Source organism: Diplotaxodon limnothrissa, linkage group LG20 (genome assembly GCF_057381915.1).
Source record: "Diplotaxodon limnothrissa isolate DT_005_m linkage group LG20, D_limnothrissa_male_GT1.1, whole genome shotgun sequence".
NCBI lineage: Eukaryota > Metazoa > Chordata > Actinopteri > Cichliformes > Cichlidae > Diplotaxodon > Diplotaxodon limnothrissa.
Genome location: NC_140615.1, coordinates 32,878,817 through 32,998,801, shown reverse-complemented (window position 1 = coordinate 32,998,801; position 119,985 = coordinate 32,878,817). Strand labels below are relative to the sequence as shown.

The window sequence follows — 119,985 nt, the reverse complement described above, 5'->3', positions numbered from 1 at the left end:
AAAATTTTCAACAAATAAGACGATAATAAGGCAAAACTAAGTGACACAAAAGGCTAGGGCAGAGCTTCCCAAAGTGTGGGGCCCGCCTGGGGGGGGGGGGCGCAGAGCCATTTGTGTGTGCGTGCGTGTGTGTGTGTGTGTGTGTGCGCGAACATTTTTCTTGTAAAACAAAGGGGGGCCTAGCAAAAAAGGTTTGGGAACCACTGGGCTAGGGGAAGAGCAAGCATGAAGAGACATGCTGTGTGTGCACACACGTGTTCTCAGTGCCTCTCTCCATGTACCAGCATGACAAAGTCCACAATGCAGTCAGAATGTTCAGGCCATCAAGTTCCATCTGAGCTTTAAAGAAAACAAATTCAGCTTTTCCTTGAATTTAGAGTTGTTCAGTTCCTACAGGAACTTCAACAGTAGGGGTTAACGTGTTGCTGTTTTGTAAAGAACTTAGAGTCCCAGAATGATTTCTTCCTGTCTATACCTTGAAGCATGAACCATGAAGTTTTCACTTTTCCCAGTTATCTATATCGCTGACTTTAGCTCATTAGCTAGCTAACAGTCACAGCTGTGTAAAACCCAGAGAGAAGGAGACAATGTTACTATAATATTTATGAATACTGGTCTTTATCCAGCGCTGGATAAAAGTTGCATGTTTGTATACATTATTATTCAGACATTATAAATACACTGTTTAATTCAGACTAGTTCAGCACATGCAACCACAAAGGGAAGGGTGACAGTTATTCAGGTGATGATCGTGATCATCATCCTCCACAAGGCCTGTAACCCACACAAGGTCACTGATAAAAAGGCTGGCTGTTGGCAGAATGCTGAATCAAAGCATTTCAATAGAAAGGAAAAATCTGATAGGAAAAGGTGCAGAAAGAATAGGGCTGACAGCAGCATTCTTTTGAAAAATTGTTTGAAGAACTTGGGAGAGCATTATTAAAAACATTACCTTTTTTTAAGTCATATTCTACTGTTCTCATAATTAAAACAAAAAACAAAAAAGTCTCGCTCCTTTTTTTTCAATGCCTGGAGGTAATCTTTTTATACTAATGTCACCATGAACTTCTTTATGATAACCCACCTGACTCTGGACGTCCTGGAATTGTTGCAGGAGGTTAAATAATAAATGATCTATGAGGAATGAGTCAGTTAATAATTTTCTGCCACTATAAACGCTCAGTGTTAGATTACAGGAGAACACATGAGTTTATTTGAAAGACAAGCATAATAAAAAAAAAAGCCATATAGTAAGTTTTGTTGTAACTGCTTGTTACAACAAAGCTATGCAGAGGATGCCCAGCAGAAGACCATACGAGCCACTGCAGTCAGCTAAGAATGCAAACTGAGGCTACATTTCACACAAGCTCATCAAAATGTACGTTTGGGGAAAAGAACATAGGAAAATGTTGCCTTATGTGATGATTTTACATTTATGCTGCGACAATGATCGGGTGGTGGTTGATCAGAAGTGGTTCAGACTGGTGCTGGTGGTGTGATGATGTGGAGGATATTTTCCTTGCACTTTGGGCTCCTTTCTATAAACTAGTTATTGGTTAATGCTACAGCCTACTGGAGTTTTGTTGCTAACCGTGTCCATCCCTTCATGACCAAACCGCACCCATCTTCCGCTGTCTGCTTCCAGTAGGATGAAGCATCATGTCATAAACCTCAGATCATCTCACACTGGTTTCTTGAACTTGACTGTAGCTTAAAAAGACTCCACAGTCAAGAGAACTCAGTCCATGTATATTCTACTGAAGTACTTCAGAACAACTTCAAGGTAATTTCATTTTACTTGAGTATATTTGCATATTGTTTAAAGTATTTAATCTCTCATTTCTGCTTTAAAATCTAAGGAATATGATCAACTTCAGCACTTTTACTCCAATGTTTGATTCACCCCACTGTTCATTAAAAGAGTCTAGGTTGAAAACATTTGCAGGTGGGTAAATAAATTGCCAACATCTAGGGCTTGACCTTTTTTTACGAGCTTTTATATGTCAGAAGCCCTAACTTATATTCAGGTGTCAACACCACATTTACCACAGAGGAGCTAAATAAAAACCAATCTGCTTTTAAAACTAACAGTTGTCATTGGTTAAAGTACCAAATCTGCATGATTGGTTGCATTTGGGTCAGAAGTAAATAGTGACTCCCATCCTCCCCCCCTCACACCACTGACAAAGATGGGACACCAGTCGGTTCAGGTATTAAACACAGAACACATTGTCAGATTAATTGTGTGATTGTGCTGTAAATATTAAATGTACCGGACTTACATTTTAATCCCTCTGTCCTCTAGTATTGCTTTGCTTTGAACGGGTTTCCATTCAATTTAGAAATGAGTGATTTGTATTTCATGTTTTAGGCTGCTGCCCTAAGAAGACAATATTGTAATTACAATAAGCTTCTTATATGCTGATACAATTATTGAGGTGAGGAGTTTATTCTGTTGCGTGGAAGTGGGACCTTATGCTCTTTCAATTTAGAAAACAACACAAGTTTGATGAGGATAAAGAAATTTGATCCCAGAGCATATGCCACGTCTTTGGGGAATTATTTTATGCCAACAGAGAACAGCTGGCGATACATTTATCACCTTGCTACTGTCTGGGATTATGTGGTCAACATAGCAGTAGTGTAAGAAGTACACAAATCCTTCACGTGCGTAAAGTACTACAAATGCAAAATGCACAGTTTCAAGTAAAAGTCCTGCACTGGAGATAGTATGAGTATGGCCCTTTTGACTTATATCTTCATGCTTTTCATTATTAGATAGCAAATGAAGTATATTACTTCTTTTATTGTGAGATTATTAATGACGAAACAAAGAAAAAATAAATTCTGCAGCACAAACAATCTCTTTAAAACGTCTCTTATCCCAGCATTCTTGAACATATCATGGATTTCCAACTTTTTGGACCTTGTGAGCTAGTTAAATGAAACATCCCGGATAGTTTCTACTACTAAACACTCACAAACAACTGAAAAGCATTAAGGGTCCTGAAGCAGACACTTATTGTGAAAGGTCACAATCTATTTTTGAGGATGTGTTATAAGATTGTTACCTTACACTACACATATGAGACTTTAAATCAACATATTGTTGATTCAGTGTACAGATTTGACTGTTTTTTTTAAAGCATCGCGATAATTCTTTCTTTCTCTCCAATCTGCACGTCATGGAAATAATCGTTGCAGTCCTCACAGGCAGTCCTGCATGTCGTGCAGATGCAGCAGGGAGTCACTGCTTAAACATATCTGCATCAGTAACGGCACTCTAAAGTTACCATAACAGTGGAAAGGGACTATTTTTGCATTAAATACTTTAACTTTTAAAACGTCTATCCGCCTAATTACAGTCCCATACACTGGCTTTTCAGCACAGTAATTGTACTAGTCATGAAGTATCTTAGAGCCCAGTATTAGTTATTTCACTCCAACAGTGGGAGCTGAATGTTTCCTTTTCACCGCTGGCACAGAAAACGCGGAGGACGAAAATGAAGACGTGTGTCTTTAAAGGGTTAACGGGGGGAGGAGGCGCAGCAGCGGTCAGCTCGCCTGGGTGGAGTGAACTTTAGATATGTAGTACAACAAATTAGCCAGGAGGAGAGCGGTGTGGCAGAGTGAAAACCCCCTAAAAGACTAGATTACTCGCTTAAGAAAAAACCCATCCTGGCCGGTAAGAGACGCTCCAAACACTGAGCTGAGATGAGTGATGTGAGCGAAGAGTCGCTGCTGGATTATTTCTACTCGGCCGGGGGCGACTCAGGCAGAGTCAAAAATGCAGATATACTGAGGACATTTAAGCCTTTTATTGGGCACAGTGACTTGCAGTTACGTGGTAAGTAACCAGAGGTTGTATCGTGGATTTAACTCCGTGGAAATATTAGGCGGAAAAAAAACCGGGCAGATGAAATGAGATGAGGTCGTGCTGCATCATTAGAGCGGGATGGCAAAATACCAACTGACCTCGTGTTAGTATGACAGTCCTCATAGTAAGACTAACATTTATCTTTTGGTTTGTTTGTGTTTTAAACACGCAACATCCCCTTTGTCTGCTTTAACAAACGGCTTTGGGGTCGTTTTCATTGTTTTCAGTTGGAAAGGAGACATCTGGTTTACATTAAAAAGCCCCTCCAATGAGTTTCAGCAGGAATTGTGTCATTTCCTCCCTCGGGCACGTTTCTAACTCAAACAGAGGACCCGAGCCACCCCATCAACAAAACATGTCACTATGCAGTGTCACAAGAAGGCCCCGTGGCGGCTCCTCAGAAATGAAAACGACCAGTGGTTATAACTAATTATTACTTGGCTTTTATGCACCATTTGAGCCCAGGATCAGTGTATTTGCCATAGAGACTTTTTCTCCTGTTCTTCTCCACCCACCCAACTACTACAGATGCTTATGCAATCATGTCCTGAGTCACTGCTGACACCACGATTCTTCTGTTATTGGGTTTCTGCAGAAAAAAAAGTGTTTGGGAGTAAAGTTGTGTAACTCTATGTACTCATAGATATGCTTAGCTAAAACAACATTCTAACATTCTGACAAATAACCTCACTTTCATAGAAGATATCGGAACTATAGAGAGAAAGGGTAACATTTTAGCTACAAATTATTTGAAAAAGTTACACCTTTAAGCATTAAAATATACCGTATGCCTTTGGCAGACAGAAGGTTTGCTTTGACTGCCTTATTTGGTCTGGTGATAGCCTATATATAAAGATGGACATAACCAGCATGAAGTCATCCACTGTGTAGTGCAATCGTGTTATGAAGCCTCAAACCCTTTATTATACTTATTTTTTCCATGTCCTTAAGTGCACTTGCTGCCAGATGAGCCACCTCCTACTGACCATTAAAAATCTGTTTCTGCATTGGCTTCCCTTTGTAGACCCTGTATCCATATCCATGTTTTGTAGACTGTGGGTTATGACTATAATCGGTCCATAATTTAATTGGTATATTTATTGACTGGATGAACTAACTATTTTTATCAGCCATGGGTTACCTTCAACCAATGACATCAATGACCCATAGAGAATGAAGACGTAGTTGGAGCAGTTTTGAAAGGGTTGACTACACTCAGCATAGCTACATAGGTAATTATCAATTGATAATTACCTACGTAAAAACAATTTTACATAGAAGCACATTCATAAGCAGTCACTTTCAAAACCTTACAGGTTTTAAGCTTCGTGTTCGTTGACACGCCCAAAATACCCATAGCTTTGAACTTATTGGCCAGCAGTTCCTTACAATGGCTTGATTAACATGCTGCCATAGACTGTGTGGTAGCACTGGGCAGAGACAGATAATTAACAGTCAACTCTAGCAGAAGGAAAAGAAAATGGAAAGATGGATTTTCATTCTTTTCTTCAGGTTTCTTATTGTTAGAATCATATGGCTGCATTATAGAAGATTTCACTCCCTGTACAGTGGAGTCCTTGGGTCCTGCACAACTCTGTTGCTTGTGAAGCTCGCACACAAGAATTTCACTCACATGTGCTGTACCAATGTACCTGCACATGTGATGTGACAATAAAAGTGATTTGATTTGATTTGGTCATGAAGAGGAAAATTAGCTATAAATAACAATACCACTTTTGTTCAAGACTGTAAACATGTTTATTTCAGCAGTAAATTGTGGCATTTTAACATATGGGTCTCTGGAGAATGGCTTGCTAAAGCGGCCTCTGGAAGATCTCTTGGCAAATATGATTGGCTTAATTATTTTTAGACTGCACACAAAAGTCACAGACAAAAGAAACAGAACTCTATGTAGGTGTGACTAACTGAAATACATACCAGCAGGTATTTAAAGCAGAAGCAACATCTCATACTGTTTTTGTGTATTGTGCAAACAGATAAAGCAAAGATTTAACAGCTCAGGGAGTTATGAACTAAACAATAACAGGCGTCTGTGTCATAGAGTGGCAGCACCCGAACTAAACGTGCACATCAAACTGGTTTGGTGACATAAACACAGTTAAAGGTGTCACTTGAAACCACTTGAAGTTAGTGGTTATATCAGACCACATGAAGCTGCAGCACGGTGTATCAACTTAATAGCACGTTAAGGTTTATGAATACATTTTCTCTTTTCTCTAACAGGAGGATTATTTGTTTTTATTTTATCTTTTCAAAAGCTGTGCAGCACATCTCTTTTGTGTAGGTGTGCCTGCTAAACTAACAGCTGCGAGTAAGAGCACGTCTCACGAAGGCAAACAATGAGCTTGTAATGCTGTATCTAGTCCCTGTTCAGCAGTGATTTTACTTTTGTGACTGCCTGGAAATGCAAACATATTTTAACCTTCTCAAATGATTATCCAGAGTGACCTTGTATTGCAGTTGCCAGCATGCACTGTCCAGATGCTGCATCAGCACTGCAGTTGTTGACAGAGGTTTAGAGAGCTGCTTTGATGCTCTGCCATCTGACATCGCTGTCCAATTAGAAAAGTGCTTCCCACACATTTAAAGTCTGTCGTGGCATGCGGTTGCAGCTTTTCCTCGTGTAATTGTGGCGATAGTGTTTTAATCATAATTAAGTCCACATGCATGACTGGATGTAGACCTCTAATGGGGGCGTTTTTGTGCGTTTTTTTTTAAATCAGACAACAAATCTGGGGCAGCTGGTAAAAGTGTAGCAGTGTTTGAGGGGAGGGGGGTACATGAAAGTGAGTTTGTGCGTGGGTTGCTTGTTTTTTTGCAGACCTCTGGCTAACAAGTAACTAGCACATACACGATATTACCCACTGTGCCATGCAAGGAATTCTTTTGTTTAGGCAGATGTAAGTGGCCACTTCCTTTGGATTTCCTGTTGTTGCGAATGCGAACTTTGCAACTGTCTCCCTACAAATGTTCTTTCCGTCCACATGAGGAAAAGGAAACGCTCCAATTGTCCCGAGCCGCATACTCACATAAACACCTTGGCGTGAATGGAATACCTACGTCTGGAAAGGTTTATGTTTGCGAAGCCGTCCTGGCTGCCTGATGATTAGTGTTAGCTTTTAATCACACTTTCTGCACAAGCCTGATATCTGCTCACTGGTGTAAACAAAGGGCAGGAAGCTTTATCTGATCAGCTCGTCACTTTGTTTGGTTCTCACAGGAAAGATTCACTGTAGGTTTTCAAGTGACTCGAGTTTTTAGCCTAAGGGATAAGTTAAATTCTGTTTACATATTTGGCTGGAGGGGAACGTATTTTCTCTTTCTTTAAACTGAAGATTGTAAAACATCTGCTCTGCCAGTAGTGTTCTCATCCAAACCTCATTTGTCTTGTTACTTCAGATAAAGTAACAGAACCCAACAGCTTTACCGGCAGACTCACAAACAACACATCTAGTATAAACACTAGAAATATATTCAGCTCCGTTATTGTGCTGTTTAATAAATATTATCTATTGTGCATCTTTGGGTATCTTAAGGTCTATGTACGCAAAACACATTCTTCTTATTGTCTTACGTCCAGCATCCACATCACTATAACAGTGTTTTGTGTCCTTTTTTCCATCCTTATTTGACTTTTTGAGTATTGGAAGCACTCATGTTTTAAAAAAAACATTAGAAACTATATTTAGTTTCCTGTTTTTGAACTCAAATATTTTTTCTTTTGCAGCCAAATACCGAGAGGAATTCAAGCTAATCATTGACCGAATCGCTGTGGTGAAGTCTGAGAATGTAAGTAAACTACTCAAATATTTTTACCTTTTCTGGGAAAAGTTATTCTCTCATTGATTTTCCAGTCATACGTCTTACACAGAGGCCATGCTGTGAAAGGCTCAGCGGAACCATCGTGACTGAACAAGGGGTTGTCCAATCTGTTCAATCTTTGTGTTTTGTAGAACCGTTTGTACCCACTGGTTTCCCCCAGGGGACACAGCTGCAGTTTGTGTTTCTAGACACTATTTCCATGAAGCGTTCTCATATGTAGACTAAAAATTCCTGCAAGAATAAACAGAGTAAACTCATCTGAGTTATAGATTTGATGTTTCTTTCTTGAAGAAACAGTTTGAAATGAACAGCACGCTTATCTGTGTGATAAATGTGAGGATACAGAGGGAGGTCTGGAGACTTAGCTCGCTGATCACTCTTTAAAAAGAAACACCTATCAGCAGCTTTAAAGTTCAGTAAATGACAAAATATCAAACCTGTGTAAATGTGCAAAAGAAGACGTTTAAAAACAAATTTTGGTGCTCTAACAGTTTCTTTTGGCAAATGCAGATACAAAATGCTAATCCCTGTAAACCAGCAATGTGTCGTTTTTACATTTATGTTTATCAGATTTAAACAGACTAGATGTAAAAGGTTATTTAATGGCTTACTGTGGAGTTTCATGCCTTTTGATGGAGCACGGTTGTAATTTTTTGTAAAGAAACTAATTTAGTCCTGGGTTTAACTTTGTACTTAAAGCTGCACTAGATCTAATCTAGATGAGCCCTCCTCCTGCAGCTCCCCCAGTCTGTTCTAAACTACACAAATATTTATAGTACAGTACTGACCGGATCTGTTCTGAAAAAACAAAAAACAACAATCCAAAAAACGGTTTGACCAAAATCTTCACAACAGTTAAACTTTATAAATCCTGAAAATTGGAAGAAGTGCTGGCATGTTACATCCTCTCAGATCACTTGAATCACAGCATGCTAAGAGACAGGCATGTGTCTCATAACTCCTGGTCCTATACATAACAGCCTCTGTGGGCCCCCTTCTTTTCTTGATCCATATTTCTCACACGTCTTCTGATATATTTTTTTAAACAAAGAATAAGCCAACAACTGTGCACAACAATGTGTAGTGGTCCTAAAGATAGCCAGTAATCAAATGTTTGTTTATTTATTTAAAATTTTTTATAATATGTCTATAAATCTATATCATTCAGTCCTCATTTCTCACTGTAGTATAAAATCACTAATTGTTAAATGAGTTTTGCTTTGAGAGGTCAAAAGGTGACCACCTAGGCCACCGTGATTGTAAATAATGTGCATATATATATATTTTTTTTCATATTTTGGATGGACAGAAACATTATGTGCATATTTTGATAATATCTTTAGAATTTAAAGTAATGAAGGAATGAATGAACTGTAAAGCACAAATTGCAGTACCTTGATAAAGTATTAATAATAATAGTAGGTTGAAATGCAAAGTTAGGTTTATGATTTCCTGTTTGTGCTCCTTTTATGTTAATTAAGTACCCAGCAAATATTTTTTAATTAATTCAGAAGCATCGTCATCGTGACATTTTAAAATCCTGTTTCATCAGCCTGGCTGGTTTCCTCAGGCCTTCTTTACCTCACAGCACAGCTGTTAAAAACAATGGGTCCAACACACGATAAAGGCTAATGCTGCCTTATGTTAGCACTGCTAAGCTTTCTGTTGCTATTGCTAATTGCTATCGATATATGAGTAACTTTTAGTTGCCACTGAACAAGCATATTTTGTGTCAACATCATTTGTTGATGGACTTGTTGCTCTTTCTGAAATTAAGTGCCATGCATTTCATGATGGTAATTTGTGCTGGTGATTTTACCACTACAATGGCCTGCTAAGAAATTATTATGGACTTTTCGTCTAATGATGCCAGCTGTAGATAGATGTGAGAGTACTATTGATTTTCCCATCAGAATCTTGGCATCATATACTTTACTAACCTACATAATATATGATCCAATCTGCAGACTTTACAGTGCTTAGATTCATGTAACCTGGACAAAGTTTTTTTAGTTGATGCTACAAAAAATTCTTTAATATTCCAACAAGATTTATTTAAATAGTAAGGCTGTAGCTAAGGATTGTTGTAAATTAATCTGCTTCAGCAGTAAACGGTGTCTGGGGTTAGTATCTTTAAGTGTTTATCTTCTAGCTGCCTAACTGTCCAAAATCCAATGATTTTCAATACTGACAGAGAACAGCAGCAAATCCTCACACTGAGGAATTAGATTAGATCAGTTAATCAAGCAGCTGAATGATCACCTCAGCTGTAATTCAAAGAAGCTAACTCAGCTTTTGAGGTTTAATAATTGGGTTCAAAGGGCATTAAAGATGTGAGGTCCAGCAAAATGATTAAAGACGTACTGATGAGTGTGATTAACGCACAAATTACTTTAATGTATCTAATGGTTCTTAGTTAGAAGCTGCAGCAAGTGCTTCTAAAATTCACCTGACTGTGTGGTAGTACTGTTTCCTGCTTTATTTAACATGGATGTTGTACCGTTTCAATGTCTTTTACAGGGTGAGAAATATCTTATCCTCAAGAAGAAATACAGGAACTTGGTGCAAGAGCGAGAGGCCAAGCATCTTAGGCCAGATGGAGACCGACAGAGACATCTGAGTCCAGCGAGAACAACAACAACCTCAGTGCAGTGGGAAGTGACAGATGCCCCGACATCTACTCATCATGAGAAGGAGGAACAAGATGTGCCAATGTCATGTGGAGAGGCTGACGCCACAGCAGAGGTGAATTTGAAATCAGCTCACTATTCTTTACTCATTGTGAAAGCCAGAAAAACTGTGGGACAGACAGGGTGTGGTTAAGCTACAACACTGGGTGCTAAAGTGTAAATCGCCAAATTTATTTCTCGCCTCAGTACTCTGTGGCTACTCTTTATGTTAGTGACACACTTTTCTAAACAAGGGCGTTGCTGTTCGAATGCTTCGGGTTTTTTCGCCCCTCTAATCTTAGCAAGTGTCAGCATTTACTGACAGAGCCGCTGTGTGAGAGAATAAAAAGCTGTTTTGTTTTGGCAAATCTAAGAATAAGCAATGTCCAAGGCCTTCTGTCTTTGCATAAAGGGCATCGTTGTTTAATACATACAACCAACTGTCAACAAACATTATACTCCGTAACCTCATAGTCATCATCCAACCATATTGTTCATGCAATAAAATTACATTTATGCTATGCTGCTTTTAGTATTTTCACACATGATTAGTCTGAGCAGGTACTGAAGTAAACATTATCTGCCCACACCAGATGGTGAAGGACGCTAAAAAGCAAGCAAAATGCTAATTCTGGCTGTTAACCAACACTCGACACAGCTGAATGTTTGGCCTGTAAACACTCAGCTCACAAATTAGGATCACACAAAGTTTATCAGACACTGTATCTGTGCTCCTGTAGGACCAGCGAAAAGGTGCAGACCCTGTGCACCACTCTCCACGGCCACCTCCTGCCATCCAGATCCATGAAGCCCCAGAGCAAAGCAACGCAGAGGATGAGCTGGACAGAGATTCTGGGTCAAAGGTGACAGTTTGTTTAACTTAGAGGCAGTGTTTATTCTGGTATTTCCTGGCACAGAATAGTACCATCGGTGCCTTTCACACACCTGCAAAATGCAAACCCACTCACTAGCAGAGAAGTGTGTGCTGGATGGTCACGTTTCCAGGAAAACTGAGATGCAGTGTAAAAAGAAAGTAAAAATAAATGCCAGAAACTCATTTTAAAAAGCTGGACATGTTTACAAGTCTGCATTTCTTTTAAAAAAACACCTTGTATGATCGCTTCAGTTGTAATATCAAAAAGTTGCCCGTTTATGGTTAATATTGAACCTGTGCTATGTAAACAACACATGCAGGAATCCAGCCTGTAAGAGAATTGCTGGCAGTGAAGAATTCAAAATAGAAAATGAAAAGATTCTTTTGTGATCATTTGAATTTTATAACAAGAATTTTAATCCAGGTAGAAACCAGAGTCTTTAATTCTGTGAAAAAGAGTTTAGACTGGCACTAATACTGCTGGAGAGGCTTATGTCTGTGCATTAGTTGTTTTAGACAGTTTTAGGTATCTGGTTAATTGGAAACCCTTTGTATCTGAAGATCTTAAAATAAATGTAACGTCCTTTTGATAAAAGCTGCAGGCCTTTCAGAAGGACATTCACTGCAGGTTCATTCTCAACATTTAGCGTCTTTCACTGTACTTTGTCAGAGGAAGGGAAAGACTTCAGGGGAAATGGGAAACACTGACTCCTTTCACCCACCAGGTGGTGCCAAATAAATTAACTAGATTTGTAACCACATGTTAAATGTGAGAGGGAGGAGGACCAGTCGGGAGAGAATCTGCATTTAAACTAAGCCCTCTTATCATGGTAAGCAGCAACATGTTGAAGATCATTAGACATGGGGATTCATCCCAGGGACTTTCCTCGATGACCTGCACGACACGTAGATGAAATGTGTTGATGTGCGAGTGTGTTAATGTAGGACTTGAAGCAGATTAGGTGTGTTTATTTAAGGTGTCTTGATGCATGCTCAATCATCCAGGTAATCCAGGTAAGGAAATCCTAGAAAGTTGATGCTGGACGCTCCGTCTAGACAAACAGAATGAGCCTTATGGTGTTTATTTATGGTGGTAGCCACTACAACCTTTGATATAAGTACACCTATTAAAGTGTTGACAGTTGTTTCATGTTACAGAGACCATCTGCCAACTATGATATTTGGTTCTTGGATTAGAAAAGAAAAAGCTATTTAGATTATCACAGTTCCCAGAAGTATTTGGGAGGAAACCATCATCACTTTGTTGTCTTATCCACTAAAAGAATTAACAACATGGTGTTGCGCCACAAAGTTGCTGGGTGTAAAGTTGATGTCCAATCTGATTTTCTTCCCACAGACATTGCCCAAATGTCTGTGCTACCTTATAATCTTCTCAGACCTGTCGAAATTTGGCCCGCTTCTCGAGAAGCGCTAAGGCAGGAGTGGCTCCACATCAAGAGGTTTTAGTGTGTCATGTGGTTCTCCATAGGGCAGATCTGCTAAACTCATGTTGGTCACAACGGATTACAACTAGAGCACAACTGAAAAAGGTGATTTATCAGTGCTGGCATGTGCGTTGGAGAGTTAAATAAAAATAAATTGATAAAGTTATTTAGAAATGGTACTTTCCATTAGTTTATTCTTCAGAGAGTGGCGAAAATGTTAGTCACACTATGAATGGTATGGTCATTGTACGACAATGATCCAGACTGACATACCTGTAAACTCATATTCACAAATTGCACTGCAGCCCTGAGCTTTTCTAGATGCCACCTGACTGAGGTATGCAAATGTTGAAGCAGTCACATTTGATATTAGCTTCTCTTTAACCCATCAGATCTCCGGTACAAAATCTGTGAGATGCCAAGTTGCTGGTAATAATGTGTCAATGCACCTCCCTCATCTAAACTTAAAGGAGTATTTTTTTAGTAGTGCAAATGTGTGTGAAGACATTCCCTGCTGTGTGGTTCATGTGAGAAAGAACAGCTGTGGAAAATGTTGATTCTCCAGAAATAGTCAAAATTGAATGTGAAACAGCTTACATCTAGCAGAACAATTGGCACAAACGTTTGGATAGAAATTAATAAAATATAATTTCTAAAAAGAAATATACATTTTTAGATTTAGACATGAATGTAGTCTTGAAATCATTCTCGATTCTTATGTTCAGCACTGTAAACCTGAACAAATTAGAACTTGTATAGTTGTAAGTCTTTTTAAGTTTATGAACTTAAAAGTTGAAGCTTATCAGAACATTATGAGAACAACAATATTTTGACTACATTTGATATGCATATTCTGACAAAAGTTTTAAAAAAGTCATAATAATTAAATTCAGAAATATTTAGTAAGTAGAACTTAATCAGTGATCAATTTGCTTTGATCAATGGGCCTTGATCAGTAGTTGTTGATCAATGGTCATGAGAATTTGCATATTAATGATGAAGGAACTGACTCACAGCCCATTGTTTCTTTCAATGGTGCTAGGTGCTAGTTTCAGTCAAGTTTTAGTTTTTGTGTAATGTGAAGAAGTCATTTTGATGAGTGACGAAATGTTTCTCACACCAAAAACGCTACGTCCAGATAAACAGAATCAACCTTTTGGGAACTAGAACTTAAAGTTTTCATTTATGTCTCCCATGTGAATAAGTTGACAAAACTTAAAAGGAAGCACAACAGAGTCACTTTTTAGGTTTACCAAAACTCTGTTTGAACTCCTTTGAAGGTTGGACCTCGGAGTACACATGCATTGGGGGGGAGTGCAATACAGGAGAACTACTTAGTCAGTTTAAAATTAATTGAACTATGAAGAAGTGATAGTTGTGGCTCTTCTCCATACAGTGCTATTTGTTCAAGTTCCTCCATACTAGTGTAAGAGATACCTGTATGGAGGTATCTTGGAGTATCCAAGAGATGCCCCAAATTTTGCCTGCCAGCATGTATGCTACAGTGAGAACACATTTAGTGGTGTGGCTAGCATATTTAGTTTGTAGAAATATTAGACATTGTTGAAAAAGGAAAAAAAAACAATAATTCTCACTTTCAAAAGGCTGAGGTTCAGCAACATCTTCCTCTCAAAAAGCTCAGCCATTTCCACATGGTCATATCGCTAAAGGTTAATTTGTCTTTTTTTTTTTTTTTTTTTTAAACAGCTCACATCACTTACCTAACAAATACTCCTGCCCTTTTTTATCAGTTCTGAAATCTTTATGAGCTTCATCCCCTTAAATTTGAAAGACTTTGTCGTAATGTCTGTATACAATAGCAGTTTGTCTCAGCTGCCGTAGCAAACTCAGTCAGCTAAATTAGTGAAGTGGCTAGGTTAGCTTATTAGCTGTTAGCTAGCTGCCACTACAAAGAATAGATTTGCTGACATTTCACTAAAATGCTTTAGAAAAGAGAGAAATCTAAAGAAAATTCAAGTACGTACTGTGATACAAACAATGCTGTTAAAGGTCAACAGTGACTAATACAGAGCCACTTACAGCCAGTGTTCCTTGCTTTTCAATGAGTCTTCCAATCAAACAACTGCAGACAAGTGGATGGACCCCTATACTTGACAGGAAATGACCTCACTAGTGAAGTCTATTTTAGAAAATAAAAATCTAAGTAAAAAGGTCTGTTGACTGTTTTTAAAGCTTGCAGATAAATGCCTCAATAAATTCATTATTTTTAAGTCAAATTGTTTTTGTTTTTTTTTACATATTATAAAATTTCTATGAAATATTTAAAGAAAGAAATAAAAGCAAAAAAAAGATAAATATTGTTAAACTTTGTGTATAATGTTAGTGCAACAACCTGTGAGCAACCGATAAAAGGACATTCTAAATCAATCTCAATCAACCCAGCTGATATACCGACTAAACATGTATGTTTGGGATCAAATTAACCCCAGGAGTAAGATGTCTGCCATATAATTTAAATAATTTAGTAAAATTAAATTATATTTAGGTATCTAATATCCAAAATAGTTGAAGTTGATTCAAAATAATAAGTTGAATTAACTCAAATAAAAGAAAGTGTTAGATGAATTAAGCTTTTTTGAGGTACTCGAACTAATGTAAAAATATGTTTACATTACTTAGTTTATTTAAGTACTTTCAACGTTTGGGTTTACAGTGAGATTATAAAAGTTGATGAGTTTTAAAAGCCTTGCAAGCCTGTTCATCCATCCATCCATTCATCTGGCTGGTGTAGTAGCTTTGCCATGATTGGTTCCTCACCCTGTTTTTAAGCGAAAGCCCGGACACTCTTCGAAGGAAGCTCATTTTTTCTGCTTGCATATTATTTGGGTCACTACCCTCAGCTTGTGGCAATAGGTGAGGGTAAGAATGCAGACTGGCTGGTAAATTAGCAGCTTTGCTTTCACACTCCAGCTAATTTTGCTAATCAGTTGGCTTTTTCCTCTTACTCCCATGATGAGGTTAACATTTGTGGAGGCACATTTGTTTTAAGTGAAATATCAACTATGTGAAGATATTTATGTAACAATAACTTCAGGAATTCTTTGAAGAATACTGATATGCTAAGATGGAGAACTAACAATTACCTGCTAAACATCCCACTGTAACCATGTAATAATGGGAAGTTTTAGCTCAAAGCATTTCTGTCTTTAAGTACATCCTCAGTGTCTGTTGACTCAGTGGCCTGTTTAACTGTGGCACTTCAATAAATATTTAGATTTTGGACAAATGGTCACTTTTAGGACCGCTTGAGAATAATTTTAAAGGCGAGGTGAAAATTCAAACAAAAACCATCATTTTGACAGTGAAAATAATGCTTATACGCCTTAAAATAGTGCTGAAATGGTCTTTGCTAAAATTGAGATTCTTTCATCCTCTTCTGTCTTTCCCTTGAATACATACCCAACAATGGTATTTTGTTTTCTCTGTCTGTTATTACTGGTCGCCAGCAAAAATAGCTAAAAACGCATGTGTGCCAGAGTGGAGTAGGCTGGATAAATATCATCCCTCCACTTTTCGTGTTCGGCAGAGTGACATGTGCAGTTTGTGCCACAGACATGAAAGGGCCGAGTGTTCTAACATGATGTCTCTGTGTGAGCTGAGAACAATTTGCAATTCTCTCACACATAAATCAACCACTATGACACTTTTATACACCGCTTTCATTATTTAAGAAGTTCTCTTCTTGACCTCTTTACACTAATATGGTGACAAAAACATATGGCCTGACTGCAGGCGAGTTGTTTTTTGGGTTAATTGTTAATTGGATTGTTATTCATTACCCCTTATGTGTGAATGCGTCACCTCTGTCTCGCTGTCTCATTACCTATCTATCTGTCTCACACCCTTTGGTCACATCTCGCTGGCTGGAAAACATCACAGCAGTGTGACCAGTGTGTGAAAAAGTGTGTGTCCTGTGATCTCAAATCATGTTGTGGGAGTGTTATGACTGAAACAGTAGTTAACTTTTATCAGAGCTCAGCTTTTTGTCACCTCTGAGTAACACTCTTCTGACTTTGTGTTTCAGTCTGAGTCGGAGCAAGACGAGGAGGGTACAGGCAGTATGGGCTCTGCTTCTGTCGCTGTAAGTGCTTCTAGCTCTTTTTTCTATTGCTTTATTATTGATGAAGAGATATAAGTGAACCATTTCAGGAGTAGAGCCGCTGAAGTTTCCTTTTTGTCTCATTAACATGTGTCAATCATGGATTTGGCCTTGTAAATACACATTCACTCTCCCTGTGGTTTCACTAAACAAACAGCAGACGTTAAAATCCAAACCGTTGAAACCAGCTTCATCATGGGCGTCTCCCACAATGTGTCAGCTGGCTGTGACTAGTAGCATGTAGGAAATGGATTAGAGGTTTGTGGCCTCAGCACTATCAAAAGAGCCCATAACAGGATGTGTGTGTTTGTGTGTGTGTGTCCTAGCTGGATCCTTTAGAGAAGGAGTGGATCTATTCTGCTGCCGGTGCTCGAGTCCCTGACCTCTCTCAGCTGCTCAGACAGGACCGCGCACTGGCAAACAAGAAGGTAGTGCTGCCCTCTGCCTCAGTGCTTAAAGGATAAATCCAGTTTAGTACAAATTGGACATTTTGCTATTATCACTGGATTTGATGGGGCAAAAAACACAAACAGCCAAACAATCAGAAAGTTTCACTTTAAACACATAACTCCTTTTCCAGACTTATTTAGAAAAGGAAAAAATGGTAAAACTATTATTGAAAACTGTTTTGGAATTGGGTAACGCTGGCGAAGGACAGATATAATATAACAAAGTGGGCACAAGGTAAATTTTAATGAGGCCTCGCTAGACTGTCAACTTGTTAAGAAGGTATTCCATGAAGAAACCCATGAAAAAAAGGTCTCTGATAAGTTAAGAATACTTCTTACAATCAAAAGTATAAACAAAGATACGAATGTTAATTAACCTGCTAAATTACGACAGGTGAAGTAATAAAATGTATCTTCTCACAATGCAACATGGAAAGAAGATCAGTTTTACATGGAAATCTTGGAATATGGTGGTAATTGCCAAACAACTAACCATTGATACAAACCAAGTGCACCACGAAGGTATGATGCATCCCATCACACCCTAAAAACGTGACAGATTATGGTAGAAATTCTGTATTATGTAATCTTTTACATATATATTTAGTGTCGACATTTGTCAAAAAGGGTACAAGAGATGTAATAAACTTAAATGATTTGTTCTTACTGAAGCAGATAACACAGATTACTCATTATTAAACTATAATTAAAATAAATATTAGGCTTAGCGGTGGGTCAGTGAACACCCGTTGATCTGAAAAAATTTATATTTCATTACAGTTTTGCTGAGGTTGCTGGCTGTTGCTAGGTAAAATCAGTTGCAAAGAGGTATGCGGTGCTGCAAAGTTGTGCTTTTGAAAAAGTGCAGCAGGGCAGAATTTCTACTCTGAAGGGACAATTCAGTTGGTAGTTGTTGGGCTTATGCAAAGAAGACAGACTTTAGTGGTACTTAAAGAGTCTCCTGACATAGCAACACAATCCACACCCTGACGACCTGATTCATGTTCCAACTAACGGTTGGTCATCACAGTGCAAGAGCTTTAGAGGAAATTTGTCTCCCCTTTGGTACTTACACAGTAACTTGTAACTTACTTTACACAGTCTATTTATTTATTTATTATGTTTACTGAAACAATTAGTCACACAGCATTAATACAGACAACAGCATCAGGGGTTTTTAAAAAGCTATTCTTGGTCTCGTCTTTTTAATCTTCACAGTCCACACCTGCTGGAAAATTACAGCAGTGAGCAAAAGGGGCTTTAAAACGCTGCTGGTTCTGTAGTTCCAGGAAGTACTTGAGTAAGGATAAAATCTGATTGCTTCCTTGCTTGTGTTTCTGTCCATGTCAGAATTCAATGGTTATTCTAGTATTAAAGACATAAATAAATGATGACTGAAAAAAAGATGAGTAAACAAAAAGAAAACATATCTAACCGTTTCAAATGGCTGGAATAATAATTAATATTTGTTTTCACTAATACTTGTGTTCTTGTTCTATTTTTGGTGGGGTGGTGATACCAGGATTTCACTTCAGTGAGTATTTGATACCCTATACGTAGCATGTTGCAGTATTATATCTACTTTGTGTTCATTGTTGTTTATCGTTCAATGACTATTTCTGACCTGTTGCTTCTCGCGTTCTCTTTTTGACACACGATGGCCCCTGGCTGTGACCGTGCCCACCTTTTCCAGGGTGTAAGTTTCACACATCATACTTCCATCTGCATCCTGTAGAAATTCGAAGTTCATTTCCAATGCCCTTTGGGAAAATTCTCAATGCATCTGCAATGACTTGTACTCAGATTTGTCTTTCGCTTTCGTAACGTTTACAAGCTCATCCTGCTGCAATTTTTTCCCCTTAATAGTATTCTGAGAACTCTGTGTTAAAACATCCAGATCACGCATTTCAAAGGTCCACTATCAAAAGGATTATGAAAGATAGCTTTTTAGCTCCTGTGCCCCCCTGACAACCCAAATCCTTTTATTTGTCTCCCTGTGCGCTTAAGAGATTTTGAGCTCCTGTTTGTTGTCCCTCCCCTGTGTCACAGTTCTCACACCGTCCTGTGGCCATGGCAGACCACCTTCTAAGAGTAGCCTTAAGCCTTTGCCATCTCTACCCGGACAAGATAGCACGGCCGCCATTGAAGTTTAGGGAGATGGGGAGGGAGGGGGGGATTAAGGAGAGTCTTAATGCCCCACAAAGAGTTCACCCACTTAAAGATAATCTGAAAGTAATAGAGGAGGCTGGGATTAATTGTAGAACAATGCTGGTTGTGTCCCTGGGAAGGTGCTAATTCCCCCTCAGGCCTCTTTGATGTTCCTCTTTAGCCTTCAGCCTTTCCCTGCTCTGCAGTGGTAGAAGCATTTCCAGAGATAATGCACAGTGATACCGACAATCAAAAAGTCACACGACTGCTGGCGTCTTTAACACTGGGAATTATTATATTTGATCTTTTGCTGGCTTGATTTTACTTAACAGAGGTTTAGCCGAGTGTACCACATAGCAAGCTGCAAATCACACGTTTGAGCAGCACTGAAGGGATTACCCTTCAGTGTTGGGAGGACTTAAGTGTTTCCTGTTCTGACAAAATGTTTGTGAGGATAAGGTGGATTTATAGATATGCTCTTCAAACAGTGACCTAAAAGTGAAGGCTTAACACAGGTCATCTCACCTGAATGCAGCACTTCTCACCCCAGAGTCTAATGGCCTTTCTCTCTTCCTGTTCTCCTCATTACGTGGGCCTCCGTTTCTGCCGTGATGGACTTCCCCTGCCACACAGTTTGTAAGTACATCATTAGCCCATCACTCCTCTCTATCTTCCTCCACATCCAGGGAAGTGTCAGGCACACAAGGCCTTTGTGTCCCCTGTCGATGTCCTCTTTAGCCACCACTTCCCTCACTGGAGAGCACGTGGTGGGGACAGAGCCATCCCTGAGTGAGCAGACAGGTGGGGGGTTACCTCAGTGTGCAGGAACAGAAACGAGAGGTGCAGGAGGGAAAGACGCAGCATCCTGTTCAGCCTCGTCCATCACTCCTGCCCACTGAGAAACCCGCTGAGCCGCCTGTCAAAGAGCCCCTTGGCCAATCTGTCTTAAGCTGTGACAGGGGACAGACAAAAGAGATGGAGATACTCCAGCCAGACAGCATCTATCACAATCTGTCTCGCAGACGAGCGACGCAGAGAGATGGAGCTACATATGGCTTCCTCTTTGCCTTCAGTGGATAAGATAGATTTTTCTGTTGCCAGCTGTTGAACCAACTTGTTTTGCTATGAGCATTAGGAGTTCTGGACAAAATTTTAAGCACTGGTAGTGTCAGTTTCTCTTGATATTTAAGTCACAGGTTGACCATCCAATCCTCTGAGAAACTTTATCTGGTCCCAACATTTCTAAACATCTACTACATTAAAAAAAGGTGTTGACAGCATTAATAAGACCGTTTTTTACTAGTCTCGTGGGTACAGAAGATTCTGTTTCCCATACAGATTGGTGGAAATGACACAAGTTACACAATACGCATATTAATGCTGACAAATTTGACTGATATAAAATTTTTGAAATATTTAGTGTGAAAATGAACATAATATGAGGATTTATTACTAATGGGGTATGACAGAAAAAAGGACAAAATGCTAATATATCCACTTAATTTGTCCAAAAGATTGAATTTTTATACATATTACACATAAAGGTATATATATTATACACATTTTTAAACAGCTGCAAGTTTTTTAAAGATCTGAGGCATTCAAAGACTGTCAAGTATTTATTTTAAAGAAAACAGAGATATTTAGCTTTGTAACGGAAGTGTACTGGTAGTTGTAATGGTAATTTATATAATGCAGTGTGCTTCTAATTTGAGAGAAAGAAAAAAATCATTGCTGATTTTTCACAGCCACACGTTTTTATCAAATAACGTCAGTATTTTTTATGTTATGTTGTAGCAGTGAATAGTAGTAGTGAGATCGTTCGACCAGTTAAACTCATAAAATCATCACGATAAAAGAGTTTTTTTCATTTTATTTGATCCCCTGTGAAGCTGTTCAGTTAACCGAAGTAAAGAGGTTACAGGGTTTTCATCTGTCCGCAGTTAACATGTAATTCTGAAATGGTTACTGTTTGATTTGCTCTGTTAAGGGTCAAACTGCTGAAGGGATGGATGTGGTTACTTAGCTGACATCTGCACCTACGCTGCTTTCACCTGTTGATAGCCCATAATTATGCAGCTTAAAGTGTAGGAAAAACAGAGGAGATCACAGTTCTAGTCAGACAGGTGGATATGATTTGCATGTGCTGCGTGTACACATGCGTATTATTTTCACACCTATGAACATATTTTTGCTTGAGGACCTCTCCGTGTATCTCTCAGACTTCTATCATGGGAGCTCTTGTTTTCCTCCTTGACGTGTGCTGACAGTAGTGCGGTGATGTCTGGGTGGGTCTCCCCTCTGCGGGTCACACTAACATCATCAATCTTCCCCCTGGTGACAGGCGGCTGGGCCCCCCAACTGTGGGCACAGGGCTGTGTTGTTTTGTAATTAGGCTTCGTTAGATGGCAGGAAACCATCCCTCCATCTTACCATCTCTCCACAGCCCTCCCCCGTGCACAGCTGGCCCTCTGAACTCAGATAGCCAATAAGAAGCCCAGCTCACTGTGGACCACTTGTAATAATGCCAAATATTATCTGATCATATTTTTAGGACTAACAAATGTTTCCCTATTCCAAACAGACAGCTCTGCACTGGGCTGCCAAACATGGCAATGAGGAAATGGCCACACTCGTGGTTAATGCCGGTGGCGATGTCAACATTAAATCAGTGAGTGCATTTTTTTTTTCCCCTTAACTTTAGACAATAAGTTTAAAAGGGCACTCTTAACGATTTCATGCTTCACATTATGTATTTAAGTTCTAAAAAATGTATCCAAATAAAAAGAATCCCTACATATTCTAACATTCACTTCCCAGTATCCATGTCTTATACTATCCACTAATGTAGAAGTCCTATTTATATTTAACATTATCCAAGTCACAGTTGGAGCACTCGTATGCACAGAAAAGCATGAAACCCTGTCATTTGATTCATTGGTCCAAAACATTTAAGTACTATATTAGTATATACATACTTCTTTGATGATAATGTAAAAGGTAGAAGACGTATTATGGCAGACTAATGCAGATCTATCAGCAAACAAGTATAAATGCAAGCAACAATATTGCCCAGAGAACTATAAATTGCACTTTAATGAATGGCTGTTTGGCTAGTTTAGCCTGAATGCTTAAAAGTTCAGGCTCTAGGCTTACCACCAGAGACAAAGAATAAATTACAGCTGTTTTTATAAGCAGTGTCTCCATCGTGGGTGAACTGAAACCACAGCAGTGCCCTTGTAAATTTTATTTCAGTTATGCTTTAGTGTAAAATCGCAGTCATTGTTTTCTTCATGGCGTTCTTCTTTCTTGCAGCACGTGAGTAACCAGGCTTTTCCCGGGCACGGATGGGTAATGTACAGTAAATGATTTGTCTTGAAAGAACAACCGCCTCGCTGCTGGCCTCTTCTGCTGTGATGTAATGCTCCTAAAAGATCTCTGTGAAGATCCAGCTGTACAAATGTATTACAGGAGCACGTGTTGCGGGGCTGCTGCGGGTCTACTCCGCTAATAAATCATGTCATGTCATTTTAATTGTTTCCCAAAACAGTGCGTCAATGTGCCAGCATGCACAACTCTACAACTATGCAATTTTCAGAGAATTACATGCAATTATGTTTTTATCATTATCTGGTGTTTCCATAACCTTTGCTAATTTGTATATTCTTTTCCATGCTGTTTTCATTGGCTGTCCTTGGGCCTGGGAAACTCTAGGGGGTAGGTACTTTCAGCAACCTTCCAGCACTTTGCCAAAGTTATTCCCCTCAACTCCACACAAAGTCAAAATGTAAACTCGAAACTCTTTTTATGTGTCGGTTGAGTGACTGTTTTTGGCGTGTTTGCATACCAAGCGGCCTCACCAAGAAATTACCTTCAGAATACACATGTACTTGCATGTTTTCATTTTGTTTTACACTTATTTTTGCTCTGCAGGGATACACACCTTTACACATCGCAGCGTTACATGGACATCGGCACATTCTTGACCTGCTCGTAGGGACATACGGTAAAAAGTGGTTTTGTTTAACCTACTGGTGCCACAAAAAATGCTTTGCAAGTTTTCGCCACTGAAAAAGAATCTTGCAAGTAATTTAAAGAGTAACAGCTGGTTACCTCATGTAGGTAGATTTGTTTACCTTTAGATTATGTGTCATTCCTTAAAGCTTTTGGTGTAAGATGTCAGTGAAGTATCTGCTTAGGCTTATCTGCTGCTTAGTCTCTGCTTTCAGTCATTTATTTTTTGTCTTACCAGGGGCTAAAGAAAACTTGCGGGACTACAGTGGTCATCTTGCCTGCCATTATCTTAACATCAAAGAAGCAGAAGGTCCAGATGAAGACTGTGAGCTACGTGAGTGAATGATTCTTCTAGTTTTGCTGCTAAAACTATTTGATGACCTTCCCTGCTGTGGTTTTGTATTTTGTTTAAATTCTTTATTTGGAATTAGCTCCTTTGAAAATAGGATTAATACACTTCAGGCTCATCCACACAAATGTGCATGGGGTGAAAAAGATATAGGGGAATATGTGCGTTATTCTCAGTCTTATGTTTTTCTTTTCAGACACTGGTGATCAAGTAAAATGGAACAATACAAACAGTGTAACGCATGAGAATTAAATCCCCCGTCCACTCGGTGCTATTTTGCCAACTGTGTCATCTAACTTCAACATTTTAATATAAAATCAACAATATCAGCTGCACAAAATAGAATCAATAATAATAAATAGATATTCAGCTTCATTACATTCCTACATATCAGACTTGCCTGAGATATGTAGTCTGCTTAGATGTTTTCTGCTTTGTGCAGAGCAACAACTGCAGTGCGTCGGCCCTCTAATACCCACATCTGTAAACAGGGAATGCCAGTCAGGTTGGGGTTGATCGTTTCACACAGCAGTGTGTGTCTGTATCAGCCCATCACAGCAGCTTTACCATTACAAACAGTGATCATAATTTCTTCAGAGACACCCTGCATAGCAAGAGTTTGCCGCTGCAGGATGCTGCAGGATGCATGTTAAAAATCAAGGTGGGGGATGAATTCTTTAAAATATCCTTTTAAAGAAACTTTCCTGTTCACAATAGGAGTGTTTCAAAAAAATATCTACATCCAGAAGAAAACACAAAAAGCAATAGGTGGTGATATAACTCTAGAAGTATAGAAGTGTCGGCCAATCAGCAGCCTAGGAGGGATAGTTATTAGACAAACAAACACGGCACATGGCAGTACAAAGGAAAATCTGAAAATACAGCCGTATATGCTGACGTCCATGTTCTTTTCTTACAGCAATACACACTGAACGCATGAAGTAAAACAAATTAGTTCACACATTTGACACTTAACTCCTCGTCCACACATAAGCAGTTTTTTAAACATTTGGTTTTGAAAAGGAATCCTTGGTTTATCACAAGTCACTGGGACTGTGTTTGATTTAAGCAGCTCTAACCACACTTTAAGTTGAAATAAATAATAAATAAGTAAAAATATTTTTTTAGGAATAGCTCAACATTTTGGAAAACATAGAAATTATGTAAGCCTGCCTATCTAAATACTTGCATATCACTTTTCTTTAATAATATTTATATATTTTTACTATATTCGAATTTATTCTACTAACTGTAGTAACACAACCGGTTTCATTTCTTTTAAATAACAATTGATGTAACTGCATATTTATGGACACTGACACTAATAGAAACTATGAATCCCCTGTCACTCCTCTGTGACATTCAGTAACCCCATCCTGAGTCATTTTCCTTTTGCCAAAAGGAAAAACAACACTTGCTCCTCATCCAGGCTTGTAGTGCAGCTACACTGAAGACAGTATTCAATACAGAGGAAGTGATCAGGTTTTATTGATTAGTAAATCTGTGATGTTTTGGACTCAAAAACGTACCTAACCGTCTAACCCCCTGCAAGCAATGTGCACTGAAGGATGAAGGATTAAATAAGGAATTTCTGGACAGCGGAACTTAAACTTGGACCCAAATTCAAATTTGAAAAGGCTGTTGGAAGACATCCATAGAAATATGCAGATTTACTTTATCCGCTTCTGTTTTTGAACAGAGGAATGTCACTCTGTCTGCACACCAACTGTGAAGTAGACAGTTACTGTAGTTTTGCATAACTATCTGGTGTAGGAGGGAACAGCAGTGTTCTGTGTTTATGATAAGCTAAGCTACACCACATTGGTGTTTATTTCCTGATCTAAACTCGACAAGACAGAGGAGAGGACTGTTTTCCCAAATGTTGAAGTTTTTTTTTATGCCATGTCCCGTCCTGAAACACCTCTCTACAGTTTGTGCCCATTAATGGCAATAAAAAAAAAGGATTTGATTGACTCAGAAATCATCAAACCTTGGTTTCACTACAAAGTTTCACCTGCATTGTTACTATGTATCAGCTACTATTAGTGTAACATCGGACACTGTATAGAACACTGTGGTTCTTTCACTCATTAATGAATTTTGTTTCTTATGCTTTCAGAGTTTCAAGTAACTCAGGCCAGGGAGCGGAACAAGAACAGGAAGTTGGCATCGTTGTTTCACTCCAAGAAGAAGTGGGGGTCAGCAGAGGAGCTGGCTCCGATAGAGGAGGAGAGGACAGCGTCACATCAGCTCGCACTTCCTGCTTTTAGACCCAGAAAATTCTCCCGCTGAGGGAAAACAAACTCCAGGGTCAACCCTGTTCTGACGCTGTTCCCACACTCACTCTGTCACTCACTTTGCCCTTTCAGGCATTCATATTTACACACATGTACCAAGTATTAATGTGTATATTTATTATATGTACACACACACACACACACACACACACACACACACAGGATTCACACCTGTGCTTACAGATCCAATCAAATGTTTGCCACCTAAACAAAATTAGAGAAACCAGGTATACTTGTTCATGCATATAATCCATATTTTTCCTCACAGCTTGTTTAAATATTTTTTTGAATTTTTAATTTTGTTGATCAATGTTCTTCAGTGTTACTTAAAGTGACACATGCCTTACAAGTTTTCCTTAAGCTGATGGTCAAGCTAGTGATTTTCTCTATTTTTCTTGTTTTATTGTTTACAAATTCAATGAAAAGACCAAAAATGATAACGTCTTAGTCTCCCTCTCTATACTTGTTCAGCCTTTCAGTGGTTTTCAGATCTCTAACTTTTAAAAAATTGCTCAAGAATGCACATTTTTAAGAGTGACCACCGAATCAAAACTTTGTATTATTGGAGAGTATTTTTAGTCGTACATCGGCTGGCTTAGTAAGAATTTAGGGATTAAAATAAACTACAGTTTTAACGATAAATAATACACCACACTGATCTGTAGTTGGTAGGTTTTTAAGCAACGGCTGAGCATTCTGGCACAGAAAAAAAAAGTCTGACTTTAAGTTGAGCGATAATACTTCTCATTTCCATATATACAAATAAAAGTTACCAGACTTGGCCCTTAAAAGGATCATTTAATGTCTTTTGTATGTTTCGGTCCTTTAAATGCACCATAACTTAAGCTGAACATTGCAGTTAAACTGATTTCCTTCAGTCCTTGACAGCAGCTAACGTTAATTATGTGGTAAAAGTATTATTTAAAACTTAACACTCTTAAGGGAATGTACAGAACAGTGCCTCACTGCAAATATAATTCACAAAAACACTAAATTTAGCATTTAACCATTTCATTTCACTCTGCTTCTTTAAAAAAAAAACTTTGCTCATTGCCCTCCTTTCAACAAAAATAAAATACTAAACCTTCCCTCTTTTTCTCGCGCTCCTCCTCCTCCACCAGCTCACACTCAAATACAGAGTCTATAACACGACTTTATAAATGAGCAGCTGGAAAATTCACCCAGTAATGAGATAATGCAATCAAAACAAGGATAAATATTTGTTGTGTCTAAGCTGTCTAAAGCAGGTTTCTTACAAATGACTTTTCAGACAGCACTGAAGATTAGTTTCTTGAGTAAATGAATAAGCATTTGCCTGTTTGCATAATATTTGGCAGCTGTGCTTCTAATTTGTAGTAACTGGGCTAAACATACAAAACTATTATTTTTTTCTTTTTAGATCTTGAGATTTAGTGCAAAGCAGTATTAGCATTTTTGCAAGCCTATATCTCTGCTGTGCCCCTGCTGGTTACTCTCAGGTTAGAATAACTGTGTATCTGACGTGAGGCAGTTTTTCTTAGTTTGGTGGTAAAATAACTCTGAGCACAGATGAAGTGACTCTGTTACTCGATGAAGGATTGTTAGGGAAACAAAAAGTGGTGTTTGCTGATTGTACTTGATTTGCTCACCAGCTGTTTATCAAAATGCCTGGTAACTTTTTTTTTTAAATGCGTTGTTACATTGTGTTCTAAAGATTTTGCCAGCTGCTTTTAATGCTTTAAAAGTGACATATTCATTACTTTTATGTTGTTGGCAAAGATTCTCATTTTGTGTCATTTATTTTTAATCTAATTCTAGCCTCAGTTACATTTTTGCACATTATTTATATAATGAAGATATTTTGTAATTAAACTGCCTTTTATATGAAGGTGCGTGTCTTTGAATTTTCTTCCATCAACATTGTTGAGCGTCTACTTATTTGCGACATTGAAATCGACTTGGCCGTTCACACCGCGGCTTCCCTGGCTTGTAATATTGCTTTGTTTTCTCTTTCTATACAATAACCCCGGTTTTTCTTTAAGCTGCCTTTGATCTTACTTCAACTTACATGACTTGGTGGGCTACAGATGGAGTAAATATGGGCCCTGCTAACTCGCCATACGGCTTTAGACCTTAATACCTGATTAGCTGAAAAGGGCAGCACTTGCTTTTGGTTCTTGGATATCAGACAACACAGAGGGGAACAGAGGCAAGTGTTTTTGTGCTTCATTTTTGAAGCGGGGATGTTGCGGGGGGGATAAGAGGGAGTTTCTGTAATAGATACTTATCTTACTGCCCTCAAGCCCCTCAAACAAAGTCCCCCTCTGAAGAGATTATAACCCAGGGAGGGCACATTAACTTTAATCCGATGCTTTGAGGCCTCGCACCCCCATACCTCCCTCTGCCCCACTTATTTCAACCCTCCTGTTGTCGGGGGGCTACCTTGTATCTGGTGCATGTATGAGTAAGGCCTGTGGCTACACACGAGGGTTGTGTTTGTGCGCATGTATGTGTGTGAGTCAGGGGGTGGAGCGACTGTTTCAATAGCACGCTGACTCTAATGAAAAGCATTGAGGGGTGCATACTGCTGTGTAACTGATTCCTCTCTCTGAAGAGATTAGGCGCTACATTGTTGGTTCGGTTGCTCATTTCCATGAGAGCGCAGCCTCCCACCAGCGGCTGCTTGGCTTTGTTATTTTGAGTTGAAAAACACAGAGCCCAATGTCTTTGGCTTCCTTGTTACCATTGTTTCACAAATAGGCCAAAATGTAGATGTCACGTCACAGATGCCCAATAACCTCATTAGCTGCTCTCTGTTTGACCATAGAAAGAAAATAATAGATGTGTGAACTTCAGTTTGCTCAACTGGAGAGAATTTCTGCATAGCTCTGAGGTAACAATACTGTTGAAACTTTTGTTACGCAGTAAATAAAGGAGAACACATTGTGTGCATGCAGTCCATCTTGGCCACTGTTGCACTGATGCTGCCTATAATATAACTTTGAGATGTCATCCTTATTGTTTAACTCTACATATCTACAGGGAAACTGGAGGATGATGTGAGATAACAAATATTAGTAATTACAAAGGTAAAAAGACAAGATTGTACTTTAAATCCCAGTATTTAGCATTCATAATCAGTATATAAACTACTTTAAGATACACACCCAGAGAAAAGTGCTTACTCAAGTATTTTAACATGATACAGTAAAGCCGCTAAATAAATGCTCTTTTTGTTAACCGTTACATTGTGTCAGAATCCATTTATCAGTTGTTTATTCTGCTTATAAAAATGCAAAATAGGGACTGTTTTTAACAATATGCATGTTTGTAAATTTCTCATCTTCTCACCCTTCATCTAACTTTGATGTCACCGTCCTGTTTTTTTTCTGTTGCACATGTGTGGAAGAAATTTTCAGCTGTGGTGAAGAAAAAGTCTGCAGCCAGCTAACAAGCTGATCTGCAACAACAAGCACACCGGGGAACTGATCTGACTGAGCTCACGGCAAACTGGCCAGGCCTCTAGCTGAGGGATCCTGGGGGTCCAGCACCCACCTACCGGGGCCCGATGCATGGAGATACCAGCAGCAGCGCCAGCTGTCACACTGGCCGTCACTGTCTAACCAACGCCGCCTGTCACTCACCCAGTGGAGAGCCGTCAATCAGACAACACCCAGGAGGGAGCTGGGAGGCGGGCCACTGCCCGGCCCTAAACAAAGACATACTTACATTTGCAAGCGGTTTCAGCGCCACTACTATTTTGAAAGAATGATAGAGTGGTCCTGATAAGAGCAATGACAAAGGACAAAGAATGGAAGGGGGTCTGGGAAGAGGGGGTCAGATAGCAAAGAGGTGGGAGAGCTTGATAACATTCACATTTTACTTACATCTCTCCATTTGTGTTGGTGCCCCAGGAAAATCCCATTAAGGAGTTCTGCCTGGGAAGCATTAAATAATTATTGCCAATTGACCGTCGGAGATTTTTTTTTAATCCACCCTTGGATTTGCTGGGATTTTTTTCGTGTGTGAAATTATACAAAAGAAATCGCAAACTTTGTCGTTTCATTTTGCCTCTTTTATACAAATACCTTTCAATATCTTACACGGTAAACTTGAAACAAAACTGCCATCTTCTGGTTCTACAAATCTCTGTAAACTTTCTCCTTTTTCCGTATCGAGTGCAGCAAAAATAAACTAACAAGCAAAAGGTGTTAAAGCTGCTAAAGCTTTTATTTAGGCTTTTGTTGTCTTCTTCGCACCTACATATGAGCTATTCTACTTGCATGTTTAGTCCCTTTGTCAGCTTGAGGGTATGGGATGGCCTGTAATTGAGGTCACACCTACACCTATTGTCTTGACCTGATCATTAGACCACTTGCACTGTCATTCAGCATTTTACGCTCCCAAAATAAGAAAATAAAGGGGTCTTATTAAACTTCACATCGTGTTTAGTGAGCTATAATATGAAATATGCAGAGGATTTGTTAATAGCAGGAGGATATAGAGCATTGTTTCAGCACAGAGCACGGGCTCAGATGTTATCACAGATGAAGATGGGTTCATCCTCTCTGCTATCTTGCATTATCTCTCAGGGTACTGAGGACAATCGTCTTCCATTTGGTCACTTTTCTCTCCTGTAAATCACTGACATCCTAACAGCAAACAGTGCAAGCCAAACCTGTCAGAGCAGGACCAACACCTGTATTGTGGCAGAGTTGCCAAAAGAGGAAGAGAATGAAAAGACGTTCTTCAGGAGGGACAAAGGCTGCTGCCCTGAGCTGTTTGTGTTGTGAGATGTAGACTACTGAAGACATAAGCCTTCTTCTCCTTGCTCCCTAGTCAACCCATTGTTACTCTTGTACAAATTTGCTTTAGGCTATGTGGACCGCACCCAAATAAATTCCCCTCCCTCCCCCACCTTTCCTACGTTTTTTTTTTTCCCTCTAATGCTACCCCCAAGAGTTCCCACTCTCTTTACATCTGGACCTCTGTTTACATACTTACCCTGTTTAGCAAAATCTTACAAATACCTCTAAGATAATACAGAGTTTACCAAAAATAATAAAAGTAAGAGAGAAAGAACAGAAACATTTTAATTAAGGTTTTGTTTTTTAAATTAATAATAACTAACTTCTTTCCTGCATCACTTTTCTCTTACTTATTGCTTGAGAACTACCAAAAGTTGCAATGCACTTATTTTTTTCTGGCTCGTAGTATCAGCATACTCAGCAGCAGAAACCCTCATAAGATCTCTTACACTGTATTTAGCATACACAATAGTATTTACACTCAGAGAAATGCCGTTGCTATTCGCTTTTGTCCATCTTCTGTTTTTATTGTAAACTTCCAACTGTGATGAAACAAGTAGGTCTTTTACACTGCAAGAATAAATACAGAAAGCTTTCAAATAAGTGCAGTGGAGTAAAAAGTTTTAAATTTCTCTTTAATCTGTAAAAATATGCAGCATGTTTGCATATGTAGCCTAGATTAATGTGAAAGATAAAGGAAATAAATACTAGACAGTGCAAAAAGTGAGATAATTGCTAGAGGTTATTCAGATTTAGAAGAACATTGTGCTGCTACAGAAATGCATCATAAAAAACAAATTAAAACAAAAATAGCAAAATCAAAGCTGACTGAAAGTACTGTAAAAAAAAACTAACAAAAAAACAACCCAAGAAGCCAAATGAAAACCAAAGAACAACAACAAAAATAGCAACTTGCAGGTGAAAATTAAAGGTCGTCAATTTAAAATGAGAAGACTGAATTTAATCTTTTCTAAAGTGTCAGCTCTGCTTGTTTCAACACTTCTTTTACCACTTAATACAAGCACTCCTGCTATCACAACCAACACTACACCTCTAATGCTGTTAATAAGATAGTCAAATTTATGCCAGATAACAGAGCTGCGCTCCTTTGAACACAAACACTCAGCTTTACTTCGACTCTTTTGAAGGGCATGAAGGAGGACAGCAGAATAAGAGGTGTAATCTTCACCTCTTATCTCTAACAACCCCCTTACTTACACACACACACACACACACACACACACACACACACACACACACACACACACTAGCATCTGTTATCTTATAATTATCATATACATTAGTCAACACCTGTTTCACTTAGCCTCGTTTAATTAGAGCCATTGAAACGTTGCCCTGCGCTCAAAACAATGCCATCCGACATGAAGGGCAGTGTCTTATGGTTCAGTCAGTAAATTAACAAATAAAAAGACGTTGCTCCGGGGCTTGAGAGGTTAACGGACAACTATATTTTATGTTTTCTTCATTCATTTTTAATTATTTTGTGAAAGACCTTCAAGAAATCTCTCGTAGTGACACTTTTACTCGTGCGTAAACGTCTCCTTTTGGCTTATTAGCGTAATTTATTGCTGGTGAGATGGTTAATTCAATTCACAAAACGACAGATCCGAAGGCGGTGAAGTGTCCGAAGCGGCAATAAGAGACTGGCAGGATGCTGTTAACTGTTAACTGAATTCAGGTAAAAACAAAACAAAAAAACCCCTCTCGGTTGATTAGTGCCAGACATGACAAGTGTTAAACTTGTCATAAAAATATATCACATGGAAGAAAAACTAAAATAATGCAAACTACGGATTGAGAGGGTAAGCATTACAACTTAAACAGACAATATTTTTATTTTATTTAGTTTTTAGTTTTATTATTATTTTTAGTTTTGCCTTTTTGGAGGCTGTAAAATATAAATAAAAATGACGAGTCACATCGACGAATGAACAAAAATAAACTTTGCTGGACACTTTGATGTAAAATAAAGTATAAATAACAGATCTTTGCTTGTCATGTAGAGACGAGCGTCTTTAGTCACCTCTCCAAAGGGTCGCATTTGAATTGAAACGTAGGTTCTCTCCAGAAATCACAGCGTTGCGATAAGCAGCACACATTTAGCCTCTCCTCGAAAACGCTAAAAGGAACAGCGGAGGGCTTCTTTGATGGGATTTGTTGCCAGTGAAAGCTGTAGGTCTTTTGAACGTAGCTGTCAGTCAATGGGCTGTCAGTGGGATACCCCCCGTCTCCCCCCTCCCCTCCCCTCTCGCCCTCCTCCGCTGGCAGCTGGGTGTAGCCTATATAAACAGACCTAGGAGGTTGCATCAAACTCAGACCTCAACAGCTTGGACGCAGAAAAGATGCCCGCATCGCAAACTGGATTTGGCAACTTCTTCTTGGAGAGGAACATCACTATGCCGACTGGATATCAGATCCCGGTGCTGGGCTGTCCACCGGGTGTACAGCAGCAGCAGCAGGCTCAGCATCTGGCTGCGATAGCAGCTGGGATTCCCATACCATACTCAGGACTACAGGGATATAACTTTATACCCTATCCACACCACAGGCACATTGCACACATGGTGAGTTGATAATTTAGAGATTAACACTCTCACTCTGATCTCGAGTAACTAAAACGGATTTGTTTTAAATTGCATCTTTGTGATGCGTAAAGTCAAACAAATTCTGGGTGTGATGCTTGCGACACTGAGTTAAAAGTGTCGAATCTCTTCTTTAGTTCTTACCGTTCTTTTATTCTACTTTTCAGAGCAGCGGGTTTGACTTGAAAGCAGCCTCTCCCTACCATCACGCTCTCTTGGCTCGCAGCGGGGCTTTCTACCCTCCATACCGTCCGGGAGCAGCCGATGATCCCAGTAGGGTGGCCAAGGTGGCCACCCGAGAGAGTACCGGTGCGCTCAAGGCCTGGCTGAACGAACACCTGAAGAATCCGTATCCCACAAAGGGGGAAAAAATCATGCTCGCCATCATCACTAAAATGAGCCTCACGCAGGTCTCTACCTGGTTCGCCAACGCAAGGAGGCGCCTCAAGAAGGAAAACAGGGTCAGCTGGGCGTCAAAGGGCAAATCTGATGAGGAGGATGAGGAGCAAGAAGGGGAGAGCGATGAAGACGAGCAGAAGTGTCATTTGGATGAGCATGACGAGGCAGAGCCTCAAGCAGAGCGCACAGATACAGACGAGCAGGTCGAGAGCGCGTTGGATAGCGCGGGACCTTTGGATGCGCGTTTGGAGATACCGCGTCAGGAAGACAAAGAGCTCGGACTTGTCAAGAAGACAGAAAAGCGTGACTCTGACCGCACGCCATCAGTTTTGGAAAGTAAAGAAAACATCGCCAGTCCAAAACCCAAAATCTGGTCTTTGGCAGAGACCGCCACCTCAGAGACTGTGAAGAAACCTGTCGACAGTTTTTACCACCCTGCCGGAAAACTGTGGGAAGACTGGGCTTCAAGAAACGGACTGCTCGTTCCCTCCTGCTATACGACTCGCGAACTCGTCTAAGCCGGTGTTTGTGCACGAATAAAAAGGACACTTTCCCACAGCTTTTGCACTTTAAACTTTCAGACCTCAGGGATTTCCTGAAGTTTGCATTGAAACGAAAATGTGTCGTGAAACCAAAGAATGAACATGTTTGTGTTACTGTAAATAATGTAGATGTATTTTTCCACCAACAAACTGTAAATTATGTTTCCTTTGTCTAATCATGAAGAAATATTTTTTTGCTTAAATAAACTTCGACTTATGGCGAAATTCTGCAGTTTTACTGGTCTGTATCCCTACTTCTTGATATACTTTGCATACAGCTTTGAGCTTTTCCGATCACACTGATGACAGCCCACATTAACAGTCTGATAACAGGACCACATTAATCTATCACTTAGAGACTATGACATTAGACTAAGAATTCAAAGAGATTCAGGGAAAATTTACACATCAAAAACACGTCTATTGTGTCTTTCTCTATAAGTTTTTTGATAGAATATTGCAAGTTAATTCAATTAAACTTGATTTTTTTTAAAAGAAAACAAACAAACTATCCCCTTCCTAAATATGGCACTTCCATTTCCTAAAACTTAACAGCAGCGGGGCTTAGGGTCTTCTAGAGGTTCTTAGTATCAATCACACCAGTTTCCATGTACATTCAAAAGGGACCTACCTCCATTAATCCACACATAATGAAAAAAGCTCCTGGGAGGAACTGGTCCGAAATGCCTTGTCTTCTGGCCTCAACTCTCTATGCAAATCCCTATAAACAGTAACGCACAGAGGCCAGATTAGCTCCAACCTGACTCCCAGATTTCTCACACAAGCGACACGAAATAAAATTGATATCATGTCATGAACCTTAAAATATTCGATACCGATAAATGTATGTCTGCTTTGGATATTTACAAAAGTTTTTTGCCTCATATTTCTAGTGTCGCACTAAAAAGTTACCGTTTGAACTTAAAAACTGAATTTTCAAAGTAGAGTAATCATCTGGCGCCTCTCTGTGGAAATCAAGAGCAATTACAGCACAGTTTAGTCTACTAACCTGCAGGGTTTTAACATAAAGTCATCACTGAGAAGAGAGCAGAGGTGAAAAGGACAAATGTACTCAGACACAGGTAAGAGGCAATTAAGGCTCTTTAAACTGTCAGCGATAAAACGCAATTCATGTTAGGACTAATTGCAAAGGCACAGCACAAACATTTTTAAATTAATTGTGACTTACACTTTCAAAGGAGAACGTAGGCTACCACGTCCATAAACCAATGCAGGAAACGGAAACAAGACGCTCCTTTCATCTCCGGAACTCGGTTGAAGACCACGTTTTAATATTTTTATCAGCATCGTCACCATGAGTACATAGACCATGAAAGCCCACGGTTCAGCAACAAACAGTAACAACTAAGAACTAATTTGGCTACACGTAATACTACCCAGTTGTCAAAATGGCATGGTATAGCCCGCTGAACATTATACTTCCGGATCCCACAAAAGCATTATGGGAATTGTGGGAGGCTATGGTAACCAAGAGCAGGAAACAATGAACAAACTCATCTTATTAAATGTCACAAATTTTAATGCAGAAACGGTGAACAATATGCCATTTTCATGCTAAACGGCACAATTTTAGTACATGCAAATACTAACAAAGCATCTGTACAGAACAAATGAGATCACAACATCATATACAAGCTAACTGTAGGATGTAAGCATGCTCAGCATGGTGGTGTCCACTGTGGGGTGGTCTTCGCTGTTGTTTTGATCTTGATGGGAGTGGGATTGTGCTTACATAAACAACCCCACGGATTGTTATTTCCACATGTTGCATGTTTTCAAATTAAAAAACAAACAAAATGTACACGGTAACAGTAGCTAGTGGTCCATGTGACATGTCCATAGGAGCAGGACACCTGTCAATACTGTCTTGGACCCCCCCCCACACACACACACACACACACACACACACACACAAACAAAAACAAAACAAAAAATAAACAATTCATAACTTAAAAATTGCAACCAACCTCAAAACTAATGCAGGTAAATCACACACTCTCTTTACACTTTATAATACATCTTACTTTACATTTTATTGTTAACATTTAGACTTATAGCTAGCTACTTTCGGCTGTTCACTTGCCACTAGGGGTCGCACTGGGCGCTTCATTTGGTGGAGTTTTAAATCGCATGTCCTTCCTAGCTGGAAACAAACCAGGGACGTTTTGTTTGCCGGATGATAACGTCTACACCACGTATATATAGTGTGTGTGTGTGTTTAGGTTTTTACAATTTAGTGCAAATGAAATGATTGTAACTTCATGTAAACATTCAAAATGAATTAGTAAGGAGACTAATTCATTGATTCTTATTCAGATCAGGTAATTATTTTTTAACTTTGTGCAGCACTTTGGACAATCTGTGTCGTTTTTTAAACTTGCTTGTAAAATTGATCCATTGACTGACTATCTTCTTGAGACTCAAACTGAGACTCCAGCTGAGACTCCTGACGAGACACGATTTCTTCTTTGCCTCTCTCTTGCATCACCTGGTTCCCTTTATCTGTGAATCCTTCTGAGGAGAGCTCATGGCTTAGTTCATCCTCATTTTCCTCTGGTGTCATTTGATTATTATATGTTGTTTCTTTATGGGCTGTTATGTCTTCTTCACACATCTGTGGTTCATAATACTTCTGTCAGAGTTAAAGAAATAACAAACATTATAATAACGATAAAATCATTTTGATCAAGTCAACAGTTCTGGTGCTTTGCACATTTTTTCTCTCACAGCAAAGCATGTACAACTTTATGCTATAGTTCCTGTGTTGAATTATGCAGTGCATTTCTCTGAAACAGTGTCTAAAGGTGTGAAACAGGATTTAAGGTACATCAGAAATACAGACATGTCACACAATCAGCAGGATGTGTATATAAATCCACTGCAAACCTATTAAAAGGGACCGCACAAAATGACCCAAGCTGATTAAACTTGAGGACAAACCTCAGCACTCATTTAAAAGAACAGGCTTTCATTTTGTGCAACTGTTTCATTTCTTTCTTGCTCAAAGTTAAAATCCACATATCGCTTTCACGTGTGTACATAAAAAAAACAACAAAAAAAAAACGTGTTGATTGCTGTTATATTTTTCTGGTCAGCATTAAAGATTAGCAACAAGCAGTCTTACATTGTGAAAAGCCTAAAAAAAAAAACCAAACAAATATTTATAGTTTAATTCTTTAATGTATGAAATTATTAAATTTTTAACAGATCCTTGTAGGTGCACCTCTTATGACTGGATTCATTAGCTGTTGCTTAGCTTAGCATAAAGCCTAGCTGTTTCTAGGCCTTATGCTAAACTAAGCTAATCTTTCAGAATCTAAGATATCATCTTTAGTTTACAGATGTACACTGGAGTGCTAAAGTAACATATCTGAAATAGTTTTAGAAATTGATTACCTGGTGAAAAGACACTAATTGATTCTAAATTCCATAATTTCAAATATATACAAACACACACACACACACACAATATTGAACTGTTCGATACAGCGCTTTCGGTTCAGTACGCATATGTATCGAACAATACAAAATTTACATGTGTGTGTGTATATATATGGGTATCTTTTTACTGTCATTAAAAAGCGTCTATGAAACAACAAATAAATACATTTTAAAAAGTCATATTTACCTTTGTCCTTTGTTTTATGCATTCTGCTTTACCGATTCATAAAAAAGAAGAAACACAGAATATAAGTACATAGGAAGATTATTATTATTTATTTGTTTAGAGCTTTAGAGCACAGCTTACCTCGATATACTAAAACCAGGATTACAACAATGACCATTAAAACTGCAAATGAAATAAAGATGCCGATTATGTGACCCCGCTGTGTCCCTGCTGGAAGAGAAAAAGAAATAAAAACACAGTTAAACATACATCGAGTTCTCTGATACTGTCTAGAACATGGGTATTTGTGCAGACAAAATGTAAAACAAAAGAGACTTTCATGTCAAACACGTAGTCACATTAAACAGAGGAAGCATAAATTCAGAAGCGTTGTGGAAAACTGAAAATAAATCATTAATTCAGTTGTAATTCTAACATTAGCAGTAAATTAGGAGACTGTGGAGTCTACACGTCGATACATAGTAAGTGAAAGCTGACAAAGCCACACTGAAAACCACAGACCAACTAAGATTTATGAGACAAACCTTCTCACAGTTGACATAGTTTCGTTTTGAACAATGCACCGCATCCAACCACACAGCTGCACACGGCAGCAGCGAGAAAGGTGAGAAACCTTTGCAATTCATCTTCCTACATACAACTTACCACATGTGTTGTCGGTGGTGTGCGTTCCCTTTTCTTTAACTTGATATCCCTTTTCACATCTGCAATGAATTTCACAGTATTAGAGCAGAATTCCTGCCTCAGTGTTGCATTTGTTTTTCAATAATTCGTTATTGGTTTGTATTTCCACTTTGAATACCACTATTTTCATTTGATTTGTTGCCCCTACACAAAGATTAAAGCTTATGTAAGTTACTGTATTTGGGCCCAATGAAAGGTAAGTACGCCAGAGGTCATATTTTGGTTTAACCAACTGGTTGTGTCATGAAACACAGTAAAAAAAAATCCCATCAGCTAGAAACACCCTTTTCTTCATTTACAGAATCTCCTTTTCAGTCAGACTCACACCTTTAATATATCACTGCTAAAGTTACACAAACTTAAGAAGCAAGTCAATACAATGCCTCAGATTCGCTTTATTTTTTCATGTTGACAGATTTAGACAAACACAGCTCTACAAGGTCTTCCTACATCAATAGTGAATAAACAATGGTCTCCGGGTGTCAATTACAAGCAGCATTTTCTATCATTGTCAGGAAAAATATAATCTATGGCACGGCTCTTCAGAAGAACTGAAACAACCACCTGATCCCTGTTTTTGAGAAGAAATTCCTGTACAAAATTCCAGATTTTGTGGCCAAACAGCTCACATCAGCTTTTTAAATTCATGATAAAAAATTAAGGTGTATAAATTGTTGTTAGTACAGTAACTTTGCGGAAGGAGCATATAACCCCAGATTTAGCCTGGTTCCCTGTTCCATACAGGATCCAATTTAAACTCTTACTTTTTTTTTTAAGTCACTTAACGGCTGAGCCCCTTCTTTTCTGTCTGAGCTCCTATTTATGCTCCAGAAAGAACCGTGAGGTCCAGGTCGAAACTAACCGTAACTATTCCACAGACTCAGTCTCGTGGCGACAGCCTTCTCTGTGGAATAGTCTGACTCTTAATATTAGATCAGCACAAACACAATCGTTACTAAAGACACATTTTTCATGGTCTGGCTTTTAACACACTTTGACCTAAACATTTTGGTTTTAACAGCCTTAGTTGTTTTTATTGACTTATCTCATCTACTTATTTGTTTTTTCTATATTTTACTGCATCGTTATTGATTTGCATTTTATTTGTTTTAGTGGTATTCTACATTGTTAAGCACTTTGTGCAGCATTGACTGTTTGGAAATGTGCTAAATGGTAAATGGCCTGTATTTATATAGCGCTTTACTAGTCCCTAAGTACCCCAAAGCGCTTTACATATCCAGTCATCCACCCATTCACACACACATTCACACACTGGTGATGGCAAGCTACATTGTAGCCACAGCCACCCTGGGGCGCACTGACAGAGGCGAGGCTGCCGGACACTGGCGCCACCGGGCCCTCTGACCACCACCAGTAGGCAACGGGTGAAGTGTCTTGCCCAAGGACACAACGACCAAGACTGTCCAAGCCGGGGCTCGAACCGGCAACCTTCCGATTACAAGGCGAACGCCCAACTCTTGAGCCACGATCGCCCGTCACGATCGCTATATAAATAAACTTGACCTTGACCTATGGTGGATATTCTGCGGGACTATTTGTTGGCATAGTCACAGGAAGAAGGAAAAATATTCTTGAAACACATAACTAAATTCAGAAGGTGAACAAAGGCCCTTTTTCAAGTTTTTTTTAATAAAGATCATCTCTAAGTTCACATGTTAATGTAAATGTGTACTTACTCTGTCCATTTGTGGCACTGAGCATACCACGACGCATTATTGTTAAATGTCCCGTCTGGACATTTTTCACACTCAGTGTCCTGTGAGTTGTTGCCTGAATATCAAAAATCATTTTCAAAAAATGAGACTCATTCGCATAATAAAAAACTTAAAACGAATTAAACAAATGTTCAGTCACGAGGATGTTGGTACCTATGACTTTAGCTCTATATCCTGGTTGACAGACTGTGTGTTCCACACAGGTAATACATTCTTCACTGGAGCAGTGGAATCCCACTTTACACTTGCAGATGGATCGCTCTGTCTTGCTTTTTGGGACTTGAGCCTCAAAGTTTTTATCTAAATGACAAAAAAGGTTTACGCTGTAAGGCGAGCAACATTAAAGAGAAGCCTCTCTCTGTCCCAGTATACACAGACACACTATATCGGAACAGTTTGAGGTAATTTGTCACAATTTCTTACTTCTATCACAGTAAGGCTGCTGCAGACACTTGTTTTTCGTTGTGTATTTATCCTGGTAGTGATTATCCAGACAAGGTTGACATTGAGGATTCTTACAATCTTCTGTAGACATGCTAGTCCCTGCAAAACAAGATATGCAGAGTTAGAATCAAGTATATTATTTGCAAGTATTTTATTTATCCTGAGTAATTAGTAAATTGGGATTTCTGAGTTTAGGTAATCAATGGACCTTTTAGGGAAATATGACAAAGTCAAGTCAACTAGGTGATGGTTGGCTTATCTGGTTCTAACAAACCCTAACACCTTTTAATCAACACGTTATATTTGGTTTGTTTACATGCTTCACATTGTCTTTGGGGTTACGAGGGCCCCTTTTCCCAGTAGCAATTACTAGGTTGTTTTTTCTATAAGCTACTCTATTCTGAGATGTTAAAATAGCAGGATCGCAACTTCTCAGTGTCTCTGCTGTCATCTTAAAATGTCTTTTGTGTTCCACCAAAAGTCCATAAAGCTGGAAGACACTCACACTGATAATAAATTAAAGAAGAGTAATTACTGTCGTTTGGAAATCTCAACCTAAAGTAATTCTCCTCAAAAAATGAATGAAAGGGTCTTTTGTCAAAATGTCTGCCTCCAGTGTAAGAAATCAACTGTTTCAGTTTCGCCTTCTTTTTATACGGACACATAGCACAAGACAGGAAAGATGAATTCTCACTTGGTGCAAATATTCAGTTTGTTTTAGGTGAGGGTGCTGCTAGTACAGACCATGAGTGAGGCATGACTAAAGGCAACAACTAGCTTGTTGGAAATGCACATTTGGCTATAATATGTATATCTTTTGAAATGTTTGATGTGCATGTTAGCCTTTTGACACACAGGTCCTGAGGAACATTTTCAGAGCTGAAATGCTTGTGTAAAAGCAGCCAAAATGAAAGCAAAAGCAAAGCTTTAGTAACAGTGATCATGCTGTCTGAAAAAGACAGTTGTCGACCACATGCTTCCTGCTGCTAGGTTTTTTCTTATACATGCTACTTTAAATGTTTATTACTTGAAAAAAGAAAGATTGGATGCTATTAGTGCAGTTATGCCTTCGATATGGCTCTTAATCTTGTATTTGTTGTTTATGTATCTGTCAAGTTCAATTTGGTGACAATATGTTATAAATAACAAGAAAGCAGATGTTTTATTTAAATTTCCTTCATAGGAAAAGTGTTTTCGTACCTGGCTTACACATGAGACAGCACTGACCGTCCTTTTCATACTGTGTTTCTGGGTCACAGCTGGCCTGAGCAACAGTCATTCCCTGCAAAAGAAAAGCATTACATTTAAATAAGAGGTAGTTAGCCCTTGTGTGATCTCGAGTATCGGTTGAGTTTCTCTATGTTGATAATGTTAGATTCACTTCCTCAGGGTAGACTGCGAGGGGCGTGGTGGAAAGCCCCAAAGATTCAGCCAACTGTTAACTGCTTTAAATGCACGCAGCCAGGTGCACCGCTGTTCGTAACGTTACTAACAAATATTCGCAAATCGGGATTCACACAAGGTCACGTCTTTGTCCAAACCCTCCACTGCCGGGAAATCGAAAGTGAAAGCACCTCATGAAACGTAACTGTAGCATTAGGTTTTGACTTTACAGGGGAAAAGCAGGATTTTGACAATAATATAACACAGTAAAGTAACAGATGGATACGATAATTAGCACACATTATAGCGTATAATAACACGTTAAGAAGAAATAATCTGAAATCGTGCTACTTTAAGTTGTCGCAGGTCAAAACCGATCCCTGTAAAAACAAAAACATAGCATTAATCGGTTTACTCACCATGAAAGACCCGATCAGTATAAGCAGCGCTATAAACTTAAAATCCATTTTGAATAGCGTCGAGTACAACAGCGCACACCTCTGTAAGTGTTCACAGTCTGTCTGTGAACTTATTTAGGCGACGTGCTCTGTTTATACGGTGTGGGAGGAGCTACGCGCGGTGCTTTTCCTTGACCGTTTCCTGTAAAAGCACGTGAAGCTTGTACTCCTCTTCAGCTATTTTCTAAAATACCCAGAAGTAGTACTAAATCCTCTTTAAATAGAATTCCTCTGCGACAAAGCGTTGTTTCACACAACAGGAAGCACGCTTGACTGGCACATTGTTTGCACAAATAAAGAGTGGGTCTTTTTCTGATGGAGTAAGAAGAGCTACTCTGCTGCTTTACTCCAGTAGTAGTATTAAGTATGTCTGAGGACGAACTAAGGCAGTTCTGAAAGTAAAAGTAGGTCCGACCCAGTGAAATCATAGCACCCATTTGAAGATCACGCCTCACCAAACCCCTTAGAAATAACGGAAAGAAATTAAAAAGCACAGTGTATTGGAAAGTCACCCATCTTTGCATGTAGAGGTTTGTAGCAATCTTTATTATTTTAAAAGCTTGCTACTTCTGGCATTTAAACATTGTTCACAGCTGTGTGCTAATCCCCACCAAGAACAGCAGTGCATTTTATGATATTTGGATTTTTGGTGATGCTGCTTTAGACTCAGATTGCCATGTGACTTCTGAGCATTTCTTCTCCAGTTATGTATTTATATACCAATACTGCTTTGAATTTTGTCTTCTCTCTCCCACACTTTGCATCTGTTCTCTCTGTCTTTCCCTTCACCCGTTGCAGCACATGGCAGTCCCTGCTTGAGCCAGATTTGGTTTTGTTTTGGGGGGATTTTTTTTCCCTGTTAAAATGATGTTTTTCCTGTTAAAAGGGATCATCTAATTGTTGGGGGTTTCTCTGTAGGGTCTTTACCTTTGCCTGTCTATATATCATATATAGACTGTAACAAATTTCCCTTTTAAATTACAACAAAGTGGCTGCAACTTTATTTCCAGTTTTTGATTTCTTTTTTACAGCCTAACTGTTAGAAGTACTGTTTCTTATTCTTGAGGCTCATTAGGCAGAAAGTACTGTTCTATTATGCAGCAGCTGGCTGTTTTTGGCATCAGCTTTTCTGTGTATGTACAGCCATTTGTAACAGGATCTGTACAACCCCCAAAAACTCATGTCTAGGATTCATGTGGCTGGGATCTATTCACAGACGTACAGGTGTTACCATTACCTTTTCATTTGTGTATTACCTGTGTATAACTCTCCTTAAAATCAGTGCTAATAGACAAATGATGCACCAGTCAAGCTCAGTCATATTGCAATCACTGAGTCATTTGCAGGGGGTGATACATTTTGGGTTAAAGCAGTTGCTTTTAGTTTGTTTTGGTCTGCATTTTATAGCTTTGAATCTTCCAGCATTTAGGGTGGGTTGCATTCCTGCCCTGGCTCTCAGTGCGGTGCCAAGGTTTGGTCAATCAGAAGTGGTAGATGACACACTCGTCTGCTTTTACTACCCTCTGCAGATCATTCCAGGTTTCTGCTCTACAACCACTGTGATGATGGCTACTAATTATCAGTTGTTGCAGGGAGGTGGTCCTGTTTGAGAATTCCCAGGAAGAAGAGTTTCTGCTCGGCCTTTTTTTTTACCTAATGGGAGATGTTTTTTGATGAGGTGATATCAGAGGTGTGATGCGAGAAACATGTTGCACTTAAATCTCTCAATTTGCCCACCATGTTTACAGATAGCAGACACACCTTGATATTTTGAAGTGAATTACCATCTTTTTTTTCTTTCTTTTTTTGAGATGTTAAGGTCCAGGTTGTTATAGGAACACCACTCCACCAGTCTTTATTAAAGCTTTATTTTAGGTAGCACAAAGTGGAAAAAAAAACATGTACATTTTTATTGAAAGATCTGTATTCTACAAATCTTTCAAAAATGCAATAATTAAAAAAAAAAAAGTATTGATGTCTCATATATGACTTCCTGTCCTGATGTTGGCATGTGCAATGTCCTTACAACTGTTTCACACAACGTAATAACAGTACTTTCAGATGAGCACCTCAGATTTTCGGTGATTTCCAGGACACTTTCCACTCCAGGTGAATACAAAAACAGACTTCTATCACATTCTGAATATTAATAATCGGCACGTTGAAGCTCAAACACTCTTTATATGTTATACATATGATGCATGTGTTATGTTATATATACATATAAGCCACATGTATGGTACTGTTTTACTCATAGTAGTCATGCAGTATTTTGAAATGATGAGATTATTATTGTAAGGAAATAATAATGATTATTAATGGACTTTAAGCACTTTATATTTATCTAACAAAAGTGGAAAGTACAATGACTTTTGTTGTTTTGTTCGTTTTTGACCACACCTACTCTGTGATAGTTTCTTAAACCCACCACACCACCACCAGGGATTTCCCTATAAGAGTTTCGTGAGCGGGCTTTCCCCAATGCAGCTGCTGTTGAACATTGTTTGTCTTAAAAGGCTGCTTTTCTCTTATATATAGATGTAAAATATTTATATGTAACGTTTTTAAAATATCTATGACCAACGCGAGCTGCTTCTTCGCCAAATCGAATGAAACAGCAGCAGGTGTTACATTCTGTTGCGCTATACTCTTGCAATTACGGTACAGGTACCGTAAGCAGCCAAAAATCATTGCGACGTCACCACGTCACAGCACTGCGGTTTTTGGAAATTCCAGTACAGATTCCCTTTCAGTGTCCTGCTTTGTTCCCATTTTAAAAATGTCACCACTGTCCTGTAAATTTCTGAGGAATATGAACAGATTAACAAAACTAAATCTGGAATTTTTTGAAAGGTACTTTTTTTTTTCTTCTTCTTCTTCTTCTTCTTTTTTTTTTTTTTTTTTTTTTTTTTTTTTTACCCCATTTAGCTAACTCGTTTTACAGATTTCAGATTTACTAATCACAGAATATCTATCCATAGCAAAAAAGTACTTCTCATGAATTATACTTTAAGATACTATAACATGAAGGCGTTGCCCCCTTTTTTCCTATTTAAATGCACGGGGATTTGTGTGCCTAGAAAAAATCCCTGTACTTGCTCAAACTAATCATGTTCTGTATTCTAAATAGCCTGTTTCACTGGTGAAGTGATGAAGGTCTAGATACTGTCTTATCTATTTTGCCATTTATCCATTTATCTGTTTTGAAGCTTTTTTTCCTCTCCTAAACTGACTATAATGGATTTTCTTCATAAAACTTTGTTGTAGATAAAGTCGATGAGATGAACTTCATTACTTACAGTTTTTTTTAGTGTGAGTATACTTTCAGCTATCAATTAAAAAAGTAAATATGCAGTAAAATAACTCTATTGTACACTAGCTCTCAGATAAGTAATTTGTACACAATACATACAATACAATAACTTTATTACATTATTTCTGATCATTTCATGGTCAGAAAAAAAGGTGCATGCATGAAGTTAGGCTTATGGTCTCAGGGTATGAATGTGAGATAGCTGTCTAACTCTGTATGTTTATCCTGTGACAGATTGGTGACCTCTCCAGGGTGCTGTTACACCCCAGTCTAGGGGTACAGGAACATAACATAAGAGTTGAAAAGATTGACCCCGCCCTGGTCCCCAAAACCATACACAGAGGAGAAACGATTTCTTAGTGAACAGTGGTTTATTGTTTAAACTGAAGCGTGACTCCGGGGTGAACAAAGGCCAACATAACAAACAAAACCAGCTTAATCAGTAAAGGAGGTGCTACCTAAACCCTACGTGATGAAAAGAACAAACAAAAGACAAATGCCACACCTAACTCCCTAACTGAATAAACAGGAGGAAACAATACAGAAAACAACAAGGCAGCTCACCCCTTCGGCTTCAGTGACTATTTACAAGAGAAGGCTGATTTACACACTATATACAAGCTCGATAGGTCACGAGAATCACAAATATCACAGAGTTTTGAGGCCAGGGTCAGGTCTGCTGCTGTCAGTTGCTGCCCTGGGACAACTGCTGTTGAGGGATTTTGAAAGCAACCACATGAATAGGGGACCAATTAGCAGCCATCAGCTAATCCAATCAGGGACCTGCAGAGACTTAAAGACACAGAACAAGAAACAGCCACCAAGACACATTATGGCCAGGGCCATGACAAGTGCACCTGCCTTTCACCCTGTGATAGCTGAGACCGACTCCAGTCCCCTCCCTGTGACCCTGAACTGGATAAAAGGAGGAAACTGGATGAACAATGGATGAAAAAAACGACACCAAAAAAGCATAGCAATAGATTTATGAAGATTAAAACAATAAAAAAAGGAACTTCTCAGATGCAATCTCTATGAAAAGGAACTACAAAAAGAAAATGGTACAAAATGACATAAAATTGATGTACACAGCAAATAAACAGTACTCAAAGTTAGCTTTTAAAACTACAGTATAATGTATGCAGTGCAAAAAACACAATAATCATGTACTCAATGAACATGTGTACATAAAGACATGTGTACATAAAGACATGTGTACAAACCTATGCAGGAAAAACACCTCACACTATGAATCCCAACCAGATGTTTACAGTCTTTGCACTGTGTGATTTGGAACTGTAAAGTTTTAAATCCTGTACATCTCATAATATTTTAACTTTTAAATTAATGAATACATATTTTCAAACCTATGCTATAATAATTCAAACAAAGTAATTCTTTCTTTGAAAAAAGGAGATACATTTTTAGTACTTTTATTGCATTTCATATGAACACTCAAAATTATGGGTTCCCTCGCACTCTCCAATGGATAGAAAAAACAACAGAAGAGGTAAAACCATGTCCTGCCAGTTAAGACATGTAACCTGCCTGGAAATGTATGCTATTTGGAGATAAAGTCTTTGCGCTGGCTGCTGTAGGTGTGGCTAAACAACCTAAGCAGGAACAAATTTAGCCTGCGTTGAAAGTGGGCGGTGGTAGAAGGAATCCTACAAATCATAGCACATTTCTTTTTTTCCCGCAGTCGTCAAGTATACCTCTGTTTAGGCTGCATGACAAACAAAACAAGACACAATACTGTGAATCTATATTTGCAGTAAAGGAGAAACGTCTTGCTGAAGTGAGAAACTGTGTAGCATTTTGTAGATAATCTAAACCAGCTAGGATGCCAACTTTAGGATCAAAGAGAAAAGACAACCCACCCAGGATGGAGAAGTACACTGGGGGCATGCCACAGGTAAGAATCAGCTTATGAATTAAGGAAGTGCCAAGCTCTTTCTGCAGATGAGTCATTAAATAACAACAGCTTTACTGTAATAGTGATTCTACAGAATAGCTGCCTTGCTTTCACTAACGTCACATGTGCAGGTCCACAGCAAGAGCAGACAATTCTCTGTTTTAGCACACCAGTGTCTCTTTAGCATTTTACTTCCTCAATTTTACTTGACTTCCTTTTTGATAGAAATTTCCCAAAGATAGGAGCAGACATTACTCAGAAGTGTGAAAGTATGTTCCTGGAATAGACCTTTTAAATGGTTTCTGATAATGTTACAACACAATGGCTTATCAGTGTGGTTAGACAGACAGATGTTGGCATTGCTCATACTGCGATGCTGAGAAATCAGTGCCATCTTTATGAAAATCTAAAGGAAAACTTAAGCAGTGCACCTGTGGATAGTGCTTATGGTGAGAGCGTGACAGCTCTTTGCTGTGATATTAAATAATTTATTTTTCTGTGGTTTTTCAATATTGTCACTTTTTTAAAATATGAAGAAATAAATCACACACAGAATGCTTGTTTTGAGATTGGGATGACCTTTGAAATGTGGGTGAAAAAGGAAAGAAAATCAACCAGACAAAGATAAAGTCTTCATCTATTTACATTTTTATGTTTTCAGTTGAGCAATGAGATGCAACTAGACATCCTGAACAAGGTGAAGAGTGGACAGTTATCAATCGATGACGCTCTGCAGCAGGCAAGGATGGACAGAGAACAGAAGATGACAGATGACAAGGTAACCCTCATTTTTCCTAAGCAGGTACACGATTTTCATGGTGACTTCAGTTTGAGTGTGACATGGGTGTGGTTTCAATGTTGAAAACTCAAAAAATTAAAAAGAAAGAAGAAAAAAAAGGGATCTTGTGGATAGAATTTGCATTGTTTTGTATTATGAGTCATGTGAAACAAGCTTTGACCATAATGCAGTAGCATAACACAACACAAGATACCGTAAACAGGATCTGGGGTTCCCCATGTGTCCAGACCACCAGTATGTGACGAGATGGAGAGTGAAACCTGCAGGTTTTCAGTTTTCCCTGAAAGTGTTTAAATATTCACTATACGTAGATGTGTAGTTTTATTTCATGTGCTCAACACTAAACAGTTCCAGATGAGTGGGGGATTAAGTGGAGTGTGTCGTAGTTAAAGCTAAAGAAAAATGACAGTCAGTTGGGAATTTAAAGTAAACTTTCCAGGTTGTTGCTCCGTTTATATTAAGTGTATAATTTCATAAGTGGTTTTTTTAATAGCACAGATAAAGCTTAAATTCTCACAAATATTACAAGAAGTAAACGATCCATTCAAGACAGCCAGATATGGTTTAAAAGCAAACCCAAAATGGACTGTCTAATGTCTAATTCACCCTCTAATGTCTCTTCTTCCTGGATAATACCGTATGAGTGGACAACAGAACGAACAATATTCCATGTAAGAATCAAATTATAAACACCAGCCCTTAAGCTACTGATCTAACTAACTAACTAAACTGTTATAGTCGACATGTCCCTGCAAATAACCAACATGCGACAGACACAGGTAAAGGAATGTAATTTATATGTAGATATACCACCAGAAACTTTGCAGATGGCTTTAAAAGTCTGATGCTGGAGTTAACCTGACTTTAAAAAATATAGTACTGCATCTTCTTCTGCTATTTATAAACGTTGTTTTGCTAATAAGCTGCAAAGCCTGCTGGATCAGTTCAAACACAATTTTGTGGAAGGTAGTCCAAGGGTTTAGGAAGAAACAATAATGCAGTGTCCTTGTGTAATCCAGTATAGTGTAATCTAGTGATTCTACATTGTCCTTAAGTGGTGATTTCCCTCTAAGTATTCATATATGTAATGTTGTTTATTGGTTGTTTTTGCAGGAACTAGAATCTCAGTACAACTTTAGCGTTTACAAGCATGGCCGCTACAGGTGGCAGAAACGGGTTTTACAGGTGAGTTCAAAACAAAAGCAAAAAACTCGCTGTAGGCATCCAATTGCATAACAAATGAAACAGGAATGTAGACCATGACCTCAGGCTTCAGGCTGCTCTTAGCTCTCTGAGGTGACAGAGCAACCCTTAACATGGTCAGCTGCGTGCTCTGGCTGTACTCCACCCACCTGTTGTTGCGAGGCACCAGAGAAGGAATCTTTAAAGGGGGGCTTAAGGAGAACAGGGGCTGAAGAAGGTACAGGTACAAGATGAAGAAGGATTATTTTACTCTTTGAAACATGCAAAGCTCCTCTGGCAGAGTGCAGTAGTAAAAAATTTAACAGGCAATCCATATAAATGTAGAGGCCGAGGATTCTGCAAGTTCCAGATTCTCTCTTTCACACACAAAAATGTTAGCATTGCTAACTAGCACTAAAGATAAAGTCAGGCTGGGCTGATGGGAATTGTACTTGTCGATTTGTGTAATCTAATGTAATGACCAAATTAGATTTTTTACATCACGATGGTACATTACTGAAAGCAGATTAATCACCAAAGCGAGGCAGTAATAAATGTTTTAATGCCACACAGTGCACACTTCAGACATGCTCATTTAATCACTCACATTGTGAACATCCAGATTGATTTCAGGACCAAAATGGTGTGCAGCATAGAGAAAGGAATCGTTAAGCGGCAACTTCCCTTCTCTATTGTCAAGAGTTGTGATGATGGAGAGGGTTCCAGGTACTCTATTTCCTTTAAAGGACATCATGATTATGAATTGGAGGCCACGTCGCTGGAGGATAAACATAAGGTGACAATAAGATTGTTTCACCGAGGCAATTTCTGCTGAGATTTACTGAGATGTGATTATTGCTCTTTGAATTTAGACTCTTGATTGCAAACACTTAAGCTATAAAAATAAATGCAAAACAGCCTTGCTTTTACTTTTATACCATTTCATATCATTCATTGATGGTTTCACAGTGACTCTTTTCATTCTCGTGATTCTCTCTTTCGAGCAGATGATGGAGCTTGTCAATAAGATAATTTATAATAACATATACAATGATCATGGAGAAGAAAATGCAGAATCCCAAGAGCAATCTCAGGCACCACAGAGCATTCGAGAAGGGATGTTGTTGCTGCACAGAGGAGGCTTGGCATCATTTAAATGGATGAAGTATGTATGTCCGCTTATTATTGAAGCATTGCTCTCACAAAACAGCCACAGGACAGTTTTGACAGTTTTGTTAGTCATGAGAAGTTATTTGTCAGTAATATTTGACGGCTACTAGTGTAGAAGCCTCAGTTGATGGTGCCTGAAGCATCTCAAGTGGAAACCCAGCGTTTAACGATGTTCATGGGCTCCAATTGACTCCAAAGAATTTTCATTCAAGTATTTAAAAAATCCTCATAATAATAATTATGTGAGTTTGGACAAGTACCTTTGAGCCTTCAAAAGAGGGGGACTTTGTATAAGTACACTATGTGTCATTGTCAAAGTTATGGACATAACTGTATATGTGTGGCGAGGCGTGATTGCAGATGCCGCTCAGGTGCGTCCGCCTCCCCTACAGCGGCACCACAGGCCACGCCCCACCACTTTATTTTATGGAATAAAATCAATGTACTGCATAATTGATCCCTTTTAATAAACTTTGAATCCTTGTAGCTCATGCTACAAGCTAATTCTAGGATAGTTTTGAGTTTCTTAAGTTTACTTGAGTTTTATTTCAGTTTTACAGTCATACAAAATGATTACAGTATTTCTGAACCCCGAAATGTTTATCCAACCAATTCTAGTCCACAATCCTCCATTCCCCATTGCCCAAGAACGTTGGATCACTGCATATGTAAATAAAGTTTAATCAAAATCATATTTGCAATTGCCTTCCTCTGCCCTACAGCAGAGGAATGAAAAACGAATCCTTTTGTGCCAGAGTCAGCGCATTCAATTAATCTAGGAATAAGGAGAACATATTCATTACCAGAGAGCAGTTTTAAGTACATTCCTGAAAAATGCTTTCATTTTGATTGCTGATGGAAAATTGATACAATCTTTGAGCCAGGTGTTACATTAACTCGCTTCTTTTCTCGAAAGCCTCTTATCTGTTATCTTCAGTTAGAAAAGTTCCTCTAACTGAACCTTTCCTGGATTTGAGCCTACAACTGGCTCCTCCTCTATGTTTCTTCATACTTGACCCATTACTAGAAGGTATTAGCAGTGAAGTAGTAGGCAGATGAGCTTATCTTAGAATACATCCAGGCTGGGTATTTTATATTTCTAGCTGCTGTTTTATATTTTTTTACATTTCTATTTCTTCCAAAACAGTAGACACCGGTAAATTGCATACATTATGATATATCTAAAGCTTACACTAAACATGACTCCTCCATTTTATTCCAGATACGAGGCCCGGCTCCATCCAGGACAACTAACGCTGGTCCCGTTGAGGGATGGGGAGATGACACTCTCGGTGCCTGTTTCCACTGTGATTCACCTGTCAGACGGTGACACCAGAGTGCAGAAATGTAACGACTCTGACACTTTCAGTCTAATCACCCACAAAAATGAGTACCAGTGAGTGAGTTTTATTAAGATGTGGAAATATAACAAAAGCAAGCAGCTAATGAACTCTGTCACACCAGCTGTATTTGTTTGTGGGGCGACTGTGGCGCTGGGGGTTGGGAAGCGCATCTGTAACCGGAAGGTTGCCGGTTCGATCCCGATGGCACGATATGGCAGCCTCACTTCTGTCAGTCTGCCCCAGAGCAGCTGTGGTTACAACTGTAGCTGCCTCCACCAGTATGTGAGAGTGAATGAATAATGGAATTGTAAAGCGCTTTGTTAATTAATTAAAAGGATAAGCGGAAGCGAATGGATGGAGTCTGGGACTGTTAATTACCACACTTTTGTCATCTAAATAAGAAATGCTAGTTAGGTTTTGCTTATTTATTGCAGGTTCAAGGTGCCAGATGAAACAGTTGCCCTGGGGACTGTGCAACAGGAACGGGATGCATGGGTCAAAGCTATTGACAAACTGTGTTCAGAGTGGAAAAGGAAGTCCAAGATGTTCATGGAACAAAAGTCCTTTCGACAAGTGAGCATAACCGAAGACACAGAGGACAACGATACAGATCTCGAGTCCAGTGGTGAATTCGGTGCTGGCAGCATCACTTATCCTCCAGCTGATAATAAAAATGTAGATCCACCCCTGAGTGATGGAGATAATTTATCAGCTCAGCAAACCCATCCACCAGCTGATCACACAAAGCCTATTCCTAAACCTCGCAGGAGGAATTCTCCCCAAATAATCCCACCTCAGGTCTCATCACTGCCCTCTCCCAGTCCGACATCTCCCACCTCCCCTCCATACAGTCTCCGTGCTATCCTTCAGCCCCCTCCCGCAGTCCCAGAGTCTCCTGCCCAAGAGGCAGGGCCTCCCCCCCGAAGCATCCCAGCTCCTCCACCTTTACCCCTCAACCTAAATTCAAAAAAAGCATGCACCAAGGTTTTCCACTGGGATCTTATTGGCCCAGACAAGGTAAAACTGTCTCCATTCATTACAAGTCATTGAATTATCATATTTTCAGAGCCAAGTATAGCACTTACAAAGGCTCCCATTAGTGTGAGTCTTTCATATTTAAATGACATGTTTTATTGTTTCGGCAAAAACAGAAAGGTCAGTTTCAGCTTGTTTTTTTCTTCATTATTGCTGCGAATTGTTCTTTGTTTTGTCTGTCAGTTATTTCTTTCAAGTGCTGTTCTTTTGTAATATTAACATTGATTTCCTCATAAAATTAAATTGTTGCAGTACTGAATTCATTTGTTTGTTGGCAGATTGCAAAATCGTTCTGGATACAGGAACGCATGGGGAGGATTGAAATCGACACATCACTCTTACACAAGCAATTTGCTGTTAAAGATCTTCGGACATTTGGTGTCGTTGAGCCAAATAATACCCAGCATATTATGCTGAACCAGAAGATTGCACACAACTTCAGTGAGTACAATAAATGTCTATGACTTTTGACGTGAAGCTGCTCATAAATATTGCCAACAGAAACATATAATTTTCAGCATTTTAAGAAGAAGATTAGATTTCCTCTGCAAAATAATAAGTATAATTTCCAAGCTGTAATGAAAAGCCATTCTTCCGGATTAAGTCAAATAAAGGAGCTTATTTCTCCAGTGAATTAGAAATTAGAACATGTGTTTACACAACCACCAGAGGGAAGCACTACACAGAGAGAGCAGCTTCTCTGCAGAAACAGCATTATTGTCAGGAGGTCCTTTGAATTTTTAATAAATTCGATTTTTATGCCCAGTTAAGAGAAAGCTGACCTGACAACTTTCTTTCAGGGTTAAAAATGCTGCCAGTATTCTCTCTTCAAACAATAGTTGAGACACATTTTGTGCAAAGCACATATATGATTTGTATTTGTGTCTGCAGGGGGCAGTATGTCACCAATCCAGCAGTGACATGACTGTCCATGGACTCTGCAGAGTGATTGTGGACTGGAACATATTCTATTTCTCATCTAATGGCCTTTCACTTTTGATTAACTGAGTGTATGTGGCTTGTATATTTCAAGAGCCATGCCAGGGGAGAACATTTCAGAAGCTTCCTCTCACAGGTCCTCCGAGTAGCACAGTTACCGTGAACCGATACAGATGTGGTGGTGGGCTGCTAAATGGAATCAGCATGAATGTGCAGACTGGCAACATAATTAGAGTTCACATATTCATAAAATATGGATAGGGGATCTGAGCGACAACGGCAGTGATTTCCTGCCTTGATACAGAATACTGTATCAAGGGCTCCTCCCTGACCAGGAAACTTTGATTATGTCAGGCGCAGGAGCTGAGAGATGAGAGCCCGAAGGCAACTCAAGGCCATGCATCTTTTTGCTGCTAGCTTTAAAAACATTTGAAGAACAAGGAAAAGCATCTTCCTTTCAGTTCCTATTTATTTGGTCCTATTAATACCACTATTGAAAGTGTCATTTTTAATACAAAAAATTAAAAAGTTCAAAATGTCACTTAAGTGAAAGGCGATAAGTATATTCCCAGGAAAGAAAAGTGGTTGTGCATGTGTGTTTTAGTTTTCTGTTACTGGATTATAGTTATTAATACAACTATGTATAAGTGTAGAATCTATATGAAAGACTGCTGTAGCCTTCATGATGTTGCATATTGGTTTGTGAAGCCTTGATTTGAAACTGTCACCAGAAGTGAGCACATATGGAGAGGAGAGTGAAATGCTAACTATAGCAAGCTTGTCTGTAAGATAGACACAGATGCCTGCTAATTAGTGCTAATCAGTTTTGGTCAAGCTACTTTGAAAAAGTAATTAGTTATAGTTGCCTGTTACTTCTTCCAAAAAGTAACTTGTTACAAATGAGTTACAATATTATAAAAGTAACTAATTACCAGGAAAAGTAACTTTAAAAAAAGTTTAAATATGGAAAATAATTTTGATCCCATCTTAAGTAAAATACTAAAATATAAATTAGTAAATATACTTGAAAATACTAAAGTGCATATTCAATTGTTTATTATAAAACTGAATATATAATTAAATAAATGGGCCCTTTAGTCGAAGGAACTAACAGCAAACACTAAACACTAAAGTACTGGGTATCTACGTATTTGGAAAAAGTCTTTCTGCTTGGTGGGCCTACCCCTCCTTGGCCGGTATCTTGGCAATAAGAGACTTAAAGAAATTTGACTAGACTGTTGACAAAGGCAGCATCAGTCTTTTTAACTCAGTCTGTGCTACAGATGTTTGCAGAGAAGAGAAACCAAGCTTAGACTGTTAGATGGCGTCGCTCCATTTCTGTTATTTGCTGAGCTCACGATAGCCTCACCTGGGTTTGGTCTGCGCCTGCTAGCATCAACACCGTCGTTATTGGTGACCAGCTTTGTTGCAGCTTTGACATTGAGAGGTGCAACAAAAGTAGTCGAATTGCTTACAGCTGATGTGGAAAAGCATTTTGTTCCAGGACATAAATCCCATTTCACATAGAGATTCTTGACGTTTCTCTCTTTGAGAGAAAAATAATGTCTGGACTTCCACTTAAAAAAATGCTAAATTTGAATTAACTGGGATCTCCATGACTGTGCCTCTGTCTGTATATGTTTGTATGTGAACACTCGCCCAAGTCTACCTCTGGTTGGTTTACCATGACTACTTCACTTCATCAGCAGCACTCATGCAATTGTTCTCCCCCCCCAGCTCCCAGTAGGAGGAAGACAGCTTCAACCCATTGTGTGCTAAAAAATAGTCATGTGTAAAGATAACGGCATTGTAATAATAGAAAAAGTAATTAGTTAGATTACCCATTACTGAAAAATGTAATGTCGTTTATTTTAATGCCATTATTCCCATCACTGGTAGCCAGTATGATAACCACTGATCTATCAATCCCTCTATTTTCTGTGCAGTTTAAGCAGAGATGCCCCACATAATTACCTGAAAAACAGTTGAGAGGTACAGTTCAGTAAATACACTATGAAACTTTATTAGATGCACATTATTAGGGTTGGACTTCCCGTTACCTGAAGATCTGCATAGATTCGACAAGGTTGCTGGAAACATTCCTCAGACATTTTGGCCCATATTTACATGATAGCATCACACAGTGGCTGCAGGTTTGTCAGCTGCACATCGATAATGTGATCCATCACATCATGAAGTGCTCTATCAGACTGAGATCTGGCAACTGTAGACAGCATTTGAATGCAGTGAACTCACTGCCATGCTCAAGAAACCAGTTTGATGTTATCTAAGCTTGGTAACGTGTATCATCTTGCTGGAAGCAGACATTGGAAGATAGGTACATGTTACCATAAAGGAATGGGCATGATCAGCAACATTCCTAGTGTGGTGGTTAAACATTTCTTGGTTGGTACTAAAGAGTCCAGAGTGTGCTAAGAAAATGTCTCCCACACTATTACACTGCCACTAACAGCCTAACTTTCGATTCTATAATCTAGTAATTGGAAGGTTGGTGGTTCGATCCCTGACTGCTTCAGTCTGCATGCTTAAGTCAATGGATCCAAGATTTCCTGCCGTTTACACAAAATTCAAACCTTCCCAGGCATCTTATTTTGTCCGGTTTAGGTGAGTCTATGTTAGCTGTAACCTCTGTTCCCTGTTCTTAGCTGACTGGTGTGGTCTTGTGCTGTTGTAGCCCATCTGCTTCAAGGTTCGACGTGTTGTTTGTTCAAGGATGCTCTTCTGCATATTTATGTTGTACCGAGTGGTTATTTTAGTTACTGTTGCCTTTTTAACAGCTCAAAGCACTCTGGCCATTTTCCTCTGACCTCTAGCAGGAACAAGGTATTTTCTCCTTGATAACTGCTGCTCACTGGACATTTCCTGCTTTTCAGACCATTCTCCAACAGCTATGCCATATTTAAAGTCACTTAAATCACCTTTTATCCCCACTCTGAAGCTCAGTTTGAACTTCAGCAGGTCATCTGGGCTAAATGCATTTAGTTGCTGATTGTGCAAAATTTTAACCTTTATAAAATTCTAAAGGGTGACTTAAAAAAAATCACCAATTTTTATTTGGTAAATGAAATGTAAGAATAAACGTGTTTATGTAACTGCAAAACATCATTTTTTGTGCTGTAACTTTGGTTTCAGTTTTATGACTTGGCTTTGGCTTCATCTCACAACACTGGATGTTGTGGCTCATCTGTAAATAGTATTTTATGGTCGCAGTGGGCCACGGTGGAGCCAAATTTGACACTTTGGATCTATATCAATGCATTTAAATTATTGTATTGTGTAAGCCTAACATCTGAACTGCAGTGATATATGAGTAACATAAAATGCTAATACCGAAGAAAGAGCATCTTGAGAAGTAATGGTTAATTACCTTTGCTGCACTGCTGCATTTTGTATCTGACTTTGAGGCAAATTTTAAACACTGAGTTTTGTTTTTGTAATTTAGAACAGACTTAGTCCAGAGGTGATTTCTGCCTGTTTAAAAACACATGATCTCCACCCAGATACATAAAACGGAATAATTTGGGAATCAGACTCCTCTTTCCTTCTGTCCCTCTCTATCCCATAGCACCCGTCCCTGCCGCCCCCGACACACATGCACACATAAGCGACATGCCCCTCCCGCTCTTGTTTGCATGCTTATCACCTGCCTAAATTCATGCTGTTTATTCGTCTCATATCTCATTTTTCGCCACACTATTTATTCATCTGATCCCATTAAACTGGGAGCCAGTGTGCATGCAAAGTCTCACTTTCTTTTTACAAAGCCAGGAACACCTCACCTCAGTAGACAGTGAGACTCCACCTCAATATAATAACATCACAGATATGTGATCAATAATTAATTAACAAACCCAGAAGTGATAATTAGCATCAGACATACATTGGCTCCCTTACTGTATCCACAGTGTCTTTAAAAACAGTGCAGTTACGCACTGAGGCAGATGGAACTAGACAGCTTGAGCAGTTGTGTTACTATTGTTTTGTGTTTTTGAGGGGTTTAATATGGTAATCAGCATGATCCTTATGGGCAAGCCGGAACATCAGCTGCATCAAGCGTGCATAGAACAATGCTGCATTGATCTGTGTACTTGTGCACTGCATTTAAGTACTCTACAGAAATTCAGTAGACCCTTCACAGCAAGATTGCAGCTCATATTGATTTTTTTTGCATTCTTTTGAAAACTCTTTCAAAAGACTCTTTGTAGTGTGTTGCCCAGTTGCTCCTAGTCTAAGCACTGATTTGGGCTGAATCAGGAGCCTTCAGCTTTCAGGCCTCTGCTCTGTGGAACCAGCTCCCAGTTTGGTTTTGGGAGACAGACACCCTCTCTAGCCTTAAAGCTTTCAGGTCTAGATCAGGTGACTCAGAGTCCTCCCTTATTCTTGCTGCAATGTGTTTGTGTACCACTCTGCATTCAATTGTTAGTTGTTAGTAAATGGCTCTCTTCCACAGTGTGTCTGTGTGTCTTGCGGCAAGTGACCACCTCCTTCCTGTTAAGAAGGAGTTCTTCCTTCCCACTATCTCTTGCTCACAAGGAGTTGCCACTGTATTATAGCAGGTTATTTTCCTTACACTATAAACCCCCTTGAGGTGACTATTGTTGTGATTTGGTACTATATAAATAAAGCTGAACTGAACTGAATCCATTGACTTGAGGGATTGTTGGCTGAATGGTGAAAATAATGTGAAACTGCTTTGTTATGCGCACATTTTGCTTCAAGTGAATATTTGTTAAAAAATAATATTAACTATAAACAATAAAGCTACCAGATACCTGGTCAGATAACAGAAGAGGAGTAAAAAGTGCCATATGAAATGGCGTAGAAGCAGAAAGTAGCATTAAATGGAGATACTCAAAGTACCTCAAAATTGTACTGAATTAATGTGATAGAGCTATACAGTTCCATAATTAGATGAGATCCATTGCGGATTTGTATGATCAAAGTGCAGTTCTGTTTAGATTGTGTGTCCGACTCATATGGTTATTCACCTTGAGAGCCCCACTGCATGCTGCCTATTTAATGACTGAAAATGTCGCACTCCTAATTAAAAGTACACCTGTGGCTTCATGCACCCGATGGGAAACACTCTCCATCTCCATACTCTAATTTGCCAGGGCGTTGCCCAGTTTGTCTGAGTGCCAGCCAACAAAGGGCTTAATTTGCACTTGTGTGTGTGTGTGTGTGTGTGTGTGTGTGTGTGTTTCAGGCTAGATGAGACAGCCTAACCCTTACTCACGAGGAGACTAGTAGTTCTTCAAAATTGTTTTGGATGTTTGATGTTATGATTCGTCCTCTGTTGGTCCTGGTAAGGGAATTACTGTCTCAAGTCTTTAATGTCAAGGATTTAGAGACGTGATGATTACAGCTTTGTACCTCAGTGCTCCTCATTTAACATGATGAGCCCATTTTTAATCAGTTTGATGGTTTGGATTCAGCAGTTCAACTACTACTTCGGACTGCAAATGTTGAAAGTCACCCTTTTTATGGACAGTTGTTTAGAGTTACATAAGATTGACACTAGTTGCATCGTATGCCTGCAAGCAGCGGTCTAGCTTATCCTACGACTGGCTACATGCTGGAGGCAGTTGAAGAGCTAGCCTAGCTCTCTACAAGCATAACAAGGGAGGCTTTTCAACTTTTCAATTATTGCTTTAATTTGTTATTTTTTAAACATTGTTTTGTGGACTTGGAGAGGGCATTCGACCATGTCCCTCGGGGGGTCCTGTGGGGGGTGCTCCGGGAGTATGGGGTGTCTGGCCCATTGCTACGGGCCATTAAATCCTTATACAACCGTTGCAAGAGCTTGGTCCGCATAGCCGGCAATAAGTCGGACTCGTTCCTGGTGGGTCATGGGCTCCGCCAGGGCTGCCCTTTGTCACCGATTCTGTTCCTAATTTTATGGACAGAATTTCTAGGTGTAGCCAAGTGGTGGAAGACTTTCACTTGGATGGTCTCAGAATCTCATTTCTGCTTTTCATGAATGATGTGGTTTTGTTAGCTTCATTGGGTGATGGCCTCCAGCTCGCCTTGAAACGGTTCACAGCTGAGTGAAGCTGTGGGAATGAGAATCAGCGCCTCCAAATCTGAGGCAATGGTCCTCAGCCAGAAAAGAGTGGAGTGCCCACTCCGGGTCAGGGACGAGTTCTTGCCCTGATTGGAAGAGTTTAAGTATCTCGGGGTCGTGTTCATTAGTGACAGAAGAAGGGAGAGGGAGATCGACAGACGGATTGGTGCAGCGGCCACAGTGATGCGGACGCTGTACCGGTGTGTTGTGGTGAAGAGAGAGCTGAGTGTAAAAGCAAAGCTCTCAATTTACTGGTCAATCTACGTCCCTAGGTGAGGGACCTATGGTCACGAGCTGTGGGTAGCGACCGAAACAACAAGATCGCAGATACAAGTGGCGGAAATGAGCTTCCTCCAAAGGGTGGTTGGCGTCTCCCTTAGAGATATGCTGCTCCTTCACATCAAAAGGAGCCAGTTGAGGGGGTTCGCGCATCTGACAAGGATGCCTCTTGGGTGCCTCCTGGATGAGGTGTTCCGGGCATGTCCCATCAGAAGGAGGCCCTGGGGCAGACCCAGGACATGCTGGAGAGATTATATCTCTCGGCTGGCCTGGGAACGCCTTGGTGTTCCCCTGGACAAGCTGGATGAGGTGGCTGGGGAGAGGAAGGTCTGGGCTTCTCTGTTTAGGCTGCTGCCCCCACGAACCGGCCCCAGATAAGCGGAAGAAGATAGATGGATAGACATATTAAAAGAACAAAATACAATCCACTATTAAGTGAATGTTAGAGGTAGACGTGTGTGCACATTTTAGAACAAGTCATTATTCTAAAGATAAACTGCTGTTGCAGTTTCATATACCAGCAGCCAAACATGAGAGTGGTATCGATCTTTTTTTTTTTTTTTTTTTGCCTGTCCCGTTTGGCTCTTTTGCCATCAGAATTATTGTCTAAAGGCAAAGAAAGATGCCCAACGGATTTACTTTACCAAATTGACCATCCCAGCCTTGCCGTTATGGTCCATTTGATTCACCTTTTATTGTTTATTTTATTTTCACTTGCTGAATATGGGACAGACTTGACTGGGGGAAAGAAGGGGAGAAAGAAAGAGGGAAAGAGAAACAGCTGAGAAGAGGGACGGGGGAGAAGGGCAAAAAACAAAAACCAACAGAACGGGCAGAGAAAAAAAAGAAAAAAAATGCATATATCGATCACCTGGATCACCTGTTGAGAAAGAAAAAAGAGAACAAGCAGAAGAGAACAAGAGTAATAGAATAAACAACATCACAATGATATATGGGAATATGACAGTAAATACTAAATATTAAACATTATTGTGCAGCACATAAGATCAACAGAACACAGTGTGCTTTGAGGTAGGAGCCAAAAAGGGTGTAGTTTGTGGGTGTGATCACCCGTGTGTACACCTGTGAGCATGGATGCGCTTGTTTTTAAAAGGTTCCTTCATGTAATGATCTGCTAGAGGGTGTGGGGGGGGCCACAGACCCGTCCTCCAGGGCATGAAGCAGGTATGGAGGAGATCAAAACTCCAGACATCCAGAGGCCCCCAGAACACAAGAGACCAAGGAAGACCAACAGAGGGGCAGCCGCGCCACTGTCCCAGAAAGAGCTGAGGAGAGTCCCAGATGAGGGCTCACTCAGCAGCCGCGGAGCAGAAGCCAGGGGGAGTTGCAATGACGCGTCCGTGAGCTCCGCCGGCAGCCAGCTGTGCCTGAGTGACTGAGCCCCAGGCCGAGAGGCCGGGGGCACCCCACCTCCGAAGTGGCCCGAGCGAGCCCCAGGCTCCAGGCCCCGATAAGCGGCCGCCAAGGAGTGAGCCGGTGTGTACCTGGACGCCCATCCTCAGACACAAAGAACCACCAACGTACCGCCCCGACTCCGCAGCAGCAGGGAGGCCCCACACTCCAGACCGCAGTCGGACGGCCAACTCCTCCTAGCCCCCCCGCTCCAGCAGGCCGCAGAGAACGGGGGTGAGAGAAGACTCCAAACCTCCCTCCACCCGCTCATTGTAGTGTTGATGCATGTGTGCATTTAAAACCCAGGAGGGCATGGAGCTACCTGCCAGAGAGCAGCAGGTAAGCGCATAGTCCCTCCTGCTAGCCCTCAATGTCTACGTGTATTTAAAATTGAGAGGTGGGCAACGACGCTGGGGGTGAGGTGTACACCCTGATGGTAATTTGGATTCCGTGTATCGTGCCCACCCCCAAGATCCTATATGTATGTGTAATGAGAGTGTGATTAATGTGAATGTCTAAGTTGTGGGATAAAATTGAGGCAGAGGCAGCCGGAAGGGGACGGGGGGTAGCCTCCTCTGCACCCTGGTGACACACCCCTACTCCAAGGCCCTGCATGTGTGGGTGGTTGTGGTGGAGCGGGAAGAGGGAGGCAGCTGGAGATGGGGAGGGAAGGAAGGGAGGGGCAAGTGACCCAGCTCCCCCGCTGACCCCAGTAGGCACCCCCATTCTCCGCGACCCGCCAGGGAAAGGGGGCCCAGGCCCATCCAGACCGGGGCCCAGTGCAGCAGCACCGCCCGGCCCCACAGAGCCCGGGACAGTCCACCCGATCTTTTCTACCGTTGAGAGCAAATGTGTGAACAGACGATCAAACTATTCAGTCAACATGTCTTAAACAACATGATCAGCATTCAGAGTCGAGGATTTCTGTTACTTAGCCTCATAACATATTAAATTAAAATTGCCAAATCAGAGCCCGTGTGTCAGACTGGCTTAAGTGAGTGTATTTTATAGAATTCACTGTTCATATTACATACATGTCTAAACGCTGATGCTCATAATGAAGTCTTCTCACAGCTACTGAATTATGCAGAGGCATTTCCTATAAAAAAAAAAATCACATCAGCTTTGACTTGATAGAATGCAAATTTGTTCATTTCCCTTAGGCATTTGGAAGAAAGTAATTAAGCAAAGGACCCTTTGTCTTCAGAATGCTTTTTGAGTCATTTCATCGCAAGATAAGAGGACTATCTGTCAAGAGAAAAGCTTTCATGTACCATTGAGTGTGTTGACTTTTTCTAATCTATTGTTCTCCTAGACATTTTTCTCAAAAGTTTTCCGGTGCAACCGGGAGAGCTGAAGGACAAACTGTTCATCATTAATGAGAAAGATGGAGGCCTGTCTGATGAGCACATCACCTCTCTGAGGAGGTATGACTTGGTGCCAAAAAAACGCTGATTTGTATTCACTCCTTATAGTGTCACAACTGAAGCTGAGAGGTGAACATCTTTTTGTGCCCAAGTCCGTGGGCGGTTGATGTGTGTTTTCATTGGCAGAGGTAAAGCCTTTGGAAACTAGATGCTAAACAAATCATCAACGGGGATGTGGGTCCATGTTACTGCCAGGACAATGTGAAACAGGGGAAACCGCTGCCAATTCATGTGAGGAAGAAACACAGCAGTATTCACTGTGTTTTAATACTAAAGAGCAGATGCCAGAACCTTTTACTAGAGCAGCTCACTAATAAAAGTTTTATCTCGGGTTATTTGCAGAGATGGAAACTATTGACATGCCCTCAGGAATAAAACACAGCAAGTGGGTAAAATGCTTCCTGATTCTTACCTGCAGTTTACTTAGTGACTCTGTGTGCTGACGTCCTGGAAGGCAAAACTGATCTAATGTACTGTGGGGACGGTTTTATATATTCTGTGAAAACATAATATATATTTTAATGCGTGGTGGCGTCGTCCTGAGGAATACAATCTTGAAAGAACCACTCCCAACAGGTGCTGCAATATTGATGACCGGTGCTACTCCGGTGGCACATAGGCTGACTCGTGAAAAGGCGAATGTCTATGGTTTGAGGTCACAACTCACAGGAATGACAGAAGTAGGAAGCCCAGTTTAAGACGAGAGAGAGGTTCAAATTCAGTGCAAGTGAATAAATGGCTCTTCCTATCAACGTCTCGCTGCTTTATAGAAGCTCACGAGGACCATCAGCGTTACTTGGCTTTTAATCACTCGCCTTTCCCTTGGCTACTAGAAGTCAGTCTAATGGCATCGCTTCATGGGGCCAAGCAAGAAAACATGTGATGACATACCTGAACAAAGATCAAAAGGGAGAAGTACATATGACAAAAAAAGGAAATGTAACATAAAATTTTAAAGTCAGTCTAAAGGTCTAAATGTATGCGTCTTTTTCTGATGCTTAAACAACGACTGATATTAGAGATAGCTGCACTTGATGTGTTTTTACCTTTTTGACATGGCGACACGTCATATTCAACTCTTTACTCTTTTTTAAAGATTAATAAGTTGAAATAATTCTCAGGTTCATACAGTACTACTATTCTTAGTCAAATGTCGCTCTAAATTTCACACACGGGCCATACTAAAAAATATCTCTATCAAAATAAAAACAAAAGACTGTAAATATGTATAGCTGACACAGTGTTGTTAACCAGTAGAAAATAAATTCATAGCTCCACATACAGCATACTGTTTGAGGATGGGCGCTTTTCCCCCTTGGCAATAAAATATTCACCGTGGCACAGAAAAAGATATCAGTTCTGGAATGAAAATTTCTGCTTTTGATTGTTGCCAAGGTTTTCTTCATTCTTGATTTTAAGTTGTTTTTTTTTCCATGTTCTATGATTTTTTTTTTCATTTTTAATTAGAAAACTATAAACTCTGTTATTTGTGTGATGTACTGTCACCACTCTTACCTAATGCTTGCACTGGGAACTATATATGCATCAGGTGGACATATTGTAGCTCCACGTGTGGAAGATATTAGGGTGTATTTGTTGACAGCACCATATCAACTTAGAAAAAAAATCTGCCTTTGTTCAGTTTATATATAATTGCTGATTGCTGTCGGTGGCCAGAAAAGTCCATTTCTGAACATTTATTGACCTTGGACAATGACAAATTACTAAATAAAGTGACTTAATCTTCATTAATTACACTTGCCTGTCAGATTTAACCACATAGCTTATCTTTTATCTTCAGCCCCTGAACACATTATGACTAAAAGACAAAAGGCACATAAAAAGCAAACAAATCAAACATCAAATTTTGTAAAGGAATGTACGTGATATGAATGTAGGTGAGAAAAATGTGTAAAATTGATTAAAGGATGTTGAAGCAAGTCTCCCAAATCAGCTGGAACTTATTTTCCAACCACGTAGGAAAGAAAAGACTGATTGGCAAATTCACATAAAATTGAAGGACCCAGACTATTACAGCCCTCTAAACGGGCTCCGTATTTATCCACCAGATGAATATTAATGACTAAATAAGCATCGAGTTTTACGAATATATTTAGGTATTACTGATTACAAATTAAACTCAAAAGACTCGGATAATCTGAAGTGTCAGGACTATGTGAGTGTGGTTTGATTAGACCGGACAGACAGAGAGCAGACAAGTGATTGATTAAAGCTCAAAAGAGTATGAAATCACCTTTTCAGAACTAAGCCTCAGAGGAGAAAGGGGGGAAATAGCAGGACAATGATATACTCAAAAAATGTTTAAAACTGTTGTTTGGCAAGAAATGTTCATTGTGAAACCATCTGATTGGTTATTTTAACAGGTAAATAGCATCTGTATGTAAAAAGAACAGCAAACATTTTCTTCTTATTTATTTATTGTTTTATGTTTAAGGTATGTCCCCACCATGGAAGATGTGGAAAGGTACAAATCCTACAAAGGACCTGTAGCTGAACTGCATATTGTGGACCAGTACATGATGGAGGTACAATTTTTAGTTACATGTATCATCTTCATATGCAATTAAAAATTAGGTATACACGCTCATAACATACAAGCTCGCTAACATAAAACAATAGGAATGGTTACAATAAGATGCAGGCCTAAAACATCAGTGTTCAATAAAATAAACTTCTAACTTGTAGCTGATCAATACACACACTGCATTTTAAATTGTACAAATGTTACCACTAAATTCATTACAAACCAGTTTTTTGACATCCTGCATTGACACTAAGCGTGACATTGTGGCTGCACCAAATGCACTCTTATTTTATAAGTTGCACTTAAAATTTAATGAGAAACACGGGCTTGTGCTTCATTGACGGCCTTCTTCATTCTCGGTGGCAGGGGAGACTGCAGTCATCAAACTGCTTTTGAGGCGCAGCCTGTTTCATTGCTTTGTAGAAATCCTCACACACACACACTCGCACATGTGGATCATTTCTTTCTCTGTTTTCTGCTCTAATGCTGCAACGTTTCAACCACACATTTCGGATTTCTTGATTTTGTTTTGCCTTTGGTTAAATGGCTAAAACTGAATTTCCACTCACAGGGAATGGAAATAGATAACAAACAACTGCATCAAAAACAGGAATACAGTTGAAAATAGAATATAGTTTATAACAGTTTATTTTTTTCAAGTTTCCACTTCATTGAGCTAATTATAATTTATTACTTTAGGAATTGGGAACCAATAATTGGTCATTTAGAAACATGATATTCCAATATAGTGGCATGATGGTTAGCACTATTGCCTCACAGCAAGAAGGTCCTGAGTTCAGGTCTGCTCGTGTTTGTTTCCTCTAACAATCCAAAACACATGTAGTTAGTGGGGTTAGGTTAACTGGTAACTCTGGTTACCAGAATGGTTTTCTGTCTATGTCTGTTAGCCCTGCGAAAGACTGGCAACCTGTCCAGGGCGTACCCTGCCTCTCGCCCTAAGATAGCTGGAATATGCTCCAGCCTACTTACGACCCTGACAAGGAGAAGAGGATGAATGGATATTCCAATATATTAACAAATGAGACATAAAAAGATTTTTCTCACATTTGCTATCTGAAGGATGTTTCTCTCATCTTTACTTTACTTTTAAAAATTTATTAGTCTTTGTGGCTAATACTAATAGATCACAAAATAGCCAATATGCCAATTAACCAATACCTTATGCTTTACTCGCTAGGTGTACCAGCACCACTTTTTGTTACCATCCTGTCCACTTCTCAAGTAGTACAAGGTTGGGAAATAGTAAAGCAAGTACCTGATCAGTGACCACATCAGTACCAACGTTCAGAAGTATCACTGAAAAAACTGTAGTGTTTTTCTGTGCATGCAATCCCTCCAAGTAGGGGATGCTATTGCACACACACACAGAAACATGCTGTGGAGCACACTGAAATTGAGCATTAAAGTTGAAGGTGGGAGTGTCATTTCTCACTGAGCCTTCTCCCCTTTCCTGTGAACTTTACCTTAATGTGACCCCGCCATGCTGGGAGACATGCTCTTGGTACCCTGTACCTTAGCAGTGCTCTTGTCAACCGTGACAGGCAGCACCTGATGACTCTGTTCTTTATATTCTGTGTAGGAATACCAGCCATACTACAGTTACAAAAAGAAGGATTGGTTATGCTGTTTTTTTTTTTTTAACTTACTGCAGTTTGTCTTTTCACTTCCCAAAGAAATGCAAAGAAAAACACGACTTTTGTTTAACCCAGTTTGAACTAGGATAGTCTAAAGCACTGATTTAGAGAATGATACAGGAGGCTGTTGGCTATCCCAGCTGGTTACTGGGTAACCAGTTCATCACAGACCAAATCAGACAGAAAGAAAACCATTCACACTCAGATTTACACCTACAGCGATTTTAAAATCACCGCAAAACCAGTGAATGTCTTTATACTGCGCCCACGCGGGCGGAAGAACGTGCAAACTGTAAACAAAAAAGGGCAGCAGGATGAAAACCAGAACATTCCTGCATAACATAACAGTTAACTAACCACTGCACGAATTCTACCCTACCAGAATTACAATTACAAGAATTTAAATAGCAAATTTCAGATCTCACGATTAAAGCAGCATCCAATGCATGCTCATTTAGCACTTTGCTCACGAGAACTTGTTGAGTCACCTGCCTTCTCAGTCACACACCACGGCTGTCATGGCAGGCATCATCTGGTTATCACTTTCCAGCAAGGTTGGCAGTGATATGGTGGCTCGAGGTTGCAGCAGGGTTAGCAGATGAACAGCCAGAGCAGCCCACACTGCCACACAGGAATATTTGACAGTGTGTTTTTTTTAAAATGGGATTTCGTATGCAAGCCTGGGTTGAGTGGCAACACCTTCGTAAGCCTCATGTACTTCTGAAGGCTCTGAAGGCTCAAACCTCCATGCAGACAGGCTGGATTCTACTAAATAAACAACAAAATCAGTTTTATTTATTATTGTCAACTAACAGGTATTCAAACTAAAATACCATTAACTAATGTTCTGCGGGGTTTATTCATTCCAGACATCCACCCCATAAATCCATCGATCCATCCATCCAATCTCTTACGCTTATCCAATACAGAGTCATGGGGAAGGTGGAGCTTATCCCACAGGGGCACAGGGTACACTCTGGATAGGCCAAAAGACTGTGGCAGGGTTCACACAGAGAGAAAAGCTACCATTCGCTCTTGCATTCACACCTTTAGCCAATTCAGAATCACAGGTGAACCTAACCTAAGGCCAGAGTACCCATAGAGAACCCACCCAGACACAGGGAGAACATGCAAACGCCACACAGAAAGGCCCCAGCACCTTCTTTCTGTGAGCCAAACCAATCTAAAGTACCGTGCCATCCTAACACAATTTGAATATGTTTTCTATGCAAGACATGTGATAGTCAGTATTTATGCTTTTGCACCACACCTTGTACACACTTTACAACATGTGTGGTCTTCTGGTGCTTTATTGTATTTTGAAACTGAACATTATGTTGGAACCTTCAAGCAACTGTTTAATTATTCTCTGTTTACGGAGTATCAATAAAACTACTTATTGGATACAGCTGGAAGCAACAGTTTGGGAACCCCTGAGCTAATTTGCTCAATTTGTTGATTTCTGAAGTGAAAAGAAAACTCAAGCCCTGCAGCAAGCAGACATTAAAATGGAATACTCTTTGCACTGCTGTTATTTTATCTGAGAAACTTCAGATCAGTAATTTTGGTGCATAAAACAGGCACCTTTTGAAGCCAGTCCTTCTGTACTGAATTAGGAATTCCTCTTACCTTTCTTGAATAGCTCAACAGTATGTTGGATTTTGAAGTATGCAGTGTCTTGAGTGACTGCAGGACAACTGCATTCAGAATGCACTGGTATTTAGTGAAATCCATTCTTTTCTTTATCCCTGCATTACTTCGTGTGCTACAGGCTGCTTGAAGCAGAATTTTCTACCCAGTGTTTAACAGCTGACATTTCTCCCCATCAGAAACTGTTTAGTTTCATTTTTCTACAAACATAACGATTGTGGCCAATCCCCCCAAAAAACAAAAAAGCAACCCAATACAAACCCCCCAGTAACTAACTCAATTCTAACATCACTTTTTCTTCAGGCATTGACTTTTGTGATTAGCGTGTGTGTAAGATTTCCCACTGAAAACTCTTTCATACACAAGCAGTTTGTTCATCAGTGCTGCGCTGTGAAAAGAGGGCATTAGCACTATTGTGCCAGCATGACTCTTCCACAGCTCCTTTGCAGTCATTGTTCCCAAACATGTATTGACCTCTGTCGTTTCCCTTAACTGACATTTCCTAATGGTGCTTTAAACAGCAGAAATAGGCTGCCGCAGAGATGACGTATTTTTGTACAGTAACCTGGAAGTTGGAATCACCTTGATAAAATGATAAATTAGATTATTTTTTTTAATAAATAACAAATGAGCTCTTGTGTTAACGGCAAAATAAAAAGTTCCGTGGGAGAAAAACTGTTTTTGATGAAACTTTATCAAATGTAAATAAGGTACTTTTGGTTGCTTCCTTATTTATTAAGTTGTTGCCACAGTGGATGGATCTGCAGTTTGAGTTTATACCCTTCTTGATACTATCTTCACATTTATTCCGCTTTGGGACTGGCACAAGAAGTAAGCCAGCTTATGAAGCTGAGCTTGTTTCTCTTTCCAATCTCAAACCCTTGATGCGTTAACCACTACACCATTAAAACATTAATATTAGGGGTATGTCACGGTTTGCGGGGCAGACTGTGTGGGGTGTGTGTGGAGGACCCGGGTGCGGACACAGATGAGAAGACACACTAAACTTAAACAAAAGGCGAGCCATTTATTTTGGCTGATAAAACATGAATACAAAATAAAGCAAAGGCAACAGGGCGTAAACTAACCTAAAAACTATCCTGGGAAAATTAAACTATGATAATCGTGACTGAACTGTGATAACTATGGTGATACACATGAACATGATTCAACCCAGGAATGTGCGAAAAAACTATGAACAACAAGTACATGAAACATGAACACAACCTGAGCAGAACCATGACATACATGGAACTTGAGGTAACGTGGTGGGAGGAAACAGACAATTCAACACAGACTGAATGAAACAGAGAGACTAAAGACCCACGTGGATGATTAGGGAAGTGGAAACACATGAGGGGAAACAGCTGACACACATGAACCTAATGAGGGGACGGGAAGTGAAACTAAATACATTACCAGACTCTTTCAAAATAAAACAGGAAACATGAAGGACGGAGACATAATACTAACTTGACAACATGAACCAACAAGGGGGACTGGAACATAAGGGGTGACGACGCGAAAGGATCTAGGTAAACAAAACAAACACTGAGCAACTATGAGCTTTAGGAATAACTAGATGAACTTAACATAAAGTAATATCAAAATACAAGAAGACTAAAATCCAAACTAATAACAGCAACAACAAGAACTAAATACATGTTTAATAATAATAATAATATAACTCAACAAATACCAAAATGAAGATAAAATGCTGGGTCACAGATCCAGCCCGTGACAGAATATAAACAAACTACACTGTGGTCACATGACTTCAGCATCTCTTAACCTGGTAAGACCCAACCCATCAAAAAATAGCCAGAAAATTCAGATGTTTTGGAACTGACATGTTTATTAACCCTTACAACAAAATCCTTTTTTTGCTATATCATGTTCTGTATCATATATTTAAAAAAAGAGTTTTGTCCGTAGCATTTTGAAATTATGGCAAGCATTGATCATGTTGATGAGATAGAGGTCTCACAAACTCATGTATCAAATATGATACAAAGGGCATTAGACGGTTAAGCTTCTGTGTTGGATATGATGACAAACGTGCCTAGAAACTTGTGCAGTTTCATTTAACAAAACTGCTTTTTTCCAACACCCAACATCTGGTAGAACAACAGAGCCAAGAAGCACAACATCTTTTACAATCCTTACACCTTTTCTAGGATTCAGTTAGTTTACACCTTCTATCCACTGTTTAGATGTACCCACAGCTGCAACGTTTTAAGCAAACATTATGAAAGTCTCAATTGTCATCCTACTAAGTAAAATGAGGCCAGAAACAACATCAGAGAGACAGGGAACCTAAAATCTATGGAGAATTTGGAAACAGCAAAGATGGAGGTAGAAAAACATTAATGGGGAAAAAAATGCCTTTTAAAATCTTATTTTGGGGCAAAGACATCAAAGCTTTGAAGTCTTTTTTTTATCAGATTTGGATTTTGTGACATTTTTATATTTAATTGACCATTTAAATTAAAGGTCATTTAAATATATCTTCAAATAATTGTACAGATGGCTCCCAATGGCTTCTTCTAGTACATCTAGTGAATTAATAAAGTTGTACAATCAGTCTTCTTTTAGTCCCTATATATACAGTAGTTAGATGGCAAACAGTGCCTTGTCCACTCTCTTTTTCTTGTAAATGTTTTATGTCACTCTCATTTTATGTTAATGAGAGTGTGGGGAGTGAGTTGGAGGGTGGGGTGGGCTGTTTTTAACTATGTAAAGCACTTTGTGCTACATTGTTTTTTGTATGAAAAGTGCTTTATAAATAAAGATTGATTGATTGATTGATTAAATATAGAGTAGGTGCACTGTATAATAAAGTGAATTAAAAGTCTGTTTACAGTGTATAGTATACAGTTTAAGTGCCCAGCAAACATTTCCGTGCTGTAAATACAGCTTTACAGAGCAGCTTGCAAATCAGCAGAGTCTTGTCTTTGCTGTTGACAGTTGGAAATGGTCTGGTTATCTGCCTTACAGCTCTGAGTAATCACTTCCCTCTCAGGATGCTTGTGGACATAAGAGTGGCATCCTCGAAGCATATTTTCCATTGAGGTAAAATATATTAGGGATGAAGCGTAGGTATTTTTCTTAAAATAAATCAAATCCTACTCATGCTGTCTGTGTTGTCATACTCTTGTATATAGCAGTCTGTCTCGCGCTACAATGTATAGGAGGTTTTATCCGGTGTATGTATGAAAGCTGGCTATTTTTCACAAAGCGAAAGTGTGCTGTCTCGCAGTAGAAAAGTTGCAATGTTTTCGTTTTTATAATCAGATTTGGTGAAGATGAAAATTTCATCTTGTGCGTTATAGAAAATGTTGTCAAAATACCTGAAAATCTGACAGTGACAAATAAGCAAACACTTTTAGTTTTTAGCCCAGGGTGATGTCCTTTTAGCGGTATTAGACTGACACAGAAGGATGCGTCATCCTCCACAACAGGGGAAATTATTTCATGGTATAGATTTCTAACACTAATCCTGATACCTATCCGTAACTGTCCGTCAGACTAGGTGCCCTTTGCCTTTTGGGAGATGGTACCTGAGCATCAGCGAGCCAGTCTGACAATGAAGAATGATTTATTAGAGGTTAGCACAGACACAAAGGTCGACTAGGCAGCTCAGCCAATCGTTTCAAAGTGTCAAGCCTTCAGTTTCTCAGTTAAATCAGCCTGTCGACAGGCCTGCAGCTCTCTGCTTTTGCCTGCGGTAATCTTGAATCTGAGAACAAGCCTCAGCCATCCGATGACTGTATCTCCCCCCAGCATCTCCCAGCAGCTCTGCTTTTTAGATAATTCTGAATAATCACATGGAAATAGGCTGTGTGATGATGTGATAATTGCGCTCTCTTCTGTATATCCACAGCTCATTACCGTTACATCTTTTCTCTGCTACAGATGTGCAACATCGCCTACCTGAGCACACAACTCGACCTGTTGTTGACTCTGAGAGAGCTTCCGATCAGCATGAACGACCTGCAGCCCGTGAGTTCACTCGATCACCAGCAGAGTCAAATCAAAGGTCGAATTAGATGTTGAGCTGTGTTTAAAGTCTGCCCCATTTCTACAGGCTGAAAAAGGGTAAAACCACGAGACTGCACAGCACATAATCAAACACCTCTATGCAAATTTATTCTCTAATGCAAATGCTAATGCCCAGATACATCGTAGCTTTAGACATAAATGAAAAGAACATCTGTGCACAAAATACTATTAATACATGAAAGCTTTTCCCCCCTCTTCAGTTTGACTTTTAGGTTTTATGTGGCGGGTGAAGTAGTTTCTATTCTATTTGCTGGAATGTTAAGAGTCTTGAAAACACAAAAGCATGAGAAGCACTTTAAGACACTTTTCTTCATTTGACGGAGAAGAAAAGATGGCTCTTAATCAAATCAAGTTTAATTTTTCTGCAGGTGGTTTAAAACCACCAAAGTTTAAAAGAAAATCCTTATCAAAAAACCCAATGAAAACTCACTTTGGAGTTATCACAAAGGAAGAGATGTGGAAAGATTTATGACTTTTTCTTCTTTCTGCAAACTTCTAGACCCACTTCAAAGACAGACACTTTTAAATTAATACAGGTAAAATCAAATGAAAAAAACACACACTCACACAAAGTTCCAACTCAAATATATATATATATATCTATATCTATATTAATTTTAGTATCTTCTTAACCCTTACACGAACACCTGAAATGCTTTTGGTTTGTGTAGTTCGAGTATCCAGAGATTCCTGTTCATCATTAGTCAGACTGATCGTTAACACTCTTATCGCGCATTGTTGTTTATTGGCACTGGGGACTGCAGGGTGTAAAGATATTGCAGGCAGACAAGAATGCCCCCCAGCACCTCAGCCATTTTTTTTATGTGATTCTCTCAAGCTTCTGTTTCTTTCAGCATCAGTGCTTCAACCCTAATCTCTTGTCTGCTGACTGTCTGAGAATGAAGAGAAACAATGGATAAGAATGATGGCACTGTAATCCATTGACTGTGACAGTAATTTTTCTTTGTCTAACACACAGGGACAAACATATTGTGTGCCGGCAAGATGACTCGACAAGAAAGATTAGCAATTTCATTAAGTTTCAATTTACTCTTGGCTTTTTGCTTCTGATATTGTTTTCTTTCTACTGTGTTATTAAAAAGGTCATTCAATCAAAAGCTTTGGTATTTGCATACAGGTACACTGTGACAAAAAGGTAAGGTGCACTTCAGATTTAGGTCCTTCCTAGTACAGTGTCCTCGTAGTCGCAACATAGTTGCAAATCCTTGGATTCTCCAACACGACAGGCTTCTTAAGGCACTAACATTAAGAAGGATTTACCTGCCACCTGACAGACAGGACTTGAGGAGGGAAAATGGCAAAGTCACCACTGTGGGAATGCTTCTCACCTGTGATGTGCTTGTTGGTGTTTCACTGCAAGGATGACAGCTTTTACTCTGCATTGTGGCCCTAGCTTTTTCTTTAAACATTTGCTGTGCTCTGTGTGCAGCTATTTCAAATATACATATAAGAAATGCAAAGTCACAGAGCCAGAGCCATTGATGCAGTAGACAGGGAGGCATCACCTGAAGCTGTGATGTACAGAATGATAAAACCAAATGTAGTATTTTCAGTAGATATATAAATGGTGAACTATTCTAAAACAAGACACAATACAATCTTGTGTAATTTGACAGAAAGCCTTGCTGTAGTAAAAAAACACAAAAATAAAGAAAGCCTTGCAGACTTCATCTGAATGCACAAAACATCAAATATGAATATGAAACTTTAGCAACTTTAGCATTAAAGAAATATACAAATGTTTACCAGATTCACTTTATCCGTTAAAGGGAACTTATTATTCTAATTTTAACTCCATGTTTTTATTGTTGGATTCTACTAGACTTTAAATGATTGACAACTAAAAATAATCCTTATTATCTTATACCAAAGCTCTTCAGACCACTCTAGTTCCCACTTTAAGGCTACTGTCCCTTTAAGCCAGGTTTCTTTAGTAGGTGGGCGGGGCTTCTGTGCCTGCCATAGCCTTATTTGGCATACCCCTTTTTAACAGCATACATCTCCTGGAGCATTGGTTCAAAGGGATTAGTTGTAAATACATTGATCCAATTATATGAAACTCAGGTTTAACGTGGACATTCACCATTGTAACAATGGTAAATAAAAAAGCACAGAAAAGTATAATAAGTCATCTTTTCTCCTCAGAAAACAGAGACAATCTGGGAGGCTCGGCTCTGTTTTTCTTCTTTGAGTTCAGGTTGGGCTAATTGTCTTCTCTTTGTAACTGCGGTTTTCAATTACCAGTGGGTATTCTTGGCCTCCTTGCTTTTGGAGCCAGCAGTGAGCCTATTATAGCTTGCAGCATCCAAATGAAATAAAGAACATATATTAGAAAACGTATCTGGACAAGCCGCACACAGTTAGGTCTATAAAGTTTTGGACATTTACATAGTTTCTGTAGTTTTTCTTCTGTGCACCAATACAGTGCATTTTAAATCAAACAATCAAGATGTGACTGAAGTGCAGGCTTGCAGCTTTAATTCAAGGGGTTTAACAAAAGCACTGCATTAACTGTTTAGGAATTAAAGCCATTTTTATACAAAGTCTAACATTTTCATAACCTCAGGTTTATATTGTTAAATGGTGATTATGAAGCAGTGTGTTTCAGATATTACAGAGTAACATGAAAGCAATGTAACAAGAAATATAACAAATTACCTTTTGCAGGAGAAATTAAGTTATGTACTGCTTTACTTTTAAGGGAAGTGTTCAGGTAATATGTGTAATAATAACTTTTTTGAGTAGCATCTCCAACAGTGATAACAGCAAAAAGGGGAAATACCTGAACAAACACGCACAAACATTTGACCCACAGCGTGCAATTAATCTGCATGAATGTAATTTCTTTATTGCTGCTTAGCGATGGTGGTGACTCTCAATGAGAACCCAATGACAATCGATAAGAGATTTTAAATTGGTAATCGAATCGATAAGTGATATCGATAATGGAATCGGAATGGCTAAATTCTTATCAGTTTCCATCCCTACTCAAGAACAGAAAGGCCAGATTAGACAGAAAACATGTTAAAGAGCCTGCTTGGTTGGGGAAAAAAGTCTTTGGAAAAGTGAAACAAGATTAATAAATTGTATCAGTATGATAAGAAGAAAGAAACAGATGATGATATGAAGTACATCACATTATCTGTCAAACATGGAAGAGCCAATGTTAACAGCATGGGTATGTAAGACTATGAGGGAAACCAGGCTACTAGTGTTTAATGATGGTGAGACTGCTGCTAGAAGTAACAGGATGTACTGGGCTGTAATAAGAGTGGATAGCACTTCACAATGCAAATGGATAATGACCCAAACCGTGCTACAAAAGCAACTCAAGAGTTGCTCAAGGAAAAGAAAGGGAATATTCTTGGATGACTAAGTTATTCACCTGATCTTAACCCAATAGAGCATGCTTTACAATTATTAAATACAAAACTGAAAGTAGAGAGACCCACAAGCAAGCAGCAACTTAAGGTAGCTGGAGTGAGTATCTCAAGAGACACTGCTTTTGGTAATGTCACTTCAGGCAGTGATTAACTGCAAAGGATTTTAATCAATTTATTAAAAAAAAAAAAAAAAAAAAAAAAAAAAAAAATATATATATATATATATATATATATATATATATATATATATATATATATTTAAAATTACTTTCATTTGTCTAATTATCTTTGAGCCACTGAAAATAGGAGACTATGAATAAAAAGGGTTGTGATTCAATGTGAAGTGATGCAATGTTTTTGTTAAACTTCTTGAATTAAAGTTGAAAGTCTGCACTTTGCACATCACATCTCGATTGCTTGATTTAAAATCCCTTGTGGTGATGTACAGGGTTAAAAAAGTGTAAATGTCTAGCAACTTATGAGGATACTGTAAATGTGAGACTTATGCTGTAGTAATTTTATTTTCAAACTGTATTTTCTGGTTTTACATTACTTTTCAAGGATGAGAAGTTGTTGATTTGGAAAATGCACTTGAAGTTAACTTCCCCACCTCCAATAGATAACAGCACACAGCTGCTTCCCTTAGCTTTTCAATGGGAAGCATCCACCTCCCACACAATGAAGGAGACAGTATGCAGCGGGGCTAGCCTCCACTCACTGCTGTTTGCTACATTATTTGATCAAAAATTGTAGAGAAAGAAGAAAACAATACATGAGAAAACAATAGTTTTTTTCCTTTGGAAAAGTAAACAACTCTTATGTCAACTTTCATGAACACTTCTGTCAGTGATATCATGGCTATGTTTTTTAAAAAAAATATTTTTTTCTGGCTTTAAAGTGATTAGAACATCAAACTGCTCAAAAAAATTAAAGTAACACATTGAAAACACATCAAATCTCAATGGAAAAAATACCATACTGGATATCTAGTATGGTATGAACTGGGTAATGTGTTAGAAAAGGATGGGCAGGCTTGTCCATTTTGCTGAAATTTCTTTGCAGCAGCTCACAATAATATTCAGTATTTTGTACGGCCCTCACGCTTGTCTGACAACATTCAGACATACTTCTAATGAGACGATGGATGATGTCCTGGGGCATCTCCTCTTAGACCTTGACCGGGGCTTAAGTTGAACCGTCCGTGTGTCCCTCTGTAGATATGCCTTCCCTGACCATTACCAACCCACCACCAAACCAGACTTGCTGAATGATATTACAAGCAGCATAGCATTCTCCACAGCTTCTCCGCACCCTTTCATGTCTGCCACATTGTGCCAGATGTGGACCTGTCAATTCTACAATTCTGAAATTCTATGGCAAAAGGCATCTGGCCTCTACAGATCCGGGCATTGAGCACAGGGCTCACAAGAAGACGCTGGGCTCTCAGGCCACCCCCATGAAGCCTGTTTCTGATTGTTTGGTCAGAGACAACACCGGCCTTCTGGAGGTCATTTTGTAAGGCTCTGGCAGTGCTCAACCTGTTCCTCCTTGCACAAAGGGGCATATACAGGTCCTTCTGATGGGTTAAGGGCCTTCTACAACCTTTTTCCAGCTCCTTAATGTTCTTGACACTGTGCTAGGAGATACAGCAAAGCTTGTCCCATTTGAATGGATTGATGTACCCTCTGCTACGTAACCAACCAGATCAATATCTCAGATCTTTAACTGACGTTAATAATATAGTAAATATAAATAGTGTATATCAAATCAGAGAATCTTCTTAAAACAGGTTACAGTGCACTATGAGTTGGTCTTTATGCCATGGAGCTACAATAGTTTTCCATGTTACAGATGGTCCTGTGCAAAGAAGGTTTATATAATGTGTTCTGTATCTGGATATCTGGATATCTGCTTTCTGCGTTCTTTTCTCTTGTAACTGAGGTTGTCCCACTGGTAGATTTTGGGAAGTTATTTTTAAAACAGGAGCATATGGTGGGGGATGCTGTTGGCTGGCACGGGCTTATTTAGAGAAGCTAACTCTTTGTCAAGGACTATAATTCCCAAAGCATCAGCTCCTTTTTTCCCTCTAATACATCACTGGCAAAACCTTAAATTCCACTTTAATTTTTTCTCAATATGAATGCATATGCATATTCAACGGGATCTGTTTAGAGATAGTTAGACACAGAAATTGTGTGATATTCTAGGGGGATATTTGTACTTGACACAATTGCATACAAAATAATAATCTTGCCAAACAACCAGGTCCTGATTATTCATTTTATGAGGTCAAATGAGGTGTAGTGAGATGGCTGTTTATGTTTAGAATATAAAATTGTAAAGCCTGGAGTTGTTTTTTTCGACTCTTTGTCAGTACAGAGAGCCTCTAAACAAGCTTCGGCCTTATTCCACTTTGCATTATTGTTGTGTGGCAAAATGAATGTGAGAGCCTGTATATGGGTGGATTTCAGAACAAATGACTTTGCTCTGTGCCCTTGTGTTTGTCTTCCAGCTGATTAACCAGAAGATCAGAATGTGCATGCAGCTGTACTACTGCAGGTCATTTGTTTCCGTGCTGGAGTACCTCCTCGCCATTGGCAATTACCTCAATGAGAATGCCGGGAAGGAAAAGGCCAAGGGATTCCGTCTCTCCTCCTTAACTAAAGTACGAGTCCACCACTGTTGCCTGACCTTTGATTGAGTTGCAGCACAGAGCTAATAAGACTACTCATTGACATACACAGCAGCGCTTCTGTGCATCTTTCAGTTTTTCTCTCAGTCGCTCTGGATTACTCAGGTCTTTGAACATATTCACTCTAACAGTTGTGTGACTGTGTCGATGAATGGCTTCGCAGGAGGAATGAAACTTTGCACAAAATATCGCCTTTAGTGGCTCAGTGTCTTAGAAATGAAAAGAAGTGGAGCAGGATGAAAAGGCTTGAAAAAAATGTAGAGACTCAAATGAGAATATCAAAACTACAATTTACTGGATATCACATGTATCTGGTAAATAGATGGCAGGAGCTGGTTAGCTCAGGCCTCAGTCACACAGGCCTAAACTGTCACTGGCCGGTGACAATCCGGTAACCGCTGATCATTGGGGGAAACTGTGTACAGTATTCCTTGACTATTTGGTAGGTGGTTGCTGAAGATTGTTGGGAGTTCCTAGTGTGAAATTGATTGCAAAGAAGTGTATGGCACTGCATCAAAATTCAATTCACTTCAATTTTATTTATATAGCGCCAAATCACAACAACAGTCACAACGACAACAAGGCGCTTTATATTGTAAGGTAGACCCTACAATAATACATACAGAGAAAAAAACCCCCCAACAATCACATGACCCCCTATGAGCAAGCACTTTGGCGACAGTGGGAAGGAAAAACTCCCTTTTAACAGGAAGAAACCTTCAGCAGAACCAGGCTCAGGGAGGGGCGGCCATCTGCTGGGACCAGTGAGGGTGAGAGAAAGAAGACAGGATGAAGGACATGCTGTAGAAGAGAGCCAGAGATTAATATCAAGTGTGATTCAGCAGAGAGGTCTATTTACACATGAAAAATATATCAAAAATATCCTAATGAACCGTTTAGTCACTAGGAGATTGCTGTGGACCCCAGCAGTGGGCACTGAAGGTGATGGCTTGTATGCAAACACTCTCCAACTATTTGCCAACCAGCTGGGGAATACTTTTCCCCAGCAACTAAAAATTGCCAGGGGGGTTGCTGACCAGTGTCTAGACCTGCGTGACCGAGGCCTTATCAAATGGTAGAAACAGCCTTACTAGCTTTGCCCAAACCTGCCTCCAAAACGTAATTATTTACTTGATGGTTAGAAATATGATTCATCATGTCAGACTAGTGTACCAGCTGTCGGCTGGTAGTGGACAGTATATAAAAGGCAAATGGTAAGTATGTTCTGTTTTAAGCCTGTTTATCACTTTTCATTTTTAGCATCCCACTTCCATGGGATCACAGTGAATACATTTGCAAACCATGCTTTTGAGCACTAGCATAGGCTAATCACCTGACACTATCTTCAAAAAGAGTTACATTTGGTTCATAAAAACTAAAGTGACAACAACCAAAATGCAGCACTCAAGGCTTTAAAGCAATACTTTCCAAGCCAGCATGTGCCATGTTGGTTCCTGTATCCTATATGCACTGTCTGTGGCTTTAAACTATAAACAGACGGATTAGCGAAAGGCATCAATCTTTTCATCTAACACGGGAAAGACAGCAAATAAGTTTGTTTTCCAAAATGATTCCTCTAAGGTTGATTAAACTGATGAATGCACAGCTTTTGTCTAGGGTTTGCGACACTGTCTTTGTGTTTTTTTAAATTTAGTTTGAATCACTCTTTTGTGTTTATGTCTCTCTGCTGGGAATGTTTAAGGGGCAATGCTCTTGGCACAGAAGTAAAACGTCCTCTGCTCCATTTAATGAAGCCGAGGCCTTGTGTTGCCTCAGAGGTGTTTCCAGGTCTAATTGAGACAGACTCTCTTCAAATTAATGGCTGACTGCCTCCAAGAAAAATGCATCGAGGTTATCTCAGATCTTTTTTTGGTTCTTTTTTCTTTTACTTGTGAGCATCAATACTTTGTGCATGTCTTGTATACGCAGTCCTCAAAGGCTGGCCTTGGCCTTAAATTGGTAAACAACATAACCTAAATAGAAAAAAAATCATTGGGAGCTGCTTTCACAGGATAAGAGAGGTCGTTCTTGAATTTCAATTATGCGGCACCATCAAATGTAGCGTAGCTTAAATCCGAGAGTCATCATTACCATTTCATACCAACAGCACAATTTCAAAGTAGTCACAGATAGCTAGTAAGCCTCATTCATACTACTACTATTAAACTCCATTCAAAATAATTCCCATAAACAGAAGTGACAACCTGTTAAAACAAGTATTTCATAACAGAGTTTGAAATGGCATCGTTACACCAGGGTAAAAGATTTTATATAATTAATTCAGGCATCTGAGTACATATGTTCTATTACAAATCCCTATATCCTAGAGAATGCACAACTTTGACTTACAATGGAGATGTGCCTGGAAAAAAAAGTGAAGCTACAGTTTGGCAAAGACCTGCAATCGGATGAATAAACACAAACAGGAATAAAGGAATAATATTTTGTGAAAATATGGACACCACACGGATATTTTAGCCACACAATTTTTGGGGGGAGCAAGACTGATATCGTGAAGTGAAAATAAGAAATAAGGTTGACAGGCAGAATTAAACTTTGTAGTTGTAGTTTTCTCTTTACAGATACACAGCCTGCCACTGTAACCACAAAGTAGCCAACTTTAACCAGCTGTGTTCCAAATTTTATTAGGGCTTGCAATATTAATTTGAATGTTGGTGCTATAAATAGCTCTGCTTGATTGTCACATGCAAGAAATGCTGCTCTGGTGTTGCTGGTGTGTTACTGTTGCTCCAAGCTTATAAAGATGTTAGTCGTATTTCCAAGACCTGCAAACATATTTCCTTCCTTCCTTTTCACATTTGCTCTAAATCCTTTGTTTACTTTACAACATTCTAAAAATGGGTGTTTTTATATCCAATGGATGACGTAGTGTCTACATATATCCATGGTTAAAGTGTAAAATAGGCTTGTCTGCATGCTTGCTATTATTGAATTTGCACGGCTTTATAAATCAGACAGAGATATTGTAATATACATGTGTCTGCCTTTGTGCTACTTTTTAACCCTGAATCAACACAGTGTTTTATACATCTGGCCCTGGGCCTTTTGGAATAATGTGATCTGGACAGACAAATAAAAGATAGGATTGCAGACATGCTTTGGGCAGAATAAACACAGGTTCTCACAGAAATATCACACCAAGTGTGAGTGATGGTGGTGGAAACACTACGTACTGGGGTTATTTCACTGTGTCCGTGACTGGGCAGCTTGCAGTTATTGATACAACTCTGCATCATATCAAAGGATAATCTGAGGCCATCTGTCCAAGAGTCAAAGTGGAGCTTTTAACAAGAATTTAAGAGATCAAAAACACACTAATAAATCCACCTAGGAATGGTTCAAAAAGAAGAAACTGAGGGTTGTGTAATTGCTTAGAAAAAAAAGCCCAGATCTGAAATCCACTGAAAAGTTGTGGGGGAATTTGAAACACCCAGTACATGCAAGATAAAACATCTCAAACATCATGCAACAGAATAAAGTCAGCATGGAGGAGTCGTCAGAAATTTCAGAATTAGATAACAAAGGCTGGTGAACAAACCTGCAAATTGCTCACAAGAAGTTATTTCTGTTAATGCTCTCCTTCTGAGGCCAAAGGGGCACCTACTTTTCCACAGAAGAATATTACATGTATTGACATTTTTGTTGAACAAATGGCTGAAAAAGCTTTTTATTTATTTATTTTTGTTCCTTGCAGTCGTGTATTATTATAACCTTGAAACAGTTTCAGATAAAAGTGGATCAAATGTATGTATAGAGACATGTTAAAACAGCCAGAAGTGTCCTTGGGAAATGACTGTAAATTCACACACACACACAAACCTCCCATGGGTGTAAACACACTTTATGCATTATCCTCCAATTCTTCATTGGACCTAGAGTAACAAAGCTGCGTGTTTGCATCAGCACACACAGGCATGGATATAAAGAACATACGTACATGTTGTCCTTTATGTTGGAATCAGTATGTTGCATGGCAAGGGGACACAGCTCTGTTCTTCCCTTTCTCAATTTGTGTTTTCTCCTTCCCTAGCTTGTCCAGCTCCGTGGGACAGACAAGAAGTTCACCTTGCTTCATGCCCTTGTGGAGCAGATTATGTTGCATGAACCGTGCTTGGCCACTTTTCCCCAGGAGTTGGCAGAATTTGAAACTGTCCCTGGAGGTATTTGCTAGACAAGATTTGATCAAACCTGAAAGAAATCTGCGTGGCACTTTTTAGTTGAGGTCTGTTAAATGAAACGTGTATTTTCTCTGTGTTTCGCTGCCCCCTTTCTTGGATAGCTTCCATCAAAGGCTTGACCGCAGAAGTAGATGGTGAGTAGATCACATTTTACTACTGTGTCACATTTTACTACTGTGTCCAAAGACTGTTAAATTTGCTGAGATTGCTGTAATACTGACCCTCCTTTTTTGTGCCAACAAAGTTATTTGTGAGGAAGTGTGATCGTAACATTTACTCCATCTTCTGTGATTGTAGCTTCAGTATACTTTGTTGAAACGCCATGATCTCATTGTCTAGGGAGTGTAAGGTCTCAATCCAATATATTGTCTATATGATGACTTACAAAAACTTGCCACAAGCCACAAATACTGCACTCCACGAGATCACACAGGAGACAGCACCTGATTTAAAGCAGCTATTTACTTCGGTGCTCAAATATCATGGACGGTAACCAAGACGTGTGTGTGTGTGTGTGTGTGTTTCTTTTCTTCAGTCCTGAAGAATGAACTAAAGAAAATCACTCAGTATAGAAAAATGTCCAAGAAGAAAAATATAGCAGCTCAGAATCCAAACTTCTTCAAAGACCTGAAGGTAAAGTAGAAAACATTTTGCATACATAAAGATTAAATAATCATTTAAAATATGGCTGTCAGTCATTTAAAGTTTTAGGCCACATATCGTCCAAACAAAACTAAAAAAAATAAACTTTCTGTTACTGTAAAGAAGCAGAGTTCAATTCTGCAAAGAAAACAAAGTACTCAAGTTTGCTGGCTTATTATCTTACGTTTTGTGGTTTTGCAGGGCATGGATATTGCTTTTAGCAGTAAGAAATCTGTGAATCAGATGTAAGGCTTGGGTGAAATTGATCATTTTGGACGATATGATCTATTGTTGACTTGCAATCCAAGGCTATCTGCTGCACAATATAGTCAAAAGTAAAAATGATTATGCTCCTCCTGTTTTGTTTCTTAATCTTGCAAAGCCATCCTGTAGCCCAGCTCAGATTCTTTCACGGGCTGGTTCCAGCCTACAGGTCATGTGTGTAAATGCCTCGCATGTCCCATTATCATGGCAAACTGCTTATACGTGAAATTTCAGACATAAATTGTTCTTGTCCTTCAAAATTTAGTAAACATTTAGAAAATATTTAGTAAGCCGACTGCAAACTGTTTGCAGTAACACAAACTTTGGCAACATCATAATTATTCAGCTTACCGGGGTATTTACCAAGGCTAAGGACGTAACTAAAACCACCCAATGAGGATTTTTCATATCAGGCAAACAATGCAGCTCAAAAGAAAGTCTTTTTACTTATTTAGCTTTGCTGCTGAGGTTGGAGCAGTGATGGAAGAGAAGACGCCTGCACAAATGTGTGTGTTCATCCTACAAGAAGAATGCTTTATGTGAGAAAATAATTCATTTGCATAATGTCATCAGAATGGGTTGAGAAAAGTGTGGGAGATGTTTAGGAAATCTTTTCAACAGTTCTGATTGAATCATTTCTGCAAATGGATAAAAAAAATATCTAAGTATTGCTGGGTGCTTCAATCATGTCGCAGTGGACTTGACCTTCTGTCAAACATTATAAGTTAGAAAAATACACAGAAAGACCCTGACGAAAACCGAGTTGTAAACTTTTGCAAACAATAACATGTTGTTAAATTTCTGTTCACTGCTCTGCTAAAGCAATGTTATTATGAATCTTTTCATTTCAATTTTCTCCCTCAGTCAATGTTTCTGGTAAAAATTACTGTTTTTTTCCTCAGGTTAAATTTATCATTAAATTAAATCAGGTAGTAACATTGTATATACATTTTAACTCCACCGTTTCCTTACAAATGTGGTTCTTCAGAAAATAAACAAAATTAAAAGATTGACCATATTTAAAAGCATTTTTAAAATCAATATAATTATTGCAATCGAAGTTATAAAGACTACGAAGACAGCAGTTTCAACTCCAGGTTGGAAACTCAAACGTGCATGGAGTGACTAGATCCTCACAAAGGAAAGCTGTTTTTCACATGAACAAATGAAACCAGTCCTTTCTCACATGTAGACCACAGCAGGAGACAGTTTGCACCAGCCATGTTCTCCCTGCTATAAATGCTCTGTTTGTTTAGAAGAGGGTGCTGCCTGAGTAAAGCGCACAAGAGGCAGTACACGGGACACTCATTCACCAGCTCTGAATCCACTTAACTAATATCTGTGCTGTTCTCACATCAGCACATGCAGAAATCACACAGGCTTTGAAGCAGAGAACTGGCAGCTTAAAGCCCCATCTGTCCATGTGGGATATTTGCACTGACATGTGCACCACATTTGGCCAGTGTCTAAAGGTTCAGGGCTGTAGTGCATTTGTGGAAATGGATTAAATATGTTTGTGTGGGACAATACAGGACACATCACTAATGCAGAGATGCAGTAAAATAAAGACCATTATGCAGTTTACAATTTTGGCCTTTAGGACTTGAAGAACATGTTTTTATTTGAATGTCACTTTCTCAGCAAACCTGGATAGTCCTCTTAAATTCGTCTGTTTCATTCTTTTTCTGTTCCACTAACTGTCAAAACTGTTGACAGTTACTAGACAGAACCGGAGCTATTTCAGCTCCGGTTCTGTCTAATCTAATCTTTGAGTTTAAGAGGGGATGGATCCATATACGTGCACATCTCATTTTGAGCCACCTGGATTTTGACCTGTAAGTCACATTCTTCCGCCATGCAAAAGTTATAAACAACTCTGGCAAAAAAAGGAAAACATATCTCTGTAAATTGCCTTCTGCACTTACCAAAGTATTTTCCCAGATTTTATTTTGCTGCATTCCTTATTTGCGGTAGTTCCCATCACATTCCACTGAAATCTGTATAACATGTTACCTTATTGAGACTTAATGTTGACAGCGAAAGGATGTGGCAGGTTAAGCTGCACTTGACCCATAATAACAGCATACTTTCTTCACAGCCAGTGAATAGAAAACAGACTTTTGTATCTTGCCATGTGCTGGAGTGCAGTCGCACATAAAGTGGGACACCTGGACACCCTAAATGTGTCTCTTTAAAGCCAGCCTCTTATGCTTTTTCTAATGCTCTGTCATTCATGCACACATATACGCGCTGTTACAATGGTAGAGCCAGTTTTTCTGTTCTCGACTTGGCTGTGACTACAGAAGTCTCACTCGTCTGCTCTTCAAATTAAGGGGCTACACTGAGGATTATCATGACATAAAGATAAATTTTTTAACTCTGACTGTAGTGAGTTCCATGAATAAAGACAAGAAAATCCACCTTTAATGAATCAACTCATCTATTTTTATATATTATGTACCTATATGCCATTGATTAACAGTACAATTATCCTTTAAAAAAAAATCCAGGTAGCAGATCTTTAGTTTCCTCCTTTTATAAGCAGAATATTTCTAATTAAATGGTTAGCGTGAAGACTGACAAACTTACCAGGAGGTTCTTGTGCTTTTCCTTATATCCTAGATGGCGATTGAGAAATATAACGCAGATCTTTCGGCCCTGACGAAGACATGCGAGGAGATGAAGAAACTCTACTCTGACATACTGGTAATCCTTGAATTATTATTTCAATATCTCAGCGTCAAAGACAGATGGTTGATTATAATAAAGGTCAATCAAATGGACCAATATGGCAAGGCCATGACGATCCACTTGGTAAAATAAATCCGCTTGGCATCTTTCTTGGCCTTAAGACAACAATTCTGATGGCTAAAGATCCAAACGGGACACAAAAAGAAAAAAAGAAAAAAGACAGATGGTCCCCTGTCCCAGTAATGTCTAGATGGCCCTCTTCAGTTATTTGTCATCTCATCTTCCCCATGCTACACTGGGAGAGTACATTATTTCAAGAATCCACAAGGTTACTTTGTTTGCACCGCGTGTCCTTGAGGGCTTCCACAAGCGCATATAATGTATGTGATTTATACCTTATAACAATGATCTCAACGTCGTTTAAAACCCACCACAGCTGATTTGCTGTTTTGGAGTGTTATACCTCCTTCATTGGATAATTTTAGGAGGATTAGTGAACATTGGTTTCCTGCAGGCAGAAAGTGTGAAAGACAAGTTCATCCCGACCCTTAATGTGCAATGTCACGTTGATTTAGGATGCTCTACAAATGATGAAAAATGACGAGATGTTGGAGCACCCCTGGTGGGATTCTCATGTAGTTTTTTTTTTGAGTCATTTGTTAGACCTTAAGGGGCGTACCATAAATTTAACATAGTTTTTGAGCTTCATACTGCTTTGTGACTCTTTGTATTTTGATGACATCTCATTTATACGTATATCTGAATGTACAATACATCCATTCGTACGTGAACCTTTTATGATTTAAGGGCTCTTTTGTGTGGACTGGACTCTGGAAACGGTGATGTTCTTTAATGAGAAATGCACCTGCCTTAAAAGCTCTGGTCGCATGGTGAGATCGACCATAAAGCGAACACCTCTGTCACACATATCATCAGATTTAGTGGAAGCACTGGTCCCTGTGTATTCTTTCATCACATTGTCCATAAAAGAGAACCTTTTCTTTGCTTACTAGCCTGGTTAAATTAGGTTTTCAGAGCTCAATCCCACTTTTGACATCTTAACAGGGGCTATGTCTTTTTTTAAGGAGTCACCCACCAAAAACAATCAATACAAAAGCAGTGCCTATTTTCTCACCTTTCTCATATCTCTATGGACAATCCATCATCATAGAGTCCACTTACCCTTCCTGCTGTATTTGAGAGCTGAGATATGACAGCATGAGCTGTGAGCTTTAGGCCCGGTAGGAAATTTTGTTATACTAGAGAAACAATTAGATTCCTGTGCACTCAAAATATTTGTTCACAAGTAAACAAAGGTGCCATTCAGCATTTCTCTAAATCCTTTAAAAGAATCATCTGCATCGATTCCTTTGTGTTTGGTGTAGATTTTATAAGAAATGGAAACAAGGGATCATTTAGTGTGTTTTACATGTAATTTCTTTTAAAAGCAAAGGAGTGGTTTAACATGTTGCTGCGTCAGAGCAAGATGAGAAGACTAATACCACGTTCATGTTGTTGTATGGTAAATATGAAGCAACAGACAGCAATTTGTTGATGTAGCTTAGCACAAAGTTTGGAAACAAACAACTCGTCTGGCTGAAGCCGTTGAGTCTGGCTGATTTTGTCTGGCACAGACTCTTTGAAGCTCCAGCCAGGCAGATATTGTTTCTCCTTCATTTTCCTTCTGAGTCCTCACATTTGTCAAACAGCCGTTATGCTGTGATCACTAACACAGTGTCTGAACAGGCTGGACAGTGAAAGCAGCACCTTTGTTGTGCAGGTTTTGAAGATACTTACAACATAAAACACCGCAATAATCCAGTATTTATAACAATGGATTGCATTTATATAGCACTTTTCTAGGCAACCAAAGCGCTTTACAATTCCACTACTCGTTCACTCTCACATTCACACACTGGTGCAGGCAAACCACAGTTGTAGCCACAGCTGCCCTGGGACAGAATGACAGCCAGTAGGGTAAAGTGTCTTGCCCAAGGACACAACAACCAGGACAGAGAGAGCTGGGGATCAAACCGGCAACCTTCCGGTTACAGATGAGCTTCTCAACCCCCTGAACCACGGTCACCCCAGTATCACCAGATCAGAGAAAATAAGTAGATGGATCTATACTTTTTCAGTTCTATGTTGTATTGTGTGAACAGTTAGCAGCAGAAGGAGAGGTAGCAAATCATTTGCAGTAGTCTGACTGCAAACAGTGGTCAGTGAGTAGGCAAATATTGAAAGGCACTTGGCTTTGCCAATTGGCTGCTCCCTGTCTTTCATTATATTACATCAGGGTTAACACCTGGCAGGAATTTCTTTTTGTAATTACTGTAATAAGTTGCTGTCAACTTGATTAATATCATGTCATGTCTTTTGTATGCTCCGCTCCGTGTGTGTGAGGATGCAAATCACACTTTTATATAAGAGCAAAGCGCAGTGAAGACCCTGCAGGGCAGCAGTTAGCTTAACATTACAGGGAAATCTTTTACAACCTGATACAAATACCACAATTGACACAAATGCTCTTTTTTGAGTGCCCTTTTAAAAAATCTCAATTAAAAATTCAAGATCGTAGCAATTTCCAGGGCAGCCTTCAACTCTGGTAAGAAAATAGAATTTTTTCAATATTTTTTCAATATAATATTCAATATAATATAATATTCAAGTAGACTTGACTTCAAGTCTACTTGTTTCGAATTATGTATGCTCAAAGAGAGGTCACCTTTTGGAGCCTAAAGCTGTGTCCAAATTCAAAGGCTGCATCCTTCGGAGGCCCGTTTGTAGGCCGATTACGTCACAGCGACGCAACGAAGGCTGTCCAAATTCAAAGAATCCTCCACACACGGCTGACAAATGCTTCCTCCTTTACCCCAGATTTAAAGGATGGGTCGGGTGTATCCTTCGTGGCCCACCATATCCCAGAATTCATAGCGCGGCCCAGCCAATTCCAGTTTCTAACAATGGCGGCAGCTACTTAGTTTTAATATTACTCTTATTACTCTTTCTGGGTCACAAAATAAACTTACGCCAAAGTCCTGTTATATTTTAGATAGCAAGGAGCAAACAACTGAGTTTATTAAAGTCCACCAAGACAGCTGGTGACACAAACCTGAAGGCTAGACCCCCCAATTTCACAGCCTCACACTTCCAGCCTTCTCGGTCTTCGGAGGACCCGGCCGTTGTGGTCTACGTGGGCCGGGTCCTCCGAAGACCGAAAAGGCTGGAAGTACGAGGTGGCCAAAGAATTTGGACACAGCTTAAGATTACTAAGAAGCTGCTATGTGTTCTGCTCAGTTCAGGGCTGTAGTAGTAGTAAGTCAGTTCTTCTTGTCCAAATCTCACCCATGGCTACAAGAAGCTGGCTATTCAAGATGGGCCAACATGTAAAGTAGGTAATTTACCTTTTTGAAGGTCAGTGGCCTAAAATAGTAGTTACCTGAACTGGAATTGATGAAAACACAATTTAAAAATTTAAATTCTATCTACTTTGTACCAAATTAACAACTCCAGGTGGACAAACATACTGAATTGGGGGGAAGGAATAGCGGAGTAGCACGAATACATTATTTATTGATGATTTTTTAAAATGTTTATTTGTTCCATTTTGTTTCATCACGTTTGGAAACCAATGGTTTCAAGTTAAGCATGCTGCTGCTTTGCTTCAATGTCATCACAGTGAGGAATTCAGCTTTTGAATTTAACAATGGGAAAGAATGAGCCAATATCCACAGATCAGGTTACATAAAACCTGTAAAATGTTTTGATTTGATTGTGCTTATGTGGAGGAAAAAAACTGTTTCAATCAATCCAGCTGTCTAAACAAGCCATGTATCTTTTTTGTAAGCTGCACGAACATGGATGACTGAAAAATCAATCTCCGGTGTGTCTCTGCCTTAAGAGAGCTAACTGTTGATGCTCACACCAGCTGCAGTTGATTTGCTCTCACAGCCTCTAGTTTGTAAAGGCTCTGGTCATGACCACTTAATCAATGTGATAAAGGTCCAATGGATTTTTCCAGTTAATGTAATTCCACAACGAAGTTTAAAAACCAATAAGCCAGTTTTTCCACAGAGGCGTGCCGCTTCCTGTCAGGGAGGTTAGCGTGTAATTTGGGCAGGTAAGCAGGTCAATGGAAGGCAAGACTTCATGTGGTAGATATGCTTTCAGTGGAGCAGACAGTGTAGCTCGATCAAAAGTGCAAAAAGTTGACTAAACTTGTGAAGAATGCAAAATGCATATCATGCATTTCTAATTTATACATAAGCTCATGTAGAAATTGAGAAACACCTCTTACATACTGATGTAACCCCAGCTGCAGCTTTTCATTTAATGTGCAGATATTAGAATCATATCAGTATCATCTAAACCTCAGCAAGAAAGCAAATAAGCATATTTTTCTAAATGAGGAACATTTTAAATGAACATCCTTGAACAATAAATCCTAATTTACCTCAATATTATCCTAATCCAATATTATACCTTATTCTTAACATAAATCACTCTTCCACTATTATTAAAAATGTTCTGGTGGTGAATCGGCTGTGGCCTTTTTAAAGTTTAACTAGCTGACCTTTAACTGCATTATCCCCTTCAGGCAGGGAGTTATATTTTAATCATCAGGCAGTGCTGCTTAAATGTAGCATCATCTCTAAATGTTTGATCAAAGTTTTGGAAGCTTGTTGTTAAGAATAAGCTACATCTGTCAATCCATTTATCCACCTGTCCGTCCAACTCTCCAATTTAGGGTGAGAGGTGAAGTACACCCTCAAAAGCTTGCTACTTTATTGCAGATAAATAAACTCTTCCTCATATGCTGTCGTTTTCCCTGGACTTTCAAAATTCAATTCAATTTAGTTATATTTATACAGTGCCAAATCACAACATCAGTCGCCTCAAGAAAGCAATCATATAACCCCCTATGAGCAAGCAATATGGCAACAGTGGGAAGGAAAAGCTCCCTTTTAACAGGAAAAAACCTTCAGCAGAACCAGGCTCAGGGAGGGGCGGCCATCTCCTGCCATTGGTCGGGGTGAGAGAAAGAAGACAGGATAAAAGACAAATGACTTGTCAAACTATGGCTTCTACAAGATCTTGCAATGCAACTTGTGGTATCAGGAACAAAGATGTTATGAAAGACTGTGATCTGCAAAAAATATGGCATTTGGGAAACTATCTTCCACATGAATGCAACGATTCCCAGCAGAACACTCCCAGAGTGTCACACTGCCTCTGCTGATGTGCCCTCTTACCATAGGTCAGGGCTGCCCAATCCCGGTCCTCGAGAGCTACCGTCCTGCAGCTTTTAGATGCATCCCTACTCCAACACAGCTGAATCAAATGGTTTGATTACCTCTTCAGCATGCCATCGTGTTTGGCAAAGGCCTGATAACAAGCCATTCATTTGATTCAGCTGTGTTGGAGTAGGGATGCATCTAAAAGCTGCAGGACGGTAGCTCTCGAGGACCGGGATTGGGCACCCCTGCCATAGGTGCTTTCTCTAGTGGACAGGGATCAGCATGGGAACTTTCAATCAGCCTGTGGCATTGGAAGCCCATACAAAGCAGGCTGTGATAGACTGTATGCTGTAACATCTTTCAATCATTGGCAGAATTAGAATTTTCAGAAATTTGTGCCACAACAGCTGCTTTGTGGTGGACCAGTGGTGGACTGGACCAGCCTTTTAGCTCTCTGGTCCTTTATTAGTACCTAATTTTCTTATAAGGGAAGGGGAGGAGATAGCTCAGTAGGTAGGATTAATAAAGTATACAAAAAAATTATATTTCACATGTGTTGGCAGTTGAATAGGTGAACAAAACTGGCAGGAGGCAGGAAAAAGATAAATTCATGAAAAAAAAGAAACAACAAAATACAGAGAACAGGGGAAAACTTGTACTAGTGCTAAGCACTAAAGCACTAAGATTTTCTGACAATAGGAAATAGTGGATGATGAAGGTGTGCCAAAAAAAACTGAGCAAAAGAAAGATGTGAAACTGACAGAAGGATAAAGAGACCAAGAAACACAAAAAACAAGAAATCTAAGAAATAATTTCACTTACTAAAGTCACTTAGATCATTATGCAAACCCATTTCTCTTTCTTCCACCTTTAATAACTGACTGGTCACTTTCTACATAATACATATATATGTATATCCCAACCTGTGACAGGTGCTATTGTTACAAGATCGTTAATATTATTCACTTTACCTCTCAGTGGTTTTTAAATGGTGGTGCTTTTCATATACCTTATATTTGAAATGTTTTTTGTTGAACCATTCTCAGGCTATTCTCGTAGTCTTCTTTAAATACAAGACCACAGAGCAATCAAGCATCCTTTTTCTTAAAAAAACAAAAAGAAAAGACCAATGTCATTTGAGGATTAACACAGGACAGTCTGTAGACACTTGCCCCACTTGTGTCCCATCCATTTTACTGAGTACTAAGACTGTGCCTCTGAAACTTCCTAAAAGTACAATAAACCCCTTCAGGAGCGCTGGAAAAATGATTAAGACTGACTGGGCTGTGGTGTAGTGCAAGGGAGCAGCAGGTTGGGGAAAAGGTGTCATATTTAGTCACATCTTGTCAAGGGGGCGGAAGGAGGGAATTCACAATGATGCCCTGAAATAGCCAACATGCAAATGTATTAAACATAGAAGCAGCTCATAAAATTTTGGGGCAGTTGATTTGCGGATGTCCCCAGACACTGGAAGCATGTTTTTAAAACCACTTCAAGTACTAAATAAAAGGAGACATTTTATATAATACGCTATAAAACATGCGCTCCAATTTTTCTAATACATAAAAGCAAAAATAAAAACATGAAGACTAGACTCTATCAGCTGTGTCACATTACCAGCCTTTTTTCATACAATGCACATGTTTAATGCACCATGTCAGTGAGACATGATATAAGAAAATCAATTCCACCTCAGGTTCTGCAGATAAAAAGTTTTAATATTGCTTCTTCGAGCACAGCTCAGACCTACAGGTTAAACATTATCCAAGACCCGCCTGTCGGGTGTGTAATGAACATTCCTGGGTCTGGTTTTGTAACTTCATTTGTATTAATAAAATCAACAGCAGGCATACTTTAGGTATGTTGATATTTTTATATAAGGATAGTTCAGTAGTATACAATTTACAATGGGGCGATCGTGGCTCAAGAGTTGGGAGGTCGCCTTGTAATCGGAAGGTTGCCTGTTCGAGCCCCAGCTCGGACAGTCTTGGTAGTTGTGTCCTTGGGCAAGACACTTCACCCGTTGCCTACTGGTGGTGGTCAGAGGGCCCAGTGGCGCCAGTGTCCGGCAGCCTCTGTCAGTGCGCCCCAGGGTGGCTACAATGTAGCTTGCCATTACCTGTGTGTGAATGGGTGGATGACATATTTATCCATATGGGTTAGTAAATTGATTTTATTGGGCCCAGCATGTGTTTGTGAAAATACTCATAAATGTTCAGCGTGCATAAAAGACAAGGAAGCGAATCAGCTAAAACACTGTTGAGAGGATTAAACTTCTACACTTTACCACGTAAAAGAAAGTCTTTTGCTCCAGTTATACATAATTTTGAGCATCCCTGGCAGACAGTGAAAAATGTGAGGATTAAAGTATGCAAATAGACTAATCTGCACATCTGAGTATAATATTTCATGGTGAGAACAGTGTTAACCATTAGCTAACATCTTCCTTTTGCTGCTGGGGACTTTGCTGAATCTTACACCTGTGTAACTGTTTCTACGAACTGAAAGCACACAGTAATACAAATGCACTGACTGTCAGCTGTTACGCTTTAAGTATTTGGAAGAGCAAGGCTTGTGTTACAGCGCCAATGTCCTCCTTCATTTTTATTCTGAAACAGCAGCCACTACAAATACTCTTTGTCTTTAAATGTAGATCTTTGGATATATTTGCCATGGGAATTTTCTTATTTTAGTCCGAGGTCCTCCTTCATGAAGCTCTCAACTAATCTTAGCAGCAACAAGGTTTCTGCTGGGAAACCTAATTCCCCATCTACATAAATACAAACATGAACATTACATTTTTACATTGTCATTAAATCTACAGTACCAACAAAATAGCAGATACTATAAGCAACTAAAGATTGGATGCTACAGGGAGCTACAAAAACAAGGGCTGGCGTTAGTGCATTAGCAGAGCTAAAGTCATTAGTGTCAGCTCTAATATACATGTTGTACATCTGGGTGAATATTAATGACTGAGTCGGCTGATAGCCACACAGCTGTGAATAAGTGTGAAGCATAAAATGATGCCAATCACACTGTGAAAGCGTGAGCTAGCTAACTGTGGCAAATTGTATGATATTCCAACTGCAGTAAATAAGTGATAACAACGGCAAGCTCGCTTTTTATTAGGCTGACTGCGATTTTTTTCATGCAGTGATATGCAGCTTTGCTTCAGCAGCTTGAAATGTGATATCTTTGGAAGTATATTTATTTAGTTTTTTGCTGACATGAGGTATAGCAATAGAATCAACAGCCAGGTTAGGTCTCATATACACAGTCTTAGTGAATGGTCAGCGACCCAGTGGCAACCTCTAAGTATGGCAGTACACAGTCACAAGGAAAGCGCTGAAACAAACACTAGTAGTATTTGCCGTTAAAGTAAAAGAAAAGGTTTCAAAAGGTGCGACTTTTACTTTGAAGACAAACTTGGATACACAGTTTCAATACTGCTCGGCGAATAGTATTTGTCTTCCATGCAAATGCAAGGAAACTGTGGCAATCGGGTATTAATTGAAGGGGGTTCTGTGTAGCATGATATACCTCATTGCCACCAGTTTTACCTACTGATTGCAAGTGGCCAGTTCTGCCAAGTGTTCAGGGAACACGCAATTTTCCCTTGGGACCAGTGGTTGCTAGGGGATCGCTGGCCAGTCTCTAAGACGCTTTAGTCATTTCTGACAGCTTAGCACAAAAACTGAAAAGACTTGATCATTAGAAAAGGTAAGAAACTCGCCTTCCAGCGCAGCATGTCTAACACGTAATAATTTGTAATGTCTTTACAAGAGCAAGATGTAAAGGAACAAATTCAATTAAGATGAAGCCCAACTGTGCTGAAGGCTGTTTCATATTATTAGTGAGCACATCCTGTGTGTGTTCAAGTCAGCTGTTTGGTGTGCGTTATAAGATTTATAGTACATAATATTTGCTTGTAAGTAAGCTTATGGTTAATTTCATTAGAGAAATTACACATTTGTAAAACATAACAAAAATAATACCAGGAAAGAGTAACAGCATATGGCTTCAGTCTGAACTTTAACCTGCACAGTCAACAGCATGCAGTCAGCAAATTAGTACGTTTAACCACTGTGACCCTTTGTAATAAACTTTGGCTTCAGAATGACTAACATTAGTATGCCAGTGACCCTTTTAACCACCTAGGTCTACCTATTAATTTGGCAGTACATGTCTGCATCATTGTATAAGGGCACTCAAGGATTGGGATGCATGCTGAGGCAGCATATGAGCTAATTAAATCAAAAGACTATTGTTAAGAAGAACATGCGCGGGCCAGGCACCACTTCACAAATGAAAGTGATTGCAGTTGTTAATTGTAAAACAATTTTTTTTACAAGCCCTGTGGTCATGGAAGATGTAACTGCTGCCACATTATTTTCATTTTATTTATTTATTTATTTATTTATAAATCAGTAAACCTTTTTTTCTCTTCTGCATAGGTGAAATTTGGAGAACCGGCGGATCAAGACTCTCAGGAGCTCTTTGGCTTGCTTTGTCAGTTTGTGCATGACTTCAAAAGGGCACATGCTGAAGCTGTATGAGTTATAGAGTTATTGCACAGAGTACTTACATTAGTGAGGGCAGAGACTGCAGTGTTGCTTACTAAATGAGACTGATCCATCTTTGTTGTGACAATTATAGAAGTTTGAGGTACAGAACTATATGACACAGTGTAACTTAATTAGTTTTTTCAAATTGATGGTTTGATTTAGTTTTTTTTTTTTTTTTAATATATATATATTTCCTGAGTTGTACAGATATTTTATTAGATAATGGACAATGCATTCATTGTAGCAAATCCTATCCCTGGACAGCCTGACAGACTGACTATGTCACGGAAATCAATTTTGTGAATACAAACTGATTTATGTCACATCGTATCATATCATAGATTGGTTTGATTTGTGTTTACTGACATTTATTTTGAGACAAATCAGTAATGAAGGATGTAAAAGCCCTTGGTTGGAGCCAACACCCAGATGCTGAAGTGTGCTGTGAAAACTCACAGCTCTCTTTGCTGGCAGAAGCACAAACCCCCACCCCCTAAAAACAACTCATCAGAGGCCAGCGGAGGTGGGCATTCTTTGGGTGTGTGATTATTTTGAACATTCGGTTGTTCTTTGGTCGGGGACATTGCCTGTTCTGGTTCTCTGTTAGAAACTCCAAGGCTGGCTGTGATTCACATCTGCTATGTGGAAAAAAAAACCCTAAAAACATGATCAGCAACATACATTTCGCTTTCAAACAGAAGAAAGGTCTTCTTATTGCCAGTTGGAACTGATTGATGTGCCTTTGTGTGTTTGACATTTTAATCAGTTAACAGAAAAAAACACTGTTTATACCCATAACTGTGAACGGTGGTGGCATAATGAAGAAGACCCCTCGCTGAGATGGAAAAGTTTGCATATTTTTCCGTTCTAAAAGGAAAAACCAATTATTTTAATTAAAACTGTATCTGTAGAAACGGGTGATTCATTAGCAGGAAACATACAAAACGGCTTTATAAAATATTTAGTTCATGCAGCTTTTGTTTCATACAGAATTGTAACTGGCTTTTGTGTTTTTGTGCTCTTCACTTCATGCTCTTGTATTGCATTTGAAATCGAAAACTGATAAATCTCATAACATTTAGCATTTAGAAAAAAAAATCAATACTAAAAGTTATTTCAGATTATGTGGCCTTCTATTTTATTGCTCTGAATTAGTTTTAGTTCTAAAAACTAAAAGATAAATATATTAACTATATTTTTTTCTACCCTTGTTATAACCTTGTGTTTCTGCAGCTTTCATTCATTTAACAGACATTTAACCTGAGTTCGGGTTGTGGGATTTAAAAGGCTGTGCAAAAAAAATCCTAACTGCAATGTAAATGATTGGACATTTTTTCCCAACTATTATTCCCTTCAGCCATGTGACATCTAAGATACAGTAATGTGCAAAAATCTTGAGCCACCTATGTTTTCTTCATATTTTGCTTCCAAGGAAACAGATTTTCTTGGATCTTTTTAAAAGTAGTATTGAGCAATAGCTCTCCAGGCTTTCTAAAGGTCATTCAAAGTTTTACTTTGGACAGTGGCTGCTTTTTTGGTGCATTCCTTGTATCTGACAATTTTCAGAGGAATCCTTTTTTTGTTTGTTTGTTAAGCCACTTAACACCGATCTACGAATCATTCAAGCATAAAAAAGACACCCAAGTCAAAGGATGAATGAGTGTTATGTCTACAAAATAAACAACTTAGCAAAGAACTCATTTAACACACTGTTTCTTCCTATTTCTTTAGTTGAATTATATTTCATGTGGTGTACCTCGTGTTTAAAGAAATGAAGGAATCTGGACAAGGGAAGGACAAAAGTAGTAGTAGTAGTCAGACCTAAAATAACTGTCTATGGAAAATAATGTTTTTAAGAAACATGAAAAATCTGACAATCCATCTACTGTCTAATGAAGCCTCATCAGAAACTGTGTCAGTGGAAGGGTGGCTTTCAAGAAGCCATTTTTAAAGAAGGGAAACAGGGAGAAAAGGCCGAGGGAAGTGACACAATAGCTTAATTTTTCAGCATAACAATGATCTTAAACGTCTGTTTGTTAGGATGCCTGGGTCGTTGACCCAGGGTTTTTGAGTTTATTATATTATTTATACTTTCTAGTCTTTGGTTTCTTTGAGTTCTGTCTTATGGTTTATGTCTCTGTCTTCTTTAGTTGCTCTGTCTCCCCTATCACCTGTATCCCCTTGTCTAGTTCGCGTCTCTGTGTGTCCTTAGTTCCTATATCCCCGTGTTCAGTCAGTGTTTGTGTCTGCCCTGGTCCCACGTCTCTGTTCCCTCTGTAGTGCCTGCATGTGAGTCTGTGTTATGTGTTTCCTGTTTTACTTTGAAGGTCTCTGTCTTATCTCAGTGTGTTCAGTTTACGCTTCCTTTTGTCTTGTCAGTTCTGATTTGCCCCAGCTGTGTTTCCCTCCTGTTATTCATTCCCTGATTGCTCCTTCTGTGTATTTAAGCCCTGTGTTTCTCTGTGTCCGTGTCGTGATCTACCGTTTATTTTGCTGTGTGTTTTGTCAATCTGCTGGTGTTAGTTTATTTTTGACCTTTTTCCAGTTACGTTATGTTTGAGTTCAGCATTAAAGCTGTTTTGGTTTAAGTTCTGTCTCCGGAGTCTGCACCTTGGGTCCTATTCCTGTTTGCACACAGAAGATCGCGACCAGAACATGGACCCTGCAGACTCCTTTTTCTCAGAGTTCAACGGCGAGATGGAGCGGCTGGTGAGCCTGCTCGACCGCATCGCCCAGTCCCCGGATTTAAGGACCATGGCAGTGGGGCTGAGCGCGGTGGAGGCCATCATTCGGCATAATCCCCGGCTTAGCCAGTTTGCTAAGGACACTGAGTTGGGGAACACCATAACTGCCTGGAGAAAGCAAGTCAGGGCTAGTGACCTTGCTCTCTCCCTCACTACATTTTCCCCACTGCTGCCGCAGGGCAACGCACACTCTGCCTCATCGCCACTGCAGGCTTCCTCCCCTTCCTCACGCCAGCCGGGACCTTGTTCGCCTGTCCGTTCGCCTGCCTTTTTTCTGGCGGCTGTGTGGTCGGAGGATGAGGAGGAGGTCTCTGTTTCTCCACCGGTTCCTGTTCCCTCGTCTAAAAGGAAGCGACGCCACCGTCACTCCTCTCCTCGGTCATCCGTTCAGCCTCACGCCTCGTCAGCTGGAGGGCCCGGGGAGCCCGTTCAGCCTCACGCCTCATCAGCTGGAAGGCCCGAGGAGCCCGTTCAGTCTCACGCCACGTCAGCTGGAGGGCCCGAGGAGCCCGTTCAGCCTCACGCCACGTCAGCTGGAGGGCCCGAGGAGCCCGTTCAGCCTCACGCCACGTCAGCTGGAGGGCCCGAGGAGCCCGTTCAGCCTCACGCCACGTCAGCTGGAGGGCCCGAGGAGCCCGTTCAGCCTCACGCCACGTCAGCTGGAGGGCCCGGGGAGCCCGTTCAGCCACCTGTCTCTGCTGGAGGATCCGAGGGGCCCGTTCAGCCACCTGTCTCTGCTGGAGGATCCGAGGGGCCCGTTCAGCCACCTGTCTCTGCTGGAGGGTCCGAGGGGCCCGTTCAGCCACCTGTCTCCGCTGGAGGGTCCGAGGAATTGCTTCAGCCGTCTCTTCCTGCTGGAGGATCCGAGGGGCCAGTTCAGCCTCCTGTCTCCGCTGGAGGATCCGAGGAACCGCTTCAGCCACCTGTCTCCGCTGGAGGGTCCGAGGAACCGCTTCAGCCGTCTCTTCCTGCTGGAGGATCCGAGGGGCCCGTTCAGCCTCTTGCCTCGTCAGCTGGGGGTCCGGGAGGACCCAGCCAGCACATCCCAGTGTCTGCTGATGGTTCTGGCGAGGCCGTTCAGCCACCACCGGCTCCACCGCCTGGTCCTGCCCCCGAGTCTGCAGCTCCGCCTGGTCCGGCCCCCGAGTCTGCAGCTCCGCCTGGTCCGGCCCCCGAGTCTGCAGCTCCGCCTGGTCCGGCCCCCGAGTCTGCAGCTCCGCCTGGTCCGACCTCAGCCTCTGCAGCCCCGCCTGGTCCGGCCCCCGAGTCTGCAGCTCCGCCTGGTCCGGCCTCCGAGTGTTCAGCTTCGTCTGCTCCTGAGGTCTCCATGCTGTCTGTTCCTGCACGTCCTGTCCGGCCTGCTCGTCCTGCACGTCCTGTCCGGCCGATGACTGGACGTCATGGACGGCCCCCTGAACTACGTCGCCGTCGGTGCCTCCCGCCCGGCCGGCCTCCTGATCTGCTCCGTCGCCACCGGTGCCTCCCGCCTGGCCGGCCTCCTGACCTGTTTTCTGGGCTCTTGGACCATCAGCCTCCGGGCCGCCCCCCTGACCTGCCCGGGTTTGGACTGTTGTGCCGTTAGCCTCCGGGCCGGCCCCCTGAACTTTTTTGAGACTATTGCCTGGGCCTCTGCGCCTTTCGTGAGCTCTTTTGTTTGTTTGCTTTTGGACTATGCCTGGGCCTTGGTGCTGTTGTTTTGGACTTTGTTCCTGTGTTTTGTTCTGTTGCTTTCCGGGCTCCATTGTTTGTTCTTTTTTTTTTTCTGGCTCCTTGTTTGGTTTTGTTTCGAGCCCTCCATCCTGTTTCCCCCGCCGCCCACCCTGGTTGGGTTGTTTTTTGTTTTTTGTTTTTTTGTTTTGGTGTTTTGTTTTGGGCTGTCTGGAAGCCAGCCCTTAAGGGGGGGGGGGGGGTACTGTTAGGATGCCTGGGTCGTTGACCCAGGGTTTTTGAGTTTATTATATTATTTATACTTTCTAGTCTTTGGTTTCTTTGAGTTCTGTCTTATGGTTTATGTCTCTGTCTTCTTTAGTTGCTCTGTCTCCCCTATCACCTGTATCCCCTTGTCTAGTTCGCGTCTCTGTGTGTCCTTAGTTCCTATATCCCCGTGTTCAGTCAGTGTTTGTGTCTGCCCTGGTCCCACGTCTCTGTTCCCTCTGTAGTGCCTGCATGTGAGTCTGTGTTATGTGTTTCCTGTTTTACTTTGAAGGTCTCTGTCTTATCTCAGTGTGTTCAGTTTACGCTTCCTTTTGTCTCGTCAGTTCTGATTTACCCCAGCTGTGTTTCCCTCCTGTTATTCATTCCCTGATTGCTCCTTCTGTGTATTTAAGCTCTGTGTTTCTCTGTGTCCGTGTCGCGATCTACCGTTTATTTTGCTGTGTGTTTTGTCAATCCGCTGGTGTTAGTTTATTTTTGACCTTTTTCCAGTTATGTTATGTTTGAGTTCAGCATTAAAGCTGTTTTGGTTTAAGTTCTGTCTCCGGAGTCTGCACCTTGGGTCCTATTCCTGTTTGCACACAGCCGGTACCTAACACTGTTAAGGTTCTCAGTCATCCAGATTTAAGTGTCCCCCCCCCCCCCCCCCCCCCCCCACAGGGCTGTGATTGGGTAGAGGATCATTAGGGGGTCCATTGTCCCTCTTGGGGGGGACACTCCCACAGGGCTTAAATCCAATACAATACAGTGAAAACATACATGGACAGAAAAGCTTACACACTATCAGTCATGTATTGACCTCCCCAGAGACCTGTGGGATCATCTTGACAGAAAACAAAACAAAAGCAGCCAACACCCAAATAAGAGCTTTGAATAACTATTCCTTAAGACTAAAAGAATGCTTGTTTAAAGGAGTTCAGGCTATGTTGAAGAATAAATGTCGTCATACCAAATTGACTTTCAATCAATCTGTTTTTACCTTACACACTATATTTACACAGATGATTGCGCATGTTTTCCTAAATCACGGGCCTATTTCCCATTTTCTTAGCAAAGTATAAAGAAATGGGGTGGCTCAAGACTTTTGCACAGCGCTGTAGAACTAAATTCTGTTTACAATATATAAATCTTAAATCCTGGTTTAAGCGAGGCACTCTTTACCTATGAACTCCTGTGGAGAAAGTTCATTAACAGGCGCCCGTGTGAAGGTGTTCATTATTCATTTTGTTGTTGCTGCTGCAACAACAAACAATTTGGCAACAGTTTTCTTTCAGAAAACAAAGCTTCACATTTGTTTGAGAGTCTGTAGTTTGTACTGCTTGAATCCCTCAGACCTACTTTCTCTCCTCTGACTGTTTCCACAGGAGGAGGCATTGTTACAGAGGTTTGTCCACTGGATCACGGTGACTTCCTCCGTGTTTGTGCACTGCGGTGACATGGTGTAAATCCATTTAAAATGTTAGCAGAGGCACATGCTGTGAAAATTTGTTTTGTGGTGCCATGTTGGACCGCAGTTCTATTTTGGGAAAGTTGAGTCTGAGTACGCCGCCTGTTTATTTGGTAGCAGAGGGAATAAAACAAATTCGCATTGGACCAAAAGTAAACTTGTTCAGGGTCACATCTCGGCGGCTTCTGTGTACCTGCCTAAAACTTTAAAGCTGCATTAATCAATACTTTATGTTAATACTGGATCAAATGTCTTTCTAATGTGAAACGTGTCACTTATATCAGAAACCTTCTGAGAATTATCTCCAGAGGTTTTAAGGGCTTACATTGCGAGGAAAATGAGATGTGTGAGATCAGAGTAACAAGGGAGAGTACAGGTGTGTTTTAGATCAGGGTGGAAGCTATGATTATGTGCAAGCCTTTCTTATCAAGAGATTAAAAACTGTCTGCTGGCATACTAATCTGATAACCCATCCCCTTTTGCCCGACAACTTAGCCCCTGGGGACTGTGGCCAATGTTTGGGCTTCCAGTGCTGCCAGTGGATAGATTAAGACTTCCTGTTCTGAGTCATGGTTTATGAAAGCACAAACATTTATTTATTTTTTTATTTTTTTAAAAACTCATAGAAAAGGTGGTTCTAAGAAACTGAGAGGCTCTGTGTTGGCATATGGTAGACACTCCAACACGTTCTCACTATCAAAGCATAAAATTTTATGCTAGGTGACAAATCGTCGATATATTACGCTTCCGGGGACCCAACACGTCCCTATATTACGAGATCAGAAAAATGAGGAAACATGCAAACACTATCTAACGTCATTAAAGTGCTGGTTAAGGTTAGGGATCAGGTTAGGGTTAGGGCTGGAATACACGTGAATTACCATGGGAGCGTCATTCTACTGGATTTCATCCATAACCCGACGCGTAGAATAAGAAAGCGGCCGCGTCCACCTTTTGTGTTCCTCAGAAACGCCGCGGGACTTGACAAATCGTCATTATTTTACGCCTCTGGACACTCTGAGCTGAACACTCACAAAGTATACCTAAAGTTTAGCCTGAATTATTGTCGGTCTTTCAGCAATGAAATCTTGTTGACTTCAATAAGACTTCAAAACAGTGATTGACAACGTGAACCTATTAGAGAAGCCTTACTGTTGTCACAAAGTGAGAAGCAGGGTCATTTTGTCATAGATTTCTATCATGCAATGTCATTTAGTTTGTTTCTTGGGTTATTTACTTGTTTTCTTATTACACTCAAACCCTTTAAGCATTTACTCTGTAAGTCATAACACACACACATCCAACATGATGGGGCTTTAACAGCTAAGTGCAATATAGTTTTTTAAAGAATTTCCGCTACCTAAATACACTTGAAAGAAAGGTGAACATTAAAAAAAACACAGAAACTAGCTCTGTGCAAATGGTAATAACAATAATTTCACTGTGGTGTTAAAAGGTTCTTGTTCTGCACCAAGAGGGACAAAAACTACGATTATAGGGTTGGGTTTTTATAATGATTAAGCAGCAGGCATCGCTGCTAATCAAAGTTATTTTTACACAAAAATTGTTGTGTCCAATGAAAGCACATGAGGCAGGCACTCTTGAGTCACACGGCCTAAACAAATGCCTGCTAATGATCGAGAGATACATGCTTTGCATTTAATCACACTTTGATAAAAAAATAAGCGGTTTGAAAGTTGTTGTTTTTTTCTGCATGTTAAAAAAAAAACCCCACACACCTGAAAATCCAGGTTGATAATAGCATCCCACTTCTCCACGAAGGAGCAACCTGAAGACATTTCGCTTTAAGTTTACAAGGTTCAAGACTCAAAAGAGCACTGAATAGTGTGTCTGGCTGATATTGATTTGGAGACATATACTCCTAAATTGTTGATACAACCCCAGAAAAATATCCTTAGACAAATGTTAAAAGATTGCTGACAGATCCAGGCGGCCTCTGTTAGTGACTGACAGCTCAGATCCCTGATCGCCTCTGGCCTGCTCTCTGTTTTATTACTTTGAAAAGTGGCATATTTATGCTTAATTAGTTTTATATTATATGCAATGACAAATGAACATGAACTTTTCTGAAGAGTAACAAAGTGGTTCCTTGTGTGCGACAGGGCTGTTCAGAAGTGTCAATACAGTAGCTTAAATTCAGAGTACATTCACTCCTTTTAACGACTAATTAAGTTCCTTAGAGACATTTTTAAAGACCCACTGGTGGGACTTATTTTTTAAAATTTATTTTTCCATGTCTGATAATGTAACAATTTAAGTCCCCTATAGACAGCATTTGTTAAAAAGGAAACAATTGCTGTAGGGGACAGGTAAAATATTAATGTAATTTAACCCTATAATACCCTTTGTATCATATTTGCTACATTAGTTTCTGAGACCTCTATCTCATCAACAATATATATACTTGCCATAATTTCAAAATGTTATGGACAAAACTCTTCTTTGGCCTAAAATTAACAACGTTGTTAACAAAAAATTGCCAAAAACACCCAATGTATCAAATGCGATACAAAAAATGACGAAACGTTTCTCCCACTGAAAACGCTACATCCAGATGAACAGAATCAACCTTTTGGGATTTACTTACCTGGATGATTGAACATGCATAAAGACAAGGGTTAATAAACATCTCAGTTACAAAAATTTTCTGGCTATTTTTTGATGGCTGGGTCTTACAGGGTTAAGCATTTGTAGAGACATCTCATCTTTAGGGTGAGTTTAGTTGCACCGTGGTCTGCTGAAACTGATGAAAAGTGTTTTAGATTCGTCAGGTTTTTCTAACACTGAATTACTAAAGTTCATCTCTGCCTGACACTGATTTACAACATGACACGTTTGAGATAATGTTATATGTGTTCCATTGTGAAGGGCTTTTCACAGCAGGAGCACGGCCGTCACTACTGATGGGAACAGCAAGGTCAGACCCAGGTACTCTAATAGCTGCTGGTGATTCCCCCCCTCCAAACACGACTGAGTGAAAGACAAAGGCTGTATACAGTTATTTCCGAAAAATTGATTCTTTTTCCACAACATTTCCACATTCAAATGCTTCTTCAATCAAATTTACAATTATGTCCCAGCGAACAAAGAAGGGGCCTTGAGTCTCTTGACCTTGGAGGTCTTGGTTTTGTTCCGCTGGCAGAGACACTTGAAAAGATTTTTCGTGGATATCCAACAAAATATACAATAATTCATTTTCTCGAAAATAATTTAGAAATCATCGTGGCGAGAAAGTGAAAGAAGGATTATGAGAGCAATCATGAGTTCCACTTCTCATAAAAAGAAAAATTCTAATTCAAATAATTCACACTGGAGAGGTGACACAGACGTTTCGAACACAAATCTCTGAGAGAACATCCACACAGTCACTTGTGTGCACAGCCTGCGCAAAGATAGCTTCAGCTTTAAGCTCGGTGACTGGATGTTTACGTGAAGACTTTACCTTTGGCTTTGTATTTAAAGAAGTAGATATATTCTGTGATCATTTAACCAGGAGACTTTTCATGCCGATCCAAACTATCGAAGTGATCCAACTGTGAGTCATGTGGCATTGCAAGAAAGACATATATTGAACATTTACTTCTAGATACAGGCCCACTCAAATTCACCCTCTGCTTTGCATCTCAGTGGCAAAGTTACCTGACAGCGTTAACCTATGTGGGAATGGAGAGTGCAAACTAGAGGAAGCTACTGTAACTCGTTAACTGTGTGTCACCGACATTTTTGTTTTATTCACAATGTGTAAACAGCTTCATAAACAGGGGGCGCTTTGAGGACACTTATGAGACAATAACACATCGGCTTATTTTTAATAAACTGTGTGAACTCGAAATTCCATTAACAAACAAGCCAACAGGTCTGCTTTAGTAAGCAGCCCACAAAATCATTAGCCCAGGGAGGTTTTCTTTTTTGTTTGTTTGCTTTTTTATGTCCTTTGCATAAATTCTTAATGGAATAAAAAGGAGGCGGATATGGATAGGATTTTATTGATGCCAATGCCATTATTCGTTTCAATTCTTTATTAAGAATTGAAAAGGGAGAGCATACAAGGCTTCCTGCAGAAACATCACTGCTGTTTCAGAACTATAGTCATTTATAAACACAGTTCCCAATTCTAGGTTCTAGTAAATGCAGTTTTTTTCTTCGCCGCAGCAGATCAGCTGACTCCATCTTACCTCATCCTCCTTTTGTCATACCAACCATCTGTGTGTCCTCCTGCACTACATCTTCTGTGTAATCTGCCTTTATTTAATCATCCTTTATCTAATATATGAACTGCCCATCTCAGCTATTCCTTTAACTTTGTTTCCAAACTGCTTAACCTGAGCTGACCCTCTGACATACTCATTTCCAATCCTGTTCGTCCATTGGTCATTCCCAATGAAAATCTTATGTTAACCCTTTAAAACTTGAACCATGGAATAACTGCCAGAAATCTTTAATTTTTTCATAATGAAGTGTTTGTTGAACCTTTAGACAAAATGTATAAAAAAATATATATCAAATTTTAATTTGCATGTATAAGTTTTAATTTGTATCACATTTGCTACATTAACCATATTTTTGCAATTTAGCTATTAAAAATCTGTCAAATTTATATCATTTTTTGATGATGCAGAAGTCTCAAAAACTCACAAAAACACGTATCAAATACGATATGCTTGGCTTTAAAGGGTTAATCCGCTTGAATTAAAGATGAGAGTATGCACTTTCATCAAGTCTTTATTTTTTGACAACAAAATAGAGACCTATGACTTTAAATTAAAATTACATAAAGATTAAATTTAATTTAAAAAAATATGGCACCTAGGCAGCTGATCCGTCTCTGACAGTGTTATACATTCAGCATTTGTATTATTATTAATAATAGTTTGGGGAGAAAGTAGCATGAAATGGGATTTTTACAACATTCACATGCACAGATGTACTTTGAATATTTAGCTCACTGAAGCTTGACTATACACAGCACATTCTCTGACTTTATGCTGATCATTTGCATCTGCAGTTGCTTTTTTCATAATCTCTATAAAAAGATATACGAATATTTAGAACTGAGCAACAGAGTACAGAAAGTTTTCTGGTTTCTGTTTATACTCTGAGTTGACCAAACATGTTTAAGAAGGCTAATGAAGCTTTATTTTAATAAGTGCTTTTTTCATAATGTATCTACATTTGTTAACAGTGACTGTTGGTTAAAACACAAATCATTTGCCCAAATATCCTGCTGATAGACCGGAAGCCCTGAAATATTGGACAATGCCTCCAGAGACCAAACGATGTTTTCTTCATAATATGATGCACTGGAGTTGTATTTCACAGCTCTTTATTAAAATTTTCATCATGCTAAAGTAACCCGAAGCTCCTTTTAGTTCATAAATTCACTTCAGGTATTAATGGCTAAAGTTGGAGTCTCGGTCTGTCAACAGAAAATCCGCACAACTTTGCTGCCTAGTGAAAAATTTCAAAGGAAAGTGGTTCTTAGCACAATACACGCCATCCTCTCCCAGCTCTGCAAACTCCATTGCCATGGAAACATATTGACATGCACGACATTTGGCACGCAACCATTTGTCAGAGCTTGGTGATGACACAAATCTCACACAATGGCAGCTACTACTCAGGTTAGGGTAGTGATGTCCTCAGGTTGTCAAATGGACTGATGCCCCAAATGCCTGACAGGTAAAGACAGATTCGTCTGCATTCACAGATCTACAGCTTTGAGTCCAGACAGCAAATATTTCAGTCCGTTTTCAGATTTAAAAAAAAAAAAACACGGTGTCACCATGCTCTTTTGTGTTGTAAAACTGTCCAAAACAAAACCAGATCATATTTTTTTTCCATTTGTTCCATTGGCAGAACAAATATTATGAATATCTGCTTTTTTCCATGTGCTTTGCACCTGAAATCTGTTAATGACAAGCTCTCAGCATGTTCTGTTTTTAAGCAGCATTAATATGTTAAACACTTGTCACCATATTGTCTATTAGAGCGGGCTGATTTGTGTCAGGGTTCAGCTCCATTTGGTTGTTGGATGCTTGCTTGATTTTACCATTTAATCATTTTTAACAGTGCAACCTTGTGATCTCTCGTTGTTCAGCCACAAAGATCAAAAAGCGGCTTTCATAAGCGAGGATTTAATGATAAAGCAAATGAAAGCCTAACACCAAATGTGCTTTTTAGAATTCAGGCTTATTTTAGTTTAATGACACTGTCTACATCTTTCACTATCTAGCAATTGCACTGTGGTATATTGCAAGGCTACTGTCTGTAATGGTCTCAACTGATTCATTATCTGTATAGTACTTTATCCATGTAGCTAAATTAATCAGTTTGCAAAGCCTGACTTGACTTATGAACCCTCTCCTCAGAAAAATTTGAAACTAACTGAAACTCTAAGCGATTTATTGTTGACTTTTAAGGTGCAGCAAGCTCAATTAAAACTGAAAGAGACAGGCCATGTAACACTTTGTAAGTCAGAGGAAGGACGTTAAAATTGATCTGTTTTTTTATGGAGAGCATATAGTGACACAAGGACAGAGGTGACGTGCTCACATCTCTAATCTCTTGTCAATATTCTCTCAGGATACTTTGGGTGTCTTGTTGATTTAATGCAGCATACAAAGACAGACAAGTACAATTGTAAATGGCCTCGCTAGAAGTCTGACTAGCTATCCACACAGCTAAACATGAACCCAGGAACTCCAGACAATAGATGAGATCTTGAGAAGTTTACTGGTTCTTTCATTTTGTGAAACTGTAACAATAAAACATATGTGGAAATGTACATTAATAATCTGTACTGTTAACAACAACATGTGCCAATGATCTAACAATGCATTCGAAGAGCTAACATGACGATTAGCACCGTTAATTAGCATATGAACTGGCGATCTCATTTACATATGAATAGCACATAGAAAACTTGCTAACTGTGGTCCATCACACATAAAGACAGCACTTTGAATGCCTCGTTGCTTTACCATTGAGTACTTACAGACAATGCTTTAACAAACACCCAAAGAAGGACACGAATGTGGAGCAGCCATCTTGAAGCAGCATCGCAAGCAAACATGAACTTCCTGTCTAACTCTTCTTCTACTGTCACAAAATATCGACTTAAAGGGACCGCAGGGCGGCGCACTTACTAACATTTAAAACATGAAATTAACTAAGCAGTAACATAACACTCCCCGCCTGGGATTATAACAATCCCACATTAAACTGTCAGTCACTAAACTTTTCGGGGGACAGCAGCAAAACCACTTCTGTTACAGGACGACAGAAAGTCTTCTTATCGCCTGAGTGCGAAGTAGTTACTTCGACTTTCCGGACAAGTCCATCGTTCCCTGGGAAAGTCTTGGTTATGATACACATGGGCCAATCGCCCCTCTTCACCTGAATGTCTTTGAGCAGAACGATGTCTCCTTCCTTGAGACTTTGTTTCTTGTCCTGCCATTTGTGTCGCAACTGAAGAGTATGAAGGTATTCCCGTCTCCATTTGGACCAGAACATGTCAGCGAGACCTTGTACTCTTCTCCATTGTTCTTTCAGAAATATCCCCTTTCCAAAGTCACCAGGGGGTGGCGCTGCTGAGTCTGGTTTCATCGTGAGCAGCATCGACGGCGTGAGGATGAGGGGTGACTCAGGATCGGTGGACACAGGAATCAGGGGGCGAGCATTCATGATGGCACAGACTTCTGCCATGAATGTTGACAACAGTTCATGTGTTAGTAGTGTTCTTTTGCAGTCCTGTAACATAGAGTCGAGGATTCGCCTCGCAATCCCAATCATCCGCTCCCAGGCACCGCCCATATGGGATGCATGAGGTGGGTTGAAGATCCATGAACAGTTTTGTTTGCTTAAGTAGCCTTCGACATCCTTGACTGACATGTTCGATCCGTCCATTTTCAGTTCCCGAGAGGCGCCGATAAAGTTCGTACCGCAATCCGATCTTAGTTGTCTTGCTGGGCCTCTGATTGCAAAAAGTCGCCTTAAAGCATTTATAAAGCTGTCTGTGCTCATTGATTCGATCAACTCGATATGGACTGCTCTTGTTGACAGACATGAGAACATCACGGCCCACCTTTTAGAGCTAGCTTGTCCTCCTCTCGTGCGCCGGGTTACAATGTCCCATGGCCCGAACACGTCTACACCCACATATGTGAAGGGGGGTGCAACTTGCATTCGTTCAGATGGTAAGTTTCCCATTTGCTGACATTCCGCTTTTCCTCTCAATTTCTTGCATGTGACACACTTAAAAAGCACTGTGCTGATAGCCCTTTTGGCTCCTACCATCCAGAATCCTGCAGCTCTAATGGCACCTTCCGTGAAATGTCTTCCTTGGTGTTTCACAGTCTCGTGATAGTGCCGTATTAAGAGCGTTCCCAAGTGGTGTCGGGCAGGGATGATGAGAGGGTGAGTGGTGTCGATACCCAGTTCAGATTGTATGATTCGGCCTCCAACTCTTAAGAGTCCATTGCTATCTAGAATAGGATGCAGTTTCCAAAGACTGCTTGAGGGGGGAATAGGGATCCCTTCCTGAATACACTTTATTTCCTTTTCGTAGCACTCACTCTGAACGCTCTTTATGATACAGACCTTCGCATTTTCCAATTCTTCCACTGTGGGTTGACAGAGATGCCAACCACGACAGCTGGATGCTTGGTTGGATCGACCAAAGGAACGAGCAATGTGGGTCAAGCGGGCAACTGCTCTGAGGAGAGGACTGTAGTTGGAAAACCTCTCAAGATGGGATGAACTTACTGTTGACCTTGCGATTTGTGTCAGATTTGTTGTCACCAGCGGACGTATTTCTGTATCAAGAGTGGGATCCACAAGGTCAAACGTGACTGGAGATTGCGACTGTGCGGACGGTTTGAGGAGAAAGGCTGGCCCTTTAAACCATGTTGTGCTGCTCAGTTGCGCTGCTGCAACGGAGCGGGACCCATGATCTGCTGGGTTGAGTTCGGATGGAACGTGCCTCCACTGGTTGGAGCATGTTGATTGGAGGATGCGTTGGACCCTGTTATGCACGTACACATAAAACCTTCGTGACTGATTGTGGATGTAGCCTAGCACGACTTTACTGTCAGTGTAGTACTCAATGCCGTCAAACATGATGTCTATTTCTGCTACTATCAGCTCCGCAACTTCAACTGCAAGCACTGCAGCACATAACTCTAGTCTTGGAATTGTGAGGCCGGCTTGAGGAGCTAGCTTTGTTTTTCCAAACACAAAGCCGATTTCTGTTTTGTTCGAAGTAGACAGTTTGATGTAAGCGACAGCTGCAATGGCTTTCACGGATGCATCAGCGAATACACAAAGTGTTTTGGTTTGGGCGCCAGATGTAGAGAGAGAAGTGTAGGGGCGTGGTATTTGGAGATCTTCTAAATCTTGAAGTGAGTCCTTCCAATTGCTCCACTCTGCCTTCATGTTGTCTGGGAGTGCTGCATCCCAGTCGTCCGTCAAGCTGGTAAGTTCTCTAAGAATCAGTCTGCCTTGAATTGTGATTGGAGCGAGAAACCCCAGAGGGTCGTAGAGACTGTTGACAGTAGAGAGGACACCTCTACGTGTGAAGGCCTTTTGCTCATTGTCAACTTTGAATGTGAAGGTGTCTGTGTCAACATTCCACAGCAGCCCCAAACTGCGTTGCACTGGCGAGTCTTGAGCACACAGGTCTAAGTTTCCAATGTTTTTTGCCCTGTCCTCTGGTGGGAAAGCTTCTAGGACTGTAGGGCGGTTGGAGATTACTTTGTGTAGTCTGAGGTTTGAAGAAGCAAGAGCCCGTTGAGCTTGTTGGAGAACTTGTATGGCCTTTTCTTCAGTAGGAAATGACTTGAGAGCGTCATCGACATAGAAATCTCGCTCAATGAATGTCCGCACCTCAATCCCAAAATCTAGCTCACCAGTCGCTGCTGCTTTCTTCAACCCATATATGGCGACAGAGGGGGAGGGACTGTTCCCAAAAATGTGCACTCGCATGCGATACTCTATAACTTCAGATGACATGTCGTTATCTTTGTACCACAAGAAGCGGAGAAAGTCTCTGTGGCTCTCTTTGACAACAAAACAGTGGAACATATGTTCAATGTCCGCTGTTATGGCCACCTGCTCCTTTCTGAATCTTATGAGCACCCCAACAAGACTGTTGTTGAGGTCGGGGCCTGTTAGCAACACGTCGTTGAGAGAGACTCCTTCATGTGGGGCGCTTGAGTCGAACACGACCCTAATTTTGGCGGGTTTCTTTGGATGGTAAACCCCAAACAAAGGGAGGTACCAGCATTCCTGGTTCTGACTGAGAGCTGGTGCCACTTCAGCATGTCCTCTGGTAAGCATGTTCTCCATAAACTCCAGAAAGTGTGTTTTCATTTCAGGTCGTTTTTCAAGAGTGCGCCGGAGTGACATAAGGCGATCGTAGGCTAGTTGTCTGTTGTTCGGGAGCCGTTGTCGAGGCGATCGAAAAGGCAGAGGACCAACCCAGCTATTGTCGCTGCCCTGATAGAACTCTGAGTCCATTATTTGGAGAAACTGCATATCCTCAACTGATGGTGCAAGTTTGTGATCATCCGCTGTTCGTGTGAAGACCTGCTGACCAATGCTGTCCACATTACATCCTGACACAGGAAGGCTTGGGAGGCTGTGACTGCGCTCAGGAGCTTTGGTAAATGTCTCTTTAACAGTTATTTGACCGTTGCATGGCTGAAAATGGCTTGCACGGCCATTCTCCAGTATGAAAGTCTTATAGCTGTTCACGTGTGGGGGTCTGTGCACTCCATCGAGACAGATGTCACCTACCACGACCCAACCCATGTCGAGTCTCTGAGCAAATGGGGCGTCGTCTGGGCCGTTTATCTGCTCCCGGACTTTGTGGACTCGAAGCATGTCTCGTCCCAGCAGTAGTAGTATGTCAGCATTTGGGTCTAATGGCGGGATCAAGTTGGCAATCTGTCGTAGATGGGCGTGGTGTTGGGCAGCTTCTGGAGTTGGTATCTCAGAGCGGTTATCTGGAATTTCGTTACATTCGAGGAGTGTTGGCAGAGGAAGACTTGCCTTTCCATTCACTGACTCTACTATAAAGCCAGAAGCACTTCTCCCTGATACTCCTGTGAGTCCGGCACACGTCTTTAACATGTACGGGCGACTCTCTCCTTGGACCTGAAAAACATCAAAGAACTGGGAACGTGCCAGCGATCGATTGCTCTGATCGTCCAAGATTGCATACATTTTCTTTGTTTGATCTCTGTGTCCAGCAGGGTATACATTCACTAGTGTGATTTTTGAACATTCTCTGGCGCTCACTCCTTCCCCACACACCTCAGTACACCGAGACGTGACTTCTTGGGTGTCTGCTTTGTCTCTCTCCCCGCCTTGCTGTGGGGAAGGGGGCGATTTAGACTCCCATGGTGCTGGACCTGGGTGGAGGGCAGAAATGTGATTTTTGCTGTCACACTCAGTGCACGTGGTTTCTGATTCACAGTTCTTGGCTAAATGGTCAGTAGATGAGCAGCAGCGAAAGCAGACGTTTAATTTTTTGAGGATCTGTTTGCGCTCTTCCAAGGGTTTCTCTCTGAACCCTCTGCACCTTTTCAGAGGATGAGGCTTGCTGTGAATTGGGCACTGTTTATTTGGATTCACAGCATACTTAGACTTTTCTGCATCTGCCTTGTCCTGTACTTGAGTTTTGTGAACAGATATGGGTCCTTTGGAGAACCTTTCGTGCATGTGTCTTCGTTCTGATGTTATGGGTTGGTTAGGGCTGTGGACGCTGAAGCTAGGGTCAGTTCGTGTTCTGGCTTCAGTGCGAATGAAGTTGACAAACACAGTAAAGGGGGGAAAGCTGACGCCATAATCGTGCTTGTACCTTGAACCAATATTCATCCACCTTTCTTGTAGATTGTACGGCAATTTTTCGACTATCGCTTGGATCCCTCTTGATGTGTCTAAGTAGGTCAAGCCAGGTAAGTAACCGTCCAACTTGGCTGTCTCTAGCTCTAACATTAGGTCGGCAAGATCACGGAGTCTATAAGGCTCTTTAAGTGTGATTTTAGGGAAGCTGTAGACCTTTTGAAAGAGAGCTTGCTCTACAGCTTCTGGGGAGCCATATATTTCTTCAAGTCTGTCCCAAGCCATAGCTAAACCAACTTCAGGGCATCTGATATTGACAGCTCTCATTTGTTTGGCTTGTTTAGCTGAATCTTTACCAAGGTAGCGCACCAGCAAATCCAGCTCTTCTCCTGGTGAAAGGTCTAACCCTGCTATTGCGGTTTTGAAAGATGATTTCCATGCCCAGTAACTCATGGGTTGGTCATCAAAGCTGGTAAGGCCTGTAGTAATGAGCTGGCTGCGGGCTAGATATTTGGCGAGGTCGTAAGTGTGTTGGCTCGGGGCATGTTCATTGCCCTGAGTATAACTGGATTTATATGGTGTCTGAACAAGAGGTGTAAACTCTTTGTAGTTGGTGGATGGGGGCTTGTACAGTTCGTTATGAGTAGCAGCACAGTTTGCTTTGTTTCCTTCTTTTATAGCAATTTCTTGAAAGGCGGGTGTAGGGTCTTTGTATTCAGTTTTTACTGGGGCTGTTGATTCTGCTGCATTGATAGCTGTTTGTTCCAAAACATACTGCGCAGTGCGTTTTTCTTTGCTCTCAGATAGGGGTGGCCCATAAGCTACACTGCGTGTTTCGAAGCCTAATTCAAGTAGACCAGCTTCTAAAGAATTAGCTTCTGCTATGGCAGCTTCCTTCTCTTGTTCCGCTCTCAGCGCGTCAAGAGTAGCTTGTAAGCGTGCTTGCTTGACTTTAATTTCTATTTCTTTCTTTGTATATGAGGCTCTTGTTTGGGCAGCTTCAGCCTTTGCTCTTGCTCTGAGCAGTTCAATGCTAGCTGACGAACCTGCTCTTGATGGTGGTTTGTGGGAACGGACTGACTCTGTCTCGGCTTTGGAGGATTTACTTTCAGACATTTTGGATTTGTTGTATTTTGATTGTGTCCGCCCGTATACTTTACTTAGCTTATAGGATGGTTGTAGCTCCACGCGGTGGCTTCTGTAGCTATGATGTTTGCTGTGGTGCTGTCTTTTCACTGTAAATGGCCTCGCTAGAAGTCTGACTAGCTATCCACACAGCTAAACATGAACCCAGGAACTCCAGACAATAGATGAGATCTTGAGAAGTTTACTGGTTCTTTCATTTTGTGAAACTGTAACAATAAAACATATGTGGAAATGTACATTAATAATCTGTACTGTTAACAACAACATGTGCCAATGATCTAACAATGCATTCGAAGAGCTAACATGACGATTAGCACCGTTAATTAGCATATGAACTGGCGATCTCATTTACATATGAATAGCACATAGAAAACTTGCTAACTGTGGTCCATCACACATAAAGACAGCACTTTGAATGCCTCGTTGCTTTACCATTGAGTACTTACAGACAATGCTTTAACAAACACCCAAAGAAGGACACGAATGTGGAGCAGCCATCTTGAAGCAGCATCGCAAGCAAACATGAACTTCCTGTCTAACTCTTCTTCTACTGTCACAAAATATCGACTTAAAGGGACCGCAGGGCGGCGCACTTACTAACATTTAAAACATGAAATTAACTAAGCAGTAACATAACAACAATTTTACATCAGATGATGCTGAGTGATAAATGTATGAAGCCTAAATCCTGTTATACCAAATCAAAACAGCCATTCAGCTCACAAGAGATGCAGGTAAAATTAGTGAAATTAAAGTAGAGGTCTGTAAGTAGGTGTGGAATGTTTTTGCCTTCCAGATCCAGAAATAAGTTGAATTTTTTTTATATATTTGTTTATTTTTTAATTTTAAAGCTGCAAGTAGTGAAGACAGTGCTGGATTCAAGAATGATAGCAACAACATAAAAGTCCCATCAATGACTTATGTGAAAGATCATAGTACCATGAGTCAAATTCAGCCCACCTGTGCAATGAGATTATGATGAGTCACCACATTACAGTGAAACCTGCAGCCGGAGTGGACAGGGAGATACCAGGGAAGTGAAACTCCTGCTTGGTGACAGATGCAGCGATGTACTTCCATCATAGAGTAATTTAAAACTGTGAAATCATCAGAAATATGTTTGGGGATAATTATTTAAGGAGTTTGTTTCTGGATCAGAGGAAAGGACCGGAGGAACTATCAATATATGTTCAGTGTCTGTTCAGTTTTCATCATTAATACGGTCATTTGTTGAATGTATACTTTGCTTTGTGGTTATTTAATGAGGAAATAGAGGAATGAAAGCTTTAGGGAATTTACGCAGCGACCGTTAATTATAACTTCTAGCACACGTGCGTGCGTAAAGTGGATGGCTGGGCGCGCACACAAGCAGCATATCACTGCGGAACAGATATTGTCAGACGCGTTATTTGGAGTGGGAGTGAAGGCTATGGACGATTTATCGACTGATCCCCTCACGCACTGGATGGTCTACTTTTTTCTGATCCACGAGCTTTTAATAAAGTCTACCTGAAAATGAGACGCATAGAAAACAATCGGTGATTTTCGTGTTTTTCAGGTTTTTTTTGTGGGGGGGTTTCTTCAAAAGAAGATTTAGACTTTAAAGGGATTCTGCTTTTTTGTTTGTGTTTCACTTGGATATGGCACATCTTTGGATCCAGTAAGCGAATTTTACAGCGTCAGACGCGTCTGCAGCGGGGGAGAGCAGTGGAGGGACACGGAAACTTGTGTGGTGCAGGAGACGGTCTCTGAATCTGCGCTGCCACAGTTGTCACAGACAGAGAAGAGCCATGGTTACTTCACTCCTACTGATGCTCAGCTGGACTGTGATCTCTGAGGTTGTGAGAGCTCAGAATGACACGGAACCGATCGTCCTGGAGGGCAAATGTCTCGTGGTCTGCGACTCTAATCCGGCAACGGACTGGAAGGCTTCATCCTCTCCGCTCGGCATCTCGGTGCGCGCCGCCAACTCCAAGGTGGCTTTCTCTGCAGTCCGGAGCAACAACCACGAACCGTCGGAAATGAGCAACAAAACAAGAATAATCTACTTCGATCAGGTTAGGACCGTTTTTTGTTTTTTATTTTTTTTTCATGAACAACACTAATGACAAAAGTGGTTAAATATATATTAATAGCACTTTCAAAATCTTTCCTGTCTTTTCCATAAAATTTCCCTATGAACGAAGGTACTTGGGTCTATTGTTTTAGTACAAATATTTATCTTTAAGCCCAGTTTTGACTTTGACAGAACATGTTTGCAGCTTTAAGTATAGCTGCAGCTCAGTTTAGTTTGAAGCTGGTTTCTGGTGGCATCGGTTGGCATGTGGACACCGTTCAAGTGCACATAATCACACGCAAGCAGGCTTGAAAGTGACTGGATTATGTTTGAGGGCGGGCATCCTGCAGAGCCTGAACACGCACCCATCATTTTGCCTCAAGCTACCCCCGCCACGCACGCGCGCACTCGACTACGCGCGCCATCCACACATTCACCTACATAAATACACCCAAACAAATCAAGCAGCAGCGAAAACAACAAGAACTCGATTAGTCATGCATCGGTGGGCAGTGTAAGGTGTTTGTAACCATATCACACAACTGATCCTCTGCCCTCTCATTTACATGACATTACATAACGTGATCTTTTGGTGTCATACTGCACTACCAGAGATATGATTGGTGTGGATCATGCATGCTGTTGCCATGAAAGCAACCCATGTCAAAGGTCCTGGCTGAGTCTTAACAGGTGGAATTCAAGTGTATGAGATTCTGCAGGAGCCTTTCATGCCTACAGCGATAACCCAGTCAAGTTCACATTCCATATTATTTTAAATATTCTATGTTTATATGACCGTAGGATGAAAATATCTCCTTCATATACCAGTGTGTTCATTTTGAATTGTTTTTAACATACAGAAGTAGCCAATGTTATTTCTACTGTTTGTATCTTAATAGAAATAGTTTCTCAGTCACATTAAACCTGAACAAAAGAAATTCTCTTGTTTTTGTTGCTGCAAAGTGGAATTAATCTATAAAATCTGTTGTTGGGTTCCGGCTATCATCTAGTTTACGCATCACTTGTTTTTTTGTGGAGTTGGAAATTCACTTGCTAGGTTTAGGTCTCTCGAGAAGGAAGCCTGAATTAAATGTTTTTTGAAGTGTGTCACACTCACTTTGTGTCTGATCAGGAAAGCGACCTGGTAGCCACAACAGTGAAGTGTGCTTGGCTGATGTCCTATTTAAATATTTAATCCCAAAGCCCATTTGAAATTAAAACCTTTATTGAAGTGCTGAGTATATAAACACCTTTGTCGCATTCTTTGTTTCCTCCCTCCTTTCACAGGTTCTTGTGAATATAGGAAACTACTTCACATTTGAATCAGTATTTCTGTCCCCGAGGAAAGGAGTCTACAGTTTTAACTTCCACGTGATTAAAGTGTACCAGAGCCAAACCATACAGGTATCACTTTATGTTCATTTTACACATCTGTGCAGTTGACTCAATTGTAAAACCCCATTTCAGTGTCTGGCTGGGACAAAATATCTTTCTCTGGGACAATAAAGAAATTATT

General features: G+C 40.1%; 5 protein-coding genes across 8 annotated transcripts in view; 4 read left to right on the top strand and 1 right to left on the bottom strand.

Moving 5' to 3' along the window:
- The first annotated feature begins 3,601 nt into the window (after window positions 1-3,601).
- Window positions 3,602-26,400, top strand: LOC146611288 (uncharacterized). The gene is made up of 11 exons (XM_085344347.1): window positions 3,602-3,847; window positions 7,626-7,687; window positions 10,241-10,465; window positions 11,130-11,252; window positions 16,754-16,810; window positions 17,155-17,256; window positions 20,132-20,146; window positions 22,010-22,102; window positions 23,359-23,431; window positions 23,678-23,773; window positions 25,908-26,400. Exons 1-11 carry the CDS (start codon window positions 3,715-3,717, stop codon window positions 26,078-26,080), a joined length of 1,152 nt encoding a protein of 383 aa, XP_085200473.1. The 5' UTR covers window positions 3,602-3,714; the 3' UTR covers window positions 26,081-26,400.
- Window positions 26,401-33,235: 6,835 nt separating this feature from the next.
- irx7 (iroquois homeobox 7) lies at window positions 33,236-34,392 on the top strand. The gene is made up of 2 exons (XM_085345090.1): window positions 33,236-33,457; window positions 33,643-34,392. The coding sequence occupies exons 1-2, from the start codon at window positions 33,236-33,238 to the stop codon at window positions 34,390-34,392; spliced, it is 972 nt and encodes a 323-aa protein (XP_085201216.1).
- Window positions 34,393-35,952: 1,560 nt separating this feature from the next.
- Window positions 35,953-42,820, bottom strand: cd40 (CD40 molecule, TNF receptor superfamily member 5). Of its 3 annotated transcripts, none has more exons than XM_085344384.1 (9): window positions 42,732-42,820; window positions 42,130-42,211; window positions 40,909-41,028; window positions 40,639-40,785; window positions 40,447-40,540; window positions 38,711-38,769; window positions 38,186-38,275; window positions 38,066-38,091; window positions 35,953-37,069 (listed from the first exon to the last, which is right to left on the bottom strand). In XM_085344384.1, exons 1-9 carry the CDS (start codon window positions 42,777-42,779, stop codon window positions 36,809-36,811), a joined length of 927 nt encoding a protein of 308 aa, XP_085200510.1. In that variant the 5' UTR covers window positions 42,780-42,820; the 3' UTR covers window positions 35,953-36,808. The 3 variants fall into 3 exon arrangements, with proteins under 3 accessions (XP_085200510.1, XP_085200511.1, XP_085200513.1); XM_085344385.1 differs by having other exon boundaries at window positions 38,066-38,088; XM_085344387.1 differs by having other exon boundaries at window positions 38,186-38,272.
- Window positions 42,821-47,926: 5,106 nt separating this feature from the next.
- Window positions 47,927-97,270, top strand: LOC146611285 (uncharacterized). 2 transcript variants are annotated; one of them, XM_085345269.1, is made up of 17 exons: window positions 47,927-47,998; window positions 48,660-48,776; window positions 49,911-49,982; window positions 50,602-50,775; window positions 50,987-51,144; window positions 52,372-52,545; window positions 52,927-53,509; window positions 53,806-53,968; window positions 63,559-63,670; window positions 66,126-66,216; window positions 73,436-73,522; window positions 79,499-79,651; window positions 83,730-83,859; window positions 83,979-84,011; window positions 84,413-84,510; window positions 87,406-87,489; window positions 97,169-97,270. In XM_085345269.1, the coding sequence occupies exons 1-17, from the start codon at window positions 47,927-47,929 to the stop codon at window positions 97,268-97,270; spliced, it is 2,403 nt and encodes an 800-aa protein (XP_085201395.1). The 2 variants fall into 2 exon arrangements, with proteins under 2 accessions (XP_085201395.1, XP_085201394.1); XM_085345268.1 differs by having other exon boundaries at window positions 48,660-48,800; window positions 49,926-49,982.
- A 20,933-nt stretch (window positions 97,271-118,203) lies between these two features.
- cbln4 (cerebellin 4 precursor) overlaps window positions 118,204-119,985 on the top strand; it is a 4,912-nt gene continuing 3,130 nt past the window's right edge. The window contains exons 1-2 of the mRNA XM_085344350.1: window positions 118,204-118,470; window positions 119,757-119,873. Of these exons, the coding sequence (XP_085200476.1) occupies window positions 118,204-118,470; window positions 119,757-119,873 (384 nt within the window). The remainder of the gene's footprint in view (window positions 118,471-119,756; window positions 119,874-119,985) is intronic.

Excerpts from the sequence above, each read along its gene's own strand:
- LOC146611288 (XM_085344347.1), top strand. The coding sequence starts at position 3,715 with ATGAGTGATGTGAGCGAAGAGTCGCTGCTGGATTATTTCTACTCGGCC. Across the intron at positions 16,811-17,154 it reads TGGGCTCTGCTTCTGTCGCT|CTGGATCCTTTAGAGAAGGA; the intron begins GTAAGTGCTTCT and ends TGTGTGTCCTAG. Across the intron at positions 22,103-23,358 it reads TCAACATTAAATCAGTGAGT|GGATACACACCTTTACACAT; the intron begins GCATTTTTTTTT and ends TTTGCTCTGCAG.
- irx7 (XM_085345090.1), top strand. The coding sequence starts at position 33,236 with ATGCCCGCATCGCAAACTGGATTTGGCAACTTCTTCTTGGAGAGGAAC. Across the intron at positions 33,458-33,642 it reads ACAGGCACATTGCACACATG|AGCAGCGGGTTTGACTTGAA; the intron begins GTGAGTTGATAA and ends TCTACTTTTCAG.
- cd40 (XM_085344384.1), bottom strand. The coding sequence starts at position 42,779 with ATGGATTTTAAGTTTATAGCGCTGCTTATACTGATCGGGTCTTTCATG. Across the intron at positions 41,029-42,129 it reads CTGTCTCATGTGTAAGCCAG|GGACTAGCATGTCTACAGAA; the intron begins GTACGAAAACAC and ends CTTGTTTTGCAG. Across the intron at positions 40,786-40,908 it reads GCAGCCTTACTGTGATAGAA|ATAAAAACTTTGAGGCTCAA; the intron begins GTAAGAAATTGT and ends TTTGTCATTTAG.
- LOC146611285 (XM_085345268.1), top strand. The coding sequence starts at position 47,927 with ATGCCAACTTTAGGATCAAAGAGAAAAGACAACCCACCCAGGATGGAG. Across the intron at positions 47,999-48,659 it reads ACACTGGGGGCATGCCACAG|TTGAGCAATGAGATGCAACT; the intron begins GTAAGAATCAGC and ends TTATGTTTTCAG. Across the intron at positions 73,523-79,498 it reads GCATGAACGACCTGCAGCCC|CTGATTAACCAGAAGATCAG; the intron begins GTGAGTTCACTC and ends TTTGTCTTCCAG.